Source organism: Stylophora pistillata, chromosome 9, assembly GCF_964205215.1.
Source record: "Stylophora pistillata chromosome 9, jaStyPist1.2, whole genome shotgun sequence".
NCBI lineage: Eukaryota > Metazoa > Cnidaria > Anthozoa > Scleractinia > Pocilloporidae > Stylophora > Stylophora pistillata.
The window spans coordinates 15,093,464-15,237,642 of record NC_142527.1 but is presented as its reverse complement, the minus strand read 5'-3'; the positions used below and the strand labels follow the sequence as shown (position 1 = coordinate 15,237,642).

Below are 144,179 nucleotides of genomic sequence, written 5' to 3'. Positions count from 1 at the left end.
AAATCTTGCTAAGACAAACTATATGTTAATTTCCTCTTCAAGATCTAATGGATGTATCAACTTAATCAACTTAATATTGAATGTAAAAGTCAAATAAAATATCTAGGTGTCTATCTTGACCAAAATTACATTGGGGACCCCAGATTCAACATCTTGACAACAAACTAATGAAGAATGTGGGCATCATTAATAAATTATGTGAAGGTGTAGCTATAGTCCGATCGTCCAGGTGAGTGTAGTCCTGAGAAGGAATGTTGTCGGTGGTAGTGACTGACGTTTCGACAACCTGTGCGGAATTCATCATCAGAGTCAAGTGAATGATTGTTGTCAGTAGAATGTTCCGTATTCCAGTTCGTGTAAAATGATCGGTTGGTTTTGCCGTGATGTTATTGACTGTAAGACTCAAGTGACGTAAGTCGGTCGTGATTGGTCTGTTTCGATCTGTCGGTAAAGTTAGGTCGTTTGTGACGTTTATGTCGTGAATGTGTCGTTTGTATGGAGCGGGTAGTTGTTCACATCTGTTTAGGGGAGTCTGTTCTAAGTTAGTAAACCAGCTTTCTAGAGTCAGTCGTTGAAAATAGTCAGTGCTGTAGGTTAGGCATTGCGCAGAGTCCCAGTCAATTTTGTGGTTGGTAAGTCGATGGTGTTCAGCAATGTGATTGCTGACATCACCTTTCCTCGTCGCCCGTCTGTGTTCAGTCAGTCTTGTTGTGAGGTTTCTGCCAGTCTCCCCGATGTAGGAGGCTTGGCAGTCGGAACAATTGATCTTGTAAATCGTTCCCTGTCTGTTCCTCGGTTCGTCTTTGTCTTTAACGTTGGTTAGTAACTGACGTAGTGTGGTGATGGGTTTGTGGGCGACGCGGATATTGAAGGGTAGTAAGATGCGCGAGATTTTGTCAGACATGCCTTTTATGTACGGTATGGTTGCTGTAGTCGTTGGGGTTGCGGTGTCGTTTGTTTCGGTAGTGGTAGTGGGTCGGTGAGTGTTTCGTCGGATGAAGTTGTTGTAGTTGTTCTTCGAAAAAACACGGTAAAGGTATTTGTTCTCGTCGGATAAGCTGTCTGTCGAGTCGCATACTAGTTGTGCGCGTCGTGTTAGACTGAGTTCTGATAGTTGTGGCTTTGTGTGATGTAGGGTTGTAGGATGACTCGTCTAGTAATCTGTCGGTGTGTGTCGGTTTCCTGAAAACTGTCGTCCGTAATGAGTTGTCGTTGTGGCTTACCAGGCAGTCTAGAAAAGGAAGTTTGCCATTTTCTTCGACTTCTCTACGACAACTACACGACCAACTGAAACAACTGATACCAACTGACCTACTTGACACCGTTACGACAATTGCCGACAAACGAGCCAACAAGACGACTGAACGCGCCCGCACTGGACTTCAACTAAAATTGACACGACTGCTACGCGACAAAGAAGAGAGACGAAGCAAACCGGACGACAACTGGGTAAGTAACATTTCTTCTCGTTCCTTAGACAAGACTGAAACTCAGGTACGAACTAAAACACTCAGTAACACCTAAACGTATACCGACCGAGGCTATTGTATTTAGTGTTGAGGCGGCCCTGTCTCGGCAACGAGAGCTATCTGAGCCGACCAAGGATAACATCAGAAGAAGAATTGCCTCCACTATACAATCAACGTCACTACATGACAGCAACTTGACTAAAGACGAACAACGCGCACTGAAACGACTGAGAAACGACGAGAACATAATCAGCCTACCAGCCGACAAAGGACGAGTTACTGTTGTAATGGACAAAACTGACTATCACGACAAAATGGAAGCACTAGTTAACGACAAACGAACCCACGAAGAACTCAAACGTGACCCAACTCCTGCACTTCAACGTAAACTCAACAGTAAACTACTGACACTCAAGAAAACGAACGCCTTTGACACCCAACGGTACTATCGACTGAGGTGCTCGGTACCACAGCCACCGAAACTCTACGGTTTGCCGAAACTACACAAACCTGGTTTCCCGATGCGACCTATTGTTTCTTTCTGTGGCTCTCCCACATACCATAGTACTACCTATGCACATACCAACTATCCAAGTACCTGACGACAATACTACAACCGCTAACCGACAAATCCAGACATAACTACAATCCACTGAAGACTTCATTAACGCTACCAAGACTGTTCAGATACCTGACGACTACAAACTAGTGTCATTTGATGTGAACTCACTGCTCACAAGTATTCCACTTTAATTGGCATTACAATGTACATTACAATTGGCATTACAATTGGCATTTCACTGCAATTTACCGACCCGCTACCGACAGACGACATCATGGACTTGGTAAACATTTGCCTTACGTCTACTTACTTTCAGTACAATGGTAAACACTACAAACAGTTACACGGCACTGCCATGGGGTCTCCAGTTTCTGTTGTTATAGCAGAAATTGTGATGCAGAACATCGAGGAACGCGCCCTTTCGACTTGCCGACAAACCATACCGCTTTGGTTACATTACGTTGACGACACAAGATGAGCTTAGCAACCACGACGACGAATGGAGGACGACGACCGGAGGTAGCAGGAACGTCACTGCGCAAGCGCAAACTAAGAATTCCGTCGTCGTCTTGACGGCGACGACTTGAGAAGGACCTGTTTCACGTCGTCGTGAACTTCCGAACTTCAAAGCAGTTTTTCTCATCAAAAGGTGCGGGCTATTGTCAGTTTTTTGACAGTCTATGGCCGGTTGGAGTTTGTATTCACTTCTTCGGTTGATTTAAACCTCCCTATTCAGTTTTCTAAACAAATAAAATTCGAAAACTCACTAACTCATATTCCTTCCTCCGCACAACAGATGTCAACGGAATTCTTAGTTTTCAGTGGATTGTAGTTTATATCTGGATTTGTCGGTTAGCGGTTGTAGTATTGTCGTCAGGTACTTGGATAGTTGGTATGTGGGAGAGCCACAGAAAGAAACAATAGGTCGCATCGGGAAACCAGGTTTGTGTAGTTTCGGCAAACCGTAGAGTTTCGGTGGCTGTGGTACCGAGCACCTCAGTCGATAGTACCGTTGGGTGTCAAAGGCGTTCGTTTTCTTGAGTGTCAGTAGTTTACTGTTGAGTTTACGTTGAAGTGCAGGAGTTGGGTCACGTTTGAGTTCTTCGTGGGTTCGTTTGTCGTTAACTAGTGCTTCCATTTTGTCGTGATAGTCAGTTTTGTCCATTACAACAGTAACTCGTCCTTTGTCGGCTGGTAGGCTGATTATGTTCTCGTCGTTTCTCAGTCGTTTCAGTGCGCGTTGTTCGTCTTTAGTCAAGTTGCTGTCATGTAGTGACGTTGATTGTATAGTGGAGGCAATTCTTCTTCTGATGTTATCCTTGGTCGGCTCAGATAGCTCTCGTTGCCGAGACAGGGCCGCCTCAACACTAAATACAATAGCCTCGGTCGGTATACGTTTAGGTGTTACTGAGTGTTTTAGTTCGTACCTGAGTTTCAGTCTTGTCTAAGGAACGAGAAGAAATGTTACTTACCCAGTTGTCGTCCGGTTTGCTTCGTCTCTCTTCTTTGTCGCGTAGCAGTCGTGTCAATTTTAGTTGAAGTCCAGTGCGGGCGCGTTCAGTCGTCTTGTTGGCTCGTTTGTCGGCAATTGTCGTAACGGTGTCAAGTAGGTCAGTTGGTATCAGTTGTTTCAGTTGGTCGTGTAGTTGTCGTAGAGAAGTCGAAGAAAATGGCAAACTTCCTTTTCTAGACTGCCTGGTAAGCCACAACGACAACTCATTACGGACGACAGTTTTCAGGAAACCGACACACACCGACAGATTACTAGACGAGTCATCCTACAACCCTACATCACACAAAGCCACAACTATCAGAACTCAGTCTAACACGACGCGCACAACTAGTATGCGACTCGACAGACAGCTTATCCGACGAGAACAAATACCTTTACCGTGTTTTTTCGAAGAACAACTACAACAACTTCATCCGACGAAACACTCACCGACCCACTACCACTACCGAAACAAACGACACCGCAACCCCAACGACTACAGCAACCATACCGTACATAAAAGGCATGTCTGAAAACATCTCGCGCATCTCACTACCCTTCAATATCCGCGTCGCCCACAAACCCATCACCACACTACGTCAGTTACTAACCAACGTTAAAGACAAAGACGAACCGAGGAACAGACAGGGAACGATTTACAAGATCAATTGTTCCGACTGCCAAGCCTCCTACATCGGGGAGACTGGCAGAAACCTCACAACAAGACTGACTGAACACAGACGGGCGACGAGGAAAGGTGATGTCAGCAATCACATTGCTGAACACCATCGACTTACCAACCACAAAATTGACTGGGACTCTGCGCAATGCCTAACCTACAGCACTGACTATTTTCAACGACTGACTCTAGAAAGCTGGTTTACTAACTTAGAACAGACTCCCCTAAACAGATGTGAACAACTACCCGCTCCATACAAACGACTCATTCACGACATAAACGTCACAAACGACCTAACTTTACCGACAGATCGAAACAGACCAATCACGACCGACTTACGTCACTTGAGTCTTACAGCCAATAACATCACGGCAAAACCAACCGATCATTTTACACGAACTGGAATACGGAACATTCTACTGACAACAATCATTCACTTGACTCTAATGATGACTTCCTCACAGGTTGTCGAAACGTCAGTCACTACCACCGACAACATTCCTTCTCAGGACTACACTCACCCGGACGATCAGACTACACCTTCACATGTTACCCCCGGGTTCAAGCCATTTACTGCATTAATAAATTACTTAAGTATTATTTAATGGATAATTACTGATCCCCAAGAAATTCTATTGTTCTCTCTCTGCATTAAATCAACGATTGTATTCTTTAAGATGACAAAACAACTGTATGAGGAAAACGGAGGCGGTCCTTTTTGTTAGCAGGGAAATTATCGGGGGTAATATAATTAAACGCGCTAAATAAGCATGCTGCAATATCAAAAATATTGTAGTGTGCAGGCTGCAATATTAAAAATATTACGTATGATGCACGGTCGTTCGCAGTAGATAGCGCTATTTATGCAATAGCGAAAATCAGACCTAAAACAAATCAGGCCTGTACGGGATTTGAACCACAGACCTCTGCGATACCAGTGTAGCGCTCTACCAATTGAGCTAACAAGCCAAGGTGGCCGTTAAGTTGATTCGTAATAAACCCGTGATGATAAATCACGGGTTTATTATATCAATATATATGAATATATATATATGAACTTTATATATTCATTTTATTAAAAATATTGCAGTGTGCAGGTTACAATTATTAAAAATATTGCTTCTTCCACTCCTCAAAGACTTTCAAAACCCACGCTCATTTCCGGCGGGCGGCGTCTGAAACCCAACTTTTGTTAAATTTCTCGCATTCTGAAGCTGTAATTGGCGTTCTAAATCTTTGCTCTATTTAAAAAAAGAAAATGGAAACGCCGCCTTTAGAAGTCGATAAAGAATTAAAGCACTGACAGAAATGTCCAAACGTTACACTACATTATCTTTGATTTCTGCTGAAATATCTGCCTTCGTAGAGCTCTGTGTAACAAATAATCCTTCGTCTTCCAACGAATCCATCCTCTTTCTAAACCCAGGTTCGCACTGAGTAAAATGACTGAATTCTCTGGCTTATAAAGTATGCAAATTAGCAGAGTTACACGCCTTGCACGAATTAATTCCATCATTAGAACTGTTTTGAACAACTATAACAACGAGCTACAATAACAACCCTCGGCACAATTAAAATCTAAGATATATTCATCACAACAAAGAACAATAGCAATGAGCATCACAATTATCACACGGGTGCGACTAAATCGAAGATCCAACAAAGACACAGAATAGGATTTCATGGGGATCAATAATTATAATAGATAATTACTTCGTCACATGGCATCATGAGAAATATTGCAGCCAGCTGAGGCCGTAGGCCTCAGCTGGCTGCAATATTTCTCATAATGCCATATGCCTCAGTAATTATCCATTAATTACTGCCGCCACTTTTAGTAATCATTTCTATTTCTATTATTATTCTATTACTGTTACCACATGAAATAGTAAGTAAGAATGTATGCAGTTATAATTTTACTTTGTCCGCTACTCGTTACTTGTAATTTTATATAAATGTAAAGTACGCCAGTTAGTTACATGTGGCAGTGACCAAATCGAAAGCTTAAGCTGCTTTGGTCACTGCGCACAGTTTATTTTTGATTATTTATGTAATTTATTGTTTCTTGTTTATTTTTACTTTGTAATCTATAGTAATCTTTGCTGTAATCTCTTGAGATAGTGCAAAATAAATCTGTTCTGTTCTGTTCTGTTCTGTCTGTTCATTAGTATTAACATTGTAAAAATATGCACTTCACATAACAATCCCGAATCTAAAACGGGCTACGTGTCCTCTGTAACCGAGATATGTCTCAGGGAACTGTCTTTAAATTGAGCAACCACACACACTTTTCCTCTACTAATACTAAAAAAAGATTTGTTTCTCACTCAAACGTTCCCGCTTTTTTGTAGAAGTTCAGGAGCGGGACTGTATGTTTTAAGTGAAAGCCAGCGGTTAGTCTATACTCCAACGGCTATGTTGGGTACTTTTGTTGTTTATCTTACGTCAAACATATTGCTATGATAAAACTTTTGCACGATTTTACAGCCACCGCAATTCCATGTCACTATTCACAAGTTGAATCAAGCATGCTCAAGTGGACCCTTTGTCAGTTGCTGAGAACGAGAACATCGTTTAATAAAAATGTCGTTTGAAGTTGTTGAGACATATTTTTTAAAATAATGTTTCATAAAAAAAAACAAACAAACAAAAAAAAAAAACATCACCAATTCGGTGCGGCATGTATGGTTGCATTTATGATTGTGCAGTTAGAGGTGCAGTGATAGGTGCAGTGCATGCGTTAATTGTGAAGGTGATTACCCCACAGTAAAGTGCACCAGTGGTATGTATCACGTTTCGTAAAGTAAAGTATAATTCAGTTCATATATCATTTACGGGTAGGAGGAACAATTTGCTTCCAGTAGTTTCTAGTGTGCTGTACAAGGTCAGAGGTAATTACAATGCACGCCTCTGTATCCCTCTCGCGAAGGAATTCTCTGATTTACAAGGAGACAGACACTACCTGTCCATGAGGTTTACAGTATACTTTGCTTTCAGCTATGATGAAGTTTCCAATTGTCAGAAGTCTCTTACAGACAGAGCACTTGATGCATTGGCGGTGAAGCACACTACTGTCAAAGTTACATTTCTCCATTTGGAAAACAGTTCTCCCACATACCACACATTTATCTTTAGGCAAATCCCTTCCTCCTGAGGGTAACTGGTTTAGTACTTTGCGCTTCTCTACCTCTTTTGCTACGTTGTTACCGTTGGTCTTGTTAGTTAGCCTCTCTGGTTTAGCTGGTATTTTGGGTTTTTTCTTGTCAGATGGATCTGATGCGTCGCCTTGTTTGTTGGATTGTACGATTACAGCAGAGGTAGAGTCATTCTTAATTTCCAGTGACACCTGAAATAAACGATGAAACTCACTTATTGCAATCTGTGCGATTCCTGTACATGCAACACAATATGTTATGAAATATGATGGTAATTCATTATCACGCTTATTTGGCGTTTCATCTCCTCGACAAGCTATAAAATGGTCATGCGTTTTGGAAATAAACTAATGCTGGCAAGACCTGATGTTGGGGTAATATTTTCAAAATCACTTACCTGATTGTCATTAGTTTCGTTAAGTAACTGTGAAAATCTTTTACTTCTTCTGTTTGCTAGTGCTATCCAGGCAGGTTGATTGGAAGCCTTTTCATTTTCGTGGGACACTTTGTCCGCATCACAAACCTTAACTGGTGAGGCGGGGACTGAATCCAAGGATTCCACTTTGTGGGCCTGACACACTTGTGATGAATTCTTAACATCAAAACTTTTACTTTGTTCACCAAGGGGTTTTTCTTGATTTCCATTTTTCTCTTGTTTTTCAAGTTTCAGATCAGGAGATTTTTCACCATTCTGTTTAATGCCATTTAATGAGAATCCTCTTTGCAGTGGTGACTTCACAGGTGACTCCTCTGATGGCTCCGTTTTCTCAAAGTTCTTATTTAGTGATTTAGACCTCCTACCGCGGTCAAGAAAAGGTCTACTGATTTCTTTATTTGCAAAAACTTCCTCTCTTGGTTTCGACTCTTTTTTTTCCGTCTCTACATTCTCTATGCTCTGAATGACAGTGTCTTTCACCTTCATAGTAAGGCTTTTATCTTCATTGTCTTCATGGATTTTACTGGATGCTTTGACACTTCTCATGGTGGTCTCTTGTTCCTGTATACCTTTAGCTTCAATTATGTCTTCTGACATGTCACCAGCTGAGATCAAATCACTTTCTTCCTTCTTTTTATCTACTGTTGAAGATTTCAACACCTCATTGAAAATTTCCGTTGCGTTTGCTTTTAAATCGGCCACAACTTTATCCCTTCCTGGATCATTCTTAATTTCTGCATCTTCCGATATTGTTTTGTTGATTACATCTGAATTTTTACTAATCCCCTTTCCTTCAATGGACTCCATGGCTGAGGTGGAGTTCGAAGAAATCTCTTGTGGATCAGTCTTGGACCGCTTGTGTGGTTTCAAAGGATTACCCTTCGTGGTTTTGGATGACTTGTGGGAGAGAGCTCTACTGGGTGGTCTACGGTGTTTTGGAGCAACTTTTATTCTATCATGTGCAGCTTGAAGTCCCTCTAAAGATGAAGCACTCGGCAAATTTTCGAAACTGACTGCAGCTGCAATAAAGCAAAAAAGTCACACGGAGAACCCAATAGGAAAATATTATCACTCTGCCTTGTTGAAAAAAAGAGCTGCCTGGACTAACAATATACAAGAAAAACATTCTGTCAAAGTGATGGCTTTGCTTTTTTAGGTATTAACAAAATATCTCTTTGCTAATCATTTCAAGTAACATTTTAAGTACCATACTTGGAAATACAATTCATAATTTAAGTATCTACTAGCATAAGCAATTAATAATTTAAAACTGATTTATCTGAGTTTGTAAGTTTAGTTTGGAGTTTTGATGACTATTATCCAAATTAAAAATTCCCAAGGACTTCTTATATTTCAATCAAGGTAAACAATCTGTTGTGAAGTCAAGGTTCTTTACTCAAAAAGCCTCTGCAGTCCATCTGGAACAGAAAGTTTAGCCTTCATGCAGTTTGTGACTAATGACAGTTGTTTCATTAACATGTTTCATAAAAGGGATACTGCTGACATCTTTTCTTGTTTGGAAAGGAAATTTTGGTTGATGAATATTTCCAGAATGTGAGGGAAATTGATGTATTCTTAATCATAAAATAGACAAAGAAACCTTGACATGCTCTTTTTTCCTGTAAAACATTCAGGAAGTGGATTTCACTCAAGAGGTAGGAGAAAACACTCAAATGAATCTTGTGTTTCCCTCTACACTTCTTTCATGCTCTGTCTGCCCTTGCACGCTCCACAAAAGAACAGAGCACAGTCAAGGCTTCCTTATCTGTGTAATAAAGCCCAGTTTGATCCAGTGCACATTTGAGTCTTCTTCACTGAGTTGACAATGTATGCTACATAATTATATAAAATGTAATTTTCACAAAAGGTGAGGTTGTGTTTTTCATTGGATCTTGTTTGTCATATTTTTCATTGAGATTTGCTAGAAAGAAACAGGGACCAATTCATGGAAACTTACCTTCGGTACCACTGTCACAACTTATGATGCTCAAATCCAGGCCTGTGGAATCTGGTTGGCTAGCTATGTCCTCTGAAGACATGAAAGGTTCCTCACTTATACTTTCTTGGCTTTTACTATCTGTTTCCAAGGTTTTTACCAGTTTGTCAGAAGGCTGAAACAAACATACTGCAGTTGGTAAAAATTAAGTAACTACAAATGTGAACTCATTTTAGAAGAAAGCATGTAGTCTTTCCTGCACCAACCCCACATTAGAGGAAGAGTGAAGCATAGATGAATAATGTTCACCTTTTCCTTGCTCTGATCGCTGGTTATTAAATGATATCAGACAAAACTTTCTTCAGTTGGTAAGATCAACCTTCTACTTGAAAAAGTGTCATGGCTTAAAAAGATAAATTTAAAGACCAGGTATGTCTTGGGGATATTTAATGTTCCCCTACTCCCTACTAAACTGTAAATCACAAGCATTAGATGCAAAACCAGGGAAATGTGTAAAAGAACAGTATTGCAGGCAGGGAGTGAGTAATAAAGGACTTAAACCCTTACATTTACTGTAGAGCCATGTATACTACCTTTTCACACCAGACACCCAGTGAGAGTGTTTATGTTACACCTTTCTTTGATAGCCTGATTGTATTTTCAAAACACAGCCAGGCAAATCACTTTTTGAATCTTCTTTCCTCATTGACTAAAAAAACTGTTTGTGCCTTTCATGGGCGTAATTTGTTTCAACAAAAAGCCACCTCTTACTGCACAACTCACCATATTCATAGGCTTACTCTGCATTGTTTGGATGGGATTGTCAAATGTACTTCTTCTTTCATGCAACTCAACAACAGCCAGTTGACTGTTAGTTTTTGCCTCAACCAAGGAAGGCTCTGACTTGGTACGATTTCTTATTGACACATCATCCTCTGGTGATGAGACTGTATATGTTGGTTTGTAATGCTCTGTTGGGATATCTTCACAAGATTTAACTCGTGTGGGGCTTTTCTTTCTCCTGAAAATTTTTTTCATCTTTTTCAAAGGACTCCACTTCCACCTGGATTTTCGTTTCTTTTTATCTTTAGTTGAGCCTGTTTCATCATCAGAAAGTATATCCTCATCACCACTGCTGGGTGAGAGATGGTCTTTGCTTTTGTCGGGGACTTTGATTCTGACACTTGTTTTCATTGATTTAATGTTTTCCTGTGAGGTCAAAATCTCCTCAGAACTTGAAGTGAAAGAGTGTGCATGTCCCACAGGTAAAGGCTGTGGACAAGTCAATGTGGGATCTGATCTAAACTTGTTTAATAGGTCAGATGACAGTTTTCCTGGTTTCTCTGTTTTGTGTAACCCTATGGACAGAAACAAGTAAAACTGAGTCAAAATTATACTTGAAAGTTATCCTTTTTCAGTAGTTACTCCTTTGATAAAAAGCCACACATGATCACTTGAATTTCTTTGGGTGAGTTGACACCCAGAGTTTGGAATCAAGTCAAAAGTCACAGTAACTGGGCATAATTCACTAAGGTTGTTTGGATTGGTGTCACCTTGCCAATTCAGCTGAACCTAGAGAGCCTTTCAAAGGACTTAAATTTTATTGCCCTTAATAGTCTGATAATTTTAGTCATTGGCTTCAAAATAATAACCATGTAATGCTGTTTTGTGGATAAAGGTTAAATTGGTGGCAACTGAAAGTGAATCAAAATGACCCTGGGGTACATTAAATTTAAAAAGTTACAATGAACTCTCTGTCAGTTTCAAACCCACACTACAGAGGATGTGGACCTACTTTTGACTTGTTTAATACACAAAGCTTAGGAAGGAATTTTATCGAAACTTGATAAGCAGGTGTATCACCCACTGGGCCGGGGTGTAGACATTGACATCACCTTCGCCTCATATAGGAGGCAGTAGAAAAAAAACAAAACAAAAAAAAAATGCAAGCAAATAGGCATTTTTGTTCAATGTAGACAAATGCAATCACAGAAAAACTTAATTTTATCCTTCAGGAGAAATTGGATCTCTTATCTTCAGATCTAGGTAATCTCTAAGGGGCTATACCAAACAAGTTGCTCAGAAGGTGCTTATGATTTATCTCTGGGCCAGCCATGAAACTTGACCCAGAAGTTCCCCACTGGTCAAACTTAGGCTTAAAAGAAGCAATTCACATTAAAGTTGCCGGAAGTTGAGCTTCTCTCACTACTAAACGCTATTATTTTGTATCACGTCATCGCGATTTTGGAACTGCTGACTGAAATTAACGGGTCGCCAAGCACCGAAGAATTGAAGCCATATTAACAGTAAATCTCTTTGTTTTCCGCACAAATCTGTTTACGTAAAATCTTGAGTTTAGACATCTTTCCCACTGATTTAGTTATATTTTACATTCAGGAGCTTGGTAGAGGACGTTTATGTGAATATTAGCCACAACAGATCAACACTTCAGTTACGTACGATGCATTTGATCTTACCTTCAGCTGAACGAGAGCCTTTCACACCACCCTCCGCCATGTGCGAGACTCTACACACAGACACGAAGAGAAATACCTGTAGGTCTCATTATCAACAAGATATGAAAAATAATCAATAAAAGAAAAGTACAATATTTTATAAGAACACCAAACTCAGTATAAACTACCTGTTATAATGAAATCCCCGTTTCACCAAAAGGGTAGTAATTTTGACCTAGATCAAAGAGCAAATTGGATTTTAATCGAATCACAGTCATGTTCGAGGAAAAATTTTATATTATTTTATCCACAAGTTGAGCTTAAGGTGCTTTATAGATTTAACAGAAACATCAGCTTATGCGTAAACATGAGAGAAAGCATACTCGGTATTAAAACCATATTTACGGCCTCATTCGAAATCAACAGACTGTACTTTTAAATTTATTCTCCCAAGACTTTTTTGGTGGAAGTCTCATGAGATGGCCAAAACAGCTTTCAGAAAAAAATAACAGATCAATCGTAGAAAAGACTGAATAAAAGCGATAAATAGGCCAACTGAATGAAACACAAGTCGTAATTAAATTTCCACATCGTGTGAAACAGTCGAAATTAGTGCTTATTATCAACTGCAACATCACGTAACTACACAGCTCAAATACAAACAAAACTTACTTCTAAACCGCTTTCTGCTTAATAAATCCGAGAAATGATGACACCACTGTCTATCATTGGAAACGAGTTAAGAAATAATAGAAATTCCAATATTACTATCAGCTTGTGATGGATCGAAGAACAAACCATTAGAAATGTTTAGCCTAATTTAGAAAACGCTTAAGTGACAGATTATGACACTTTACACAATGTGAAAAACTACCAATATTTTGACCACGAGTTTTTCCGAGAGCGGTGTTTATCCTAGGCTGCCTCTTCCACTCCTTCTTCCTAAATGTCTTCAGCGAAACATGTATTGAACCCTTTCAGCCTGTTTTTGAGCCTTAACTTCCTTCTTTTCTGGCAATGACTTCAACTGCAGGTCAACTTGTGAACTTGGTCGCTTGTCAGTTGAGACCTAGTTATGCATTATTAACCGGATATTGGCCGAGTTCTTTTTTTTTTTTTGCATTTTTATGGACCAAGACGAAGTCAAGATCCATCAAAATGCGAAAAAATAGCAAGGCTAATATTCAGCCATCTTAACCGAACAAGCTTGGTCAATAAAGGGTTTATTACATTGCAAAAAGATTTCGCTTCATTTAGAAATAAGAATGACTTGTTTACTTCGAGAGCCGGGAAAGAAAGCCAGCTGTGTTTGTAGCACAACAAACTCGCGAAATTCGTTTCTGTTTTCTTTGTTTTGACTATCTTCTGCCACTTTTTAAGTTTCTATGGCCGAAATCGTCCAAGAATTACGAACGTAGTTCTAATTCAATTTTTTTCATGCGCGGGATCAATGCGGGCAATCCCGAACGGGTAAGATGGGTCCATAAAAGATGGGCCCGTAAAAATTGTTACGTGAGGCCTTCTGCCAAACAAACTTTGATGAATTCTGCTCTCGCCCTACTTGGAATTCTTTGATCCGCCTTGTGGCTCATCTGGGTCAACTTTGAGGCTTCTGTTTTGAGAGTCTAAAACGGCTATGGAACGTTCCCTGTTTTACATGCCATACATACTGCAAGTTCCTTTCCGGCATATGAACGAGGCTGACGAAAACGGAAACTACTTTCTCAGATTCAAGATGGCTGCTGTAGCAAGCGATGCGTCGAGTATGTTAGCTGAAGCCTTACAGAAAATGGATGGTCTTATCTCTGACGATCAACTGATTATGGAAAGCCTGAAGACCCAACCTCACGCTTACTCGCCAAAAGAGAAAGTTGTTTCCCTGTTAGAGGAACTCAAAGGACTACTCGAAGAGATTAAGGATGATGCCGTCGAGTGCACGATCGAGATCTCAGGTTCAACAATCGCCTTTCTCACTGACTGGTTGCATTCTTTACAGGTATTTGTAATTAAATCAGGGCATTTGATTTTTATCTTGCCTGGATTTTAAGTGAATCGTAAATGATCCATTGTCTAGGTGACAACCTGTAGAGATCTGCAAAAAGACGAACAACAAACGATGACGAGTGGCGAGAATCATCTGTTGCGAATCAGCAGACTACAGGACGAGAAAGAATCTTTAATCTTGCAAGTTAGCGTCCTAACAGATCAAGTGGAAGCACAGGGTGAAAAGATAAGAGATCTTGAGTTTACTAAGGAGGAGCTGCAGATAAAATTAGAAGAGGCAGAACAATTACTCGAGAGTGTGAGTTCCTCTCTTTCGATATCTTCATAAGTTCACTGGCAACATACAAACATCCTTTGTTGAGACATGATTAGTTATAATTCTCATAAGGAGACGTATAAGTAGTTATAATTCTCTGAGGCTTCCTTTGTGATTTGGCTCTCCAATTTAGGTATCCAGTCTACGGTCTAAGGGACTGGTCGTAAAGTACGGGGGAAAGGGTGGGAAGTAAACTTGTTCCTGATTATACAACATGGGAGCGGGGGGGGGGGGGGAGGCACACTGCTTGCCAGAAAATTGAGCCCTACTTTTCAAGTAGTGTTTTCTATTCTCTCTTCCATGCATAAATTATTACATTTTGACCAGTCCCTAACCGTGAACAAACATTTCCAAGTCTTACTGGCAAGGTTAGCATACTTTATAGTCAACTTTGTTCAGCACTAACAGTTATCGTGGCTTAGAGCTCTAGATGTGAAGTGAAAATCCCCATGCTCCAACCATTATAGTTATCTTGGTGTACTCTTCAATCAATGGTTCTTTTACTAATATAAAACATGATGGTAGAGAATTGTTCAAATCTTGGTACCTTTGGAAGGACCAGAGTTCCTAGGGTGCAAAGTGATGAAACACATGTTTCCTTTGGAAAGACATTTAAGTCCAAGGAAAAAGTATGCAGGGCCTGAATTTACTATAGAGTGTGACCTTCCTGGTGAGTTAGTTGTAATAGAGTCTTAACTGCCAGAGGAACTGATGCTCTGACCAACTGAGCACAAGTCATCTTGAGAGTCAGGTGAAGAGTTGTTTATTAATTTGTCAGTTAGTTACACATGTACATGTTTGAAATTTGGTTGAATTGATTGCCTCTATAGTAGAATGTGATAGTATTTTGTATCAAAGGTCTTGGTAATTTTTATTGATTCTTTTATTTCCAGGAAATAATTAAAACCACGAATATATTAAATGAAAAGCTGCAGCTAGTGACAGAAATTTCATCTCTGAAATTGGCTCTTAATAGTACACCAAAGACAGAATCTATGGGATGCAAGGTACTTTAGCTTATGTTGTTTCTGTTGCATTTTTCCATTCATAGCCCTGAGCTGTTTTTGCTCTATTGTAGTTGTGTAACTTATTTTATTTTTAACTTGTGATACGTAAAGGTTTGTTGCAGACTTGTTGCAGTGAATTTTCACCCATGATATATGAATCTACTTATAATCTGGAGCAAAAAAACAATTTCATCAGGTGTCATGAAATTTGTGGAACTTCACAGAATTAAGGGGTGTATCCAAATGGTCATTTTGAAGAAAAACATCTCTAAATCTGAGCCAATTTAACCCATTAATGGCCACAGCTTTTGTGAAAAACTGTGTTTTGAAGCTAGTCGAGCAGATTTCGGGTCACTGCTGTGGTTTTAAAAGCTCAAACTTACTAAAAACCCATTGACAGCTCATACACTCAACAGCCTTTCGATCCAAATGCAAAATGGCGGCCTGAAAATCTCGAGCATGCGCAGAAAGCAACATTTTGAGTTTTTGGGTTGAAAAGTAATGCCCCACTTACGACTTTTACTTTTGTCTCTTTCTCCTGCCTGAATTTTTTCAAGTTTTTTCAGTCACTTTAATCTTCACAATGCATGTTTGATTAAAAAAAGATTGATCATTCACTATTGAAAAAAACACCTCCAAGTGAAAAATGATTTTGGATTTTGGAAAACTAAGACCTTGAAATCTAAGTTCAGTAGAGCTTATACTTATTTTATTTTAATTTTTAAGGGAGACCAGGAAGCTCTTCTGGCTGAAAAAGAAATGGAAATTGAAATGTTGAAAGACCACATTGAAGTCCTTCTTGATGAGCAGGAAATAGCCAGCAGGTCACATCACAGTGAAGGTAACATATGGCTTAATTTGTGAGTAGCTACATCAAGATGAATGTTTTATTTTTATGATGGGGTTTTACATTAGGGCTACTTGTTTTATCTATTTTTAATTAGTAGACATGTTATGAATATAAAACACAACAAAACTACTTTTATATCAAAACATGAGAAGCTTTAAGCGCACTTTAAAAAGAAATTTTTTAACAGGACAATTATAAGTTATATTAACTGAACAATATGATAAGTATATTTAACAATTACTCCACGGGCGCACGTTGGATATGAGATGATAGATAGCCGACAAGGCACATAGCGCCGAGTTGGCTATAATCATCTCATATTCAACAAGCATGAGTGGAATAATTGTTTTTTAAAAAAAATGCCCCCAAGATATTAGACGAATCTTCTTGACATTATTTTGTAAGAAGAAACCGGATGTTACGATGTACTGATATTAGATTATGGTATATTCGCTCATATACCATAATAGCTATAAAGCCAATAAAAAGTCTTGAACTGCATTATCCAATGATTCAGTTTTTAATAACATCAATTAACCCAATGTGTTCTTTAAAATTTACCTGACTGTATGCGTGGCATTGTTTGTTTCTGCAACAAAATAAAGCTGTAAGTGTTACCCTCCTGAGTAAGTTGTTATTACAATTTATATTACATTAACCACCTTTTATTCAGTTATTTACAAGATGCTTTTGAGAAGTTAATGGATAGTTGGGACATACTTAAATGGTCATGTCCAATATGTGCTGTTACATGTAGGTCCTGCTCTATTGGGACCAATGCTTTTCGTTCACTGGGTCTTTTGCATGTACATGTTCCTCTGGGAAGAAACTTTGTTTGATTGATTTGGCTCATCAAATTTTTCAACTAGTAGCAAACCAGGTTGGAATTGTTACTGTATTTCAGTTGAAAAGGATCCTTCATAAAAGGATTGTTAAGTGTACTACTTGAAGACCTAATTTGGTTGTGGTTGAAATGTCTTCTCTTTAGGCGATGATAATGAACCACAACTTTTTTGATATTTGCGGTTACCTGATGTCTTTGTTTTTGATGAAGATGAAGTTAAGATTGATATTTCTTATTTGAAAAGTTTGAGTCTAAGTACACACAATTCTTGACATTTGTTAAAAGTTTTGCCTGAAATTGGATCATTTCCCCCCCCCCCCCCCCCCTCTGTCAACCGTTGTACATAAATCCATAGGCTAATGGAACAGCTGGGTCATGGAAGAAAATAAAAAACAATTTTCAGCTTGAAACAAGAATATTTCTTTCAATGCAGTACATGTAAGTAGAAGTTACTTTTAAGATTTTGTGTTTAATGAACAGTAACGATAAACATAATGTGAAATAAAGTTACTTGAAGCATGCTTGCCTTATGTAGATACACCATGTATGGTGTGTCACGCTAGACATACCATGACATCCCCCTCTCTTTGTTGGTAAAAAAGGGGTTCTAGTTACATGCAGATTAATCGACAAAAGAATTTATAAAGTCATAACTAACATCTACTGAATTGGCCTCACAGCTATCAGACCATAACAGTAACTATAATTATTATTTTAAAAAAAGAAACAGTCTCATAAGTGCAACAAGGGACCCACTGTCAATAAAAAAAAATCATTTGGGAGTCTTTGTCTCTATTTGATCTTTGAACTTGGTTGGGACCTGGGTGGTGTGTCCTGCTCTTATAACTTGGTTCCTGAGTTGGTGGCCAGTTCTTTTGCTGGTTGTGACAGCAGCTGGCTCAGAATCAGCTGGTTTCTCACTGCATGGTAATTTGGCGTGAGGTGGTTGATTTAGTGTTAACAGGCTGCTTTCAGGGCTGGCTTCTGCCAGTTGAGGGTGGCTGGTTGTTCTGGCATTGGACACACGAGTATCCCTGGGGCTGTGTACCAGGGCCACTGTAAGTGGAAGGTTGCTACCTGTTGGTAGGGTTACATGTGTTTCGCTCTGTTTCCTTGGTCTCAGGTGTTCCCTAGTCGTCTGGTAGATTGTTCCTTGGATGTCTACTGCGTAAGTTCGAGGGCATTCCATTGGTTGTGGCCTATTCAGCACGGTTCCTGGCTGCCAGATATTCTTCAAGGTGTTCCAGACAATACTGGTTCCCAGTTAGTAAGGGTTCACTTGTCACTGCTAGCCTTTCTGTTGTAGAATATTGCCAGCTTTTCTTGTCGTTTCTGGTTAGCTTCCTGGTGGAGCTCATTATTTGGGTGTTTGGACTTCAGTGCACTTCTTCGGTCTGGGAATGTTTGTGGTTTGCGTCCAAACAGCAATTTGTAGGGTGATGGTGTTTGGTCATCAAGAGGGGTCATGTAGCACATCCATAGGGCTGTGTACGGGTATCCTTTCTCCTCTAGTGCTTTCAGCAATAGCGGCTTGCAGGTTGATGGTATGGGGAACTGCAACATAGTGTGATGCTGCTTTCTTTGCATTTTGATTGGAATCTTTCACTGATGTATTGAGATCCAAAGTCAGCGACGATAGTGGTTGGTAAGCCGTATTCTGCTAGGATGCTTGTGAAGTGGTTGCACACAGTGTGACTGGTCATGTTGTTGAGGAGTCTTATCATGGGAAATCTTGAAAAGTAATCAACGATCATTAAGTATTTTGCCCCATTAAATTAAAAAATGTCTGTACTAAGTTTTTCCCATGGCGAGGTAGGGAGGTCTGGTTGTATGATGGGTAGCTTTGGCTGAGCTTGCTGGTGCTTGTTACATGGGTCGCAGATCTTTACCATCTGCCTGATGTCAGTGGAGATGCTGGGCTAGAACACCGATTCTCTAGCTCAAAGAATACATTTGCTCTCTCTCCTTGATGCCCTTGGTGGATTGCGTGGAGAACTTCGTTTCTCATGGCTGGTGGGACAATGATCTTGTCACCTTTGAGTAGTAGGCTGTCTTGTACTGTGAGGTCGTATTGAAAGTTCTAAAATTCCCATAGTTCCTGCAGGCGTTGCTTTCTGTAGGGGGGCCAGCCACTGAAGATGGTATTCTTCAGTAGGTTCATGGTAGGATCTAGTGTGGTAGAGGATTTCACTGCTGTCAGGTCAATAGGGGTGGATATGAAGAGGATATTATGCTGTGGTACAGAGTCTTCCATCATATTCTCAGCAGAGGGTGTGATTTTCTTGTGGCAAACCCGCGAGAGGGCGTCAGCGACTGGAATGGTCCTTCCTCTCCTGCACTGCACATTGACATCAAATCGTAGGCATCTAAGGAGCAGTCTCTGCAACCGGCTCAGGGCTTCATTGATGTTCTTCTTGAAAATTTTTTCCAAAGGGGAGTGGTCTATTTCGACGGTTACATTCCAGCCGAGTAGGTAGTACTCAAACTTTTCCAATCCATAGGTAACTACCAGGCATTCACGCTCATAATTTGAATATCTTGACTCAGTGTCTGTGAGTGACTGGGATGCCATCGCAACAGTGCACTCATTTCCTTGGGAATTCAACTGCCTCTGCCAGACCCCGATGCTTGTTCTGCTTGTGTCACACTGAAGGATTGTGGGTGTATTCGGTTCTGGGTCATAATAAGAGATAAGTTGGGATGTGCAGAGTTCTTGCTTAATTTTATTGAGGGCCTGTTGATGGTGGGGTTCCCAGCTGAACTGCATGTGCTTTTTGGTTAGTTCTCTTAGTGGTGATGTGAGGTCTGCCAACTTGTTGAGAAACAGTTCAGGTAAGTGATCATGCCCAAAATAGTCTGAAGCTCCCCTATGTTTGACGGGCTCTTTATGTTGCGAATCGCCTCAAGTTTCTCTTTTGCTGGTTGGATCCCATTCTCTGTCAAGGTGTGTCCGTAGGTGACTTGTGTCTGCTTGAACTGCAGCTTTTCAGAATTTAGGCTGACATTGTGTTTACAAACAGCCTTGAGCAGTTTGCGGAAGGCTTGATCATGCTCTGCTTTGGTTGAACCACATACGACAATGTTGTCTGCAATCCCCATTACATTGGGGATGCCCCTGTAGACTTCATCAAGCTTGCATTGGAAGATGTCTCGGGAGAGCTTGACCCCAAAAGGTAAATGTTTGAAATGGTAACGTCTGAAGGGGGTGTTAAATGTGACTTGACTTGTCTAAGGCCACATGCCAATAACCTTTCTTCGTGTCAACCACGGTAAAGAACTTCTTACCATGTAGCTGCGGTAGGAGTTCATTGATGGTGCGGGTGTAATAGTGCTCTGGGCATATGTTCTTATTGAGGTACTTGGGGTCAAGGCAAAGTGTGATCTTTCTCTTGCCCACGGGAGTCTCTCTGATGTTACATATGATTGAGTTTACCCAGTCAGTTGGTTCGGTTATGGCTGTGATGATGCCATCGGCTATCATTTGCTGAGTTCCTCTTTGTATAAGGGTAGTATGTGTACTGGAACGGTGCGTGCCAGGTGGATGACTGGAATGGGGTGGTCATTTGGCTGAATGTGGTACTTCTCTCCTGGGAAGCAGCCCAGCTTTCAAAGCAATCTTGGTATTCTTCCAGGACAGTTAGCTTGGATAGCTGACCACATTGTGCCTCCATTTCGGTCTTGGTTGTGGAGATGGTGATAACTTCATATAAATTTGTTGATATTATTCCCAGGTCTTGGCTCTGTCAGCACCCCAGTATGGATGAGCTTCCTGGGGCTTCCACAATGTTGAATCTGATATCAGCTGTCTTGTCCTTGAAAGAGACCTTTAATGTGGTAACTCCAAGGTTTTCTATCTCAGAACCTCCATAGCCTCTAAGAACGTTATTGCATTGAACAATGGCAATTGGGAAGGGGAAGTGTTGGAGGTCTGTGGTGGTGATTACGCAGGCATCCGCTCCCATATCTATTTTAAGGCTCATGTCGTGGCGTCCGTTAATCGTGACCTTGGCGAAGATTTTGTCTGGGTGGCTATTGATGGCATTAAGTGAAATTCCTTGGGTTTGTTGGCCCTTTGCTGAAGTGAGAGTTCCGAGGAACACAGTAATGGGTTCTATGTCGCTAGTTTCCTCGTCTGAGCTTTCATCACGAGCGTATGCGTAACCATCCTTGAGGGGATAGTCATCCTCTATATGGATGTCTTGGCCTTGATACTCTGGGCTAGTCACAGTCACGATTTGATGGACCTTTTGAAGGCGTTGTTGCATGCACGCTCTTGCGTAGTGGCCGGTCTTGTTGCAGTGCTTGCATTTTGAATTTTTTGCAGGGCAACTTGCTGGTTTGTAATGAGTGTTTCTGCATTTGAAGCACTCTTTTGATTTGAACTGGAATTGGCTAGGTTTTCTGCCTGGAGGATCTCTTTGGCTTCAGTCGTAGTGGTGGGTTTGGTGTGTGAAAGTGTTTTTAGTCAGACGGGCGGGTCTTCTATCAACTGCGTTAAGGTCTGATTTCTCTTCGCCGTTGCTAATTATTTTCATATGTGCTTTAGTGCTTTCCTCTACCTTTACTAAGTCATAGACTTGCTTGAAGGTTAGCTCATTGCCGAGTGCTATCGCATCTTTGCGTACTTTATCATATGTCACGCCAAATATGAGTGTGTCTCAGAGGGTACTTTCTTTAATGGCAGGATTGTATCTGCCATCTTCTATTAATAGCCGCACTTCGGTTACGAATTCCTCAAGTAGTCTGTCTCCCTGCTTTAGGCATCAGAGTTGATATCTAGCGAGGATCTGATTACTTTGGGGCTTTGTATAAGCTTCAAGTGCCACCATAACTGGGACGATTTTGAGGTTGTCGCCATCGCTGGCCCATGTGGTCGTATTATAGATTTCCAGGCCTTTGTCGCCAATCCATAACAGCAGCAGTCTCACCTTTTTTGCCTCTTCAACTTTGTCAAGTGGTCCTGCAAAAATGAGTCCGCATTTTTGCTGGAAGAGTTTGAAACGCTTATGAATGTCTCCTGGAGTGGTCCAATCCATAGACGGTGGTTTGAATCGATTGGCCATGTTGTTTGCAAGTCTTCGATATAATTGAGGTTTATTTTCTCCCCTACTCTTGCTGGTTAAAAGGTATGTCCTAACAAGTCATGTTAAATGCTTCTCCTGGAGAATCCAATGTCTTCACAGGATCCCACTCCTGACACCATGTTAAGATTTTGCGTTTAATGAACAGTAACGATAGGCATAATATGAAATAAAGTTACTTGAAGCATGCTTTCCTTATGTAGAGACATCATGTGACACACCATGTATGGTGCATCATGCCAGAATACCGTGACAGTTACTGTTGAGGAGCAGGTCACCATCATTGTTAAATGACCTTTCCTACTGTTTCAATTTTTAGGTATACAGGCTTAGGCTGAGTTCTCCTTGTTTTCCTTAATCAGCATGTATCCAGTACCTTATTTTGGCGAAAAAAAAGTAATTATAAGTAACAGTTGTTGAATTTGTCTTTCATGATTCTCCGTACCCTCTCGATGTTGATAATGTTTTTGTTTGAAAGCAACTCGATAAATTTTTCTTTTCTTTGTTGCTCTGAAAGTCACATCAAACAGAAACCACTGGTAATAATGATACTTTATTTTTTTCTCAGTTCGTAAGCAGGCGGTATTCTACAAATCGTGCAATCTGATTGGTTTCAAGAGTGGGCAGTATTCTCCCCATCCGGCCCGCTCACGGCAGGCGGTCTCTGTTTCGCTTGAGTCACTTTGCAGAACATCTCAAGCTTGGTTGCAATTTTTCGCAAATATATCTCATTTTGCCAGCTGGGCAGAATTTTTAAGCGAAGACTTCGGTCACGACCCTTTGGCGATAAATAATAGTAATTCTTTCTTCTCTCTCACTCTCAAATCACTTTGGTTTTTCCGCAAAAATTGATTTAGAAATAAATTGTGTGGTACTAAATTTGTTTTTAAAAAGATTGGAACACGGCCTAGAAACAATTTGTAATTAAATAATCCTTCCCAAAAAGTCACTCAGAAAGTTAAAACAAGAGGTAGTTGCAGTTAACAATTATGTTAATCAATGTGATTCTCAATCGCTAATATCTGAATTCTTCAATGCAATTTGTTCGTTTTTGAAATGTTAAGCGAAGTTTTGAGTTCTTCACGCTATAAATACACTTTCACTTATTCTTGGCAAGTCCCTTGAATTTGGACATTACTACCATAAATTTCACAACAGTAACCGAAGGAATTCGATGAATATAAGTGGCATTAAATCCCTTTGTGTCTAACTGAAAAGAGTCTCATCAACTTCAGCTTTTGGGTGTAAGAAAAACCAATTTACGCACACCATTACAGAAAACAAACAAGCAGACTGACAAATCCAAAACAAACATTTGTATTCACTTACAATTTGACTTTCTGTGACATTTTAAAATGGAACAGAGGTAAGTCTTCGGAGATTAATCGTTATTGGAAATAAACAATACTTTACGTAAGATCTCCGAGTGTTTTCTTATTTACGAGAAGATCATCCCTTAGTCATTTAACTCGTGCGTGTTTGTCATACCAGTGCTGCTATTTATTCAAACGCATATGCTTTTTTTCTCGTGGATTGAAAGGTGTCACATCATGACAGTTACTTATCAATAAATGTTTCATTTTGTACTGGGAAGCCTTTTAAGTTACCTTTAGAAATAAAAATTTTTTGGTGAAAGCTTTCTCTTTCATTTGGATTATGTCTGTTTTCTTTATCATCCACTTGGTAACAAATTGTTAAGTTTTTGCGGGAGGATTTTCCCGTAATTAAACTCGTAATTGTAGCCCTAAATCATTCGGGTTCTTATGGCAATCATTTTTTTATGTGTTAGAAAAAAATAAAAATGTTATTGACCAGCATAGGTTGGTCTGTATTGGGAAAAACTGTGCCCTCTGCCTTGAGTACCAAGACCTCGGGCACAGTTTTTCCCAATAAGGACCTCCCGCTGGACAATAACATATATCGCTGTGTCGTAATTTATCCATCTAATAACTGTGCGGTCAGAAGAATGTGATAAAAAATCCACTTCTAGAACCTTTGCTCAGTAGAAGATGTCATGGAGATCATTGAAAACTCTTACATAGTTTTGTTTCAGTCAGCCATAGTGGTCTTTATTTCATGGACATTCCATTTACTTAAAACATCTCAGATCTTTGGGGACAAGTATCAATATTAAAATCTATCTGTACCACCCCTTTGGTACTCCTTATAAGCTCCAAAAAAGCAGTTATGTTCCTTACCCAGGAAGGTCATCAATGAACCTTGAATTTGGTAACCTGCAGTAAACTGCAGCTGTACATAGACGATGGACTACTTAACAGGCTTCTCAATCTTTTCCTCACAGAGGTACAGTCTTGGCACTTGGTCTGTTTCTGTTAAAATCTCTTTTACTACAATTCCTCTGTCATTTCTACTCCCATACTTGTGCAAGTGTTCTTACATCATTCTCCAACTTTTCTGCTAGCTATCTCTGTCCTTTATTTGAAAGACTTACCATTTGCTTTTCTGATGAACCTGCTGGGATAAAATTATCCCTTTGAAAGAGGAGTACAAGTGCCTGAATTTCTTTTAATTAACACTGCATAATCTTAAATAGTATTCTAATTGTAAGAGAATCCCACAGGCAATTATTAATTTCTAAGCCTCACCATAAAATCACTGAATATTAAATCGTGTGATGTTTTTCTTTTTTTCTTTTTTTTTTTTTGTTTTTCTTTTTTCCATTATGGTTTCCTACTTGTATTTAACAATTATTTGCCGAAGGCAAGGTGTATATCATCGAATAATCCCCGAGACGAAGTTGAGGGGATTATTCGACAATATTCACCGAACCTGAGGCGAATAATTGTTTTAGTATAATTTCAGAGCTGAACAACTGAGAAATTTCTAAAATCATAACATTTTAGTAACATTTATTAGCTTTTTATTTTAACATTTTATCTAAACCGCGTGGAGCGGTTTATATAGCGTCATATAAGGAACTGCTCAACCAATCAGATTGCTGGAAGCTCTTTGCTCAGCTCTGAAATTATACTAAATGTAAATATTAGCAACTGCAGCAGGATCTGCCGCTCGAGGATCGGTCTCTACAGCCACAGCCGGCGCTGCAGCTCCACCACAGACTGACCATGGGCGCAACTCCATTGTCTCCCGAGACAGAAGGACGCCAACATAAATATTAGTAAAGCTGCATCCATCATTTTTTGCAGAAACTTTTCCCCAAATTATCAGTGGTTCTATAGAAGAATTTGTTAAATGAGCATCACATGGTAGTATTGTAAATCATGAAGGGAACTTAATACTAGAAGGGAGCCTTTGAATGGCCATTCCATTATAAAATCAAACAAGTGTTGTCACGGACATACGTAAACCTAAGTTGTTAGACCTTTCTTAAAACCTCACTTTGTGAATAAGTTTTACTGTATCAAAAATTTTATGATAATAGAATATATTTCCATTTATTCTGCAAAATTGTTGGGGCACAAATTAGAGAGTATAATTTTATCCTTTTAAACCAATCTTTCCTCAGGTCAACCACCCTCTGCACTAAAATCTCAGCTAAGAGAAAAAGGTAGGTATTAAGTTCATCAACAGCAAGCTATAAATAAGTGTATAGAAACTAAGTTTTTCTCAGTAGTTGCTCATGTACACCAAAAAAAAATGGGTATATGGAAAACCAGAATTGTTGCAGCAGAAAGGGAACTGGAAATGAAGCTGTAACTGGGCTAAAAATTAGGAAACATTATAAGATTTTCCAGGCTGCCAGTGCTTTCACCTGTCTTGTCCTCTGAATTGCTAATTACTTTGATGAGGCAAGTTGAAGACTTATCTTGAGCTGAAATCTTATTATTAGAAAAAGAAAAAGAAAAAAAAAGGAAAAAAAAGGAAAAAAATATAAAGTAACTTTATTCAATGAGGGTGACACATGACAGTACTAATTAATCGATGACCCAGTGGCCCTCAAATACATCAAAAACAGACTCTGAAAAAACATAAAGTACATGAAAATCCCTACTGGCAGGAGGCAGATCAGTAGGCTATTTACAGAGTGCAGCTGAAGAATTGAACTCAGGGCAACTGAGAACAAATCCAGTAAGTAGAGGATGGAGGACTTGAACCCAGGCCACCAGACTACAAGGCCAGCACCCTAACTGCTTGGCCATGCCACCACCATTAAATTATTATAATATCAAGTAAATGCAAGAGGGATAGATGATAACAATTATATTTAGTTTTTTGCTGAATGGCCTTTTGGCTGATATGTATAATACTCATAGATAATAGGAAGACCTAAGAGTCTCCCTTTATAGTCAGTAGTGATGAGAGTTGGGGCTCAAACAAACAAAAACCACCACTAGGATAACTTTTTACCCGCTTGCAAAAGCTCTAACCTGTGTAGTAGGCCTTCACATCATCATCATCATTGGTAAAATTATGGTTATTATTATCAATGAAATAATTATCTTTGGCTTTATCACAGCTTCTGAGGTAAACCACCTAAAAATGGAAGTTGAAACCTTAACAGCTGCCTGTAAGGAAAAGGATAAAAATATTCGAGAACTTCAGCAAACTCTAGTAAAATTCAAGAGAGTAAGTACCTGTTTAAACCACAGCCACATTCTGATAGTTAGTCAAGTGTTCTGATTGTTTGTACACTGTGGTGACGGACCTTTAGACAACCTGATAAGGGGTCATCATCAGAGTTAAGTAAGAGTTAGCCAGTTGAGTGTTTTCAGTCTGGTTTGAGAAGACTGAATGATCAGTTTTGCTGTGATGATATCAGCAGTAAGACTAACTAAATTGAAATTGGTTGTTATTGATCAGTTTTCAACTGTTGGTAAAGTATTTCTTTTTTGGTCTATGTTTGCTGGGCTAATGTTGTGAATAAGTCATTTGTAATACTTTATAATATCAGTCTAAAGGAGTCTAGATCTGCCCTAGGTTACTGGAACAACTTTCTAAGGTAGTTTTTAAAATCACTGCTGCAGTTGGTTCTGTAGGGTAAACAATGAGGAGAGACAACATGGCAAACTGTCATTCTTCAGTTCAAACCATTTACAGCTGTAATATCACTTAATTGACATCTTCTCATATAAGTAAGTGCACCATTGTCAGGAGGAAAGAGTTTGCATGAAAGATGAAAAAGGAATTACAGTACCACTTGCATGTGCTTCAGCATTACACACGCTTTAGGTGCAACTGTGCATTGCTGCAATACATTTGAGTGGTACTGTATGGTTGGTTAGAGTTGTTCTCTGAGTACATTGAAGTACCACTGTTCATGTACAACTCCTGTTCACCCCACAAATCAGTTTGCTTATCAATAAAGACAGGGTTTTATGTAAGTACGTAGACACTAATGCAAGGTTAATCGTTTAAGCCAGAGAAAATCAAAGGAAATACAAGAATCTTTGCTATGCTATTAAATTGATTTATGCTTGTTTAATGTTAGGAATCTTTGAAATGTGAAATCTTTTCTATCCTGATTTGGATAGTGTGGCAGTGGAATTCAAGAATAAAGATTTCCCATTAAATGAGTCATTAGATTTCTCATTTACATCTTAATGAATTTGTTGCATGTGTTGTAGATTGAGGAAATGCTGATGAAAGCAAATCAATGGAAAGGGTTTGATAGTAGTCCAGTTGTATCATTGGATGGTATTGATAGCAGTAGCATACATAGTGCTGACATAGTGACAACAACCAGTAGTGCCAGCAGTCCAGAGCCATATGTTACCACTCCAATTCAGAGTCAAGGATTGTTCACAGGTAAACTGTTTTCATCATGTTATATATTATAAAGTGTACCTACTGATATGGCCAAGTAGCTCACACACCCAATGCATTCAATTTCATAATTTCTTTTTACTAGGTTGGTCAAGTCAAAGATTAATTAAAACTTCAATGTGTACACTGAAGTACTTTGGTTGCACAATGATAATTATTACGTACATTTATTTAGCAGAATAGACTTAAGTCCAAGTTCAGATTATTTTAATCATCCCAGAGAACAACTTCTTATTATATATCCTATTGCTATTCATCATTCATTTTATGTCTCAAGTTATTGTTTTTAGCAAAATAGAAGTCTTCTTCATTGTGACCCTATTGGAGTAAGCTTTTCTCTGTACTACCCATTAACTTCCCAAACAGAAGCTGGTTATCAAGCACAGGGTTGATTAGTGAACTGAAATTTGTAAGTTTAGTTTTCAATTTCTTTTTTGTTCCAGAATCATACACCCAAGCTGTAAACAATCCAGTGACACCTAGCTTAAAAGCACTCAAGACAGAAACACCTCCAGCTAGTCCTGCAAATAGGAAAAGACATGGAATTAGGGCATCATTTGGCAAAGGGCTAATGAAGCTAAGAGGCCATAAAAGTTCAAGTGAACCTAATTTAGGTAATATTGTTTTTATTTAAATAAATGTGAGTTCAAGATAAAGTTTGTTTTTGTAAGTTAATTGTATGCCTAGAATGGATATGTGTATAAGATTATATAATAATGTACGTATTATTTAGTAATTTTTTTTTCTTCTTAGCTGCAACAGAATGTGAAGGAAATAAATGTTCACAAGTTAAGGTACACATACATCATATTTCTTACAATTACTACTTTTAATTTACTTAACATATATCTGGTTTTTTTTTAGTTTTTTTTTTAGGGTAACATTTTTACATTAGATGTTCATCCTCATTTTTTAAACTACATGTACTCTCAGAACTTACATAGCTTGACACTCTTAAAGCCATAAGAAGTGAATGTGCAAAAGGTGATAAAAGAGAGATTTTATTTTGTGATTGCTTGATATGAAGCAGATTTAGAAGGAGATATGTTTCAGGCAAGGTTGTATTACATCTAGAAACTATAATAGAAAATTAATTTAACCACAGTTTGCAGATTTCAAGATGAAAAAAGATGAATTTGTGTTCATGTAAGAAATTGGCTGCATCCAAGAATATAAGATTTACTTGTAAGTGGGTGTTTTCTGACTTTGAAGGTACACTGTTGTATGTTCAAACCTATCCTTGTTTTATTCCTTCAAACCAGTGAGTTTTGTAGATAGTTCAAAAACAAATTTTTTTACCAAACCAGTTAAGTATCTCAATACACCAGTTTTAACTGCACAACTCACAACAACATTTAATCAGTGTTCACATCACTTAATGAGATATGTTTAACAACACAAATATTACAGTCATGCTTATCATGCTGAAAAATTCCCATGATGAAACCCTGCTTGAGGATGTGACACTTCACCAGTACCAGAGATAAAAAAAGTCAGTTACTTTCAAGCACCTCCAGAAAGGCTTAGAAAACCCCTGTGTCACATTATTGACCCAAGCCTTTCAAGGTCTTGTGCTCTGAGAACTCAGTTGACAGTTTTATGACACCTCTTATGTCAAACCCATGTACATGTTGAATCAAACTGCATTTTGTTTTATGCTATTGAAGGAAATCTCCAGAGAACAAGGAAACATTAACTGCCAGAATCATGAAGAGGAAAAGAAAACAAACTTTGGAAAATTTGGAAAAGCAATTACTAAGTAAGCATCAGTACATTAGCTCTTCCTTACTGTTTTCTCATTGGCTTTCTCTTGCACACAGATTTGTATTCTATTGTTCATTAGAGAAATAATTGGTGCAATATTGTCAAGGGCAGAATAAGCATATATCTTCATTGGTTTAAAAAACATTGTTTTGTGAAATCCTTTTTTTCTGTTGTTTTTTTGTTTTTTTGTTTTTTTTAATTGCATGTTTAAAATTTTACAGTGTATTAGAAAAACTTTAGGCTTGTACATTCAGTCAATTAGTTTTGTGTGATGGATAGCAAAATGCTCCATGAAAGAGTTCCTTTTCTTCCAAAGATTTTGATTGAACTATGATTTTTACTCACAACCGAGTGTCTCCTCCTAAAGTAACCTGTTATTTTATTGCAGGCTGCGTAGGACAAAATCCCTGGGAATGAACCCTGTTGACAGGCTGGCTGTTGTAGAACCTGTTGATCTGAAGAGTTACACTGGGTACAGTCACAACGATTATGGGTAAAGCGTGTGAACTCACTACTGTGTGTGCATCATAATATCAGTGTTTACAAATTATATTTTGGTTGCATAGTTGCCCTCATTTCTCAAATATGGTTAAGGGATTTTGCTATGAAAATTGAGCATAATGACAAGAGAGTTATTATTCTAGTTACTGTACAAGCTCTCAGTTTAATAGTAAAGTCAATGTTGAATTATTTTTATGCTTGTACATTTTAGCAAACATATTGCTTTTATCTGTGTTCACAAGGAACAATAATTGAGGGGTTTATATAATTAAGGGTAAATTTCTCACTAAGATTGTTGGAATTGAGGGTAGAGCTATTCCTTTACTTATCTGATCAAAATAATTTATTTGTTTTTGTATAAAATATTTTTTAAATTATGGTAAGAAATGAATATGATTCATGTCTCTAGTGACCAATTAGAACTTCCGTTCAGTCAGTGGAGCAGACAAATGGTGCTAAGTTGGCTTGACGACCTTGGCTTAGGACACTACTCTGCACAATGTGGAAGAGTGATAACATGTGGTCAGGACCTGCTTAAAGCATCACCAGCCCAGCTTGAGAAAGATATGGGATTGAAGAATCCACTCCATAGGAAGAAACTACAGTTAGCACTTCAGGTAGTTTGATTATCCTCTGGTTATTAGTAATATTTATATTAACAATATCCATGGTAATGGAACTGGTAATGATAATAGCATGCATAGAGAAATAGAGAAATAGAGAAAATAGTCTAATTTAAGAAGAATTCAATGACTTTTTTACTAGAAAAATCTAATCCATCAGAGATGAACTTCAGGAAAATGCAGTGAACCATTCAACACATTCTCAGAGTCTGCCTTTTGCTCATGAATTTAACTTGATGCGTGTGTCTTGCTCTACCGTCAAAAATACCATTCAGTCTCTTTCTACAAAAACTGGTTCCCTTGACCCACTTCCTACCTATATAATAAAGAATTATGTTGATCTTCTATCTCCTATGATAACCAACATAGTAAATCAGTCACTGTCGACAGGGAAGTTTCCTTCACCCTTGAAGTTGTCACATGTTCGTCCACGTCTGAAAAAGGACAATCTTGACAAGGAGATTTTTAAGAAATATCGTCCGGTGGCTAATATTCCCTTTCTTAGCAAAGTTATTGAGAAGGTAGCAGCAACACAAGTATACAACTATCTTCAATCTTACAACTTGCTACCCACTATGCAGTCTACGTATAGGAAACACCATTATACGGACACAACTTTGCTCTGTCTGACGAACGACATTCTGAGAACGATTGACAGCCGTCAAGATGTTGTATTACCTAGTCCTTCTTGATCTATTGGCGGCTTTTGACACCATTGACCATGCGATCCTGGTGGAAAGACTTGAATCCTACTTTGGTTTCTCACAACTGATGCTGAACTGGTTTAGATCATACCTTGAAAACCGTCGTCAATCAATAATTATTAGAGATAAAGTGTCCACTCCTCGTGCTCTTCGTTATGGTGTCCCACAAGGTTCCATACTTGGACCCCTACTTTTCACCCTGTATATTGCCCCTCTGCAAGATGTCATTGCTCGCCACGATCTCGACTCTTTGTTTTACGCCGATGACACTCAATTATATATTACTATTGATCCCGTAAATCAGGCCCGTCCATGACTGCCCTCCAAACCTGCATTGAGGACATAATGCGATGGAATACCCAAAATAATTTATGCTAAGAAGTAATGCTGAAGACTGAATTTTATTTTATTCACCTCCTGATTTACCAAGACACCCAACATTGAAAAGCTCTTTTTTGACAGTACCGTCATTGAACTAACTGAGAAAGTCCGTGATCTTGGTGTTATTTTAGATAAAAATCTAACACTGACATACCACATTAATGAGACATGCAGGAAAGCCACTAATGCCATCAGATCCGTAGGGTGCATTCGTAAATACCTCACTAATGAAAACCTTAAACTACTAGCCATATAGTCAATGCTCTCATAATATCATGACTGGACTACCGTAACAGTATCCTCTATGGTTTATCGAAACAGGAACTCGACAAACTTCAGAGAGTTCAAAACACTGCAGCGTGTCTTATTACTGGATCTAAACAATATGATCACATCAAACCTGCTCTTCAAAAACTACACTGGCTTCCAGTTGAATCACGTATAATGTTTAAAGTTATTCTTATTACTTTTAAGATTCCCCATGGACTTTCTCCAGTCTATCTGTCGTCCCTGCTACAAGAATATCATCCACCACGTACTCTACGTTCATCTTCCATATCACTTCTTACTGTCCCCACTATGAATTCTGAGACATACGGTGAACGTGCATTCTCCTTCTGTGGACCTACATTATGGAACACTCTTCCTGATTCACTTAAATCTGCAGCTTCTCTTTCGTCTTTTAAATCTGCCCTTAAAACTTTCCTATTCTGGAAATTTTATTTTTAGTATTGTGAAACACTACATAGGTTTTTATCCCATTTAACTTTATTTTTGTTAGTGTAGGTACTACTGACTGTTAGCATCATTGTTATATTTTATTTTTATTATGCTATATAAGAGCATTGAGATTCTTAAATGCGCTCATAAAAACCGTACTATTATTATTATTATTATTATTATTATTATTATAATGATTTCTGTTAATATACCTGCGGCATGTACGCCATGCATATACATGTAGCAAGATTGAACAAAACTCTGTATCTTTTAAAGAAAAGTGTAAATGTCAAATTCATCAGGTGATTGATTCAAAGCACATGTTACATGTAATAATGTATCTGCATTTTGGGTTTTTTACTTTCATGTCCCCCTTTGTCCTCTTCAATCTTCATGTATTGAACTGATATCTGTGCTGGCTACTAGTAGACTTTGTTTTGTGTGTTTTATCTATTCAGGCATTAGTTTCAGATGCAGCTGATGTGATGGGAAGGCTGAGTAACCACTGGGTGCTAGGTACAGTATAACAAGTACATCAATGCAAACTAGGTATAAACTCAAATACCTTTACTAATGTTGCTTTTTCATTTTATAACTTAAACAACAGGGAGTAAGCTAGAAAGCATGATCATAATAGCCAGTCTGAGGACTTGAACACCTGTCAGTAATTTCAGACACTAACTACAACTTCTAATGGATAATGCCCTACAGAGACTGTAATTTTTAACTTAGGTAATGAAAACCAAATATTCACTCCAGAGCACTGTGACTGGTTGTCTGGTCCCGAATAACCTTTTTTTAATTGTGTTGTGGCAGGTTGGCTGGATGACATTGGCTTGCCACAGTATAAAGACTCCTTTAGTGAGGGTTCAGTTGATGGTCGTATGCTTAACTATCTCACCTTTGTAAGTAATGATATCCTGTTGAAGGTAGTATCATGTTAGCATTATGAACTGAAAACAGGAGACTTGTGATACCATTGAACTAATTTAAGTTAATTTGGCAAACATCCAGCAGACTGCCAGGATTTGAATGTGATGGTATGCTTTGGATATTAATATTTATTAAAAAGTGGATAATTGGGTAATGCAATTGAAGACTTTTTATGGGCTTAGCCATTATGGTACATGAGCCAATATACCATAATCTACAAATATGGTAAGCGTGCGCATCAGCTTACAATCAAAAGGGAGCTAAAAAATCCGGTTTCCTCTCACAAAATAACAATTTCTTGGGGGCGTTTTTGAAAAGACAGTTATTCCACTCGCGCTTGTTGGATGTGAGATGATTGTAGCCAACTCGGTGCTACGTGCCTCATTGGCTATCTATCATCTCATATGCTACGTGCGCTTGTGGAATAATTGTTAAATAATTATTATAAACAGATTGTATTGAGTAACTTTGTTGCAAAGGCTGTATTAGAGTACTTTGAATTAGGTTTTGTAGCAGAAGTCTTTTTTTTGCTATTCAGAGTGACTTGCTACACCTCAAAGTGCACAATACACTCCACCACATCACTTTGAAGAGAGCTATACAGTGCCTCAGGTGATAACTGTGTATTTGTTAATTCTATGAGTAACCTTGATCAGTACAGTGCCATAGGCACTAACTGACGTCTCCTTATTTTCCACTAATTATTAATGGCTGGGTCAGTTGTTAGTACTGTTTCTCATCATTCCTGGTTGACATGTGTATCACCTACTTTAAGGGTTTTCATGTTATTCTGATGGAAATTAACAGTTTTGTAGAATTACGATAAGGTGTTACCAAATTAATTTGAGTAATGGTGTCCAGACGTTTATAAATCAAACTTGTTCCAGCAAATTAGACAGATAAAAACAAAGAAAAAGACACACTGGAATCAACTGGATGCCATTGCATCAAATTATGATGGGTAGATCAAGTTTCCATCTATGGATAAGCAAGTACCATCCATTGACCTGTTGTTGATGAAAGCCACACTTGGTATAATCCTGTGTATTTATGTTTATGCTTGTCTTTACTCGCCCTCTCAGATCTAGTATCTCTCCATGCACCGTTTGTTCAGGTTTTTTTTTTAATTTTGAATACAACTAAATATTTTGAATACAACTATAGAGAGGGAAACAGTATGCGTTGAATACACACATTATGAATTAACAGGCCTTTCCAAATAAGAGTACGAGTTTAAAAAGTAGATTCACAGATCGGGTTCTTATTCAAGCATTTGTTCTGGGCGTGGTGATAAATTGAGAGACCAGTGACAATAGCCTATTTTTTTCTTTTTTTCCCTATTTATCTGTTTTTCTTCTATCTTGAAAAGTAAGACTATGTATACATATGATTGTATCTAAAGTATCAGTAACTCAAAAACAATAGTTGACTGTCAGTTATCCATCTTCCGTGTTATTTTGGAACAGATTACACAATTTCCATCCAAACTGTCTCAAGAGGCATCCTGTGGATGAGGTCAGTTCTGTACATTTCTAAACTTCAGCAGCTGTAGTATTCAATGTCATTATAGCATTAGGGTATCTTGTTTTGTTTTTTTTCGTAAATTGGTTTGTTTTTTGATGAACAATTTATTTTGTCCCAAAATAATTCTGTTTACTCTGAGTGTCAGCACTGTAACTACACTTAGTTTTATTTGCAAACTTTGTTACCAATGCCTCCTCTGGCTGTATTAATCAGTCATGGTTTAAAGGTGCCGATGTACTGTTATGGACCAACAGTCGAGTAACAGAATGGTTGCGCCTGGTGGATCTAGCAGAATATGCACCCAATCTGCGAGGAAGTGGTGTACATGGATCACTGATGGTAAAGATATACATTCTATGACTGATAGCGATATTCATTATAGTGATAATGATAATGATAATGATAATGATAATGATAATGATAATGATAATGATAAAATGTCATGATGCGCAAGCTGGTGGGAGGCAGAAGCACAGACGTACTGCGAAAGATGCCGAGGGCAGTGCTCTCGGGCACGTTGAATATTGCCCGGACTTTCAAGGTGGCAGTTTGAGTTCTTGTTAGAAGGAGGACAGTATACACAACGTAAGAGCTTTTTAGGATTAGTTAATGTACATTTATTTTTTACTCCATGGCTCACAGGTTACGGTTTTCGCCCTGTGTTGCTTGATTAGAATATAATGTAGCATTCAGTTGAATTCCCTGCGATGAAATACATATTTTAAATGGAGATTTCCTTTACTCTCAGTGGTTTTCAGGGAGGGCTTTGGAAGAATAAGCGAACCAAAACTCAACAAAAATTTAAGCACAATTTAGATAAAGCTGGCCCAAGACATATAAATAAGTTAATTGATATTTTTTTAAGTGCCTATTAAAAGCGTATTTAAGTTTCAATTTTAAACTTAAGCGTGGCAGAGGACTTTTTCAACTTTCTACGGTACTCTGGTCAACTTTGTAAACTTGGCTTTGATAGAATTCTGAGCATAATGAAAAATTGCCGTGGTTGACTCTTCTCCTGAAATTCTTGTACTTTTGCTTTGAATGTCGTGAGAAAGTAGTAACTGTTCTAATTTACTTTTGTGACTAGAATTTTGATCCATTTTTTGTTGACTGCCAAGACTTTCATGTGTAGTCTTGAGAGATGACTAGGTAGGTCAGAATTGTCAGCGGGCTTCCTCAAACATCTCAGTGTCGTGTTTAATGTACCTTGAATGAGAACTGTGTAACCCCAGGCAAAATTTCAACTAAGGGTTCGCTTGGTGTAAGTAAGGGGTATCGCCAAAATGTACACGGTTGTACCGAATACGAGGGCCCTCGAAAGCTTAAACCAAGACCTCAGACCCGAGAACGAAAACCCCTTTATCTTTTTTATTCAACATGATCATGTTACGGTTTCCGGCTGAAATTATCCAGCTCAGGTTTTGTTCTTTCATCTATATTCCCTTAATTCCGCTCATTTATTCCCATTGAACATTGAACGGTTTGGGAAATGTTTGATTCTTGTTTCCAAGAAACCATCACAAGATCAAGTCAAATAAAGAAAATAAAGGGTTCATATTTGGGTCTTCGTTAACGGGTCTTTGGTCTTTGCTTTCGGGGGTCTTTGTTTTCGCTACAACGATCTGTACACACCAGAATTTGCATTAATTGAAGAATCCAACAAATACGTTTCTATAACCGCAGTTTAGATATATGAATTTCATATATTCATTGTGTTTGATTTATCATCTTACGGGTTAATGTCGGACTAATTTGATGACCTTCTCCCAGTTGGCTTGTTAGCTCAATTGGTAGAGCGCTGCACTAGTATCGCAGAGGTCAGTGGTTCGAATCCCGTACAGGCCTGAATTTTTTCAGGTCTGATTTTCCCTATTGCTTAAGTAGTGTTCTTTACTGCGAGGATCGTGCACAAATACGTTCTATAACCGCAGTTCAGATATATTAATTTCATATATTCGTTGTGTAAGATTTATTTAGGTCACAATCTGGTACTCGATATCGTCAAACTATAAATAAATACAGACAAAATCTAATCTATACAAAGCGAAAAAGGTTGGACAATAATTGTAAAACTAACGTAAACCACCGACCAACAATCGAAGCGAAAAACAAGTAAGAATGATGAGATACAAAAATATACGCACTTACTGACCACCCCCTCTGTGCCTGGATGAAAAAAACTGAAAAGGCTTGAGAACAATGCAGAAAACATCGGAGATCCTAAAGACTACACAAATTAACAGTCACACCTTTTGCATCGACAGAGAACAAAAAAATGCTGGTACGCGAGGTTTAGTTATTTGATATACTGAAAAAGAAACTGAACAGTAATAATTAACTCGGACAACAGTTGCAAACTGATTCAAGTACTTGTAGTGTAGTAATGATCCATGCATCCGCTTTCTGTTGTGAGTTTCTAATTGGATGATTCATGATATTAACTGTTGTGGGTAAATCACCCTTATGACTATGCTGTCACTGATATAGATACTGGAGCCACGTTTTACTGCAGAGAGCGTGGCAGCATTGCTATCCATACCGAGCAGTAAAACACTTCTTCGGCGACACTTGGCTACTCATTTCCAGTCCCTTGTGGGGACTGCGTGTCATAGAGTGAAGGAAGATGCAGCTGCTGACCCACTGTTTCAGCCTCTCATGCCAGGAATTAAGCATAAGGTAGTCACTGAATCGAGTGGGGTATTTTGTTTATATTATATTTGAATGGAGAGGTAGTATTGGAGATGGAATGCCTAGTACTACTTTTCAAGAGCTACATTATGTTTGTTTTTATTCCTCTGGTCCAATTTTGATATCAACCACTGCTACTGATCGCCTGTGAGTTTTACTCTCATTCATCTCACTGAATCCCCTGTACTGAAACGTTCTGAGATTGGGATATACAGGGTTGGTGGAATGAGGCAGCTGGTTAACTAATTTTTTTTTCTAAAGGTCTCAATTGTTTTGGGTGGAAATGGTTGGAGTAGACATTCCACCGGCACCTTGAGGCAGTTTTTACACTAAACAAGACTTTCATCACTTTGCTAGATCGTCCGAAGAACATCGTCATTTAGTGCTCTCCGAAAGCGTGGGAAGGGGAACGTGGAACTGGATGACTACGTATGTCCTATGGACTTAGAGGTTCCTCCAGCTTTGACGTCATATGTGGTACAGCGAAGTAGACGGTCAACTGAACGAAGTGATGAATGTGGCCCACGATCAAGAATAAAATATGATGAAGATAGCAACCTTCAGGTTTGTGATTTTTATCATTTATGTGTGTCATGATAATTAACACGCCACCACAAAAACTCTTACATCCCTGTAATGAAACGGTTGGAAAAAAAGTAAGAAAAGACACCTGAAGAAATGAATTTGTTTCGTGCATCCAGATTAACATGAATTATCGTATTATTTGTCTTTGATACTGACACTCACAAAAAGTTCCAAGGAAAAGACTAAATTGTGGATTGCCCACGAGGAACACTTTGTTCAAAGGAAACGGTTCTGTTGCGCTACGTTCCCATATAAAAACGTCTTTGAAGAGAATTGGATGCATGGCTCACAGCTTTGGTATTAATTAGTTGTTATTATTACTTTTTAGGGAGATGACCACGTGACAGGGACAATAGGAGCTTTCTCTCAGGAGCTTGATTCACTTACAGTAAGCTATTGACACTTTCCCTCGAGACAAAAAAAGGAGTTCTATGTCATCTTCTTGAGTTTATAAACAGATTAATCTGCTCCAATTTTTTTTCTTTGAATGGTACCTGATTTTATACATACGTAGGATGCACGCTCCTCGCAGTAGAGAGCGCTATTTATGCAATAGCGAAAATCAGACCTGAAAAAAATCAGGCCTGTACGGGATTCGAACCACTGACCTCTGCGATACTAGTGCAGCGCTCTACCAATTGAGCTAACAAGCCAACTGGGAGCAGGCCGTTGTTGATTCATCTTTCAGTGGCCAGTCAAGGCATAACACTTGTTCATCCTCAATTGTGCAGGTCTTAATCTAAGTTATCTTTTTACAGCATATGTTGAAAGAGGAAAGGCACAATACAGATGATGGTACTTATGAAGTATAACAGAGTGGTGTATAGTAACTCATCGTTGACTTTAAGATATTCGGCTTTTAGGTTGTAAATCATAGTAATTAGCAAGAAGTATTTCATATGTGTAAAGGAGAATAAATGTTCCACTTTTATTGTTGACATAAATATTTTTTTTAAAGAATTTGAAGCTATTTACTATGATTTTCTAAATGCATAGACGTATTTGGAATTCCAAACATGTTTCAAACACCAATCTATTCAGTGGCACACCTCAAGTCTCCAGTACGGATTGTTAGAAGTAGGGAGGAATTCAGAACTGCCTCAATATCGTTTTGTTTTACTGTCTTTATCTAGGCGACATGCATTTTGCTCACAGCTGTTGCCCTACCGTCCAAGATACCCTCCTTTCTCCTCGCTTGAGTTCACTTCATTTTGCTTATATGTCTTATATTGCAGCTCAGTTACTTTGAGATAATCCTATTTAATTTCACTGTGCTGTTTGCATACTTGCATATTTTAACTATTTGTTTGCAATCGTTTCATCCATTTAGGTAGATTTAATGATAATTAGTGGAACTGAAACTGCTCCGAGACCTTCCGTTCAAGCTAGAAACCAAATGAAATTGAAGTTTTCTACCCACTCCGCCTCTAAAATCTGTTAGTTTTGAATGTGAAACAGACATACCGTATTCGAGAAACTCTCAAGACGTTGTAACCGATATACCCCTATCTTTGTCGGGTTGATGTAATAAGCAAACAAAAGAATTGAATGTCTCACTGCTAGAACTAGATCTATCATTTTTTAAGTACGTACCATATAAGAATTTTAAATACTCCTTTTATTAGAGTCTAGCTTCGAACTAGAAGATAAAATACTGTAATTTCGTTTTTAGTGTCGATGTAACACAACAATCGTTGTAATGCTTGAGTGAAATGCGCATTGGATAGTTTGGTCATAAGAAGCCATAACTGTTTTAACGATTTGCAGTTAACTTGACTTTTATGTCCTAGAATTCCGTTTGGTTAAAGAATCAGATTTACTTCTATAACAAGTTTTACTGAATTAAATGACTTAATTATAGCTTTCCTATTTTTATAATAAACGTGGTTGTTTCGTTAAGTTGTCTTTGACTTGTTCATGTTTTTGCTAATCTCTTTGTTTGTTTTGCTTTAACGTACTTTTGTTTTGGTCCTGTCAGTCCTTGAGGAACACTGACTTACTTGAAAATTGGATCCATCGGAAATCTTATTTGACTTAATCCATGTGAACGTTTTCAGACACTCCCGCTCAGGCTGTGGGCTCTGTTTGGAACGTGCACTTTCTTTTTTCTAGTCATGAGATCTCAGTCCTTTTCGGCGACGACCTTGACTGAGACAACCCTCGAAGGGTTCATATCACCCATAAGGGAATCTCATCACAATTTTAATGAAATATATTTCATTTGACTCGCAGATGAACGGCAGCCCAAGCGCTCTCCTCTTGGTAGTAACACTTAGCAAGTATCTGGGAATAAGGAGTTCAAATCCCATCGAAGCCTGAACTTTTTCAGGCTTCTATTCCTCAATAGCTTAAATTACGATCTACCTGTGAGGATCATCTCTTTACTTGTTTTAGGCAGGTCAATTTCCCATTTCTGTCAGTGACACTGGCAGAGACAGTTATGTGACAGTGAAAGGTATAGTGACAGTGACAGGGAGAACGAAGTGACAGTGATATTGACAGTGACAGAGATGGAGAAAGTGACTCTCAAGTTGAAAATGGAAGAGAGAGTGACAGTATTAAAGACTCAGTCCGAGACAGTACAGTGACAGTCAAAGGATGGTGACCAAAACAATGACAGCGAGGGAAAACAAGCGGATAGTAACCTTTCGCAGGTTAAGGTCATAAGTTTGGTTAACCAATCATTGGCAAACGCTTTTTTCGACTAAGATGTTGGTGGTCTCATTTAAAGGAACGTTAGTAAAGAGGGCTGTGACATCATAAGAGACCAATATGTCGTCTTCGCCGATAGATAAAGTAGTTCGCAGAAGAAGCGTTTAGCGATTGTAGAGGACGGATCGTGGAGCGATTTCACGGCACGTTTAAGTCTATAATAGATAGCTAGAAGTCTAAGCTTGAGTACCATGTCATATGGATAAATGGATTTATAGCACGGACAGAAAAGTGAAAATTAAGAGTGGGTTTACTTATCCCATTTTGAAGTAAAAGAGAAATTGACGTTGATTCTCAGCTCGGCAGTGAAGACGACAGTGAAAATTTGATGGAGAGTCACGGAGGCAGAGACCCGGACAGTAATAGGGACAATGCCAATCATGGTGACAAGAAAGTGATATTGACAATGGAGAGATTTAACACTGTGTTTACGTGAAACGTGAACGGCTAGAGTGACCACGTGACCTCGTTTCCCGCCTTTTTTTCACGTTTGCCGGTTGCGCTTGGCCGTTTCTGCTTGAAAGTAACCTGTGTGGCGTTTGCTGTGTACATAAGATTTTCTTTACTTTTTCTCTCACAAAGTAGAAGTTGGTTTGCAGGAAAAGGGCACTAAAACTATTCTAAGGGCGCCTTCAAATCCACCAAGACGTGAGCTCACGAGAAGCTTACGTCATGCGTAATCTCCCTAACGTACTTCCCTAATGACAGAAAAAGGGAGCGCAAAAGAGAGTGGGACTGTTACTGTGGCTGTGACAGTAAGACTGTCAAAATGAACTAATAATGACATCGATGGAGACAGTGTCATTGACCGTGACAGTGACCAATTATATTGCCGTGACAGAGACAATTATATTGCCTGTTTCTCTGAGATTGATAGTAACTGTGATAATTTCAGTAACCGTGATAGAGGGAGAGACATATACAATGAAATTGAAAGTTACTTTGACTGCGACATCAATATTAACATTGAAAGAGATAGTGATTGTGTCAGTGACTTTGACCGAGACAGATACAGAGAGCAACAATGACACCGAGAGAGACAGTGGTAATGACGGTAACGAGACAGAAAAGACAATGAGAGACCTTTGCAGAAACAGAGTAACCACGACAGCCACAGCGGGAGAAAATGCCAGTGACTGTGTGAGGGGCAGAAACAGACAGTTTTAGTGAGAAGGAGAGTGACAGTGACATAGCTGGTGGCAGTGTTGTAGCAGTGAAATAGGTAACGTCATGAGGGCTTAATCCCAGGCAATTCTCTCAAAATAGAAAAGGATTTTCAACCACAAGCTTTTCAGAGCTTGGCACACCAGTGAATATGTTTTTGCAGTACGCAATGCAGGTTTAGGTGAGTTGCATAAACGAAACAAGGCTAGAAGTCCTTCATAAGATGGTTAATTGTCAAATTTTTTTATCATAACTTAAAAATTGGGTCAGAAGTTTAAGATGCAGATCGTGCACTATGAAAAGCAGACAGATTGGTCTACTTCACCTAATTGGGTGTTTAAAACATTTGACCTCGAAAAGAAACAAATAAACAGAGAAAACAAACCTGATTGCAAAAAACAGGCTGTGTGACTTTCCGTGCAAAGGAATCATACTTGCTAACTGGTCCACATCATTCAGCCGAGAAGATAAATTTGCATTACTACTTTAATTCCACTTTACGACGGAATTGTCGAAATTTAAATCATACATACATACATACATACATACATACATACACGTTTATTGACCACTTCCCCAAAGGACATTGTAAAAGGGTAACTCCATATGCCGTTCACAAGACTAAATAGGTTTTTTTCCCGGAGATTACACTAATTTTAAAAAAGCTGAGTATCCGTGGGTGGCTCATCAGCTTGATTAAGTCTGATGTAAGCGGTATTAATGTAAACATAAAATGTCCTTATTATCACATCAATGATATGATGGAAAACATGGTGGTATACACGTGAACTCAACGTTCTTGAGTTTCAGACAATATTCTACTCTCTAATTCGAAGAATGCCGTTTATACCACCCAAATTTAAAAATTCACGTTCTCTCGTCTCCATGTACTATCCTCTCAAACGAGCAATCTATGCAAAGGAAGGCTCTACCTTTCTACATGTGGTTAAAAAAAGTTAAGGTTTCATTATAAAATATGTTAACGTGGTTACAATAACACAACAGTGTATAGTTTCAGTATTAAATATGCTAACGCTAGCATATTAGTAAATACATATTGATTTCTATTGTATGGTTGTACAGTATTTATCCTCAATAGATACGACTATGGAAGTTCCTCTTTACAAGGGAACGTTCATCATCATAGAAAGTTAACAAAAACTAATTGAAATTTCTTACAAAACCTCTAAAAGGAACGTCTCTGTATGCTAAGACGCGAAACATGTTCAAACATAAACTTTTACTTCTGTTGCAAGAACGTTCATCACCACAGAATTCCGGAGAGTACGCTACCAAATTCATCGAATATTGATGGTTCCCTCGCACTTGTTTGGCCACTTGTCAACTGAAACTTTTATGCTTAATTAAAAAAAAAAACTATATACGCATATAAATATATATTTATGATGATAAATAAAGACTCCTGGCTACAACCTTCTAAGGCCTGATTGTTGTCGAAAACAAACAAACAAAAAAGCCTATATAAAATAATTTTCCAAACGCTCACGTCGCGGATGGAGCAAAATATACGAACATATCAGAAAAACAAAGAAAAAATGTAATTAGATGAGGGAAAATGGGTTTTTTTTTTTAAACCGTTTGAAAAAATTAAGCATTGGTAATACTAGAAGAATTCCATGTCTGGTCACCAAACCAGCCTGAAAAAATAACTTTATGATACCTAAATAATAATGTAACGAATGAATTCTTTCATTACACTGTGATGCACCCATGGTGTGTAAGAGAACATTAGCTCTACATCTGAAGGAAAGGAACACTTTTCTTTCCATTACAGAGATGTACATGAAAACAAATTTGACTTAAATCGGGTCAATCAAACTGCTCACACTTCACAAAGCTAATTATTTGTGTTCTGCATTTGCGCCGTAACAAGACTGTAATAAACTCCTTTCTGGTTTAACAGTTCTTGATGAGTGCCTTGCTCTGCTACGCGCCCGTGATGAATCACTGCTATGATGTCAGCGTTCTGCACAGTGGACAGTCGATGTGCAATGATGATAGCTGTGCGACCCTCACTAGCGGCATCCAGAGCTTGCTGGACAACCTATAGAGTACCAAACAAAAATTAATACTTTAAAGGCAGTCAGTTACGTCAAACACTACATGATGACAAAGACAAACATGTTCTTGTGCCCTTTCTTTTCTACTAACTGTAAGGGAGTCACATTAGAACGTGTCCTAAGAAAGCTCCGTCACTTTCACACATCAAAAGTACTTCGAATTCTCCTCTTTAAAAAATGACTTCATAGCAAAAGACATTGAAATCGAAAATTTCTTTAAACCCTTTCTGATAGATTGTCAAATTGATTAAACACACGAGCACTAGCTCAAAACTGAAAGATACATGATGTGTTCAGTTCCCTGACCTTCTCACTCTCTGTGTCCAGGGCAGAGGTAGCTTCGTCAAGAAGCAAAATATGTGGATTGCGGATCAACGCCCTTGCAATAGCTATTCTTTGCTTCTGCCCTCCTGAGATAAGAGTTCCTTTGTCTCCCACCAAAGTATTATAACCCTACATAAGACAAAACACGATTGTGGTGATTTGATGTGAAGTAAAAACGTCTGGGTCAAGCGACTAACTTTGCTGAAGCTGAGGACGGGTTTTGTGGTACGGGGCCACCAGGAGTATTTATTCTCCCTATGGATAGAATGCTTATACATCATATTATAATAATAATAATAATAATAATAATAATAATAATAATAATAATAATAATAACAATAACAATAATAACAATAATAATAATAATAATAATAATAATGATAATAATAATATTATAGCGCCTATCCAATGATAGATCTAGGCGCTTAACAAAGTGAGAGAAAATATAAAATTAAAGTTAATCAAGTTAATAAACTTAAAATTGAAGTAAAAATATATGAAGTCTATTTCCTAATGGCTAAAGTAGAAGTTTCCCCATCAAGTAAGTAAACTTAAAATTGAAGTAAAAACATATAAAGACTATTTCCTAATGGCTGAAGTAAAAGTTTCCCCATCAAGTAAATAAACTTAAAATTGAAGCAAAAACATATAAAGTCTATTTCCTAATGGCTAAAGTAAAAGTTTCCCCATCACTTTTTGTCAGGTTTCCCTCACGATTCACCAATCATCTACGTGGTTGACGAGAGGCACTTTCCTTGGAGCAAAACGCACTGACCTCTGCCTACAAGTAGTTTAAACCTGGAAAGATGTCAAAAGTATTTACAAAAATATTCACCGCACTTCAACCTCAACCAACATAGAGATAACTTTCCGGGTTTTACTTGGCTTCTTATTTATAGGTTAATTGGTAAATTGCCATACCATGGGGAGAGAATTAATGAAACTGTGTATATTGGCTGATTTGGCCGCGGCTTCTATTTCATCCTGGCTGACTTGACGAGAGTTGTCACCATACGCGATATTATCAGCGATACTGCAGCCAAACAATATGGGCTCCTGTGACACGATACCAATATGAGAGCGCAGCCACTGAATGTTCAGAGTTCGGACATTGTTACCGTCGATGGCCTGTAAATAGGAACATCGGTTATAAAATGACTCAGCACTGTACATTAATTTTATTCGCTCCTCATCAATACTAGGCTCTAGCATTTGTACTGTTCCTCTAATCCAATACTACGCCGATGCACGCATTCACACTAAACATTACCCAAAGTCTCTACAACTGTCTTAAGATTTCACAAAGTATAACGCTTGTACACAATGGTACATGCAGGCCAAACCAAACTTTCGAGTCGCCTAAACCAATGATCAAGTTTCTACTAATTTATTTGTACTGAGGGATCTGTGATGAACTTGAAACTTACCACTTCTCCGTCCTCAGCATCGTAAAATCTCTCCAAGAGAGAAACAATTGTACTTTTACCGCAGCCACTCGAGCCAACAAGGGCAAGTTTCTGTCCTTTCTGAACTGACAGTGTTAATCCGCGCAGTACTTTGACATTTTGTCGAGTTGGATAACGGAAACGTACGCTCCTTAACTGGATTGTTCCCGTCATAGAATTCTGTCAAAAGATGATGAAAAACATTGAAATGCAGTCCCAATGAGTTAGAAAACCTGTACGTTGTAGAAAGAAAAGAGAAAGGATCGTCGAATCATTGAATCCGATTTAAAAACTACACCCAACATACTCATTTCACCTGAATGGTGCCACATTTTAGTTCGTTTAGAGGCTTCGGTTCTCTACAGTTTACAAGAGTTTTTCATTTCGTTATAAGCCCGTTTCCAAACTCTGTAGCTAAGTTAACTAACCGGTGTCAAACCATCTTGAGATGAACTGTCCACGAGAGATTTGCGATCAAATAGTTTGAAGAGACGAGCAGCAGCAATCTTGGCTTTCTCATAGTCTGGAGACAAAGCGCTGACTTGACCCAGCATAAATCCACCCATCAAGATGGACAGTACCACCCTACCAACAAAAAACACAAACAGATCAGGCATTAGTTAATGTAGCAGTGGTGAAAAACCTGCTTTTCCAATCTCTAAAGTACACTTGATTTCTTATGACCCCTGGTTGTCACCTAAATATCCTTTATAATTTTGTCCAAATGACCCACGCTTGATAAGTTTGGTTGCAACCCTGGAAAACTTGCTCCAATCCTGCAAGACTTGCTCCGGACTTTGGTAACATCAATTGCTGTTTTTGCGAAGTTCTGTCTCACAAACTAACAAAACACTATCCGATAAGGCCTTTACTTAGTTAAATAAGCAAACGCTAAACAAAACAAGGTCCAACGACAAGTAAATATCACCATTGACTTTTCCTGACTCAACGCTTAAAGTTTAACAGCTAATCTCTACTTGATGTATTAGAGCCAGTCTTTCTACACGTGTCCATTGTGTATTTAAAGTGCTACTGCGACGAAATTTTTGCATTTCATTTTCCCAATTTTCTGGTGTTAACTTCACATTTAGACCCTAAACTATAAGAATAAGCGTAAGTTTCTCAAATTTGACATTATTCCTTAAAAACAGCGCCGCGAAGACATAAAAAATTCTTCCGCCATTGCTCGAATAACACACTGGAGAGCCCGCGAAAATAACTACAGCGGTTTTAGTTGTGACGTCATCGACTCACTTCGCCACGCGAACAACAACAAAACAACAGAGGGAAACACGCAAAAGAAAGCTGGGGAACAATTCTTTCGAATTTTGTTCCTTCTTTCCTGCGGAACCAGAAAAACAACTCTCTCTCGGCATACCAAATTAGCCACGTTTGTTGAGTCGTTGACGTCACTTCCGTTCTCGACCCAGTTTTTTCTTCTTCACGCGGAGTTCTGTAGTTCGAAGAATGGCGACCGTTTAGATCGCGAATCTACAGGGAAAATAATATTACTTCTCGATGGAGTTTTGCCTTCAGATTTGGCAAATTTGTTACTTCGGGTAAGTACTTTCAACCTCTGAGGAGAAAAGAAAAGGTGCATTTTTGGTCGCAGTAGCACTTCAAAGTAATCACCAGATTGTATTCCATGCCAAGCTGTAAAAGAACGATACTCACTTCATAACTTCATCCATGTCCATCTCTCCTTTTACCACAAGGTACCCTCCATATCTGAAAGCTACTGCATTGGCGAAGAACATGAACGCCTCTGATAAACCAAACGAGGCCCCTTGCAAGTGTGCCCGTTTCATTGCCTTTCTACAAGCCGGGAGGAAGTTACAAGTGTAAGGTAACTGTCAGTAAAGGGGTAATAAGAACCAAACAAGAACACAAGATAAAGATGTAGCATTATGATTAAAAAATGGTTCACTCTTTTTCAGTGAGGAACACGAAATAAATTTCGTTGCTCTCTTTTCTCTCACCCCTTTGTAGTCAGCAAATGCGGAAGTTTTCCAGAGCTAAAGATGTATTATGTTTCCCTGGCTTGTCACCAGTTAGATGCAACACTATCAGCGGTTTTCAAGAAAAATCAATCCAAAATATACACTTACTGTTTGAGCCTAGTTATCACTTACTTGAATGGGCCTACCAAAGCTCGACTATAATCGTTATAGAAAGTGGTTTCCCTGCCCAAAGAAGCCACAGTTCTAATATTTTCTATTGTTTCAACAGCAATCTATGAAGAACAAATGACGTGCAGCCAGAGTTAAAACAACTTCATTCCGAGACCATGTTTTAAGATAATATTCACTGCTACCGTAATAATTTGGATTTGACCGTTCTGAACCAGTCAGTCATCGTCGTGGCCTATTTGCAAGTTTTCCAATAGTGCACTTCAATAGCTAATTCAAAAGAGTGTAAAACACTCTCTGTAAGGGATGAAATACTTCCAAAACTTTTTGTACGTTTTTCAGATGCTTTGTACATACATGTCTTTCACCTGGCAAATTTCACAGGCAGTTCAAAATTTAATGGGAAACCCAGAGGAAGACTGTGCTGACGTTACCATGACAACCACTTAGTAAACGCACCTATATGTTCCTTAAAAGGTAATCAAGATCTCACCTTGCCAGATTGAGCAAACTCATCTTCGCCATCATCAGAAACTTTACCTCCGACAAACACGCGCATCTGAATTGTACTGGCAACCACCAGTATTGGGATGAACGCTAGAACAACGAGTGTTAACTTCCACCCATTAACAAAAGCGTACACAAGGCAGGCAATAGCCGTACTCAAAGCCATCGCAACAGTGCCGAGCCGAGAACCTGCGGCCTGAAATCATATTGTATACGACACATTTAAAGGGCTCAACACTCAGTACCTTATTGCACAAACTGAAAGATCTCATTTTAAAACGCTGGAAATTGGTTGAGTTCTGACAATTCTTTGCAAAGCTACCAAAACTTGAGATCATAGTTACGTCTTAACGAGAATTGATTTCCTTTATCTCATTGTGCCCAATAGGATGGGATAGAGTGAGTTTACATAAAGAACCACGTCTAAAAATATTTGCTTCACCTGACGTCATTTAAAGTTAGAAAGCAAGAAGTAAGTCTGCAATGTCATAGTGATGAGAAGACAAATCAGCCACGCACAAGAGAAAAACAGTTTATAATCTCTTGCCATGCATGCATACGCCTTATCTCCAATGTCACTGGTCATAACTGAAAGCCTATAGAACACAACCATTTCCGCAAATAGTTCAAGGCCCAGTTGTTCAAAGGGCGGATAATGCTATCCAACAGATAAATCGCAATCCAGCGGTTGAGCGTTAACAAAATGCACTGCCGGAAATAGATTTATAGTTATCCAGCCTTAGAACAACCGGAGCCTGGTGTTCATAGTTTTCCGAGTTTATTAATGAATTATTACAAGGATGCACCCAATATGAGATGATAAAAAACCATGCAGGTGCGTAACGCCAAGTTGGTTATAATAATCTCATACTCGGCAGGCCTGGGTAACAGACTCGATTTGGTCAAAATGCACACGAAAATGTGTAGCAACTAGCCTTTGTCTGGTTGAAAAAGACCGGAAGACAAAAGCAACAACGAGCTTTCGCTAGACGCAAATGTTATCGCATCATGTAAACAAACCATGTAACCTTAAATATTTTCATACCGAATTTAGTTATTGTTTTGCACACATAGGATTAACATTTTCTTTTAGTTCTGTTGTTTGTTGAGTTAAAAGCTCGGCAAACACATGCCACTAACTATGTTCACAGCTCACTCACAGAAGTAAGTTAACACATCACTGACGAATTCAATGACAATACTTGTCGGAGCTAGGTTATGACCTCAGAGCTGGATTGCAAGCTTATAGCTTGGCTCCGTTCAGCCAGTCAGAAGGTTAGAAATTGAACAACTGTGCTCAAGATTTTATTTAATACTGTTATGCAGGGTACGTCTCTACAAGAACCTGGTTCAATCTTTACCGATCATATAATTATTTTCAAATTAAAAAGACCATTAAACCCCCCCCCCCCCCCTTTCCGGTTAGGCCAGTTAACACCAGTTATGTGATAATATCGAGAAAAAAAAAAAGAAAAAAACAAAATAGATGCATATTTACCCCTTTAACAGCTGAGGCATGTGTTCCCAATGCTGTGGTCAGTGCCCCAGTACTATGCAGTGGATCATCAAAGTACGACATATCCTGTTGAACAATAACAAGACCGATAAGTGAACTAAGGAGTGAACTTTAATCGGAGACAGAAGTTACATTAAAACCATCAAACAATATCCAATATAAGGTAGTCTTTGACTGCATGTACCTACTGTTGTATAGTTTTGGAGTATTGCAGTAAAAAAGCAAGGTGGTGTAAAGTGCAGACGGTTTAATGAACAGCTTTCGTCTACGCCAAACTTGTGACGAAAGGAGGACTTGGTTAGAGAAGGGTTTCCACACTGGTCTATTGAATGACGGGGAACAGGGAAGGTACATGTCTTAATGTGTATCAAATTTACTTCAATACAAAACTTCGTCAATTCGTACGCTCTGCGTACCTGGCGCTGTGGATATACCTTAAACCTCTCTCTGTTGTGATTACGAGTGTATCACGATAGCTCGCCATTTTAAAAACGGCGGGGGGGGGGGGGGGTTGGGGGAAGATTAACGAACTTAAACGACATCGTAACGTAGTGCCTACGGCTTTCCTTGCAGCAAGGTACAGTAGGCACAAAAAGTAATGCACCACCCATCCATTCCTGAGCTGGATTCTGTTTATTTTAACAGAAATTTAGAAAACAAAAAAATCTTCTAAACTTCTAAAATTTGTCTTGGAAACTGTTTGTTTGACAGAAATAAATGAGACTACTGTAACAGTTATCCTGTTCTTTTGCAAAACACAAAAATATCGAGCCACTGGGCTAGACTACTGAAGCAATAAAACTATCAAAGGAAGTGGTCCGTATTGTTTTTACTTGGTGAAATTTATCCCTTCTACTCACCCTTTATTACTCTACTAAATTACTGACCTGTCTTAGGATGGCCTCAAAAGCCATTTTTCTCAGGCGTAAAGTTAACAGTTCACCCGACTTGGCAAACATGAAACTCTAACAAAGTAAAAAGAATGACACTCATTACCTAGCAGTGACCTATATTTTTCTAACCTTAACTGCACCATAATGTCAAGTAAGTACAGTGTTGTGTAACATTTGCTGTATGAACAGTGTATTGCTCTCATCTGTACGTGAAGTTGACTAAAAAACTGGGCAACTGTAATTTGAAAAATTATTGCCACTTAAATTGCACAGATATAGGGCTTTTACAAATATATAAATATTGACGTTGTGTAGTACTAAACTACAGAAACTAGTTTGTTACAAAAAACTGGGAGAATTGCATTCTTGGAAGCATGTAGAAATAATGCAGTATTACATACATTCCTATAATAAAATCAAGCCATACTTATATCATTAACCTGTATAACATTTGCAACAAAACTTGCAACACCAATAGCAAGAAACATGAGTGACCAGAATTCCGACTGCTTCTTCATTTCACCTTTATCATGTAAAGTAAACACCTGAAAAGGAGCAGTATTAATAGTTTTAAAACTACTCACCCTTCTGAAAAAAACTGGCAACACAAATTATCAAAAATAAAGTTTCCTAATGGTAGGGAAGAGTAATTTGCATGTGCGAGCTTAATAATCTCCGAAAAAAAATTTTGCGATTGATTAAATATTTCCCGAGATGTGCCGCCTCAAAGTTACTCTTTTGGCCGCGCCCTTTTGACTTGGTCGGCTGTAAAATGGTGTTAAAATGCCTACTCGTTGCGTGGTCGCTGGTTGCTCTAATACACCAGATTCGTCTAAAAGCATATTCAAGGGAATGTAGGCACATCGATCGAAAGACATTGTTGCTGTGACGTCATGAGGGACTTTAGTTACCAGTAACTAAATTAATAATTAGCCGGCCAAATCAAAAGGGCGTGGCCAAAGGACGAACTTTGAGGCGGCATATCTCGGGAAATATTATTTTAATCAATCAAAAAAAATTTTTTTGGAGATTAATCCTGATAACGCAAAGAATCGAAATATATATAAACCTCTGAGAGTGAATAGGGACTTTAATGATAACAATAATAATTTAGCAATGGACATTCCACTGGGTGGCTCTTCTTGTCCACTGTTTCCAGATCGAATTGGAATTTCGATGTTAGTTCTTGCAGAAGGAAGAAAACCAGAGGACTCGGAGAAAAACCCTTAGAGCAACAGACGAGAACCAACAACAAACTCAACCCATACGTGACGCCAGGTCCAGGAATTGAACACGTGCACTGTTAAGGCTTTCTCCAGGGCTGGAAATCCTTGCATAACACCGCAGTTTAATTGATAAATATCAACAACATCTTCATCATCTTTAAATGGTCTATTTCAATAGACAAGGATATGAAAAACCACTTTGAAAATTATAAAATACAATTGTACTTTAAGAGGAGCAAGTGTGCACATTTTAGCAACAGTTGCCACTGTCATCAAAACTTGTTCCTTGCTAAGGCTTGCAGCCATTATAAAGCTTACCTCCAGAATTTCAGACAGAACCAATGCAAAGGCAAAAGGGAACAGTCCATTAATGGCCCCAGCCACACTTCCTAAAACCAAATATGGCCATTCCGTAGTGTTTAACTTTATAATACGCATAACAGGAGCTGGTTCCACTTCCTCCTCCACAATTTTCTCTTTATCATCTTTGTCATTCTTACCCTAAAATTTGTGAAAACAAAGTATAAATACTCAAGCAATTAAATGTATGCAACAAACATTAATTCTAGGAAAAAAAGAAACAATATTGCACTTATAAGATTACTCACAAAATTAATATGTCATAGCGAGGACTATGAGTCATAAAGTTTTCTCTGCTGCCATTCACAAATGAATGACAAATGAATGACCATTGTACATTTCTCCCTCTCAATCATCCCAGCAACAAATGCATTTAATCAGTCATTCAGAAGACTACCAACTACCAACTACCAACTACCAGGTACCAATAAAATTTCATGAGCTTCAGTATGTGCATTGGTCATTTTTTTTTTAATTTAAAAGACAAAATCTTAATAATTTGCAATGACCAAAGTTTCTACTCAGCTGGGAACTACTTAGCCTGCAGAGCTGGCAATCAAGTAAAGTTCGTCCATTTTTCGCGCAGTCTAATTTCCACCCAAACTTTACTAGAATGCCTGCTCTGCAGGCTAGGAACTACTTTTTTTCAATTTTCTTTTCATTATCAAGAAGTAAATGTATTTTGATTTGTTATCACCTGCTGTGTTAAAGCACATTATTTTCTTCAAAAAAAAAAAAAAAAAAGAAAACAACACTAAACTTCTGTTTAGGAAGGGATGACCCATAAAACCTGCAGATATTCTGCAGAATATGCATATTGAAATTTTCAGAAATGCTGATGACTGGCTACACATGAATTTCATGTTATTTCATGACATTTCATGAAAACAGTTTATCAAATCTCCTCAGAAGTGAAGTCACCAAGGCAACCAAGTCACAAGCAACCTCTTGGCACCCTTCAACACACCACACAGTTTGTGGAATGAATACTAGCCCAAAAGTTGGGGATGTGGGGAGGGTAAAGGGTGGAGGGGGGGGGGGGACAACAAGGCCAGCAAAGTAGCAAAGCACATGGCAATACCCCTGAAAACTAGGGCCCCTATCTCTACTGTGAAAGAACCCAACTGATGTGGTTTTAACTTGCCTCATTTTCCCTGTAAAAGAAATTAACTAATCTATTGTGAGGCCATACAATCAATTACTGATTCTTGTAATTTAATCATGTGATAACCTTGCATCCTCTTTCTCATGCAAAGCACATGAAGTTAGCCCATGAGTCAGCAAATTAACACATACCACAGACTTGGCAGAAGTTGGCCGATCAAATGCAGAACTGCCCCTCCTCTTAGCAGATAATCTTTGTGATGCTCTTCTTGAAAGCTTCCTCTCAAGCTCAGTGTCTTCATGCTCACTGTCACTTGACATATGGGACATGCTACGCATAAAGTTCACTGCTGCTGTCTGTTCTAAAAATCACAAAATAATCATAATATGGTGACTGAAGCTGCATGCATTCATACAATTGCCAAAATTGCAGAAATATTTCTTGATATCTTCATTCTACGACTAGTTGCTTTGTTCCATGGGATTAGATAGATAGATAGATAGAGAGTTTATTTGTAAAAAGCTTGCAGCCACTGAGCTGAATTGTGTAGTAAGTGTAAAATATAACTTATAATAAAATATAACTTATAATAGTAAGTCCTAAATAAATAATAATATCCTATAAACATATTGAAAGCTTGAACTGTTAAAATATATACAACGGCATCGATCTCATTTACAAAACTCACCGAGCACTAAAATTCATTAATACATGATCTTACTAAAAAACTATTTTTGAAACACTCGGTCCTACATTTGGGAATCGCAAAACACCTTTTGCACCGGAGATTATAACTCGACAGCACTGATGATTGAAGCATTTTATATGTAAGCGATGGGCCGGGTCATTAGCAATTGAGAGGAAGGTCTTTTTACATAAGCTAGCGATGTAGTCATTGATAGACAAAATATTTGAAAGCTCTAAGGCCTCTCTATAGGCCATGCCCGGGCAAATGATTGACAATGCCCGTTTCTCTACATTCTCTAGATCTTTCTTTAAATACAATAGTAGGGCATAGAAAAACGCAGGCGATGCGTAGGTCAAGACTGACCTTATACAAGATGTAAAAAAAAAAGAATTCATTCCTGCCTTGCGGCTTTGGCCCTTTTCAATTGTATTAGGAACTACATATGTTTAGAAGCTTTCTTTATAGTTTGATCAATGTGCTTATTCCATGTAATGCTGTTGGAGATCGTAACACCTAGTAATTTGGTGCTTTTGACACATTCTAGCTCTTGGTTATTTACTACTATAGGTGCAAGTTGTGGTTTGTTCTTTGCAAATGAAATCCTAAGCTCTTTACATTTTTCACTGTTTAGTTTTACTCTATTTTCAGATGACCACTGCACAACAGTACCTGCAATTAATTGGGAATTGCTACTGGCTCCTTTCACAATAATCTCCGATGTAGTTGTATCATCAACACACTTCCAGATATTGCCTGCATTATTAATTTCTAGTTCATTGATAAGGACCAAAAACAACCACGGGCCTAGTTTCGTCCCCTGGGGTACCCAGATGGCACTGATCCCCATTCGGAGTAACATCCCTCTGAGAGTTTGATTCTCTGGGAACGATCACTTAGAAAATCTATGATCCAATTGATTATTTCTATCGGCAGATCTATTTTGCATAACTTATTTAGTACTACAAGCGGCATTTATACTAGACAATTGTTTCAACGATAACATTTCGACACTCTATTATGTCTTTTTGCTTGAAGTCAGCTCTCAATCCTACCTTTCTCCTCAATATCCTCTGTTTTATTATTATCATAAACAATTTCTTCATAGTCTTCGTCCTTTTCAAAAGTCTATAAAATAGTAATAAATAATGCTAGAAAACCCATCAAAAAATTAATTGCATTACACTATCTCTTGACAACCTCTGAGATACATAATTCAGTTCCTACACATGGCCTTACCTTTCAGCTACAGGGTAGAACAATTTCTAGCACATTAGTTCTGGTGCTACTATGACCTTCTTTCAAACAAAATCATGAATATGTACAGTATAAATGACCAACTAGCACTGGGTAAAACATGTTTAAGGAGATCTTTCTAATTTATACTAATAGGTTTTCTAACTGTAGCTTACTTTCATACATTTACTTAATGGGTAATATAACTGAAAAGTAACACCAAGTTAACTTTAATTTTACTGCTCAATTATGTCCTGAATTTAGGGAGAATAAGGAACATTCTCTTTCTATAAAATACTTGTTCCTACAATTCACATCCTTTAAAAAGAATCCAGCTAATATGTAAATATACAGTCAGGTTAACATAATATGAGCCTTCTAGCAGTTACACACTAACTTTAAGCACTGCTGAACATGAAAGATCAGGAAGTAGAACTAAAATATGTACCTGTAGTGTGACAAGTTGGTGATAAACTCCATCAGTCTCCATGAGTTCATTATGGCTTCCTTTCTCGACCACCACACCATCCTGAATAGCAGCTATAACATCTGCATTCTGAACTGTTGACAGACGATGAGCAATCACAATGGTTGTTCGACCCTGACGAGCCTAGAAAAATAAGATAAATTATAGAATTTAATTAAAGTGACTATAATGAGAAAACATTTTAGTTATTAAAAGTATACGAGTTTAATCAATCAAATGTATAACAGGCCAATTCCACTGTCGCAGACATTACATTTAGACTCAGTTTTGAAACTTTAATTTGGCACAGACAAAGGATAAATAAGGTGTTGTCCAATTTTCCATTAATGAACATGTTTGTGCCTACTGACATAATTAATTGGGCTGTACAATTTTTCCATTTCATTGATTTCTGTGAAAAAAAAAAACAAAAAACAAAAAACACTGTTGAGGACGTTGTAAAGTGCATTAGCATTAAGTCAAAATTCCTGTGAAGTATCAGGGGTTTTTATGTGAACTGTTCCAAATATCTGCAGTTGAGTGATTGTGTGAACCAAAAAGCTTTACTTCATTTAAACTGACATTCACAGTTTTACCAGGCTTCTTGAACTTCAGCGTCGCGGACGTCACAACTCATGTTGTAGATTTTACATTGTGTAAATCATTGTTAAGTATAGAAGATAAATCCGCTATTCTGTATTGTTCTTGGTCACAACATGGTTTTTTTTACATGAAATACCACCTGCATTTGAGCATGCCCTTTGCATTCTGAGCCTGCAAACATCTACTGGTCCAATATAGGTTCCTTTCCTGGAAAATACATGTATACCTGAGCCTATTTTGAAATCTTAAGTCTCAAAAAATGCCTTTAACTGGAGCAGAAAGAAGCAAAAATCATAGAAGAAAACTCAAAGCAAATGTAGAGATTTATGAAGAATACAAAGAGAAAGACAGAGTTTGGAAAAGGGAAAGTAGAATGAAAGCTCCCAGTCCAAGGAAAGCTGCTGCAGAGAGAAGGAAATGTAGGGAAAGAGTGAGATTACACAGGCTAAGAAAAAAGTTGTCCACCTCACAAGATGCACTGAATTCCAAGTTCCTCCCTACAGAAGTCTACTGGCAGAGCGGATTGTTAGCAAAAGCATTGATTTTGAGGGTAATCCTGAATGCTAGTGACTTACACGAGTTGGAAAGGAAAGCCACAAATGATGAAGCAAAGTGGATTACATACTGTATTGTTGACTCATATTTACAGCTGGTTAAGACAACAAGTGCTGAAAAGGGCCTTTGCATTGAAGTTTTTGGGTGGGAAGAATTTGAAAAAGCAGTGAAAAAGAAACACCTGAAAGATTTTCTGAAAGGCAAGGTGACCTGTTAAGACAAGATGCAGTTTTCTTTCCCCACAATGATATTCAGAGCGAACAATGGTTCTTTGGAGTGATGTTTCCCCAGGAAATGTGCATTGTGGCACTTGACAGCCTGCTAGGGAAATTCATACAGCCAACTGTGTTAAAACGAGTGGAAAAGATGGTGTCACTTCTTGTGAAAGTTGATCGACATCAACTAGTGGTCTTTCTTTTCAAACAGGCCTGGTGAGATTCCACAACTGGACAATACCTATGACTGTGGTATTTTCACTTGTCTGTATGCAAGATGTTTGGCCACCAGATGCCAAATGATCCTTAAAACTGAAGTTCCCACATACAGGTAGACTGATGATCCAAGAATTGCACCAGAAAAGGCTGTGCCCAATTCCACCACCAACTATTCAACCAGGGGAATACTATGCAGTCGATTACATGACAAACTATTATTTTGGCAGAGTAATAGACAAAAATGACAGTTTTGTCCAATTCAAGTTCCTGCACACAGTCAGTGCAACTACTTATCATTGGCCTAGGCAAGACGATATGGACAGAGTCCACCTTTCAAATATTTTTGCTAGTCCTATTACTGTTCCTCACTTTATTAGTGGACCATTTGAAATTCCAGAGCAACCAGCTGTAGGGGTGGCGAATGGTAAATGCGAGACTTTGCGAGATGGCGAGACTAGCATTTTTCTTTGCGAGCCCGAGACATTTTGACTTTTTAGATTGCGAGACCGAGACTTCAAAGGGTTTTGAGTGCAAGTGCGAGCGCGAGACATTGAGAGTCTTAACTTGCGAGCCCCAAATTTGGTTGAGAGCTATGAGAATGAGCTAGAATGAGCCTGTACAAAAGTCTCACAAAGGATCCTTTTGTTATAAACCCTTGTATGAGACATCAGATCTGAAAATTTGTCAACGAGTCAATAAATTCCATTTTTTTCCTGGCCATGACCTAATTTCCGGTCAGGAGGTTGCGATTGGTCGTTTCCCTTTGACTTCTTTGACTGATGCACTGTTACTTATAATTCAAGTTGTCTGGAAGTTGTCAGAAAGAACGTGCAGCCGTGTTTGAATTCAGTTGAGGTGGAAGTGTTCAAACAATGGAGGAAACCGAAATGGGGCATAAGGTCTTCTTCTCATCGGAAGCAAAAGCACGAATCACGTAAGTACTCTATGAATGTTGGTATTTATGAATGTGCCGACAATTCGCTGTTAGTCTACCAGTAAAATTTCAATCCTGGCCTCGCAAAAACAACCATGCCACACTTGGCCAGACAAGTCGCGCGGTCCTATTACTGTAAGCTACTATAGCTAGCTATGAAAGATCTAGGCCGCAAGTCGCCCTGATGGTGGTTTTACCTGGGATTGTTTGCCTAAGATGGCAAAAGTTGGCAAAATAGGTCGAAATATTAAAACTACCATACACTTGATCGCTTTCCAGCGATCATGTCGAAAGAGGAAAATCAAAACCACCTGCTATGTATACAGGAAATGAGTAGTATAGTAACTTGTCTGTTTCACTAGGAATGCTTGTGCTTTTACACAGTTCCACAGGGGGCAAGAGATAAGTTCTCTGACTTTGTGGGTTCCATCATAAGCTATAGTGGGTCAGTGTGTGGGTTTCATGATTCCCCATTTTAGCCAGCTTCTGTGTACTAGCTTGAACTGGAAATTCGACTCTAACACTACGTTTCTGGCGCCAAAATGATGTTGCGGTAAGTTTTCTAGCTTTTTGTTGAATTCAGAGAATTTAGGAGAAGTTAGGATTGAGTTTTTCTCAGAAATTGAAAGTTGCTTTAATGAAATTCAATATCAAGTGACGAGAAGACGTCATTTAAAAAAAACCAACAAACGAATCGGGACTTCGAGACCCTTAGCCTTGCAAAAAATCGAGACTCCGAGACACCTTCATATAAAAAAATCAGACTGCAAGACACACATAACCGCTGAAAAAACGAGACTGCGAGACCCAGAGTTTTTGAAGGACCCCTAGCTGTGCAAAAACTCTTCAGAGTAATTAGGAAACATACAAGGGTTTAAGAGCTGTGAGAAATGACTATGTTCATCAGATTTTGGAAGAACCTCTTCTATTCTTGAAAGCTGTTGTTTGTTTCAAAATGTTTGTCAGGTGGAAATAGAGCATATCTAGAAGAACCTATGGACTTGTGGTGTAATATTTTGGCTTTTTTTAAACCATTTCAAGTGTTTTAACTTGTGTTCAAGAAGTGTAATGCCTGCAATGTAACGTCCGGAACAAAGTTTTGCTGCCATTATTTTGAAAATGTTGCAGTTTACTAGAGATTTCTTTTTACTAAAGTGTTTCTATTGGATATCTAGCTGTGTGACAAGAATGTCTTTAAAATCTTTCATATAGTTATCTTAGGAAAGAAAAAGGATTGTTTATTGTTTAAAGTGCACCGAAACCCAAAAATTTTTTTTTCGCTGAACGAAATAAGCATATTTTTTGGAGTATTTCTGTGCAAAATTTTTTTTATTTGCTCGAATCTTCAATTTTCTGTGCCCAGTCAAAGTACAGAAAATTGGCCGCCATCTTGCCCCACGACCAAGTTTAAAGAGGAATGGCTCTAGAGGGTAATGTGACGTCAAATCGAGAACACGAAAGTCTGTATTTCACACATTTTCACTTGTTTGGGAAGGTTGTAGTCAATATTGTCCAAAAATATGCCAACTAAGTGTGTTGTAGAAGGATGTGCGAAATTTGCAAGAGGGTATCGTGCTTCATACATTCCTCATACAACACACCTAGTCGGCATATTTCAGACAATATCGACGACAACCTTCCCAAACAAGTGAAAATGTGTGAAATGCAGACTTTCGTGTTCTCGATTTGACGTCACATTACCCGCTAGAGCCATTCCTCTTTAAACTCGGTCATGGGGCAAGATGGCAGCCGATTTTCCGTATTTTGACCGGGCACAGAAAATCAAAGATTTGAGCAAATAAAAAAATTTTTGAACAGAAATACTCCAAAAAATAAGTTTATTTTGTTAAGCTAAAAAAATTTTTGGGTTTAGGTGCACTTTAAGTGTTGTGGATGTTACATAACATCTGCGACGGAACTTGCCTTTGTTATATCTACTTTTAAAAAAAAGTTCAGGTGAAATTTATATCTCTTATGTATTTACTCCAGTAAAAGGATTTTTTCTGATACAAGTGTTTGCAGCCCTTCATATTCTTGAAGTTTGATGCAGCAGGTTAAAATGTAGCCTCTTGCCCATTGTCTGTCATAGAAAAAAATTAACACTTGCTTTGGAGACCCCCCCGAATATATGGTTATCACAAGGGAGCTGGAATTTATTTTTCTGTGTGCTGTAACCTGTCAGCATCGTAACACAGAGTATAATTTCAAGTCCAACTTGTTTTTTAAAAACCTGGACTCTGACACCACTCGCATGGAATTGCCCAACAGTAGTTTCTGTACGTGAAAATGACATGAAAGGATCTCTTGACAACCTTGGGAAAAGCAATTACATTTATGAATAAAAGGCATCAATGACTCACTTTATCCAAAGCAGCTTGAACAATTGATTCACTTTCGCTGTCCAGTGCTGATGTTGCTTCATCTAACAACAGAATCCTTGGATCTTTTACCAAAGCTCGTGCAATGGCAATACGCTGCTTCTGTCCTCCACTGAGTTGAGTTCCACGTTCCCCAACAAGAGTATCATAGCCCTGCAAAAATGAAAAGCAATCATAAATTTCATTAAATAAGAATTCTTACAAATTTACCTGCCAGGAGAACTGCAAGCTCAACTCTTCAGTGTTCAGTATCAGTGCAGGTCCACTGGGAATTTTGCAAGGTCATCATGATGGGTCTTTGAATTCTCATGGATTTATGCTGCAGATGTTTTTTTTTTTATGCAGGTTTGTGAAGTTTTGCAGTGTTTGTTTTGAAGTGTTGCCATCCCAACCTCCCTTCCCCCCCTCCCTCCCAAAATGATCCAATCAGTACTGATATGTGCCTGGGTTGTGCAAACTTGTTAGCTAAAGGGGGCAACAATCTATCTGGGGTTAGCTAGAAATAACAAAAAAACCCCAGGATATCCCATGCATCTACTACTCTTTTTTGACTGGGCAGCATATGTTACATTCGACTAACTTGCAAAGTGCTAGGTACTCTTTTGTGAAACAGTCTTCACTTACTTGTGGGAGTTTTTTAATGAAGTCATGGGCATTAGCCATCTTTGTTGCTCTTTCAACGTCATCTTGTGTCACACCATCTTTGCCATACCTGATGTTCTCTGCTATTGTGGTGGCAAAAAGAATTGGCTCTTGACTCACAATACCAATTTGTTCACGCAACCACTTCAGGTTCAAATTGCAAATGTTAAAGCCATCCACAGTTACCTTCATGATAAACAAAATAAAAATACATTTTTTGCCAATGAGCATCTGAATCACACTTCTCTTCTTAAATAGAGGCAGAGATTTTTGTCTGTTATTATACTTTGCTTTAGGGAACACTTCCCTCTCTTTTGGTTTTTAAGAGCAGCATGCCTAATAAAATGTTTTGTATCTCTAATTGCTGGCTTTATTACTCCCCTTTCAAGAGAGGATAAAGCATTTGTACAATTTTGCATAGAAAAACAAAATTTACCATCAAGTTTAAATCTGAAATTACTATTTCATTATGTGGTCTGATTAACAGGGTAGGCTAGACTCTGACAATGACTTCAGTTACACTGAGCAATTTCTTTTTGCTAAAAATCTTCTGAGAACCAGAATATCTCACCTCACCGCCAGTTGGGTCATAGAACCTCTGTAGAAGCTTAACAACTGTACTCTTTCCACAACCACTCTCACCCACCAACGCCACAGTCTGTCCACTTTCAACAGCAAGATCTAAACCATTTAAAGTCTGAAAAACAGTATTACCTGTTTATAAATCTCAGAGTCCCATTAATTTCCAACCTTAATGCAACATGGTCTTTGTTTTTTTTTTGAACTATCACTGGTCTTTTGTTTAAATAGTGCCTCTGATTGGTCAGTTATTTGTACCTTTACCAAGTTGTGAATAAAGGTAAGACAGACTGGCACTGATTTCCTATGTGGCTTTTGTGGTCACATCACACTATCAGCCTCAAATTGTATTTTTACCCTCACAAGTGTGTTGTAAGGGGTTTTCCTTTTCTTTGCAAAAGATCATCAGATGTTGTGTATAAATTGATTTCAGCAAGGGCTGATTGTGTATTTAGATGGATTGGGAGTTTGTGAATGCCATTTCTTAGTTTTGCCATCAATGTGTTTCTGCCAATGCATTACGTCAATGATCTCATTAACCCTTTCCTGCCTGTTTTTTATTATCAATGCTTTGGGAGGTTTTTAGTGAACACTGGTGTTGAGTTACACTTTGGCTTCTTCCACTTTTTCTGTCTTGTTTATGATGACTGTTGTTGTGTTGCTTTTTGAGGTTTATTAAAGCAGAGTTGTTTCTCAACTCTTTTAGAGCTGTGACCTCATCGCATCACAAATAATTTCTTGACTTGGATACAATGATCTCTCCAAGTAGCTCTCAATGGCAGTAGAAGGCTGAACCAGTGGCATCCAGTTTGATATAAGACAGATCTGGTTCTTTGTTTTGCCCATGAAAGGTGTATTGGAGGTGCATTCATCTTGAAAACAGATCTTACGAGAGTTGGCCTAATTTAACATAATATTATTGTTCGAAACTTTCCTCTTTGAAGGGTACAATTTCCAATTAAATATGGACTAAATTCAAAATACTGCAAGGATACTGTAAAATGACAAGTGGCAAATGTATTTACCCTAAAACAATTGACTATATATCCAAGATGGCTCTTGAGAGAGAAGATTTTAGGAGGTCACCTCATTTTCAGTAATTGAGGAATTTTCTTGTTACAGGAAATAGGTTGCATCAAGGTTGGACATGGGCCTTTAAAGTTTTACAATTGTGACCAAACCACAATTATATTGAAATGCCATGATAAATTTGTCATTTACCAAAAATAATAACAAGATTTCAAAGATAGACAGACTGTTGCACTTCTCTTACGTAGGTAATGTGGAGACTTATCATGACTACCTAAACCTTCAAAAATCACTTACACAAGTAGAGAGCTTAGGATGGATTGGAGAAATGCCTCTCCAAGTCAAACAAAGGCAGGGGTTTCATTAAGGGCCAGGCACCAGCCAAATTGACCGGTTGTGAGGAAGGCTTTGCCCACCTGATTTGACCATCTGGAGGAAAGTTTATCTTATAAAGAAGTTCAGTTCAAAGAGTTTTGCCCGCCTGTGAAAACCAGTTGCCCTCCTGCAGAAAACATTCATGAAACCCCTGCAAAGGTTTTATAAATTACAAATTAACTAAGATGTCTTTCAGTAAAACTCAAATTTAGCACTTAAATTCATACTCCTTCTAGAAACAAGCAAAATTTAGTTTCATATACTTTTTTAAGTCCATCTCTTAGGGAATAATGAGAGGGCCATAAAGTTCCCATGCTGTGTACAATTGAAATTATTCAACCAAAGAAAAAATGGCGGTGTTGTCAAAAAAAAAAAACAACAACAACAACAACCACAATATAAAAAACAAAACAAGTGAAAACACTGCTACACAGACTTCTTGATTAAAGCAGTTTTCTCTAGCCTTGCTATTGCATAATCGAGTACACAAACTAATTTTACCAGAAGAATTGTCCAAATACAGGTAACTGACCTTTATGTCTGGTCTCGATGGATAGGAAAATTCAATGTTATTGAAATGTATGTTTCCCTTGAAAGAACTGTGATCTAGCACTTCACCATCAGTAGAACTTGAGTCAATTGGAGGAATCTTCATTGCATTAAACAAAAGTGGAGTGAAAAATTAATAAAATTTTTTTTTGTGCACAAAATTTTAAAACTAAAGACATATTAGGTAGACATGTTGCCAAGCACCAACTGGGTAAAGCATGATGTATCAGACCAGTAAAAGTCTTATGGTGGCATATCAAATGGTTGGACAAAAACTCGAATTATGAGTGCCTAGTTGAAAATTAACTTTAATGGAGTTGCATTTGTACAGCTTTATTCTTTGCAGTTACAATTTTGTTATACTGTAAATGGCTATTTACCCTGTCAATAACAAGGAAAACTTTATAAGCTGCTCCTTGTGCTGTTGCTATGGATTCAAAGTTTGGACCAGCCTGACCAAGCTGCATTGCTCCAAACATAACTGAGAAGAACACCTAGACATGCAAACACAAAAACAGAGGATAATGCTATCCTACATGCACTAACCCAATAACCTAAGGGAAGAAATAGTTCCAAACAATATTGCAATATGGTAAGTTTAAGATGTGCTGGGATTCAAAGAAAAAAAAAGCTACAGGGCTCCAAGACTAGATCATGAACAAAAGGCATCTCCACCATGAACATTTTCCATGACTCTGGACTTCAGCATACATGTCTACTTATCTATTTGCCACAAAGAGTTCTTTAAATACTTTACTAACCATCAATACAGTAAAAAGAAAGACAAATGTTACGGTATTTAACTTAAGAGAAGAAATAATCAAAAGGTTTGGTCCAGATATACTTAAAGGAGTCCTTTACACTCCTTATTTTTAATAGCAATAGTAGTAATTATTTGAATGTATGGTATCAAACAAAATGCTTCCTACAATGAGCAGGTCTCCCCCATTCATTTCTTCATCAATGATTAACTTTGCACCATACCTACAGAACAATCATACGTCACATTTAATTAGGAAGATAGTAATCATTTTTGGAAGGATCATTACCTCATTGTAGCAGTAAACACAAGTCACGTGACCCTACACTGGAAATGGGTACTTAGGTGAATGCACAGGCACGGGAAAGAGACATACCAAAATATAGACAGTAAGTAACACAACACTGTGTAGCCTCTGAGCTACATGTCCAATGACATGACCATTGAAAATTTACTGTTGTTTTTCCTTGGGTTTTTGTTTTGTTTTGTTTTGTTTTTTTAACTAATGGAAATTAATTTCAAAGTTGTTTTAAAAATTTCACCTGTGTGCAGAAATTATTCAGATCCCTGGTTACATTTTTTTTTTTTGTACGTACCAAAAAGCTAAGGCATAACTGCCAAACATGATGACTTGAAAAAAGCCCAAGCCAAAACCAGACATAAGACCTTTCTTAGTGCCAAAGTCTCTAGCTTCTCCCAAGTGGGATGAATATCTATGACAGGAAAAAAAGAAATGAACTTTACATCATTTTACAAGTGGACATAGATCGACTACTCTCTTCTAACTTCCACTTGGCAGAAGTGAGATAACTTGTTGATAATAAATGTACGCCTACATGTATAATTTACAGATCAACTCATTGATTTTGTCTTTTTTGGTGGTAAAATATTATTTAAAATTGGGATCAACAAGGTTTGGGAAGGAGAGTCTTTGAATACTGAAATTTAAATAAATACAGTTTATCCCTGTCAAATTGTACACAAACATCATCACATAGTCTTAATTTCAGCCCATTATTCACCCAACAGTAAAACTTACTGTTCTCAAACCTCAGCTATCAGACTATTAACATTTTGACTGATTCTTAGCTATCAGTTCAGTCTCAAACATGAACAAAATAAGCAAAAGCTTCAGGTGGTAGTCAGTGGACTTACCAAAAAAAGTTAACTGCAATATAAGGAAGGAGTGACAGTTATGGAGTGATAGATGGAAAGAGTAAATTTTGGGTCATAACTTACAACAACAACTGGGAAGTGGCTTTCAGCCATTTTGCCAGTTAAAATTGAGCTATGATCTGTGAACAGTGAATGTGTTTCAAGAGGGTATAAATTAAGAATGAAAATTGAAACTAAATAAAAACATTTCACAAGAAACTAGCAACAATGCAGTTAAATAAACAGATTCTCAATCCAGCAAACACTTCAATCATTTTAACAATCTTGTTGCTCCATTCAAATTCAGTTTTATTAGCAATTTGCATTTCAATTCCCAAACTTTGAGCTGGACAAAAAACTTTCAGCTAAACATTTATATCAAACTAAAAAGCAACTTGTTAGCCATCATTCTACACTGAATAAGCTACTTAAACTTACCGTAACTGAAAAGCGTACCTGCCAAAGACATTAATTTGCTACATGTATCATATAGTGTGTATTGTAACAAAACAAACACAGGGCTCGACATTAACGGCTCCCCACTTGCCCGGGGCAACTAAGTTTCAGATCCTAGTTGCCCAATTGGGCAACTGAAAATTTTTGTGAAAGTTGTAGGTTATCATGAAAAACTCAAAATATTTATTCCAGCAATTAATAAATTAAAAGAAATGAGGTGCGGCATATCCTTTAAAAAAGTACTTCCGTGTGCGTTTCTCAGCTCGCTCTTTTTTTCTTTCCCATGTTAACCGAAGTGTGAAAAAGTTGTCTAGACAAAATTAATCGTCTAGAGAAACTATCACGTTTGTCAGATGGGTCAGTTTGTGTTAGCACCTTCAAAATGTTAGATTTTGTGCATTGCGTACTTTAAAATTCTGTTCAATAGTTTATTGTATCACATATCTGGTGTTATTCTTTGAGTCAAAATGCAGAACTGAAGTCTTCAAGCATGAAACATGTCAGTTTGTCTAGACATGTCTAGACAATTCATTACAGCACATGGTTGTACACGTGCATTTTAAAAGGAAACAAATAACTTAACGTGGAGATTTCAATCGCAAACGAAAAAATTACTATGAGTTCACACCTATTTCGATTTGGCTTTACAATTAGGAGCAATTGTTCAGATGGTGAACCAAGCAATAAACGAAAAAAAGATGCAGAAGGAAGTATTCAAGCAGGTGAATCTTCAACACAGCCGGAAGGCTCTGACAAGGCTACTTCTTCAAGTTCACATGAGTGTAAGAGGACAAGGAAGTTTTTAGAAAGCTGGAAAAAAGATTATTCCTAGATGGAACACGATGACATAAAAAAGGAAATGTTCTGTTCAGTGTGTAGAAAATACCCCACAGTTGCAGATCACACAGGCTCGTTTTTTCTTGGTACGCAGAGCTTTAGACTTCAGAACATACAAGTACATAGTAAGTCTCAGGCACACTGGAAATGTTTTGAGGCAGACAAGGCAGCAAAAAATCCAGAAACCGGAATAGTAAAGAATATCTGCAACATGAATGAACAATTACAAGAGAAAATGTTGAAGCTATTTAACACAGCATATTACTTAGCAATCAAAGAGCATCCAATGGGCGATTTAGCATCTCTCTGTAAGCTGCATATCAAAAACTCAGTAGATCTCGGGGATTTCTACTTAAATGACAAATGATGCAAAGACTTCCTGGAGAGTATCAGTGCTGTACAACATTCAGCAATAAAGGAAACCTTGAATAGTAAACAACCATGGTTCTTGTCATTGATGGCAGATGGAGGCACTGATGTCAGCACCAAGGAGCTGGAGCTAATCTATGTGAGGTATCTGGATCAGGGTTCTGTTGTAAACAAGTTTCTAAAAGTGCATAAATTACAGGATGCCACAGCCGATGGGATCATTTCCACAATTGGGCAAGCTATCAAACAAACAAGAGTCAAGGACTGGAAACAGGCTCTAGTTCACATGGGTACCGATGGCGCATCTGTTTATACTGGAAGACACAACGGCATTGATCCAAAGTTAACTCAAGAGATATATGTTAGATTTCATAGAAGTGTTGTCTAAGGTTAGCTTACTGTTCCAGCATAATGACATAACCCTGGCAGCTGCTAAGGATGGCTTGGAAGTCGCACTGATTGGACTTAAAGCAATGGTAGCTCGACCTGCATGCAAGTTTTCAGAGTTTCTAAATGCCACTGGGAATGACCAACCACACAAGGGCATTGAACTCAGAAGCAGGCCTGATGACCTAGAGAGACTGGTAGAGAAACAACAGCATCTTGCCGCCAGTATTGAAGAGTATCTTGATGGAAGATTTGAAAGCCTAGTGGACAATCCAGCCAGGCACGTAGCATCCTCTACGCATATATGCACGTGCATACTTGAAGTGACCAGAAAAATTTGAAAACAATCTTGTGTTTGCACCAAGTTTGCTCAAAATAAGGGAAAGACGCTTTGTTCTTTGCTTGTATTCACACAACTATTTCAAACAAGAAATAAAGAACGCAGTATTTTTCGCTCAGTTTACTTAGGTTTCTAGATCATATGTACTTGTGCATACTTGAAAAAATGACCACGCTATGCGCCTGCCAGCTCTCTCTGCTGCTGAAATATTTTACTTAAAAAACTGGCCTCAAAACAACACTGAGCTGGCAACATATGGGGAAGACCAAATAGAAATCTTAAAGACCCACTACCAGCCCCTGCTGCAGCTAAACAACTGTAATCTTAATGCTCTCTCAGATGAATGGGTGGAACTGAAAGCAGTTGTCAGTAAAAACCATGGCTATAGAAACATGAAACAATGCCTTGTGGGAAAAAGTGCTTGCCGACCATCAGTTGAGGCTCCAAAATATCCTAATGCTAGTGGAGATCATCCTTATCCTGCCAGTCAGCACTGTGTGTTGTGAATGTGGCTCCTCTTGTGTAAAACGAATCAAAAGTAACTTGAGGAGCACTCTCACCACTGAAACCCTTGATGTTTTGGTGTGCATTTCCCTCAATGGAAGATCTCTGGAGGAGTTTGACCCCATGCCAGCTGTAAAGCACTGGTGGGAGACAGGGGAGAGAGCCAGAAGGCCTGGATTTAGGCCACACTAAACACTTGGTTGATATCGTTAATAACTTATTCTGATGTATGCACACTAAACTTAAATGTGAACAAATTTCGTTTAGAGTATTATCTTCCTTTATCCCCTAGTAACTTAGAATAAACATAAAAGAAAGTTAATAAAAAGGTTCCTGTTTTGCTGATAAAGCTTTATTTAATTTGTTTGTACCGAATGTTTTGGGCAACTAAAATTCTTCCTCGGGCAACTAGATTGTAAGGGTTTGTTGCCTGAAAGACAACAAACTTAAAAAGTTAATGTCAACCCCTGAAACACAAAATATTATTTAAAAGATAATTAACTTGTACATTTAAAGTTCTGTTGTTCACTGCTTAGAAAAAGTATCTTAGAAGTCCCCATTGTCATCAAAACTGCCAAAGATCTGCTCATCAAGGAAATGCATTTGATTACCATAGTGTTTGATGCTTGTTGAGAACCTTAGAACTTACGAGTGACACTGATTATATATATGGGAGGCTTCTAATGAATTCATGCACAAAAAAAAGGTTCCCAGTGAGCTATGTTTGCCTCAATCAATCAGCAAGAAAACAATTAATCAAGGAACAAAGGAATCAAGTGATCGATGAGTGATCATGAAGCAATCAAAAAATTACTTCATCACTTAATTTACTTATTAACCAATTAATTATTAATAAACAATAATTAATTCAGCTTCATTCAAACCTATTTTCATTTTGCTTTCTTTCATTTTTTCTACATATAGTGTTGAACAAGGTGTATTTGTACCTTTCAATTTCTTTCCTCTCTCCTCCAAAGGCGGCAACAGTTCGAATTGATGATAGTACTTCTTCTGCTATGCTGCCAGCTTTAGCATAAGCATCAAGCTCCTTGGTTGTAATCGAAGACAACATCTGCAACAGTTCAGGAGTCAATAAAGAGGCTACTGAGGCACTCCACCACAAGTAATTTGACATCTACTAGGTAGAGGATCAGTAAAACTAAAAATATTTGTGTCTAGTTGCTCTATTCGTCAACAAACACAAACTTATAGTCTAAGTACACAAATTCTTGTTAGTCAATTACTTTTATTTAAGTGGTGGCCAGGTCCTTAAGGGGCCATTTTGCTCAATGATAACTTCAAGAATGAAGTTTTAATTCATTTTCTCCTTTGCTATCAGTCTCAAGGCCATCTCACTGTCCTCTAGTTCAGGCAATTCACCTGTGGAGTTGTCATTATGAGAGATTGTCATCTCCACCATCTCCTCCAGAATTTAGAGATTATGGGAAGGGAAAACAGGCATATGAGCCTATGGCCCAGGTGGCTTTCAAAAGTCATGGGCCATTTCTATGAAGTATAATTGCTGTATCTTATATTGGAAGATACATCATACTGCATATTTTGACCTTGAGTTCAAAAAGTTTGGCTGAGTACATTAGCTTCTACTGCTCACGTTGTTCAATACGAGTGAAAAGTTGTTGAATTATGTGGAAGATGAGGTATGGACTACAAACAGCTCAAGCAGCCAAGTAAAATAAAGAAATCTGTCTAATTTCGTAACTATTGCCCTTTATCAGAAAGGAAAGTTTGTTTGCAAACACAATAATTAGTTTATAGACAATAAACATTTACATGTACCTTTGCCATAAGTCCACCTGCTATAACCAGAAGAGGACTGACAGCAATTATTACTAGGGTTAGTTTCCACCCATATACAAATCCCATGATGAAGCCAACAAGAACTATTGTGATAGCTTGAAGGAACATGCCAATTTTCTGACCAATGCCATCATTTACTTTGTCAAGGTCCCTGCAAAATTGGTGATAGTGAGAATTATGATATATCTCCCATCTGTTATCTACTGATGCCAACTTCCCTCTACACTCAGGACTTAATATGAAAATTATTTTGCAATTTTCTATTGTAAGCAATAATTCTTTGAAATTTGTTTTAATTTCTAACAAGTTTTTATAATTTAAATTCATGTTGTTTGCAAAATGTATGCAGCAAGAATCATGATATCCTCCCATAACCTCTGCATCCTCCCAGTTAACATGGCAACCCCAACTAACACAATAAATTACTCACAAAGTCACAAGAATTAAAGTAATCCTATTGTGATATTGTTTATAGTGAGACATTTAAAGTCAAAATGTCAGACATACTCAGTGAGCCGACTGTTGAGTTCTCCTGGATCTGTCGTGTCAAACCAACCTATGTCTTGTTTAAGGACAGATTGAAAGAAAGCCAAGCGCATTTTCTTCACTTGCCGAGTGGCAGTAAGAGACCAAAATGCCATCTGACCATATGCAACAACAATGTTTCCAATTGCTAAATAGACATAGTACAAGGCAAATTGCGTCATCTCTCCTTCAAGATCAAATGGCTTTGTGTTGGTGTCTGATTTGAATTTGTCAAAATTAATGAAGCTGTTGATCAGGTCACCAAATATAATGAACTGTAGAGGAACAGCTGCACCATGGCCAATTGATGATATGGTTCCCAGCACCATAAGCAGAACATCTAACTTATCACTAAAACGAAACTGAAAACAATATGCATAGTATATATGTTATTGACCAAGTATGAAGTCAAGCTGGCCAAAGATTGGCCATGTTCTTTTTTTGTGTATTAATGGCGCAAGCTGAACTAATTAGTGACTATCAACTGACTATTGACCAACAATCTACCATTGTGTTGACAGCTACATATATATCAACTGCCATGTCAACCGCTATGGAATGCTAGGTTAACCTGACATTACATACAGAGCACATGATCCAGTTTCTAAAGGCTATGTATATGTTGTGACTGATCAGTGAATGTTTGAATTAATTTGGACACTTGTTGTTAGCGAGGGGTACACTGTAAGAAAATTAAACAGTTGAGCCAACACTTACAGAGAAAATACAGCTTAATGTTTGAGCCACAGTGTCTTAAAGAAAGACAGTTGCAAACTGACAACATGATCACATCAAAACATTCTCTTGCATCATCTGAACACAGACTTACTAGTTTGAGTAATGGTACAACTGGTGGTTTTTCTTCCTTCTCTTTCTTTCCCTTTTTATCTTTATCAACACTAAAAAAGTACATAAATACAAGTTCTTCACTTCATAATTCCTAACAAGTTACTCACAATTGACATTAATTTATACAAATAGCTCCTAGCCAACTTGCTACCATTGCAATTTGATTAATCTTGCATATAGGCAGCAAAAGGTTTATATGTGGCCTGGGATTAAAGCCAAAATTAGTCAGTGATGTTAGAATTTAAAGAAAGAAGAAAGGCTAGCATGATTCAAAATTTTATGAACCAGTGTGAGATATGATTTGCCTTCCTAAAATATGTGACCGGTGAATATAAAAACCATAAGATTTCTCTGAAACCTCACCCAAAAAGAGAGATTTGAAGTTTTCCCATTGAAAGTTCTGATGCATGAAAAGTTGTTGAAATTAAGTATATACATGAATAGTGAATTTTTCTAAAATTTGTGGGTGAAATGGAACTCCCTCTTTGCAATCAGATATTGGGGAAACCCTTCTTCAAATCCATATATCACTTCCAGACCCCTTAAAATATCCATTGAAGAGATGCATATTTTAAATTACAAGATGTACATGCATATCAACTAACAAAAAAGTGACATGTTGATACAGTTGCCTATCGCTGACGACAATTGGTAATGGCTGTACCATTATTCACGTGCAGAAGTCAAGTAACAGCACTTAAACACATCACTTTCGACAGACTTGCTGTTCTCAACCTAATGAAATTAATTCCTCCGCTGTCACTTAAACTACAGAACCGCAACGAGCATTTCCGTTTTCAGTAAGCAGTTTGCATATCAAATAGGACTCATGCAACACGGCCTCGTTCCTAAAAGATTACTCGTATAATACCTACAATAATTGTGCTTGTGTTCAACAACAAAGATTCAGAGGCTTGGCAGACAAAAGCAACCTCATTACAAGCTGTTACCAGATATGTTCCTGTAAATTATAGGGAAATGTGTGAACAGCAGCTACGCCTTTCTAAATGTGAGGTTTGTAAAATAAGCACCAATTCTTACGTAATCATGTACTTTACTATTTTTTCTTTCTTGTAAATAACCTCAATTAGTTACCGTTCAAATCGGTTTCCAGGTCAAGGAAAAGACCTTAGTCTTCTGACTCAGCACAAATTGCTTGGTTGGCTAGGTTTTAATTCTTACCTTTCATCCTTGTTTTCAGCTCCTTCGTCTTTGATTTCGACGGCCATATTTGCTCTCCCATTTGTGACATGTGAACCATTCATTGTATCAGGAGTGATCTTAACTTCAAAATCACTCAGATTTTTCACTTCACCTGATTCACTCCTTGGACGGTAAGCACCTTCTATACCATCCATAACAATTTCTTAACCGCGGCAAAGTAAATGAGAAGAGTCTCCGTCAGAAAAAGCGGCTTACAGATGGCGAAGATAGCCCGGCGGTTGGCTTCTTTTCTACGTTCAAGTTTCTCACAATCGTTCTGCTGCTAGCTGAGCGTGTTGTATTCTGAACACGTTGCAAATCGAGGTCCCTTTATTTTGATGGCGTGATGACTGACGGGTCAGTCTTTGGCTGAGCTCAGCAATATATTATGTGTCCTACGTGTGGCCTGACAATAACAAGGGCATTATATTACGTTCCCCCCTAAATTTAGCGCACCCGTCACAAGTGCTCTGCGCATGGCTGACTCATGACAAGCCTGCTGGAGACACGGTTGAAGGAAAACGACCTGAAAACACACTCACAACAAAAGAATACTTTAATTATGTCGAATTTCATATTTTCCAGGCAAAAAATAGAAATTTGTCTGTCATTCTCTTACCTCTCTTACCGATTTTTCGCTCAATCGATTTTGGCCACAAAGCAATTTCAAGAGTGCTCTTAAGCACTTCAAAAGTTTCAACAGCGGAAACAAAGATCCCGGTACAAAGCATGTAAGAAACGTGAAATTCCGTGATGGCCTTATATGGAGTTGAACAATCGACATGTGGATATTGCAGACGCCTGGGGGACCATCAGAAAATTACAAGCTGAGAATTTCGATCATGGAAAAACATGAAATTTAAGTCGATGGGGTATATATTTTCCTTTTAGGGACTGAAGTCAACTCCAGAGATGGTAAAAAATGTGCCCTTGCCGAGGGAGAAACGTTAAGATAGTAAGAGGATATCTTTTCTACCCAATATTTTCTTGGGCAGGAAAGAGCTTTATAGAAGGGTTTTGAAGGCTCTGAATGGCACAGGTGCCAACACTGTTTACTGTGTGTTTGAAAGATCCGTTAGAAAGAAAATATAACAAACACACCGTAAAAAATGGGTTGTTAAAATAGGTTTAGAAAAAGATGCCCATAGAACTGTTGAGATGGTTTATTCGGTTAACGAACACATAAACGACAAGATCGTTGGGTACACACAGACCTCCAATTTGTTTTTTCCCTTTTAAGGTCAAAATCGTTGTCATTTCCTTTAAAGGGCAAAAAATGGTGTCTCGAGTCAGTATTGATGAAAAAAATGATAAATTATACGGAACTTGTAATTAATATAACACTGACTGCACTTTTACCCCAAGTCATTTACAATGTGCCACTGGAAAGAAAAGGGAAAAAAAGCAAAAAAGAAAAGTAATGAAAAGGTTGTTGGAAATCAGTGAAAATAAATTATCGGCCCTCTTTGTCAAAAATTACAAAAGCAAGAGCAAAACTAACGCAAGCAAAGTAGAACAAACATGTTCTTCAAATATAAACGAATATTGACCGAAGGTCAATTTGATGAGCAGATTCTCAACAACGACTATGCACAGATTGGTCGGAGGACACTTTCAATGGTTGACGCTTTCCGCCATTTTTGCATTTGCCCCGCAACTGTTCGAAAACAAGCTGATTACACAATCAGCAAAGCAAATGAGCATTTTAGGTGCAAATTACCCCCCACTGAAAACTTGGCTTCGTTGCAAGTCATTAGAGAATATCCAAGCTTTCAGTCGTGTGTTATGGATGCTCATAAGAAGTTTGGAGAGCGCTAAAGAAGCTACAGTTCTTTCAGCTGTGACTTAAGCAACTCTCATGCTTATCTCGTGTTTTTCTCCCAGCGTGCATCTATTTATCAACTAGACTATGAGCATGAGATTGCTATCACGTGATAGCTAGATGGCGAGGGTGATCAGCTATCGTGCGATTGAAATCGAAGGTGCATAATTTAATTGTTACAGCATATTGATTAAATTTACTATTCTTCCAAAACTTAAAAACAAAACAGATTCATGTTATTCTACTTTGCTTACAGCCGCACACGTTTTACTCGTCATCTATAACCGAATAGACGGCGATTAGCATAGCCAATCAGATTTCAGCATTAGTGAAAGAGTGCTAATAGATTTACACCAAGTCTTGACGAACATCCAATTGCAGTAACAGTGTCACCTAAAAAAGCAAAAAGCAAGAGAGCCAAGTAGGAATTAATTAGCAAACAAAATTAAGTTGTGGCTATATTCCCAAGCAATTTTCACAGAATTTCCACTGAAAAAGAAAAGTAGAGAAACTACTAAAATTCGCTTGTTTTCTACACGTTCAGAGACAAAATTGGTACCAGTCAAAACTTCTATAGGGTCATAAGGAAGTATGTGGATTACATAATGATCCCAATTTTCATTCATATTTTGTGATCCATGATTCCAAAATTTCGGATGATTTTGATCCTTGATTCCAAAAAAAATTGATTCCATCCCAAACGTAGTGATCCCTGTTTTATGGCCATGTCGGAGAGGCTTAAGCGATATGTTGACCATAGCCATTCACATGAAAACGTTTCTTTAGAAACACTGTTTTTTGTTTGTCTTTATGTCTGTCTCTGTCTCTAAAAAATTCAGGCCCGAACGGGATTTGAACCCATGACCTCTACGATACCGGTGCAGAGGTCATGGGTTCAAATCCTGTATGGGCCTTAATTTTTTTCCATTCTTATTTTCACTGCTACGTAAATAGTGTTCATTACTGCGAGGATCGCTTTCATATATTTCTTGAAACCGCACTACACATATCTGATTTTCATATATTCAAATTCATCAATACATTTAAGACAGTTAGTACACTTGGGCTTTCTACAGGGGCGAACCCGTGGTAGGGGGTGTGCCTGCAATGGGACGAAACCTTTAGATATCAGCATACTACAGTCGAACCTCCACTAGCGGCCACCTCTCTACAACGGCCACTGTTTTTGGTCCGGGCGGGCTGTCCATACATTTACTCTTGTCTAATTATAAACCTCCCTACAAAGACGACCTCTCCACAACGGCAACGACCATTAACGTACGTCTCCGACTGTCGAAAAAAGCCTCTCGATAACGGCCAGTTTTTCAACGACTGACGAAAAAGTCAAAAAAGTTACGAAATTTGGACGGTATGGCGCGTTCAGTGATAATTTAACACTGCAAATCTTTCAGTTCTACATTAGAACGTTGTATAAACTGGTACAATAATTTTACTTAATTAATTTTAATTAATTAACTATTAAAACATTTGTCTTCGGAACATAACGTTTCTATTTCCATTTTACATGTAATGATACCCTTGTGTTTTGATTGTGTTTCATTCATGTGCTACGAAAAGCATTAATTGTCTACAATACTTCTCGCAAATGTGGAGAACCTAACTAGTTTTGTTAACATTTGATTGAAAACATTATTTAAGTTTCCTCATTTATTTTATCGATATATTCTTTATGATTGCAATACCACAGCCATCCAGGCTATGTTACAGTTAACACGAACTTGGTACAATAAACATCTCGTAGCCTCTGAAAAAGAAAAGGATTTATATTACACCCCTACCTCCCCATAACGGCCACCTCTCCACAGCGCCGGAACACCTTCTTAAGTCCTCAAGGTGGCCGTTGTGGAGAGGTTCAACTGTGACTTCATTAATAATATTTTTAATTTAACCTCATGTGGTCGTAGTAGTAGCAAGTAGGATAAATATTGTAAGAAATATAAAACTTTTTTTTCTTTTTAGACATGTTTCGGCATGCTTATGCCATTTTAACTTCATGTATGGAAACATGCTGCATATGAAACAGAAACTAATAGTCCTAGGTCAGATTGTCGTTTCGCTGCAGTTTCTTTTATTTTCCATAGATTATGAATAAAATAATGCACTGCTCAAACAAGCAGTCACATTATAATATATATCAAAAGAAATAAACACCGGTGTTTCTTTGTTCAATTTCAGCTTTGTACTGTATGAAAATGCTGAGCGAACTGGACAGATTGGCGTTGAACAGTTTATATAGGGCGGAGTTATTCAGCTTTGAAGACACTAGGGATAATCATGCAATGTTCACTGACTAGAGAATATACAATTCTCTTGCTACTGGATAGTTTTATCCAACGAAAATTCTTTGTACGCTCTTCGAAAACCGAGACCTGGCTGTTTGAATAGTTCATGCACTGGTGGACAAAGGACCCTGCCTGGCAGCATGAGCGTGTAATTCAGTGCGTGGAATCGGGAATGTAAACGCATGTTTACCCTATTTTAGTGTAGACTACCAACTTTTCAGCTTTCACCATCAGAGTTAAGCAACACTAGTAATTCCAGATCAAGCTGCTTTTTGGGCTGATACTAAGCAATTCTCCGTTTTTGCCACTGATTTTTGCAAGGCGGTAGACGTTTCAGGTCAAATGCCCCAAAACCGAACTTCTTTGCTTGGTCGTTACGACCAGGACAATCAATCACATTTCTCTTGAATTCTGAAATAGATTGGTGTTCCTCTCCGATTTTCATTTTCGGACTTCCAATTTGCTACTTCTTCCCAGCTCGATATTGCCTTTCGGAATAACTTCACTGAATGACATACTAAAGATCCTAAAAATAGTCAGCGTCTGTCAACTCATCCCAAAAGCATACACTTCCGGTTTACGGAAAAAAAGACTTCGCAGGACCTGCCTGAGCCAAATGTCCTCTTTTTCGGTACCAGGATAGGCGGATAGAACGAGTAACCGTCGTAACCACAAGGCAAACACCTAAAAGTCTAAAATGACAAATTTTAAATAGAAAAAAACAATTATGATTCCCTACTCATACGATTGACGGTTTAAATTTTCTCAATTTTCTGCCCAATGGCTAAATATTTGGGCCTTTTTACAGCTAATGGTTAACCCAATGGATACCCTTCATCCCATCACATTAGCAGATTTTGTGATCTCATGTGGTGTTTTGTATTGGCTCTTGCCTGCCGGCCTCCTCACCCCCCCTCCCCCCCTTGCCAATTATCTTTTTTATCGACATGACTTGCTGTTTTCTCACCGATAAAGGAGACAAAACATGATTCCTAGAATCTTACCACATCGTCCATGAAACTCCTGAACAATTTCTCACTAAAAAAGGAAAAGAAAGAACTAATTAAAAGGAGATAAATTCTAAACGCCTTCTTCGCAATTTTTTCAACGTGAACAAAAATATTTTTAAAACAGAGCTTGGGAAAACGTTAGCAAGAGACATCTGTATTTTTGGCGGGATACTTTGGCGTTTTGAAGTATAGTGTAGAGGTACAGCGGGAGATAACACTTACAAGTTATTCACCAGCGCAGTGGAAAGTCCGTCTAGTGAAAACTGTGACCGAGGAAATGGACTGAGAACCTTCCCACGGAAGTAATGTATGAAACTGTGTTGAATTGATTATAATCACCGATTCATCACATCGTGCGAACCAGAAAAGTAAAGGCAACTATGGATATAAGTGACGCTAACATTATTAAAAACAGATTTATAATTCTAATTACTACCCCACCGATGTCTGCGCGGTAAATAAAACGCGATGTAAAACTTTATTGTCGACTTATATCGTCTTCAATACAAACCGACTAGATTAAGGCTAATAATTAAAAAGTGTCAGGTTTTAATTCACAAAGTAAATATACTAATTAAATAAAATTAGTGAGCTTTATAGTATGACATGAAACTTGGTGTGAAGAAAAATAAATACAAATAGATGAGTTTAAATAAAGTGTATGATCAAGGATGACACTGATCCACATGTAGTTGCCTGAAGAGAGTGAATTTATTATATATCTCTTTTTCTTATTATCATTATTATTATCACCACTATCGTTATTATTGTTATCATTATTATTTTTATTTATATCATTGTTATCACAGTGGCGGACCCAGGGGGAGGGTCCGGGGGATCCGGACCCCCCCATCAGACCTGACGCTTACAAATTTGAGACTGAAATTCTTACATCGACAGGATCGTACATCACGTTTTAACTGGCTTTTTTTTAATGAATCCAAGTAAACGGTAAGCGGCTAAGGAATATAACGTGCAACCGCGACTGGTGGGAGGGGGTGTGGGGGAGAAGTAATTTGCCTTGGTCCAATAGTCCTTTCTGAACCAAAGTTTGAACTGGTAGAGCCATATTGTGGTTCATATTTACAAACTTTTCCACGGTGAGAAATGAAAAGATAAATGCCATTGTTTAGACCAGCCGTCCTTCCACCCCATTCTCCAATCGACGATAAGGCTTTTCAAAGCCATTTCAAAAAAACAGAGCTGATAATAATTCGACCCTCGAACTTTGGGAGTTTTCGTGTGCTTTTCTCCGAGAGTTAAGCACGGTGCACTAACATCGGTCAATTCTTTTTGACTCGGCTGTTTTTTTATTTATATATACTTTTTTTAGACTAACTCGACCGAATTCGTCGAAGAGGAGAGATTGGTTATATTTTAACTGGCGGAAGTTCGGTCAGCTGACTATTTACAGAGTATAGTCTGGTGTTGAACTTTAGCAGCGAAGAGAGCTTGAACCCTTGAAAGAAGCCCACACAATCGCTACCATTCAGTTTCTTAAGTGGAAGATACTTTCTTTGCCTAAAGGTTGGTTAAATACGTGGTAAAGGAGCAATTTTAATCTCAGTACAAGTACACAGTAACGGTTATTTATCATTCAATGTTGTACCATCATATCAGTATTGCAGCGTTGTTATCATTTTAATTTCATTTTTAAAAGAGGTGCCTTTCCAGAAATATAGACAAGGAACCGTCCAAGCAAATAAAAATAATTGTTATTAGACAAAAAACTTGTGAAGAAAAAAGGAGGCCTCATTCATTTGTAACCCAGGCCCTCTATTCGTTCCGCAATTCTTCGCAATATAGGTTTTATAGGAGGACACTAAGTCCACTTATGGGGCAAAATTCAGGTCAGTAGTGGTTGAGAAGTTGCCAGTAAGAAACCACACCAAGTAATATTCACACGGAGTTCGGAAAATATAAGCTCTGCTTAAACTTCATGGAAGGAAAATGGAGAGGTAGGAAACTGGCTTCTAATCAACGTAAGTCCAGCGAGACTTTTGTCGATTTCAGCAAATGATTTTGAAATTAGTTTTTTCATCTTTCCGCTTCTCGCTTCGTGATTGTCTGATTGTGAAGAAGGGATTCCGCAATCAACAAATTGGTCAGGGAAACCTTTGCGTTTACTTATAACCAGGCGTGCAATCAATCCAAAGCATAAGTTCCACCAATTTCTATTCTCAATCTCTTACAAACTTAACGGACCTGAACTTTGCCTCTAATGTGCCCCAATTCCTCATAAAACATCTTTTTGTAGCATCTTGCCAAATATAGTAAACCCTTACCATCATTCAATTACATTATAACTATCGCTGTCTTTATTTTCATCATCCATCGAAAGGGACGAAAAGAAAAAGAAAAAAAGATATGAAAACAATAGACCTCGACCACGACCCAAGCCCAAGTCCACATTAGACCGACACTCCTTTACATTTCTGCTGCTGAACCAACTGCACTCCTTTCCCCCATGGCCTTTCCTTTCTTTTCATACCCGTTGCATTGATGCCAGCCAGCACTAGCAGTTGGTCTTGTTGGTCGCTATCTCGATATCGTTGTGTTACTGTGAATCTGATTGAAGGAGTCACGGATTGCCTCCTTGGATGCTTTTTCAAAATTAGAATTTGAAAAGCGCTCCAAAAGTCTTGTTTAAAGAATGTGTACAATAAGGGATTAATAGCAGAACTGATATATCTGACGATGACAAACGTTTGAGATGCTTTGGACAAAGAAACATGATCTTTGATGTCTACCCATCCCGTAATGTATAGAGCGTACATTACTCGTAAAGTGAACCAAGGTATCCAACAAACTGCAAAAGCAGTCGCCATTAGAAGCAGAATTATGAGACATTTCCTTTCGTTGTTAGCTTTCTTAAAAGCGCGGGAATCTTTCTGGCCAGATGATTCTTTTGACGAACGCTTCAAAGAAACCGCTTTAAACATGACCCCGTAAGCGTAAAGGATAAACGTATACGGGACAAAAAACACGAAGGAAAGACAGAAAATAATATGTCCAGCTTGTAAATATAAAGCAGAAGAGTCCAATTCAAGCCATGAATCCCACCAAATAGCGGGTAAAGACCCCAAGAACGCCGAGAAAAGCCATACGGATGATAATGTCTTCCTCGCTGTTTTGTTAGTCATCAAGAAATGTCCAAATGGGTTGACAACGGCGAAATATTTGTCCATTGTAATAGCAGTGATGTGGTAAGCAATCGAAAATGAAATCACGTTATGAAAGATCTCTGAGGTACAGTAAAATGACGGACTAAGCTGAAGCATATAAATCAAAACCAGGAACAACGGAATATTTATCAACCCCGTCATGATGTCGCTTATAGCAAGGCTTAGCAAGAAATAATTTGCAGGAGTGCGCAGACTCTTCATTTTGCCGAAAAGGTAAAACACGACTCCATTTGCTATGATGATTAAAACAGCAATAGGAACAAGTTGTGGGATTAAGTTACTTTTTGGTTGATGGAACACTGTAGGCTGTTGAAGAGATATATTACTTGAATTGTTCATCGTTTTATAGTTCTTCAAGTACACTTTCTGTTCATCAAGGATTAAATCCGTCACCTTTTCCAGTAGGTTATAGGAATTCCTGAAAACGTAACGATGACAGATGTTAGACGGCAATTATCGTCTACAGTTAACGCTTTATCCAGACTTCGATGTTTATCAAACTAAGAATATAAGTAAAGCATGTTATTTCAGTTACCTAAAATCTACCAATATTAAACGTAAAAGAATTTACAACTCGTTGTTTGGTACACACAGATCCAGGTAGATCTTACTTTGATTTGAGTTACGCAGAACAAGGTGCAAGATTAAAATCTGAGTCAATTGTTTGTGGTAAAATAAATCCATTGTGCAAACCAAGAATGGTGATATTGGCATAAAATTGTTTGTTTTTTTTTTACTTATAAGTCTGAGAGAATGTTCTGTGTGATTGTTTTGTTCCTTTAGCCATTCACATTTCAGCAAGCCCTGCCACACGACTCGCCAGTAAGACTCGCTTCAAACAATGATGCCCATTAATAGTGTTTCCAAGAAAACATTACTCCAAAAATAGCCATCTGGGCTATTTAAATCTTGCTTCATCTTTTCTCTTTTATGAATTACCTTCCTAAAACCTGGTGTGCAAACCTTAAGTAGTAAGATAAGTATTGATCTCTGTAGAGCTTAGTCTGATCTACACATTAATAGTGTTTCCAAGAAAACATTACTCCAAAAATGGCCATCTGGGCTATTTAGATCTTGCTTCATCTTTTCCCTTTTATGAATTACCTTCCTAAAACCTGGTGTGCAAACCCTAAGTAGTAAGATAATTATTGATCTCTGTAGAGCTTAGTCTGATCTACTTTTAAGGTGTTTTCAAGTTTTGGATTGCCTCTCCCATCGTGATCGAATTCATGAGCGCTGTAATTACGTGGCCGTTAGCTCTGTGTGAGCTCATCTGGTATTATTTGACTATTACCGCGACAAAAGCTCAATACGCGGGCGAAATCACCAAGATAGCAATAAGGGAAGTTATTTCGAAAAATACCTATTTTATAGCGAGTCCAGAATTCTAAGCTACTGCTGATTAGATAGAGCTTTCTTTTTCAACCTCACCTGGTTTTATCACATAAGAAATGAACGGTGCGCTGAATGTTTATTCGCGTGCGAATATTCGGGAGGTTATCATGCGGACTATTGTTATTTTCTCCGAGTAATTTTTGTGTGCCTGACACGAACTGTAAACCGCACTATGTCATGATCCAAGATATTTTTTTCCTGGCTGGCTGGCGGGATTTGTCATGGTGAACAGAGCGGTTGTCAGTTCGGTTGTCAGTTCGGTTCCAGTCTGCGCTCGTCTAAGTTACGTAAGCTTCAAAGCTTCAGAAAGCGGCAATTTTGTATTAAGGATGGGCCGATACGGTTTTTTCGAATCGATACGATACCGAGTACGATATTTACTTTTTTCTTCGATATCGTTATCGATACCGATTCTGTGGCGTCACTAGTACTGAAATAAGTAGTGAGTCACGCGCTCCGATTCACCAAATGAAGGCACTCTCGCATGATTTTCTATTCAGTTCGCTATAGCAACATCAACAAGACAGTCAAACAAGTCAAAACTTTCAATTTATTGGGACTCACATTTAATTTTCCCCAGGAAATGAAGGTGACCGCAATGGTGGGACCTTTCTACCTACTATATTAAGCAATCTGCAACTTTCACTTGCATTCATGATCATAAGGCGTACAATGAAAGGCTATCAGTCACTACTCAGGTCACTAATAGTAACCAAACACGGGTGCCCGACTTACTATGGATCCTGCGCTTCCATACTCGATACATCAGAGACTCCCTGGCATAAAGGAACATAGAGAGGTGGCATACTTTAAAACTATTTAACCCTTCTCAGTTCTTTTCTCGCCCGAGCTTTTTCTTTAGTAAGCAGGCATAGTAGTTTGCCACTCATTTTTGTTTCTCCAGATACGTCCTTGTAATGTCTGGATTGTTGTGAGTTGTGATTTTGTTGCCGTATTACTGAGTGGCCTTACATTTACAGTTAATAAAATCGAGTCCTATTTTCCTATTTCACAGTGAAATGTTGCACGAAAGAATTGAAGAAACCGCCACTTTTGACACTGCGGCAATCCTACATTGCACACAAACGCGCACATGCAAGATCTCAAGCCCGGGGTCTTTTCGGCTAATTGTCAGCGGTTAGTCGCGGGAGATTAAAGCGCGGGTAGGTCACGTGCAGTATCGAAAGAATCGATACTCAATGTTATCGATAGTTTTCGATTCGACCTCGGTATCGCTGGCATCGAATATTTGGTAGCGGTATCGGCCCATCCTTAATTTTGTATTTATGGGTATTTAGAACGCTTTGACTTCAGGCATGTCACTAGATATTCCCCTCTTTATTGTAAGCGACCATAACTGCAATCAATGGTACTTCTGCAATACCTTTAACCTAACGCAGCTAATCGAAAATCCCACCAGAATAACAGACTTGAAGTCAAACGGGAAATTCGACTCGCGCAAAGGGAGTTCGTAGAAGAACAAATAAAACAGAACCCTAACGATGTTGGAAATATCTGGAAAACAGTCAGGTCGAGCATTCCGAAAAAGCCTGCGAATATTAAAAGTTTTACTAAAGACGATCGAACAATCGCAAATGAATTCAACCGGTTTTTGAGCTCGGTTGGGAAATATACGATGGAAAAGACCCAACTTCTTGCAAGAAAATTCAATTGTGTGCCCGCGCAAGATCCCTGTACATGTCGCTAACCAGTTCTCTTTTACCACAGTGGAATGCTCTCAGGCTAAAGGTATAGTTAATTCAATACCTAACAAGAAAGCCCCAGAAATTGATAAGGTATCATCTCGCTTAATCAAAGAGAGTTTACCGATTATTGCCCCTAGTATAACTGGCATTATTAACGCTTTTCTTACAAGCGGAGTTTTTCCAACTTTTTAGAAAATTGCCGAAGTCTGTCCAATTCTTAAGAACGGAGATTATGAAGAAGCCAGTAATTACAGACCAATTTCACTGCTGCCAATACTCTCTAAGGGTATACGAAAGAGCAGTATTGAACCAGCTGACTCCGTATCTAACATCCAACCAGAGAATATCAGTGAAACAAAGCGGCACTCTACCGAAACATCGCTAATTTCTACCACTGATTTTATTCTCCACGCTATGGACCAGAAGAAAACTACTGCGGTCGTATATCTTGATATGAGCAAAGCTTTTGACAGTATAAATTATGTAATTCCCATAAAAAAAATTAAGAACATCGGTCTATCACCCTCTGCACTTCAGTGTTTCGAAAGCTAATGATCTTCCTCACAGTTACCAGGCAGTCCGTATAACCTCTGTTTTATCTGATGAATTGCCAATAGCCAGTGACGTACCAGCGGGGAAGTGTCCTTGGAGCAGTACTATTCAGTATTTATGTAAAAAACCGACCAAATGTTTGTCAAAATTGTGCAACCACTTGCTACGTGGATGACGCCAAGATCCTATTGTCTTTTACCGTGAACGACTCTGCTCGGATCACTGAAAGTGTTAATTTCGACTTACAACGGATTCGCAACTGGTGTTTTGATAATTGTTTAATGCTTAATCCAGATAAGACAAAACTAATGGTTTTCGGCATTAAAATTTAAATTATCCCCACAAGGAAAAGACATCAACCGGCTCAATCATTCAAAGACCTTGGAGTAATTATTGGTCCACGCTATCTTTTGATAATCACATATCTACTGCAGTATCGTCTAGATCTTGCATGTCAAAATTACCTCAAATAAGCCGTAATAGATTCGTTTTCGATGAACGCGCTTGTTTTCAGTAAACTATATTACTGTTCATCAGTATGGTCCTCCACCTCAGCCTGTAATATTCGTAAATTGCAATACGTTCAAAACTTTGCCGCGCGAATTATCTGCAACGTAAAGAAGTATGACCATATCTCTCCTGTATTGAGAAACTTAGATGGGCTCCCTGTAAAAACACAACTGTATTGCCGAGATGCTACTTAACATCTATCTATATAACAAGAGGCAGTGTATCTGGACGTATAACCAGAAACTTTCAACGAATAAACATTCCTTTTTTTAAAATTGCAACAGGACAGAAAACGTTTTATTATAAAAGTGTATCTATCTGGAACAGAACCGCCCCCCCGTTAGCTGAATTGGTTAGAGCGCCGGATTGTGTTGTGCGGGTGGTCGAGGGTTCAAGCCCCGGTCGGACCATTACTCATGGTCTTAAAATAACTGAGGAGAATTTGCTACCTTTCTATAATATCAAGAAATGGATAGAGAATCTAGTCTTCTCGGATAAGGATGAATAAACCGTAGGCCCCGTCTCCTGCAGGGTTAGGGGTAAGAGGCGTTAATTTCCCCCTCACGAGATTACTGTGTGGTAGATGTCCTCTCCTGGGGTGGGACGGGTGGGACACAGTGTTGTAAGAATGGCCCTGAAAAGCCCTATGGGGGAGTGGTCAATTAACGTATGTATGTATGTATGTATGTATGTATGTATGTATGTATGTATGTACCTAATAACGAAAACGAGTCCCGCTTCCTTTAAGAGAGCTCTGAAAAATCACCTTTGAATGAATTTTTAAACTGACCATATTTTATTTTAAAGATATGATTTGTATTGTATTGTATGTATTCTAATTATGTAATCCAATTTGTTCACTGAAAAGCCCCAGATGGAGATTTGTTCAATAAATATACGTATGTATCTCGTTAGGAGGCGGCGTGGCCAAGTGGTTAGGGTGCTAGACTTGTAATCCGGTGTCCCGGTTCAAATCCTCTACCCTGCCACTCACTGGATTTGTTCTCGGTTGCTCCTAGTTCAACTCCTCGGCTGCGCTCTGTAAATAGCCCACTAGTCTGCCTCCTGCCAGTGGGGATTTCTAAGCACTAAGTTAGTTCCCATTGTGGCTGAAAAGCCCCGAAGAGGGAGCTTCAATTTATGTATTTATTTATTTGTTTATTTATTTATTCGTTCATCTTTGTTGCTTGGATTTCACACGCCGGCTTTCTTACGGTCAGCTTGTCTTCTAAGTGCGGATAACAGCGAGGAGTCTTTTATTTACCAACATTAAATCAAGTTGTTGGACAATACAAAATAAGGAATGAAATAATGTTTCAGTTTACCCAATTTATGTACCACTAGAATTCACGTGACTACGGGGTGCGGTCGCATTACTGGAAGGTTTTTTCAACCTGAATTTCTGTTCATACCACATGCTCATTAAGAGAATTACTTAACCAGTCTTTTTAGTGCATGCCTAAATACAATTTTAAGACAATGAGTTAAAATAGGACTTTTTGTTGCCATTTAAAAATCAAACACTGCTGTTGTCCGGAAATTTAAGATGACGGCCTCTTCAAAAGAAATTACTCTTTCATGTTTACATAGCTAGACCGATTCACAAACGTCTAACTTCTGACCTGAAACTGCAGTTTGTCGTTAACATAAAAACCTTGGTCCTAAATGTCTATTATGATTGACCCCAAAACTTTGAGGAAGCAATACATTGAAATTCAGTAACAAAGTGGTTTCGCTTTTATTAAAATACGAAAAGGAGCCTAGTAGATTAATGTTACAACTGAAATGCGATTAATATTATGTTTTACAAGTTATACCCAGAATTATTCAGACCTTAACATTTCATGACTTCCTGTAGGTTTGACAGTCTTCTAAATTCTCTTCATAATGGTTCAAATAAGTATCGATATTTGAACTTGGTAGCAATACCGTGTGTTAGGCCTTTATTTGGTGGACAACAACTCCTTTCAGTTACTTGTTTGGTTTTGGTTAATTCATCACAATACTGATATACATAAAAAATTACACTCTTGATTGGCTGGAAACAGCTAGGCGCCTTTTCATGTATCACTAGTGCAAAACTCAAGTACAAAGGTAAACTAGGCTCAGCAACAATAGATCACACTAGAAACCGATCAGATTTACACGAACTAGGTTGTGCTGACACACAGTTGCTGACCAAACTAAACAAAAGCTTGGATATTTTATGTATATTGATAAACACTACTGAGAATTGCCTTCCTGAGTAAGATTTCAGCTGAAGGACAAATTGACCATTTATGCATGTCGAATTGACCATTTACATGATGATGTCAAGCTCACCTATTCATTTCATGTTTCCACGTAGCTTGAATTTGGGAAACACACTGACATGAAATTATAATTTCATTAATAAGATAACAGCATTGTGTTACTTTACACGTATGTATTGTCCAAAATTAGTCATTCATTCAGACCAAATCAAGCTCCCAATGGCTTCTAGTGTAGATTACATCATTTATCCGAATGTCTCAGCCCTTCTGCAAAGTTTTTTCCTCGTGTAATGGTAGACAAAATGCCAAAAATATTCATATGAAAAGCTTCCCGAGAGTTAATTTCACATCACTTGCCTTGGAAAAGACAATTAACCTGCAAGCTTTAAAACTCATTTCCACTTCCCTACGTAAACAAAATCATGACTGAATCTATCAGGCCACTATGGGAGACGATGCTGAGGTTTTTTTTAAGTTCTTAAAATCTTCAGGCTACACGTGCAGCCTTTGTTGTCAAAATGAGACCTCCAGAACAAAGTTTGGCCTCTAACCCTCAACTTAAAAATGAGCGTTTCAGGACTATTGTATGCTAGTTATCTTGTTTTATTCATGAACAGGAACAATATTGAAAATTATCTAACCGTAGTCAGATATCAGCTCTTCTAAAAGAAACTCAATAAGACACCAGACACTAAAAGAAGCTAAATTTCGTAAACCACACTTGTACGCATTGCGGATTTATTTATTTATTTATTTATTTATTTTTTTAATGTGATGTCCGCATAAATGTATATTTTATCGCATTACGTAACCGGTGGTTCTGCTGAATTAAAACGATAATTCTGGAACGAACAGAAGTTAAAGCCCCAGTGGAAGGTCACTAACTCTGTTGGCTCAAAGTAGAGACTGAGCTAGATGTGCTGAAATTCCTGCCGCTGCCATATGTCTCTTGTTGTATCTTATCAACGAAAACAATCCTCTGCTCAAGTTAAAGGATAACTTCAGTAATATAGTCCTCTGTCATCGTAACATCATTTCCATATACAACTTGAGTTATCGCTGAACGTCGTACTCAAAACTTTATCAACATAAACAAAATCGTAACAATGTTCGAAATAACTATTGAACTTTAGGATATTAGTGCTTAGAAGCAGCTGTTCTGATCAGTGGTCAGGTAATTATAGCAGGATATTATGAGGGTAAAGCTAGAAATTTACCACAATTATTCAAATTGATCACGCAACCCATTTTGATCACGTGACCAACTTGACACGTTATACTAATCACAATAGTTATCATGGAGATATAGTCTGTCATTTGGTCGGTGTACACAAAATGCTACTTAACCACCTCATCAGAGCAATCATAGATGTACCGAGAACAGAAAGGGAAAATACGCACGCTGATATTAATAGTATTTGTTCTATTGTTTACGGTCTGGTACATCTTATTGCTGGAAGAAACACATGAAAATCGTTAGCATACATGCATGCGTAGTTGTCTTACTCTGTTATTGAAATTGCTTCCTCTGCGATAATTCTTTGGAAACTTTTGACTGCCTGGAAGTCCTTGAAAGGTTCGATGATTAAGCAAGGAGGAGCACGACGAATTATCATCGATTTCGTTGAATAGCGCTTATTTTTGTTTGTTTTTGTTTTTGGCAAACCCAGGTCTTGCTGACCATCTGCTATGCAAATTACGCGATCGCTCAGCTTGGCCAGCTTGGCTTTTCTTCACTTGAGCCGCGCTATAAAAGACTAGGAATTTCAATGAAGAGTTGACAAGTTTTATGTTGTGGGACAGATGGAGGGCTCCTTACACTGATTATTGGACGAAGTAAAACTGATAACAATTTTAACAACAAGAACAATTATGATAGTAATAATTATATCAAAAAATAATAATGATTACAAAATTTATAACGATTATGATAATAATAACAATTGCAGTGACCAATAAGGAAAAAGTACCGCACTATATTATTGTGAGAAACTAATGAATCAAGAAACCATGAGTTTCTCTCTTCATCCTCTCTTTGAAAGACTTAGATGAACGAAAGAAAGCTGACAGTAACACAGAGTGGAAAGAGAAGGCCTTTGACACAAATTTCTCGGGCAAAGAGAGAGACCTGAACGTGGACTGACAGAAAAAGAAGGAGGAGAAAGAAAAGGAGTCTCTTTTGTTGCTGCTTAAGAACAGGTTTGACAACTGGACCGCGTAGGAGAGCGATGAATGTAGATTGTATCACCAGGCATTGGGACTTTGCTGAAAAATGCGATTACCATTAGGTGAAAAATGGTTTGAATTTCAACCAGAGGATGCCCCAAGGAGCAAGGAGACTCGCATCTAAACGGACCCAGGAGAATTAAAGGTGAAACAGCGAAGTGAAATTGTCTTCTCGATTGCTGTTTGTTATGAAGTCTCATTGAAATAAAAGAAGAGCTAAAATTGAAAGTTGAAGTTCGCAGTTTTTCTTTCATCCTATGGGAAAGTTAGCCCAAAAAGCCTCGACCCGATGTAATGGACTCAGGCTTTTAATGCGCTTCCAAGTGTAACGAAGCTGAGCCATTTGTACGAGGTAATTGCAAGGTGGTCCAATCAAAAGCAAAAATAAAAAAAAATAAAAAAAAGAGCAGCAGATGAAAAGGAGGCCATGTCGGGAGGATGAAATATAGAAAAATCTCAAACCTTACGTTGATAATGTGTTTGGTATACAGCCCTTCGTAATCGGATTTTAATACCACGGTGCAGTAAGCATTTAGCTTATGACTTATCTTCTGAGGAAGGAAAGATAGAAAATAAGAAACAGCAACGTAGTTAAACATAGCATCCTCACAGTTTGTACATCTTCGTCTCTGTTGAGTTCATTCATACCTCTTTGATGTTTTTCTAAGCAAACTATTATTTGTCTTATTTTCAGGTTTCCGACTATTTTGAAATATTTACGACTCAAGTCAAATCATTTTTCTCGAAGAGGCGTTTATCCTCCCTTTCTACTCGCCTCCTATGAAATTTAGAAGTTTAGCCGCATTTGTGGGAATGAAGCACGGCTTTAAATTAATGACGAGCAGACGATCACTCTTCCAATTAGATTCTCGCCTCAATACACGATCTTCTCTTCAACGGGCAAGTTCAGGGTAAGTAAATTACACAACTTTTTGATAACATCAATTTTCCTGAGAGCTTTAAGCAACAAGGTACTTAATGGGAAGTTGTTAAAAGTACTCGTCTTGTGCGTTAATTTTCCTTTTTGCGTTACCTTGCGGGGTTTGCGAAAATAAAAATGTCAAATTAGGTACTACAAATGTGTAAAATTTTTCCCTAAACTTCTGAAAGGGGGATAAAACCTTCATCGCACAAGACTTTACAATTGTTAAGAGGTTGTGAGAAGAAAATTTTGGGCTATCATTATTACCGACATCTGAGAAAAAAAATGAGTTCTCACTTTGTCGAGTATGTAAACGTCTACTCTAAGTTTTAGGGTCGGACGGAATGCAAAATATCACTTAAAAAATATCGAAAACGTACGAGTAACTACGTAGAAAGGCCTACCGTAATAATGATTTTAGTTTCTTGCTAAAGCTGAGAGTTTACCTGAATTTGTTTATGGTTTGCGTTGTCAGTAGCCTCTGTTAGAAAGCAAATGATCGATAGAGTTTGAATAAATCAACTTATCGATGAACCTTGCGGGCGAAGTATTCTGAAATCCTCCTCGTTTTGCATGTTACATTGTGCAATCAATTATATAGAAACAAATTTGCATTTTCATGTTACTGCGATAAGCAGGTGTATCCAAAACACCAGCTTCCTTTAACACCAGAGGATACACGGGTTCTTCATTAAACAAAATTTAAATGTACGACATATCGAGTGGAAATTCTTCTTGATGAGGTTTTGATTCAGTAACAAGCTCAACATCATTTCACGGTTTAGCTTTGAACAAGGCAACCCGCCCTGTGGGGTTCTTCTTTTCTCAAATATAATCGATATTAATTATTACTGTCAACGCCTCCCTCCAAAAATGAGGCAAAACAATCATCCCTGAAACGGAAATTTGCACTTTTTCGTCACATGTTTAATCTTGCAAAGATTCATTAATTAAAGATTCATTAAGTTGTCGATCAAAAGAAAGATTAAAGAAATAAGCTCATTTACAACATGAGGAGTTTAATTTCACAAAAAATGTCTTGCAATTGTTAAGTAACTTAGTAGAACAGAAATTAAAACTTTCATTTTCAACATTCACCCGAATGATTTAACTGAAGGCTCCAGCCAAAATTTCTTTAAAACCGCATAACAATCATCAAGATAAGAATAAAGAGCTCCTTAATATACTGATTATAAACAACCGATGGGAAAAACGATAAATAAATTCATGTTAATGTTGTATCCTGATGTGTGGCTTGTGACGTTATTGTTCTTGTACTGACAAATAAATTGGTGCTCAATTTTTGGGATAGACGTCTGGAACAGACCATTTCCACCCATGACGATCCTTTCCGTCAATCAACTCCAAATTGTTTTCCTTGCGTAGGTTGAATCATCAGCTATTGATTAAGATATTTCCTGCTGAGTTAATCTCGACAACCTGTCTGCAAGATGAGCAAACACCATCTACTTTCCGGATTTATTTTATGCAGAGGGTGCATAGATGATTTCAAAAAAGTAGAGTCACGCAGGGAATTGATCTTGGACTTTAATATCAATGTTCCTGCCGACGTTTAAGCACTAACGAAAACGTGTTAGCTGTGTTTACTTGGCCTTTTCACCCAAAGATACATGGCGTTTCCCCAAAGGTAAGGACACTTTTTTTTTAACAGAATCGCTTTTCCCAAACCAAGACTACCCTGGGGCTATTTCCACTTTCTATTTTCAAAACAAACAGAAAAACTTCACATCACACTTTCTAAACTGAAAAGTACGGTTTATAAGCTTCCTCAATACAGCTCAGTGTAATTGAAATCACGTGCTGGGCTTGAGCGCTTACTTGAATCACAAGCTGATATGGCAGCATTTCGTGAATCTCGATGAGTATTCCTTTGGTTTTTGTTTTGTTTTTTGATAAGTTTGCCTTTCAAACTGTCAGTTGAGTACTTGATTAAGTGGCAATATCTCCGTTTATGTGTTAAAAGGAATGCTAGTCAAAACGAAGGTCCCTACTACAACGAGTATTTTTTTCGCACGAAACCGAACAAGGCCGTATGGAAACATGCCGTTACGGTAAAACTCTCTATGATGTCAGCAGAGCTCACACTCACCCTCCAACGCACTCTGGCGTCGTAGAATCCGTGCTCAATTTACCATATCCCTGTCCTTTGTGATAAAAAAGAGAAACGTACAGGAAGATATTTTGAAGCGGTTTCAAACTATGTGCTTCGATAATGGATTGGTCTTGCCGATAAACTATCGAGAAGGGAGCATAAAACGAGTAAATACTAAGAAAACAACGACGAATTTGTATCTTCATCATTAAAAGAAAATAGTAAATCCATTATTTATCCCGGAGAGGAAAGCTCACAAAAAAGGTTGTACCTTTGATATTTTATTGACTACAAATTAAGAAATCCGAGAAACGACCAGCCCCTACTCTAACATGGATACCGATAAAGCGGGTACAGAAAGAAAAAACCTCAACTTGGGAAAAGGACCGGGATTGGCGATGACATGAGTTAGCAATCCTTGCCACGATAGAGGCGCTGCAAGATTATATTTAAAATTCTGAGAACGATTACATAGAGTTGTTGAAGCGGCCCTCTAAGGCAGATGCAGTATGTGTTTTTTAAAGCCTTCTTTATCTAGATGTGTTCTTTATCTAGATGCATATGAAAAAATGATAAGTTTACTTGTTCGATGGCTATTGTTATTCAAAAACAAAAGAGCGCAAAATCAAGGGGATACCAGCGATTGCCTCGTAGTTTATTTAACAGGGCTCGTTGAACCGTAGCTGTAGCCTGGGAAAGGAGACGTTCTTATTCTCCTCCCTAACACTTTCCTTGCTACTAATCGTATAATGTGCTGAGGTCCGCAGCTAGGTTCCCTCATCATCGCGACTCAGCATACTTCGTTAAGGCCGTCGTAACAAAATGTTCAAGTTCTGTTGCTAGTTTAATCTTCTAAATAAAATTGGATTTATTCGGTAATAGTGTTCGTTGTAATTTTAATATCGCTCGTCTTTTTAAGAGTGATCATATCGCGATTTGGATATTGTGAAAATCGTACAAGAAACATTGTGTGCGTCCATAACTTTACTTAAAGGAATCCATACTAATCAGGAATCCTTAAAGAAAACACAAAATATCGAATACTCTCGTTGAGTTTGTATGATTATTTTTCCCTTCGTCTGGTCAATATTTGTGACCACCAGTCAGACTAGTCAGTAAAGAACGTAACAAATTCCTTAGAGCAGGATGTGCCGTGCGTGATATTTTTGCAACATGATGATCAATTATAAATTTGATTTCAATTATTTTCACTGATCACCCACGACTTGTACCTAGCGGCCCACGAACCACGTCCATTAGTCAGACTCGACCGTGCTCTGTTTCAGGCATCAAAAAGTACTTAAGAGCGCTTTTAACCCTCAGGACGTTAAAACACGACACAAAATAAAAAAAAAAGGAAACACCGGAAGGCGTATTATGTTTCCTACACCTATTCAGAGCCATCGTTGCTTACTCCGCGTCATTCTTGACAGGAGTTAGATTGAGACCAAAAACATGTCTGTTTCTTCAGATGAATCCGTGTACTGTTTTAGGGTCAGACGGTTTCAATAGTTTTCAGAAGCTTTAAGCTTAACAAGGAAGCTACCATAATATTTCAAGATAACTCATTTTGTATTTAGTTCATGAGGTAGAGTAACAAAGCTTAACGAATTTCAATGAACCAATCTAGTCTTAAGGTTAATTATAAAGCGATTCTGTGCATTCTAAACAAAGATGACTGTATAGCACTTAAGCTCAAAGGAAATGCAGCCTGGCGACGGGAAGACTGACAAATCAAAAAGATGTTTATCCCAATACATACAGATCACCTGACAACCCTTAACAAAATTTTCCACATCATATCAGTGAAATATTTCATTTAGAGTAAATCAACAGAGAGAACTCATCGAAAAAGCGAAGCCAGCATACGTAAAATTCAGCGTGATTTTCGTACTTTAGCCTAAAGACAGATAAGCTGAATATTCGATGAACCAAGTAACACCTACGTAAATGTTAAGTTTTTAAGTATAACAGGGTCCAACAGCTGTGTGAAGCTTGTTTTTGTTCTACACTGGCACTGAAGTAGAAGAGGTAAAGCGCTGGTAAAGCGATCAAGGACTTATCATCAACCAAAAAGGAAGGAAATCTTTGGAGGTAAATAGTCTCTTGTTTTTTGTGAGACTTAAAGTAATTTATCATTGTTTCTTAAGGGCCAGCAGGATTAAAACATAAGTAATATAGACATTGAGTTCTTCGCAAGTTACTCCTCACGTTCTTCACTCAGTGCGGATAGCAGCTTATTTGTACTTAGCATTTCGGATCAATGAGGCTTTTGTTAAAGTACGACTTTCGTTTGACGTTTTTTCATGCTGTCAGCTGGAAAATTAACCGTTTTCTGTCAAATGTCATATTCTAGCAAGTTTCAACGATCGTCTTTGGCATAACAATCTGACCCAAATCGGAAACGTCAGGTAGTGGAACTTTTTTCCGAAACAAACTGGCTGGTGTTCCCGTAAAACCCACAGCCGCTCAGTTTTATTATAAAACTTGTGTGTTTGGGAAGACATACATGGATACATAAATTATAATCTTTGAAAGATGGCGATCATGAGACGATGCTAATTACAACTTCAGACTAGTTTTCAGGCACAGCCGCTCAGAGAAAATGCATGAAATTTGTTAAAGTTGTAGCTTTTAGATGTCACCACGTAGGTGTCTAGGGGAAGATTAACTTGATTTTATTTTTCGACTTGTTCGATACCATTAACAAACTTCCAGTCAGAGAGGTGTCTTTGTCCTTGTTTCGGTGTCTACATTTTAGATTTAAATGTCATTTAATTAAAATTAAAAACATTGTAGATAGGCTATCCCACGTATTTACAAATAACGACTAACTCGGAAAAGAAAAGACTCATTTTAATTTTCATTCCGTCCATACCATCTATTTTCATTCGCCATAAGTTTTAACATCTTGATTATCATAATAACCTTTCTTTCTGCAGTAAATGGCTTGAACCCGGGGGTAACATGTGAAGGTGTAGTCTGATCGTCCGGGCGAGCGTAGTCCTGAGAAGGACTGTTGTCGGTGGTAGTGACTGACGTTTCGACAACCTGTGCGGAAGTCATCATCAGAGTCAAGTGAATGAGTCAAGGTGGTGACTGACGTTCCGCACAGGTTGTCGAAACATCAGTCACTACCACCGACAACAGTCCTTCTCAGGACTACACTCACCCGGACGATCAGACTACACATTCATAACTTTTCTTTTTTTTGTTTGTCTTTTTCTCATCAAGAACCCTGCCGAGAGAGCTGATCCTTTCAGCTTTAGGTAGGCTTGCAGTGTGTCACATTTGAACCTGGAGTATATTGTTTAGCTCTACACCACCCACTCTACTGGCAAGAATGGACGCCTACGTTTTGAGTTGTTTCAGATTAATGTGCTGTTTTTCTTAAATAAAAGACTATAATACGTGTTGGCTTAACCTTAACTATACTGATGCTCCATGTAGGTTTTTTTTTACATTTCTCCTTTACAACCTTATCTCATGAGTCAGTTTACACAAGCAGAGCATAATCGTAATTTTAAGAATTCAACACTTAAATTTAATCACAATCTTTTGCCAAATGTCGGTTGCATAACTGGAGAATTGGTGGTGATAATATTTAAACACCTGGAAATCCAAGAATTTTCTCCTTACATCAAGTTATCCTCTAATCACCCGTATTTACATTTGGTTTTTTACTTTTTTTGTCAGTCAGTTTACTAAGTGAAGCTACAATGAACATTGAAGCTGTTTGATACCTAAGCTATTTTAGGGCGAGCTACTCCGTTATCGAAGCTTAACGAGGCTAAAAGAAATTTATAAGAAATCTGTTTAGAATATATGAATGCATTGTATGTGCAACAATAATTTTGATTACGATCAGGTTGCACACTAGAGGTTGCAAGATTCGGGAGTGATAACACACTTTTTCAGTAATTATTACTCAGCCGGGTTTTCTTTGACCTCTTCCTGCCTCTTTGATCTCGGTGACCGTCCTTACTATGATTAAAAATACACAGTCATTCAAAGACTGAATGTGGCTACTGGTCTGGCAAAATTTTTCGTAGCATTGAAAAGAGCCCGAGGTTGTATAATAATGATAGAAGGTAGTGGCGGAGACTATTTGTCGCACATTCAAAACAGAAACTCTGCTGCATCCCACATATTTATGAGTACCCTGCTCCAGTAGATGAGACTGCATTATGATTTTGAGATGTTTATCGTCTTTTGTAGTGTCGCGTACGCCAAGGACTGAAAAGATTATACCTACCTAATTTGCTGATTTAAAGGGTAAAATATCTACCTTTCAAATAAGAAATTTTCCTCGAATTTTTATGATACACTGATCACACTTAAGATATTTCTGCAAGGAACTCCTTTTTTATAAAGCGTGAACGAGCCTGAAATGATTGAAATAGCTATAAGATGCTTATCGCTTTCTCCTGTCTTCTGTACTGTCACGGCTGGTGCCTACAATCCAAAAATATCAAAAGGACAGAACTCAACTGTGTATCGAGTGCGAATGTCGAGCTACTAAGATACTTGACAAAAACGAGTAACAAGCACCGGGAAATATCGGGTTAAAATTGGGTCAAGATCCGAAATGTATTGTTACACTCGCTCAGACATCTCATCAACTTCAACTTCTATAGGAGGCAGAAACCAGAAAAAATCAACTGCGATCCCCAAGCCTCAGAAATCATTATCTCTCAGAATTTCAAAATTTCTATTTTACATTTTTTCTGAGGACATTCTAATTTTTTTTTTAATTTTGAGAATCTCGATAAGAGTTCAAATTTATAGGAGGTGAATCTACTATCTGCTATCAGTTACAGATGAGTTTTAAAACCCATACGAATGCCTAAAATGTAAAGCAGTTACCCAAAAAATGAACCATACGCCGTTTTCAAAATGGTATTAGACCGAATAATCAGTTAAATAAATAGATGATTTTTGATTTATTGATGTAAAGCGCCATGGACAAATAGTAGATTGTGCGCTATACAAATATTTTATTATTATTATCATTATTATTATTATTATTACTATTATTACAAACTAGTCTGTGTACCTTTTAGGGCAGCTGTACTTAAGACAGTGCCATCATCCTTCTTCGAGAAACAACTGGGACAGAACCGTGGGCATATCTAAGAGAGTATGATTCACCCTTTGTTTGATTAGTAATATAGCTTGTCTCAATGGTAGCAATTAGGGTCTTATTCCCCAATTAGGATTATAGACATTGATTACACACATCGAATCGCACAATAAAGAGAATATCAAATTCACCACGAGCATTGAACAGATGTGATACTACTGATACACCTGCAAATTCAATTACTTCAATAAATAGCTGACTTACTGATTTTGTCTCATATGTGAGACCATCATAAATGTGCAATATTGTCTAAAATGTTCGAGAACTTTCATTTATAGGATTCTTGGTGTGCCATCAGCTACTCACCTCCTGGCAGTTGCTACTTGGTGCTTAACTGAAGGAAAGATCCAGTATCTGAAGGACTACAACACGATGAACAATACAAGTAACATGTCTCTTCAACCGCCTACAGCGTCCCATCAACCAAAATATAACTTATTCCCAGAACTTGTTCCTATTGCAGTTTCAGTCATCATAGCGAATGGAGTCGTGTTTTATCTCTTCGGTAAAATGAAGAGTCTGCGCACTCCAGCAAATTATTTCTTGTTAAGCCTGGCTACAAGCGACATCATGACGGGGTTGATAAATATTCCGTTGTTCCTGGTTTTGGTTCATCTGCCTCAGTCTAGCCCTTCATTTTCTGTGATCTACTGTACCTCAGAGGTCTTCCATAACGTGATTTCAATTTCGATTGCTTACCACATCACTGCTATTACTATGGACAAATATTTCGCCGTTGTTAACCCCTTTGGACGTTTCGTGATGACCAAGAAAACAGTGAAGAAGGTATTATTATCTGTATGGCTTTGCTCGGCCTTCTTCGGGTCTGTACCTGCAACTTGGTGGGATTCATGGCTCGCATTGGACTCTTCTGCTTTGTATTTACAAGCTGGACACATTATTTTCTGTCTTTGCTTTGTGTTTTTTGTTCCGTATTCGTTTATCCTTTACGCCTACGGCATTATGTTTAAAGCGGTATCTTTGAAGCGTTCGTCAAAAGAATCATCTGGCCAGAAGAATTCCCGCGTTTTTAAGAAAGCTAACAATGAAAGGAAATGTCTCGTAATTCTACTTGCAATGGCGACTACTTTTGCAATTTGTTGGATACCTTGGTTCACTCTACGATTAATCTACGCCCTGTCCACGAAGGGATGGATAGATATCAAAGATCAGGCGTCTTTGTCCAAAGCATCTCAAACGTTTGTCATCGTCAGATATCTCAGTTCTGCCGTTAATCCCTTGTTGTATACATTCTTTAAACAAGACTTTTGGAGCGCTTTTAAAGTCGTTACATTGAAAAATAACTCAAGAATGCCATCCATGACTCCATCAATCAGATTAACAACAACACAAAGATATCGAGGCACAGAAAAATACAGTGAGCGTCCAGAAATAGACAGCATTGTCAAATTTGAGCAATCAGCCGTTTGAACAATAGAAAGTAAGTTGTCTTCATTAATGTGGTTATGAAAACCTACGCACCAAGATATTATACCCATAATGAATATCATAAAGCTATTTTCTACATGGGCAAAGTGTCAGGGTTACACCACGTAATGCAGAGGGTAACCAAAACTCCTACCCCCGGTCACATAATGCTGCTGAAAAGAGGATGATCCTCAGATTTAGTAACAATGACAAGTGCTATTGGAAAAATTGCAAACTCAGATCTCTGTTACAGCTTGATGGTATTACTGTAAGTTACTAATTAGAAGCTTATTTATTGTTGAGGTCATTTCATTCTCTACTGTCTGATTCATGTCCTTCAAATGAAATTTCTGGACTAAGTGTGTTTGCTACAGTTTTTTTAAGCCTGCTTTTCATTATTTATGGCTGATGCAGAAATAAATGTAGATGTCCCCCCAGATTATGTTGCTTCAGATACAGCGAAGATTAAGCTTCAATGGTTCAGATCAGAAATTGAAAAGTATTTCAGATCAAGATTGTTTCTGTAAAGGTTCTTGTGTCCTTTTTTACCAGAATTATTCAGAAAGCCTGTAAAACACAAGTTAATATGACTATCAATTAACAACAACACATGTGTAAAGTTAGAATTTTGAAGCTGGCAATATTATCATCCCAGCAGTGAAACTTTGACCAAGTATTCGGCAGCATCAATAAGATGGTTCTGCAATGTAACTATTCTCATAAGAGTTTTCCTCTCAACTTAATTCAATGAAAATGAAACTCTGATTCTCACTTGTTAAACATCTGCTGGGCCCAGTTGTTCAAAGGCCGATTAGCTCTAACCCAGGGTTAAATTAATCCAGGTTTCTAAATTTCTCTTGTCAAAAGCCATTTTGGGATAATTATCCTAGTTCTTTTTATGACATTCAATCATCAAATTGTAGACAAATGGAATTAATACGTATGATGCACGATCCTCGCAGTAGATAGCGCTATTTATGCAATAGCGAAAATCAGACCTGAAAAAAATCAGGCCTGTACGGGACTCGAACCACTGACCTCTGCGATACTAGTGCAGCGCTCTACCAATTGAGCTAACAAGCCAACTGGGAGCAGGCCGTTAAGTTGATTCGTAATAAACCCGTGAAAGTGATAAATGAGATAGAATGAATATATGAAGTTCATATATTTTGAACTGCGGTATTAGATACGTATGATGTACGATCCTCGCAGTAGATAGCGCTAGTTATGCAATAGCGAAAATCAGACCTGAAAAAAATCAGGCCTGTACGGGATTCGAACCACTGACCTCTGCGATACTAGTGCAGCGCTCTACCAATTGAGCTAACAAGCCAACTGGGAGCAGGCCGTTAAGTTGATTCGTAATAAACCCGTGATAAAAAATCAGATACAATGTATAAGGGGTTATGTATTTGGTACATTCCTGGCCAAGTTCAAAGATTGGCTTTGACCTCTTGCGTGACAGCCGTTCAACGTACTTTATTTCAACGGGTCACTATTCAGACTTGAACGTAACAAAATAACAAGAAATTAATATTTCCTAAGAGATAAAAGGAACATCTGCTAGAACACAAAATTAAAAACTTTAGTTGAAAACAACAGTTGTAAATTTATTAACTAAATGTATGAGCTGAGTGATCAGATGCAAAACTCTTGAACATCACATTTTCTCACGAGTAGCACGATAATAATAATAATAATAATAATAATAATAATAATAATAATAATAAATAGTAAGGTTTTTATGAGCGCATTTAAGAATCTAAATGCTCTTATATAGCATAATAACAATAAAATATAACAATGATGCTAACAGTCAGTAGTACCTACACTAACAAAAATAAAGTTAAATGGGATAAAAACCTATGTAGTGTTTCACAATACTAAAAATAAAATTTTCGGAATAGGAATGTTTTAAGGGCAGATTTAAAAGACGAAAGAGAAGCTGCAGATTTAAGAGAATCATGAAGAGTATTCCATAATGTAGGTTCACAGAAGGAGAACGCACGTTCAACGCATGTCACAGAATTTATAGTGTGGACAGTAAGAAGTGATTTGGAAGATGAACGTAGAGTACGTGAGGGATGATCTTCTTGTAACAGGGACGACAAATAGACCGGAAAAAGTCCATGAAGAATCTTAAAAGTAATAAGAATAACTTTAAATATTATACGTGATTCAATTGGCAGCCAGTGTAGTTTTTGACTTGAAGAGCAGGTTTGATGTGATCATATTGATTACATCCGGTAATAAGACACGCTGCAGTGTTTTGAACGAGTTTGACTAATGGTCGTGGGTCGTGGGTCGTGGGTACAAGTCGTGGGTCGTGGGTGTGGGTGTGGGTGTGGGTAAAAGTCGTGGGTGTGGTTAATACTTAATAATAAAAATAACCATTTAAAATATTAAATATAATAATACATAAATTTTATACAACCCTGTCATTCATTAATTTAACTGTACTTTCTTCTAGTTATTTTATTTTGTTTATTCAATTTACCCTACTTTACGTCTATTTTTATCTGTTATCTCACTGTCAGTGAAATTGTTAGTTTCAGTTTCGAGACAGGAAGAGAGATAAATCTTGTAATTACATTAAATTAGTTTCACAACACGATAATTCCGGATCTGTCACCAGCGCGATCGCCGACGAGTGTCCATTGGTCGGCTACTCTGGGATTTGATTTTTCCCTTTTTCTGCTTTCTAGGGTAGTTGTCAAGGGAAATTCACAGGACATTCTTTTGTTCTCTTGCGGTTTTCAAGCCTCAGACGATAAAACTTTCCCGAGGTAATTTTCTTAGGGAAAAATCGGTCACACTTGCAAATTTGAGTTTCCCTAGGGAAACTGTCAACAAGTCAAGTTTCCCTAGGACAAAACCCTGTAGTGTGACCACAGCTAATATCGCGTTTACGATCCTCCACTGTCGAGTTACCAGTCTGGCAGAGGTTATGTGTGTGCCTTTTGAGTCAGTCGACTTGTGTACAATCAGTTTTTCTTTGTGTATACAGTGTGTAATTACCAGATTTATCTATCATTCTTTTGTCATTGATGTTGTCAGACGAGATCTCGGAATTTCTGTTCCTTGGCCCCTGACTTTAGCCGCAAATATAGAATTCACGAGCGCTGTCGCAATTTTAACGTTATAGTACTACTATATGAAATCATTTTTGGTACAATCGTACAAAGCAACTCGGGTGTCTCGTTAACACAGACCTCGAAAACGCAGAACGCAGAACGCAGAACGCAGACCGCAGACCGCACAGCTCGAAAAACGTGTACACAGTGTATAATTACAAGATTTATCTCTCTTCCCTTTGTTATCAAACGAGATCTCGGAATGCGTCGCGAAACTGAAACTAATTTCATTGACAGTGAGATAACAGATAAAAATAGACGTAAAGTAGGGTAAATTGAATAAACAAAATAAAATAACTAGAAGAAAGAACAGTTAAATTAATGAATGACAGGGTTGTATAAAATTTATGTATTATTATATTTAACATTTTAAATGGTTACTTTTATTATTAAGTATTAACCACACCCACGACTTTTACCCACACCCACACCCACGACCCACGACTTGTACCCACGACCCACGACCCACGACCATTAGTCAAACTGCATGGGTCTGTTAGACAAATCTCATTATCGTTAATCTTAACACGCGATTTCACTAGCAATTATCTAGTTAATTACATCATTGTTTGTCGATCGTTCTACGCATTCTTTGTCAATATTTCCGGTTACATTCTACCGGTCTCTATTAGAGGTAAAGAACCAATAACTCACTTAGTGCGCCGCTAATCATGTGAAATATAACAAAACAAGCAAAATCCTAATAATGCGTGTAAACGTTCTATAACATTTTGACGGTAGACCAGGACACACGCATCAAGTTAAATTCATAAGCCAAAGGCGGACTCTGAGAATGTATTGAATGGTTCACTGCATTTTCCTTAAGTTCATCTCTCATGGATTGGATTTTTCTAATAAAAAGTCATTGAATTCTTCAACCAGTGATTCGAAAGATGAATAAGAGGGCAGGGCTGAACTACCCGGTTGAAACAGATTTTCGATTATCCGAAAAAGTTTATTCCGACCTGCTTGGTTGATCATAGTTTTGTAGTAGGAAGATTTATGAAACTCCAACTAACTACTTTTCCCACGAGATAATAATTCTTGTAAAACACAGTCCATTATTTACTTGTCTAAAATGACGTCATCGACTCCTTCAAAGTCTTCCGTTTGCTCAGTGGCAATCATGACATCTGTATCATCACGGTGTTCACAAGTCGAAGATAAACTAAAAAAGCTGTCTATGCTCTTGGAACCTTTCAGAGGTGATTGCAGTCTTTTCGCACATGGATCATAATGCGCTGAAAACAAATACAATGGTGTTCATTTAAAAAAAAGTATGAAAGGTACCATATACTCATAACGATATTCACGAAAAGTATAATGTAACCTACCCGTTTTAAAATACGACTTCTTTCCCTTCACTGTACGGTGAGTACCGGCAACTCGAAGAGCCTTTGAGCAGATTCCACATCTTAATAGCTATTCAGTGCGGGTTATTGACCCTTCCAACTTTTTAAGTTCTGAAAACAAGTCAATCCAATAAGTTTTCCTCGCGCATACAGAAATCACCAACATGACTATAAAATATGTCCATTCCCCATATCAATATTGCTCACTTGAAACCTTAAAGAGTTTAATAAGAGAGTATATGACGCGTTTGGACGATTTCACTTGGTAAAATTAGGGATCTATTCCCTCGGGAATGCGACCGAACGGCGCATTTGCTATCACTAATCATTCCGTCTTTTCTTTCCTTAAAAGAATTTCACGGCAACGTTTTAGTGGTTAAGGGTTATGTAAGTAGGTATTTCAATACCTTTATTTAACTTTTGAAACTCGTGTTCCTGTCGCTCGTTCCATTTCCAATCATTAGTGACATTTTGGCCACTTTCTTTGAACTTTTTTGACAGTGATTTATCCTCCTTCGCCTCCTGGCGGCTTTTTCTTTTCTTCTTCTCGCCTTCGTTATTTGCGGGCTCTACTTTTCCTGTTTATCGCTTACGAACAATTGCTTCCTTTTAACCCCAATATATCTTCTTCTGTACCAGGTGAACTGCCAAAGGGGAAACCATGCTCATAATTACATGGGAATTTACTTGAAGATTGTTTACTACTGACCTGTATACCGAGAATCATCTTTTTTTTCTCCATCACTTACGATATCAAGGAGACGATAAGAACAAAATGGCATATCTCTGCGATTATCACTGTGAAACTGTTAGGTGTGTAACAAATGCTGCACAATGTAATTCGAGCCAGTTATGAACCTCTCTAAATCACACGAAACCAGAATATGGCCAGCAGACAAACATCATGAGATAGGACCACTCAGTCGCATCACTGCGACTCTACAAGATTTAACTTTTTCACAAAGTCACTTTAGCTATGTCATTATGATCTACATAAACCATAATCTACATGAATTCCAGAATGAGAAAATTCTGACGGCGCTTATAAGTCGGCATCTAGTGGGCGTAGTAGGGAGTAGGCTATTACCTGATATATTTATACCAATACCAAATACCAGACCACTCCAATACATACTTCCTGTTCCAGCCAGCATGGTCGGAAGCTCCAAATTCCATTGCTCGGCCGTAGTTAACGAAAAATTATCGCTCTTGCCGCCTGATTTCGGAGCCATATGATAAAGTTTTACATCAAAATCTCGGATCAATGTTAATATAAGTAGTGTCGGCCGACATGGCGACCGACATGACGACCGACATGGCGACCGACATGTCGACCGACATGTCGGTCGACAGTCGGTCGACAGTCGGTCGATAGTCGGTCGACAGTCGTTCGGTAGATGGGTCGATAATCGGTGGATGGTCGTTCGATAGTCGGAAAATAGTCGGTCGACATGTCGGTCGATATGTCGACCGATATATGTCGGCCGATAGTCGGTCGACATATCGGTAGACAGTCGGTCGATATTTGACCGACACTTGGCCGACACTCGGTCGACACTTGGCCGATGCTTCACCGATACTTCACTGACACTTAATCATATACCTGAAAGTTTATGCCTTCAAATCAAATTTTTCTTCAAATCAAATTTTTCAATACCGACACTGCAACAATACACAACCACACGAGCGACGCTCAAACTATATTTACCGATAAAGTTCAGACACTTGACCGATAGACTACCGACACTCGGCCGATAGACCACTGACACTTGACCGATATTCCACCGACGCTTGACCGATATTCCACCGAGATGCGACACTCCATCTGTCGGTCGACAGTCGGTCGACATATCGACCGACAATTCGACCGACTATCTTCCGACTATCGACCGACTATCGACTGACTATCGACCGACTATCGACCGACCTGTCGACCGACTATCGACCGACCTGTCGACCGACTGTCGACCGACTGTGGACCGATATGTCGGTCGACATGTCGGTCGCCATGTCGGTCGCCATGTCGGCCGACACTACCAAAAGTAAAATTGATCCAAAATCTCTGAGGCCATATTTGCTAGACAACTCCTTTAGACCAAGGAACGAAATAAGGTGCTTTCTCAGCGCCAGTACGGTTTTAACATCTTTGATAGGAATGCGGCTTCTGTAACGCTCAAATGCCGTTTCCGATTCAATTAGGTAAAAGCTTACAACAGCTCTTAAAATACCAGCATTCGTGGCCATCGCGTAAGTTGACGATCGAGTTGGGTATCAAAGATCATACCACTGATATGTGACACATAACCTTGATGTGGATGGCACATGCGGTAATTATTAACGAGATATGACACTCTGGCATACTCCTACTGATATGTAATGGAAAACGTACTTTCATTGAACAAAATAAATCAACTGTCCTTATTTTACATCCAGTTTTTAGGATATTTAGGGCGATCCGGGCTTTTGTCAGTTGTCAGTAAAAGCCCACCACAAATGTCAGTTTTCAGTTAGTTTTTCAGCGATTTCTCAGTTGTCAGTTAAAGTGTGGCCATTTGTCAGTTGTCAGTAAACCCCATCTAGACCCTCGTAAAACTCTCTATGATGCTAGCAGAGCTCAAACTCACCCTCCACCGCACTCTCTGGCGGCGTAGAATCCGTGCTCAATTTACCATATCCCTGTCTCTTGCCCTAAAAGAGAAACGTATAGGAAGATATTTGAAGCGGTTTCAAACTACGTGCCTGGACAATGGTTTGGTCTTGCCAAAATTTAACTATCGAAAAGGGAGCATAAAACGAGCAAAAACTAAGAAAACAAAGACGAAAGCTCACAAAAAAGATTGTACCTACGACATTTTATTGACTGAAAAATAAGAAATCCGAGAAACAACCAGCCCCTACTATAGATACCGATAAAGCGGGTACAGAAAGAAAAAGCCTAAACTTGGGAAAAGGAGGAAAAAAGGACCGGGATTGGCGATGACTCGAGTTACCAATCCTTTACATGATAGAGGCGCTGCAAGATTACATTTAAAATTCTGAGAACGATTACATAGAGTTGTTGAAACTTTCCTCTCAGGCAGATGCAGTATGTGTTTTTTAAAGCCTTCTTTATCTAGATGTGTTCTTTATCTAGATGCATATGAAAAAATGATAAGTTTACTTGTTCGATGGCTATTGTTATTCAAAAACAAAAGAGCACAAAATCAAGGGGATACCAGCTATTGCCTTGTAGTTTATTTAACAGGGCTCGTTGAACCGTAGCTGTAGCCTGGGAAAGGAGACGTTCTTATTCTCCTCCCTAACACTTTCCTTGCTACTAATCGTATAATGTGCTGAGGTCTGCAGCTAGGTTCCCTCGTCATCGCGACTCAGCATACTTCGTTAAGGCCGTCGTAAGAAAATGTTCAAGTTCTGTTGCTAGTTTAATCTTCTAGTTAAACTGGATTTATTCGGTAATAGTGTTCGTTGTAATTTTAAAATCGCTCGACTCTTTTAAGAGTGATCATATCGCGATTTGGATATTATGAAAATCATACAAGAAACATTGTGTGTGTCCATAACTTTACTTAAAGGAATCCATACTAATCATGAATCCTTCAAGAAAATACAAAATATCGAATACTCTCGTTGAGTTTGTATGATTATTTTTCCCTTCGTCTGGTCAATATTTGTGACCACTAGTCAGACTAGTCAGTAAAGAACGTAACGAATTCCTTAGAGCAGGATGTGCCGTGCGTGATATTTTTGCAACATGATGATCAATTATAAATTTGATTTCAATTATTTTCACTGATCACCCACGACTTGTACCTAGCGGCCCACGAACCACGTCCATTAGTCAGACTCGACCGTGCTCTGTTTCAGGCATCAAAAAGTACTTAAGAGCGCTGTTAGCCCTCAGGACATTAAAAACACGACACAAAATAAAAAAGAGGAAACACCGGAGGGCGTATTATATTTCCTACACCTATTCAGAGCCATCGTTGCTTACTCCGCGTCATTCTTGACAGGAGTTAGATTGAGGCCAAAAACATGTCTGTTTCTTCAGATGAATCCGTGTACTGTTTTAGGGTCAGACGGTTTCAATAGTTTTCAGAAGCTTTAAGCTTAACAAGGAAGCTACCATAATATTTCCAGATAACTCATTTTGTATTTAGTTCATGAGGTAGAGTAACAAAGCTTAACGAATTTCAATGAACCAATCTAGTCTTAAGGTTAATTATGAAGCGATTCTGTGCATTCTAAACAAAGATGACTGTATAGCACTTAAGCTCAAAGGAAATGCAGCCTGGCGACGGGAAGACTGACAAATTTAAAAGACGTTAATCCCAATACATACAGATCACCTGGCAACCCTTAACAAAATTTTTCTTTTCCACATCATATCAGTGAAATATTTCATTTCGAGTAATTCAAAAGAGCGAACTCGTCGAAAAAGCGAAGCCAGCATACGTAAAATTCAGCGTGACTTTCGTACTTCTAAAGACAGATAAGCTGAATATTCGATGAACCAAGTAACACCTACGTAAATGTTAAGTTTTTAATTATAACAGGGTTCAACAGCTGTGTGAAGCTTGTTTTCGTTGTATCACTGGCACTGAATTAGAAGAGGTAAAGCGCTGGTAAAGCGATCAAGGACTTATCATCAACCAAAAAGGAAGGAAATCTTTGGAGGTAAATAGTCTCTTGTTTTTTGTGAGACTTAAGTAATTTATCATTGTTTTTTAAGGGCCAGCCGGATTAAAACAGAAGTAATATAGACATTGAGTTCTTCGCAAGTTACTCCTCACGTTCTTCAGTGAGTGCGGATAGCAGCTTATTTGTACTTAGCATTTCGGATCAATGAGGCTTTTGCTAAAGTACGACTTTCGTTTGACGTTTTTTAATGCTGTCAGCTGGAAAATTAATCGTTTTCTGTCAAATGTCATATTCTAGCAAGTTTCAACGATCGTCTTTGGCATAACAATCTGACCCAAATCGGAAACGTCAGGTAGTGAAACTTTTTTCCCAAACAAACTGGCTGGTGTTCCCGTAAAACCCACAGCCGCTCAGTTTTATTATAAAACTTGTGTGTTTGGGAAGACATACATGGATACATAAATTATAATCTTTGAAAGATGGCGATCATGAGACGAGGCTAATTACAACTTCAGACTAGTTTTCAGGCACAGCCGCTCAGAGAAAATGCATGAAATTTGTTGAAGTTATAGCTTTTAGATGTCACCACGTAGGTGTCGAGGGGAAGATTAACTTGATTTTATTTTTCGACTTGTTCGATACCATTAACAAACTTCCAGTCAGAGAGGTGTCTTTGTCCTTGTTTCGGTGTCTACATTTTAGATTTAAATGTCATTTAATTAAAATTAAAAACATTGTAGATAGGCTATCCCACGTATTTACAAGTAACGACTAACTCGGAAAAAAAAAGACTCATTTTAATTTTCATTCCGTCAATACCATCTATTGTCATTCGCCATAAGTTTTAACATCTTGATTATCATAATAACCTTTCTTTCTGCAGTAAATGGCTTGAACCCGGGGGTAACATGTGAAGGTGTAGTCTGATCGTCCGGGTGAGTGTAGTCCTGAGAAGGACTGTTGTCGGTGGTAGTGACTGACATTTCGACAACCTGTGCGGAAGTCATCATCAGAGTCAAGTGAATGAGTCAAGGTAGTCACTGACGTTCCGCACAGGTTGTCGAAACGTCAGTCACTACCACCGACAACAGTCCTTCTCAGAACTACACTCACCTGGACGATCAGGTTACACATTCACAACCTTTCTTTTTGTTTATCTTTTTCTCATCAAGAACCCTGCCGAGAAAGCTGATCCTTTCAGCCTTAGGTAGGCTTGCAGTGTGTCACATTTGAACCTGGAGTATATTGTTTAGCTCTACACCACCCACTCTCCTGGCAAGAATGGACGCCTATGTTTTGAGTTGTTTCAGATTAATGTGATGTCTTTCTTTAATAAAAGACTATAATACGTGTTGCCTTAACCTTAACTATATTGATAATCCATGTAGGTTTTTTTTTTACATTTCTCCTTTACAACCTTATCTCATGAGTCAGTTTACACAAGCAGAGCATAATCGTAATTTTAAGAATTCAACACTTATATTTAATCACAGTCTTTTGCCAAATGTCGGTTGCATAACTGGAGAATTGGTCGTAATAATATTTAAACACCTGGAAATCCAAGAATTTTCTCCTTACATCAAGTTATCCTCTAATCACCCGCATTTACATTTGTTTTTTTTTTCCTTTTTTGTCAATCAGTTTACTTAGTGAAGCTATAATGAACATTGAAGCTGTTTGATACCTAAGCTATTTTTGGGCGAGCTACTTCGTTATCGAAGCTTAACGAGGCTAAAAGAAATTTATAAGAAATCTGTTTAGAATATATGAATGCATTGTATGTGCAAGAATAATTTTGATTACGATCAGGTTGCACACTAGAGGTTGCAAGATTCGGGAGTGATAACAAACTTTTTCAGTAATTATTACTCAGCCGGGTTTTCTTTGACCTCTTCCTGCCTCTTTGATCTCGGTGACCGTCCTTACTATGATTAAAAATACACAGTCATTCAAAGACTGCATGTGGCTACTGGCCTGGCAAAATTTTTCGTAGCACTGAAAAGAGCCCGAGGTTGTATTATAATGATAGAAGGTAGTGGCGGAGACTATTTGTCGCACATTCAAAACAGAAACTCTGCTGCATCCCACATATTTATGAGTACCCTGCTCCAGTAGATGAGACTGCATTATGATTTTGAGATGTTTATCGTCTTTTGTAGTGTCACGTACGGCAAGGACTGAAAAGATTATACCTACCTAATTTGCTGATTTAAAGGGTAAAATATCTACCTTTCAAATAAGAAATTTTCCTCGAATTTTTATGATACACCGATCACACTTAAGATATTTCTGCAAGGAACACCTCTTTTTTAAAGCGTGAACGATCCAGAAATGATTGAAATAGCTATAAGATGCTTATCGCCTTCTCCTGTCTTCTGTACTGTCACGGCTGGTGGCTATAATCCAAAAATATCAAAAGAACAGAACTCAACTGTGTATCGAGTGCGAATGTCGAGCTACTAAGATACTTGACAAAAACGAGTAACAAGGACAGGGAAACATCGGGTTAAAATTGGGTTAGGATCCGAAATGTATTGTTACACTCGCTCCGACATCTCATCAACTTCAACTTCTATAGGAGGCAGAAACCAGAAAAAATCAACTGCGATCCCCAAGCCTCAGAAATCGTTATCTCTCAGAATTTCAAAATTTCTATTTTACATTTTTTCTAAGGACATTCTCTTTATGAGAAACTGTCATTAATTTTTTTTTTTTTAATTTTGGGAATCTCGGTAAGAGTTTAAATTTATAACAGGTGAATCTGCCATCTGCTATCAGTTACAGATGAGTTTTAAAACCAATAAGAATGCCTAAAATGTATAGCAGTTACACAAAAAAATAACCATACGCCATTTTGAAAATGGTTCGAATACTATGCCTCTTAAACCGAATAATCAGTTAAATAAATCGATGATTTTTGATTTATTGATGTAAAGCGCCATGGACAAATAGTGGATTGTGCGCTGTATAAATATTTTATTATTATTACTATTATTATTATTATTATTATTATTATTATAAACTAGGTTGTGTACCTTTTAGGGCAGCTGTATTCAAGACAGTGCCATCATCCTTCTTCGAGAAACAACTGGGACAAAACCGAGGGCATATCTAATCAAGTATGATTCACCCTTTGTTTGATTAGTAATATGGCTTGTCTCAATGGTAGCAATTAGGATTCTATTCCTCAATTAGGATTATAGACATTGATTACACACATCGAATCGCACAAGAAAGAGAATATCAAATTCACCACGAGCATTGAACAGATGTGATACTACTGATACACCTGCAAATTCAATTACTTCAATAATTAGCTGACTTACTGATTTTGTCTCAAATGTGAGACTATCATATATGTAAAATATTGTCTAAAATATTCGAGAACTTTCATTTATAGGATTCTTGGTGTGCCATCAGCTACTCATCTCCTGGCAGTTGCTACTTGGTGCTTAACTGAAGGAAAGATCCAGTATCTGAAGGACTACAACGCGATGAACAATACAAGTAACATGTCTCTTCAACCGCCTACAGCGTCCCATCAACCAAAATTTAACTTATTCCCAGAACTTGTTCCTATTGCAGTTTCAGTCATCATAGCGAATGGAGTCGTGTTTTATCTCTTCGGTAAAATGAAGAGTCTGCGCACTCCAGCAAATTATTTCTTGTTAAGCCTTGCTACAAGCGACATCATGACGGGGTTGATAAATATTCCGTTGTTGCTGGTTTTGGTTCATCTGCCTCAGTCTAGCCCTTCATTTTCTGTGATCTACTGTACCTCAGAGGTCTTCCATAACGTGATTTCAATTTCGATTGCTTACCACATCACTGCTATTACTATGGACAAATATTTCGCCGTTGTTAACCCCTTTGTACGTTTCGTGATGACCAAGAAAACAGTGAAGAAGGTATTATTATCTGTATGGCTTTGCTCGGCGTTCTTGGGGTCTGTACCTGCAACTTGGTGGGATTCATGGCTTACATTGGACTCTTTTGCTTTGTATTTACAAGCTGGACACATTATTTTCTGTCTTTGCTTTGTGTTTTTTGTTCCGTATTCGTTTATCCTGTACGCCTACGGCATTATGTTTAAAGCGGTATCTTTGAAGCGTTCGTCAAAAGAATCATCTGGCCAGAAGGATTCCCGCGCTTTTAAGAAAGCTAACAATGAAAGGAAATGTCTCGTAATTCTACTTGCAATGGCGACTACTTTTGCAATTTGTTGGATACCTTGGTTCACTCTACGATTAATCTACGCCCTGTCCACGAAGGGATGGATAGATATCAAAGATCAGGCGTCTTTGTCCAAAGCATCTCAAACGTTTGTCATCGTCAGATATCTCAGTTCTGCCGTTAATCCCTTGTTGTACACATTCTTTAAACAAGACTTTTGGAGCGCTTTTAAAGTCGTTATATTGAAAAATAACTCAAGAATGCCATTTATGACTCCATCAATCAGATTAACAACAACACAAAGATATCGAGGCACAGAAAAATACAGTGAGCGTCCAGAAATAGACAGCATTGTCAAAATTGAGCAATCAGCCGTTTGAACAATGGAAAGTAAGTTGTCTTCATTAATGTGGTTATGAAAACCTACGCACCAAGATATTATACCCATAATGAATATCATAAAGCTACTTTGTACATGGGCAAAGTGTTAGGGTTACACGACGTAATGCAGAGGGTAACCAAAACTCCTACCCCCGGTCACATAATGCTGCTGAAAAGAGGATGAGCCTCAGATTTGACCAGGAATTATTTATTTGCACGATATTGACATGTTGCGAAGAAATCACCTGTATTTTTCTTGTAAAAAACTAAGACGAAGAAATCAAATCAAAATTGTGCTAGTTTTCTTTTAATAGAGGGTGTCAAATTAGGTTTATCAGATTTTATGGAATCTGATAGGCTGTAAGATACTTGTCACAAGTCTTCACTTTTAAAGTTGCTGTCAACAAAAGACCATTAAATAGGGTGCGTTTTGAAAAATTGTTGTACGTGCATAGTTTCAAAAGACACCATAGAAAACTACGTATCACTGTAAACATTATAGAGAATACACTCTGAAAATAACAAAGTTTTAAGAGTTGTTTGCTTTTGGTGGGCACATTTAAACCTTAAAAAACACAAAACTGACGTTGTTTGTTTGACCGAATTATCAGCCTCTGCATCACCGCGGACATTCAAACTGGACTTTGTCACACAGCAGATAATAGGCTAACAATTTCCATATCTTTACTGCTTCCTAAAAAAATTGATTTTTGGAGGTAGACAATAGAAAATATTTGGTTTTAATCACGCGCCGGGATGTCAAATTAAAAATATTACAAATTTCGTAAAATTCACACACGTCGTTGCGGCGTTAATATCCAACAGTTATACTGGTAAAGTTTCATCAAAATCCGACAAATCTGTCTACCCATACAAATTTAAGTAGTAGTAACCTGCGTAAATACAAACCGCCAGCTTTCGACCTTCAAAGGAAAATTTATAGGTTTCGCCCTTCGCCCAGACAAAGGCTCTTTAATAACTTTGAACAGGAATCTATCTTAACCTAAAACAATATTCTTTTCCCTAAAAGCAGTCGAAAAAAGTTTTTCTGAGCAAAAATCGCCCATTTTTAACAACACTGCTTATCAAAGAAGGCACAATTTGCCGATCTCGTCTAGTTTAAGGGGTTTGGTTGGCTTCTCAAATTTAGATCGATCATTTATGAGCACAACCACATAATTTTTTGTTTTTTCATCTGCTTTTTTTTCAAGGAAATTTTTTTCTGAATGCATGACCTCAAATATACAGCTTTTCATCTCAGCTCAGCGCAGAAGTCCAACTTCGTCCCCACGATATTTTTATTCAGACTGGGTAAAACAAGGTAGAGGAGCATGGAAGTATAAAGGTCTTTGCCATTTTCAGAGGAGATTCGCATTGACTAGGAGAAAGCCCTGATAATAGGGAGTTTTGATCATATTCTGTCCTGTTCTCACTCCCGAATCCTCGTTTACGGCTTTCGAAAATCCTTGATCCTGGATGATATCATCATCCAGTGTTTCGCTTAAGATTGCTTATTTTGTTTTAAAATCCTCACTTTGTGACAAACACTCCTCTTGACGTATCGGTTTTGTTTTAGTAAAATTGATTTCATACGACAAAATTGGCCTTATGGTCGTTAATTTACTTCTTCTTTGTAATATCCGTTCTCTCCAAAATTAGACTGGGCGTTAAAGAAATCCCTAATACGGTTGTGGCTGTTTGGATTCCAACACGACAGGTATAGACGACAAGCATCCCTTTGTGATATTTATTCTTAATTTTATAATCTCGCCACGACTTTTTCTAATAAAACTAGTGCCATCGTAAGCAGCCGCTCCCAGTAACTTTAAAAAGTTTCAATATAGCTCATAGTTTCAGTAAGCTTTAATATCAAATGTTACTTACATTACGTAAAATGATTTCTAGGTAATGTGTATAGTATTTCAGGATACAAATCGTTTGTTTCCTAATAGTATATGGTTTGAGATACAATGAATATATGAAGATCATATATTTTGAACTGCGGTAGTAGATACGTATGATGCACGATCCTCGCAGTAGATAGCGCTATTTAAGCAATAGCAAAAATCAGACCTGAAAAAAATCAGGCCTGTAGTATCGCAGAGCGATACTAGAACGCTGCACTAGTATCGCAGAGGTCAGTGGTTCGAGTCCCGTACAGGCCTGATTTTTTTCAGGTCTGATTTTCGCTATTGCTTAAATAGCGCTATCTACTGCGAGGATCGTGCATCATACGTAGTATATGGTTTGTTTCCTAATAGTATATGTTGAACAAATCTTTAAAAAACTGCGCTCAGGGATGAAATTTCTTGAAACTTGTTTTAGTTTTTTCCCCGCCAACCAGGTAGTTAGTCAAAGCTTCGTCTCTGACGTTCCACGGAAGCCGTTTGTGGAACACCATGGTTCTTTCAACCTTCCTCGCCTTGAGGAAGGGCTAACGCTCGAAACGTCAGCTTTGAAACTCTTTAGGGTGGTCAATTTACATTATCAACCTAGTTGTTAAAACCAAAATTACTTTGTTACTACCACCTATGCAGCACCACAGTTTCTTTAGAAACTTACCCCTTTGTTAAGTTGATGGTCACGTGTAGGATTACAGCCAGCCTTGACAAGTGTTGATCGTCTCTTAAGACGTCCCCAGTATTGTAGTTTTCTTCCCATTGCTTATCAAGAGTATACGCAATTCCGTCCAAGGATTCTATGAATACTCGTTTTCACCCCCAACATTCAGTTGTAAAGTCATCATCGTCTTTGCCATGACAAAAAGAAAGTATGCTCTCATAACTCAGTTTAGGGGAGGCAAAGGAGAGGTATTAACAATGAATCCAAGCAAAATTGCTCTTTGACTTAATTAGAAAGTAAATGTTATGGTATTGCACTAAATTCTAGATCTATTCTGCTGAAATCCTTTCCACCAAATGGCAAATCAATCTCAACGCATCCATGAGGTGAAATAATCGCAGCGGGAAGAGTTTTTTTAAAACTGGTTCTGTGGATCACTTCTTTTTTAAACGTGCAGGTGATGTCTTGGACAATTCTTACTGAAGCCGTGTCCTTTGGGTATCTTCTATTTCAACTCGTACATTTCTACAGGTGGATCCAAGCAACAGATGCGTCCTCTTAAATCAGTCACCGAGGAAGCTCACTGTTTCAACAGCTCCGCGAGAAACTGCTGTTCGACAAAAATGTACAAATTTGATATCACCCTGACCACGCGTGCGTTAGCTTTAAAGAGCAGTTTATATTCCCTAAAAACTGGATGGTACTTATCGTGGATCTTAGTTGGCATATGATTACAAACATCCTATCTGTCTTGGCCCCTGGAGGAACAACTCATCACTATAGGTTAGCTATTTTGAATGGATAACGAATGACTTATTCTCTGAGGCAGTGAGGCGCCTTGGCTCGGGTCGATAGATTAGAACTCTGTCAACTGCACCCTCTCTCCTTTCTTTCAGATTTCCATAGGTTGGAGAGAAGCATTCAGGCTGCCTGTAACCAATAGTTGAAACTCCTGGATTCTGAATGGCCTGAATGACGAAAGCGAGTGTTAAATTGTTATAAATGCCTATTATTCATTTATTTGTCATCTTACACTTCCCCGTTCTCCGAGTAATTTCTCTTCATCTAATTTTCACTCATTGATCCAATTGGTCATATCTAATTCTTACTTAAATTTTTAAATCTTACCAATTTCTAAGTAGAGAATCCGGGGATAGAACCATTTACTGGTTAAGCAATAAGGAATGGAGATAGACTTTCCAATTGAACATATCGACCAGCTCACAAAAAGGTCATGAAATGAAACGTTGTCACCCATCCAAGCCTAGCCAAAGCCTTCCTTTTCCATTTTTCTCGCATATAAGGCTTACAACTGAATACGGCTGAGGTATAAAAGTCTCATTAATCACTTTCATAACTGGCGAGGCGCATGTATCATTTTGTGTATATTAAAGGTTAAGATTAAGTTCAGGTTATTTCTTTACAACCTAAGTCATGTTTTATCAACCTTGGTTATTTTTCTATCACCTTTCTTAGAAAGGGCCATTTTATTTTTTGGAGTGTGGTTTGAAAATAGGGGCTTGGCTTTTTGAGGGAGGTTCCTAACAAGAATCAGATGAGTTTTTTAAAGAGATTTAAAAGCATATTTTCTTTGAATTCCTCTTCTTCACTCTATACATCCGAAAAAACCTTACTTATATTCTTGGAGAGAAAAAAGCTGAGCTCAACAGTTGGGGCTCTGTACTTGGTGAAGCCGCTCACAAAAAGAACATCACCATACATGATACAATCAACGTTTCAGTCTTTGAGATTCAACCATGGAAGGAAACAAACCATAATAGTGATTTATCAACAGACAGTAATAATGAAACATCAACCATTGTTACACGGCCCTCATCGTCCCAGAAAACGCAGGTGGAAGATCAGTCAGAACAGAGATAAAAATTTTAAAAAGTTGTAAAAGAGAATCGAGAGCGTTATGACACAAAAATTAAACAAGCCAGGGACAAAGCACCTCCTTTTTAAAGCTGATGATGTAATAGCTAGAAAAATTGATGAGGTGGATGGGGACGTCGCCTCCTCACCCAAATGTTCTTATTGGCAACATTCTCCATGTTGAAAAGAACTTATTCAACAAATCGCTTAAACAAATGCACAGCTACAAATAACGTCTTTGATTGCTAAAAGGAGATTGCTTTTTCATCGGCTTAAAAACAGGCGGTCACTCATCAAAACATTATGTTACTTAAGTGGCTTTCTATAACAGACTGAAAATCAATGTAATACTGGTTACCCAACATTCCAGCTTGTAATAAAACAACCCTATTCAAAAAGGTAAACGGTCAATATCAGATTATTTCTTTACTGTAGCAGTAAATCAGCAACTTAACAGTAAATCAGTAACTGAAAGGTAACCATTCAAAATAAGGGATAAGTCCTAACCCATAACTTAACCCCCATCAGGGTATGAAATGAATCCTTTATCTGATATTAGTACCGTTGGAATCTAAGCTAGGTAAAATATCAACCTAGGCTAAAAAAAATATCAACTTAGGTCAAATAAAATATAACCTGGAATCAAACTTAAACCCTAGTTACACCATCAAATGGCTGAATAAGCCCCTCCACATCAAGCCTGCCTTTTTATCTTTACTCCGCCCAACATTTGCTTTAAAAAACTGACTGAAGAAACTTCTTCTATCCCGATAATTGGTTTGTTTCGCTAACTAACCCTGAGTTGTCTGAACCAACCTGTTTTTGTGAAGTAGTCCACCAAAACGGACCACAAGAGAAACTGAAAGTGTGCAAGGTACAAACAAAAGAATCAGTTGACAAAAAAAAAAAACTTAAAGTGCGTGAAATACGAACGTAAGAATAGGACAACTAGAAAACAGCGAAAAAAAGTGCGCACGATATTAAAAGGTTACAATCGGAAGAGGGAACTAAAAGCGTGCGAGATACTAACGCAAAAATCTGGAAACAAGATAATTGATATCATTAATGTATCATCCGAACAACAAAGAAAACTAAAAGAGCATGAGAACCCAACGTACATTCGGAAAACATGGAAAAATTAAAAAGTGGGAGAGGCTAACTTAACAATCGGAGTCGGATCAAAGAAAACGTAAGAATAGCACAAGAAGGCGATCTCAAAGTGCACGAGAAACTACCATAACAATCTTTGTTCTCTTGTGGCTATTTACCTTTGTATACAAGTTCATTATGTACAATCTACTATTTTCAGAAAATGTTTCGTTTCTTGCAGATTTAATCTGTTCCTCGCGTCAATTCACTTACTTGACACTCCGTCCATCCTTTTTACGTTAGTATCTTCCACACTTTTAGTTTTCCCTCTTGCTCGATTATACGTTGGGTTCTCGTGCACCTTTAGTTGTCCTTGTATTTCGACTTTTGCGTTAGTATCTAATGCACGTTTGTGTTTCGTTGTTATTTTGCGCATTTCTAGTTTCCTCATTGCCAGATTTTAGCGTTAGTAGCTTGCACACCTTTAGTTTCCCCTTCTCCGATTGTTACGTTAGTTTCTTGCGCACTTTTTAAAGTGCGCAAGAAACAAACCAAGTATTTTTTTTTGCCGATTTTACGCTAGTATCTTGCAAACTTACGAAAGTATATCACACACATGTTGTCCAATTGTAAAGTTCGTGTCTCGTGGACTTTTAGTTTTTGTCGTTGCCTGATTCTTACGTTAGTATCTAGCGCACTCTTAGTTTTTTTTACTGTCGGAAGTTTTTCGTTCGTACCACGTGCTCTTTTTGAAAAGAGTTTCTTATTAAAATAGTTTTTCGAGGTGTCGGATTGTTATGTTAGTATCTTCTGTACTTTGACTGTTCCTTGATGTCCGGTTATTATGTTGACACTATGTCGTCTTTTAGCTATCCTTGTCGGTCGACTTTCATGTTTCGTGTTCTCGTGTTCGTTTAGTCTCATTGTTCCGTTAGCATCTCGTGCTTGTGGTTTCATTATTTCAATCTCGTACTTTTTTGCCGCCAATTCGACTTTTCATTCCTTTCGAAGGCCTCATTAAAACATTTAACCAAGAGTTCTTTAATCGATGACCAGAAGATATTATAAAATTCAATGGGCAAACCATCATTTCCTGGCGTTTTGTCAAGAGGAAGTGTTTTAATAATCTTTTCTCAATCTTCAAAAGTTTTTTTTCCGGTTTTTGATTCATGATTACCTGACGAATGATCTACATTATTTAAGTAAAAAACCTACCCCCATTTTTTATTCAATAGAAAAAGCAGTTGGTGTAGATAGGTGTAGTGTGTGTAGTTTAATGTAATTAGGTGTAGTGGGTGCAGTTTGGTGTAGGTTGGTGTACTAAATGTAGATTGATATGGTTTGGTGTGGTGGGTGTAGCTCGGTGCAGTTTTACCCGAATTCCGGTGTATTAAGAAGTCGGATTGTGGGCCTCATAATCGGTGTTCAGTCAACCTTAATCGGTACTTTGGTGAAATTGTACTCTTATGGCTTTGAGAGACTGTTAGAAAGCCTTTGCTGGCCTTAATCCAATTCCGTTTCTTATGCTATGACACTACATTAACAATCCGGTTCTCCCACTGATCCTATGTTTTCAGTTATCTTACGTTCCCACCGATCCTATGTTTCCAGTGATGTGTCTTGCTTTCTTTATAAGATTTTGTACATACTTTTTAGCAAATAAAGGTTAAATATTTTTCATAACTTAGGGGCAAAAAACCAAATTTTAAAACGGTGTCCAGACCTAATTGACCGCACCGTAACCTTAAAGCCGAGACTTAAGGTGGTAAGTCCCTGTTACCGGTTCCAGGGACCTTGACTTCTTCTCGGCCCATAGCAACGCAGGAAAAGAACTCAGTTAAAATCAAGCCGTCTTGACTTCTCGCCTAGTAAATAACGCATATATATTGCCCTGTCTTGTCCAGCCAATTAGCTAATCAGAAAACACTTAGTTCAGGCCACGAAATTTAATCACATAACCAACAAGCTTTAAATCTTGTATTTGGTCAATGTTCCCGACTGAGTTTTGATGAGGTAAAATTGATCTGAAATCTGAAGGTTTCCAATCCGTCAATGAATTCTGAATTGAATGGAAGAGAATTTAGCCTATTCCCTATAATTATCACTAACAGATTGATACTAGAGATAAAGATGGCTATCTTTATCTCTAACATCAAATGACTAAAGTTGATTGGTCTGGATATTTATCATATTTAAGACATTCTTTATAACATCAAAAGTAATTAGTACTTATTTCACCTGAAGCTGAGAGCGAAACAAAATTTTATTTATAATTCGCCTGCTTTACAAATACTGAGGGAGGTCTCTTTTCATGTAATTAACGATCTTCGAAACAGGTGGTCCTTTCTATAAACAAATTATATTTTGTTTTTAATAAAAAATTACAGAGATACCGGTAAGCTGAATAAATAAATCTAATAAACAAAGATTTCTTTGTCCCGCATTCTAAAATGGACTTCTGTTCCCTTTCATTTTCATATTTTTCTTGGATATTTTTACCATCATACGGGAAGCCAAGATAAAATCAGTGCAAACCAAACATGGACTATTACTGGCTGGTGCAAGCGTCACAAGGAAATCGCATCGAACTAAACTTTCAAGATTTTGCGGTAAGAACACTCATCACATTTAATGAACTGTGAAATTGACATATGGTTTTCTTTTGTGGCAAGCAATGATTGGGGCTATGATAGTCTTTTCTTTTCTCGTTTAGATGGACGGCGTTCATTGTCTTTCCAAGTTATTTGGTCATCGCAATGATAGCTTTCTCCGTGTCGCATATGCACTACACGTCTTCAGAAATAAAGAAAACCATTAATTTTGTGAGCGCTTTTTGTTTCTTAGGGCCTGTCTGCACTAGCAGACAAAACTAGAATTGTCCCCACAAAGTCAAAAGACAAATTTTTGTCCCCCCTGCTGCGTCCGCACTAAAAATGTCGAAGCTGTTAAATCTGTCAAATTCAGTTAACAGCCAAAAATAACATCGATACTATACTTCACTGTAATTTTATTCAATTTAGCTTTTTCTTTCCGTTTGCTTCGAGTGAGCACTTCTGGATCTTGTGCTACATCTACTGCTTCATTGTTGGACTGATAAATTGGCGACTGGAAAATTACTCCACCGTTGTATCTTGCAATTGCCCCGGCTGCATCCAGCGCCTGACCTGGACACTACAATTTGCCTATGGATTCAAAATCCAATCACCAGGATTCATCTTTAGTTGTTTGAAACTGTAAAATCCGAGAGTTTCGCAACGAAAGACAATTACTGCAATCTTTTGGTGACTAAACTCAGTTCAGTTACCACACTGGCGGTGGTGTTTACGACAAATGGTCGACAAGTTTATCTTTTGTTCATTCAGTCGATTTTTCCGAGGTTTTACCCGGGAAAAATTTTGCAAACTTGTAAAGTGGCCTTTTCCTAGATTTCTTTTCCCAGAACAATTGAAGTTCGACCACATGCGCCCTTGATCTTCCTCATCAACTGCCGCGTTTCCTCCAGAATAATCCAAATATGGCTGCGAAAAAAGTTCTCAAAAATAGCTCAACTTGCGCTATTCAAATATTCTCTCCTCGTTCATGCTTAAGCGATACTCTCGGGGAAGTTTCTTGTAAATTTCAAGTTATTTTCAGTTGATAAAACAAAGATGTGGTGTACGGAAATTTGATGATATGGACTAAAAAGCGAGATGTAGATGAAAATTTCACGTCAGCACGGGCTATGAAATAAATTTCCGAAAAATGTTATTACTGATTTTGGAAGTCCAGCGATGGCTTTCAATGCCCATATAGGAATAATGATCAGAAGTGGTTGCTCATCGCAGATATTGGGCCTTAAAATACCCTTATTTTTGGACTTTGTCAAAACCAGAAAAAGTCGTCTTTACCTAAGCGAGAGGTAAGGGAAGAAATGAAATGAAAAAGTTAAAACAATTAAATTTTCTAGAAGTCTGATAGATATAAAATACAATTCAGTTGATTGAATTTGCAGATGGATTTTCAGTTTGTCACAGCAGCAATGCAAAGTTAGCTAATTAATTATGCAAAAAATCCAGGAAATGGGGGTTTTCCCAGAGGGACACTATATCTCCCAGGGAATTAAATATTTTGACCTATTATTTTTTACACATTTGTTAGCATTTGTGCCAAGTTTGAGCCAAATCGGTGATTTGAGGTTTATCGCCCCATGCTCGGTTTTCTCGTGGACACGCTCTTAAAGTGTACTTCCGAGGATTGATATATTTACGATAGATAGTTTACGTCTGAACTTGTTTCGGATATCACCAGTCATCACATCGATGAGGAATGATGAAATGATAACTCCTGTGACCCGTTTCTCTACATTCTCGAAAGTTGCAAATCCAGAAAGCTGCAAGCCACGTCTATGTACAGGATGGATGTTAATGAAAACGAGATTCAAATGATGAAAGTTCCTCAAAAGGAAACAGAATGGACCGAATTTTGAGCGAACACTTGAACTGCCACCATGACAGGCAGCAAGAACGAAGCTATTTTAACAGAATATTAAATTTCGAAGTGATTTAAGCTTTTCTAAATTTCTTCCAAAACACACGAAAGTAATTATTTCCGGATGCTGACGGTTGACATGTTGGATACACAGGTCACATGTTTGCATTTCACATTGAAAGAGCGCTTCATGACGTGGTTGCAGGAAGCTGTGTCCTTTCTGCTTCATAGAATTTTCCAGACCCGCTAGACCCGCACAAAATAAACAGTTATAAAAGAAAGAAGAAAAATGTTTTCATGCCCCAAACACTCAAATTGGAGCCCCTATAACATTACGCAGCTGCAAGCTATAAAGAAGAACCAATCAGATTATCAATTGAACTTTCGTATTTCCGTATCATCCTTCGTATCTTCTCGATATATCTTCATATCTAATCTATATCTTGAGGATGATAATCTCAGATGGCATACGCGGTATCTTGCCAATCGGTAAGGTCGAATTCTTATGCATAACTCGAAAAATATCTTCACCTGATTGCATTGTCTTATTGAAAGCTTGAGCTGTACTGAAACCGAAAAGGGTAGAAACTCGCGCCGTATTGCCCTGTGCTGATTTCGAACACGATGGACAATACTACGCTTTGAAATATCCTTGACATTACCATTATGATAATTTTTTTTTTTTATTGTTGAGCTGTCAACCCATCAGCCGGCGATAAATTTTTCATAAGACTAGAGGAGACCCTTCAACTGAAATTACAAATAAACTTATTAGCACTCTCAATTTAAAGGAAAACATGAATTGCTTTTTATGACTATTGAAAAGATTATTAGAATATAAATCCGGTCGTGAAAGAAAAATGCAGCAATATTTAAATCCTTGAGAGCCAACTATGTATTGTTGGTGATTACTTATTTTTACTGATTGAATGTATATGTAGCAGACATTCTGTTCTGTTCTGGATTAAAAATGGTAAGACAATAAAATATGTTATGAGCTGTTTTGGTCGTTTTGAAGTGTTTTTCGGAAATACCTGAACAGGTGTTGATGGTGATGTAGTTTCAAAAACCTATGAAGAAAATTTCATTTAAAAATTTGGATAAACATCAAGCCATCCTTTTAACATGCATGAAAACATCACTCGTATCAGTGAGTACAGTGAAACTCGTGCTACTAACATTTATGAAAAGAGAGAGATTTGTTTGGTGTGTGTTACTGCTATTGTTCGGTTGGTCATAAAAAATTCATATTAAGAGTAAACATAATACAATATTTATTCGATCTTGTCACCCTAATTACCATTACAAGACAATTGGTTGATTTGACGTATAAATATTTTATCTTTGTAACATCTGCCGTACAGAATGAGGCCTCTTCTAAGGATCTTACTAACTTGATGACCGCGAACAAAGTAAAGGTATGTAATTTACCATCACTATTACCGATTTTAATCCTAAGAGAATCTATAGCTGTGAGGCCTCTTCTAAGGATCTTACTGACTTGATGACCACGTACCAAGTAAAGGTATGTAATTTACCATCACTATTACCGATTTTAATCCTAAGAGAAACTATAGCTGTGTTTTTTAGACAATTTCTCCCTGAAATTGAACGTAAATTAAAGTAGTTCCATGTACTGTAAGAAATATTTCATTATAAAAAAGAAGTAAAAGGACGCAAGTAGTAAACCAAATGAAAAAAAAATTACGCGATAACGGGCACTACAACACTGTTCTCTAACAACAAATACAAATTTTGGAATATCTTGTGTATAAGACGACGCCCATGTACAAAGAGTACAGATGATGAGGACCTTAAATTGTGCTTAAAGCACCGAAAGATACTTGCAAATAACAAGTTTGCGTTTATCTAAACATAAAACATTTCAATTTTTGGATTATGCAGTTTCAAATTTCTATTAGGACACGTAATATAAAGAATGGTTTTTGGGGTTTCGCGAGATTGAATCTAGCGGAATCGCAAAAACAAACTGTTGAACTCTTTGGCGTCCTCGTGGGCCCTCAAAAAAATTCATCAGCGATGCAGGATAAATAAAGATAAAATGTTACAAGCTGGCAAATCCTAAGCTGCAACTTTCGCAAAAAGTAAATTTTTTCCATGCATAAAAAACGATTATGAATCATTTATAGAGGAAGTGCCTTAGCCGGAAGTTATCTACATTTAATCATCTAAATCACCTGTCTTGTGGTTTTACGAAACTCAGCTGATTACACTTAGGTACGTATAAAAATAGATGAAAATGATAGCTATATGAATGATTTTGAAACGATGTGGTACAAATGAAGAAAAGGACACAATTTGAATACTGCTGAAGAATATTTCTTTGCCTCCGTAGAGAGATAACAGACCCGTCTTCTTCAGAGAGATATTTAGATCCTCGATCAGGACAAGAATAATCAGCATAACACAAATGGTTTTCTACTTCAACTGAGATGGCAGTGAATTTTTTTAACTTTCCTCTGTCCTCTTCGCTGCTCTTGATATCAGGTAACATATTTCTTAACTGTTTCGTCTAAGTGCGTGAGCTTTGTTCTCGAATGAAATCGAAATTAAGGCGGAAGTAGTCGAACGGCCTCTTTTTTTAATGACTGTACGACAAAAGTTGTACCAGGCAAAATCAAGTAGGCTACTCGGCAAAGCTCTACTTGGGAAAAGTCGTAATGTAATTCAAGTATGAATTTCGTTTGACCGAGAAGGCGGACTTTCTAGGAGCTAATTTTTAGAATCAGTAGCCAAGGCATTAAGCTCTCGCACCTTTGCTATTTGGTAAAGAGTGCCGCCACAAGGGTAAAATATACATGTAGAATCCATATATATTGAGAAGCTGATCATGACTCTATAAATTCTTCGGTTTCAGTATTTACTGTTACGGATGCAGAAACATGTGCTATCCAAAATATAACGACCTGGTCAGGTACAGTTAAGCCTGAAGACTATCCACAACACTACAAACCAGACATGGACTGTTACTGGCTGGTCCAGGTGTCACAAGGAAACCGCATTGAATTAAACTTTGAAGACTTTGCGGTAAGAACGGTTATGGCATTAAAGTATGTATTTGATGTATCTTTTGGCAAGCAATATTGTACGTTCTAAAGGTCTTTCCTCTTCTTTTGCAGATGGACGCCGTTCCGGTAAGAACTTTTTTCTCCTGTCTTCAACCCCAAATACATCTCACGTTAGAAACGCATTTCCATTACCAAGTAACTTTATCTTTTACCTCATGTAATGGCCAATGAAAGATGAAATTGCAATCATCTCTTGGCAATGCTGTTGTAGCAATTCTTTTCCTGCAATAAAGCAAGTGATTTCAGCTACACTACTCAACAGACACTAATATATTGAACCATTACGTTTATTTTGCATGTTTCGGCCGAGCACCAGCGTACAATAATGAAGGAACACATACTCAAAACCATTGCATTTTCAGCAATCGTTATCATAGCACGAGACAAAAAGACATACCGAGAGCTTAGCAACCACTAACAAACATCGTGCTTAGAACGGTTGCCAGAAAAAACCTGCTGTAAAAAACCCCGTAGGGAAAAAGAGACAGGAAATCTGGGTAGGAACCAGGCACAAGCTCCCGTAACCTTCTTACTGGCTATATGCATACTTACAAAAAATAAATAAATAAACTTAACAATAGCTGAGAAGGTGTCGGCCTAGAATGATTGCCCACGTGCAATCACAAGCTTTAATAATCGTATCACTAGACCCATAATGCATCTATACTGAAGGGCCCAGGCCCTTGTCCTGTTGCTCTCGTGCGGCAGAAATATTTAATTTCCGGCGTATTCGTTGGCACTCAAACGCCAGAAATTCCATTTTGTCATAGTAGATATCGAAACTGAGATAAGAAAAACGGAATAAAAGGTTTCCAATTTCTCAATACTTAACAGGACGAAGAAGCTGGCAATTGTCCATCTGACTATGTCGCGGTAACCGAAGGTTCCTTCGGAAGCACTGACGTTGTTATGCGCCTTTGTGGCAGCTCTCTACCGCCACATGAACAGCAAACGATTGTTTCTTCGAGTAACTCACTCCTCGTCCATATGCATACAGACAGCAAGCACCAAAACCGAGGATTTATAGCAAAACATCAAGGTAGGAATACGTATTAGTTATGTAATGCTTTCGAGTGGTATACCATGAAAAATCTATAAAACACTTGTATATTCTCGATTGCAATACATGAGCCTTTTGGCGAGCGTTTACACGGAGATAAAACCGTGCCATGTGAGATATTCCGTGATATACAAGAAAAAGATTGCAAAACTACTTTTTAACAATCTCACAGAAAATACAATGTGCGGAACAAAATAATTCAACATGCCCTCAGACCATTTCAAAGGACTTTCACCACTCTTACTCTCTTACTTTAAGACGTTTGACAAGTGAAATTAATGTCACAGAATACAACTAATGAATGGTAAAAGTATGTATCATTCATTTCCAACGACAATTAATCTTCGAATATTTACCTCTGTTCAGTTCTAAATGTCACGGAAAGTCAAATTGAAAGTGAATTCAATTGCATGTTTTTTTTTGTTGTTGTGAAATTTATGGAAGAAAGAAATGTCCAAATTGCAGTGACAATGAGCGAAAGTATATTTATTTATCGAAGATCTCAACACTTCGTTCAACGTTTCACAAATGAACAAAATCTTTTGGAGAATTCAGGTATTTAATGGATGAAGATCAGATTGTAATTAATTAATGTAATCGTTATTAAACAAATACCTCTCCTTTTAAGTTTTAACCTAGTCCCTAAGTTACTTTTTGTGAAGAATTATCAAATTACAAATAGTTTTAGGCCGCGTGTCATTCTAGTTGAAAAACAAATTTGTTACCACAATATTTATTTCAAAATCAATTTTTGAAAAACCGAAGTGACTTGAGACAGAGAGAGAAGAGAGTATTGTTGCTCATCGGCTGAAGGGCGTGACCGAAGTCTTCGCTTAAAAATGCTACCCAGCCAGTAAAACAAGATGTATTTATGAAAAATTGTAACGAAGGGGATACAGCCCGCTCAGAGCGGGCCAACTGGGATAATACTGCCCGCTATCAGAACCAATCAGACTGAGGAAAAAATAGACAAAATATTATGGTCAAACGGTTTGAATAATCTGGGAATGACCCCAATAGATAAATTTTGGAGGGAATAGAACTGTAGCATACAATGGGAAGACAACCTGTAACAGCAGAGAATACGCACCAGCTTTCCTTTATTCTGATTGGCTTAATTTTCTATGCCATAGAATAAAGAGCAAAGCCGGGTTAGTTCTCTGACTTCTGACTACTTATTGCATCTCTCTGGAACACGCCTTATCATCAGTAAGAGACTTTTAAATAAAAAATCTATTTTGGATAAATGAACGTTTAATCGTTAGGGTCAAGATCGGGAATCAATCGCAATATTAGAGTTGAGTTCTGCAAGTGACTTATTGACTCTGAAAAGCCCCGTGGGGACGAGCCAATAAAGTATGTATGCATGTATGTTTGAGCTACCTTACTGCCAGTCAGGCGACGAGGTCGAGCGTCGCCATTTATGCATAACGATGATAACTTGCTATTCCTGCCGCGTGTTTAGCCTCTTGATTACAACCATTCGTGTTCCTGGAATTTAGATTTTTCTGTCTCTGTTGATGTTATTGGGATGAATTTTTATGTTGGGTACCTCTTGAACCTACAGCAGTACTAATGAGAGGGCACTAAAACATATCAAACAATTAAACCATTATGCTATGTGAATGGCTACGCTTGATCATTCATTTTCCTCGCCTGACTACGAGTCATTAGAGTCAGTTGATAGAGCTGCGGAATACTATTCCTTCCAAGAGAGTGTAAGGCAATTCGGCCACTATAAAAAGTAATTTTAAAAAATCGAACACTCAAAGTTTATAAGCAAATATGTATATTTATCTAGGTATTTGCAAAGTGACTTTCTCGACAGTCAATGGCACCATTATGTCCCCAAATCATCCGCAAAACTATCCAAACGTTGCTAAGTGCGAGTGGATTATTGACCTTGGTCCAGGATATGACATCACACTAACATTTCATACATTTGTGTTGGAAACAAAAGAAAATTGCGAATATGATTGGGTAAAAGTGCAGGAAGGAAATACTGAAGACGCACCAGCAAAAGGCACATTTTGCTCAGATGTACTTCCGCCAGATATATCTACAGTTGGACCGATGAGGATTGTCTTTGAAACAGATGGAGACAAAGAGTATGAAGGATTTCATATGACATGGTTGGCAGAGGGTAAGAGATCACCGTGAGAAATGTACTTTATGTAAGCTCTCCGAGAGCACACCTTCATTAATAGAATGTTTAAACACTGTTGTATTTCTTGTCCTCATTACCGCTAACAGATGAAAACGAATGCCTTCAACCTAATATCTGCCATGCCAATGCCACATGTGCTAACACTGCGGGCTCATATCAATGTACCTGTATGTTGAGTTACACTGGGGACGGTAAATCCTGTACGTGGTACAAAGGTAGGAAATTGCAGTTAAATCTATCAGTCCTTAGAAATGTTTACCTTTATACATAGGGCAAATTGACATGATGTAGAAAACATGTAGGTGGCTCCATAAAGTGACTAAAATACCGCCTTTGTCTACAAAGCGTGTGTTCCAATGAAAGACATAGGAGGAAGGAGATGCAGTGGATAAAAAGTTACAAGTAATAGTGAACAGATTCATTCGAAGCGTTCATGAAGAATTCAGATTGATACTGTTTTAATGAGCTCATAAACATAAATAAAGCACTAAAGACTCTAAATAACTGCCCTCGTAATTTGATTGCTTTCTTTGCTTTGATCTCTTTGTAAAAATGGACAGCTCATGAACCATTAGGGAGGTCGCTAGTGGTGGTGGTTTGCTAGGAGGTGAAGACTAAAGGTTATATGGAGCTTGAATAGCCAATCAGAGTGCACCTTCAAAGCTATCCACTGTTAACATTTTGTACATACATACATTCATTTGCACTGTGCTTTGCCTGATACTTTACAGATTTTAATGAATGTGACTTAAACCTTGATAACTGCCATGAGGACGCATTATGTATAAACACGCTTACCCACTTTGAGTGCAGGTGTGAATCTGGCTTTTTCGGAGATGGCTTTAATTGTGTTGGTAAGTGTAGGTCTTTCATACCAGATTGAAAATACATTATCTGGCCAAAATATGAATCGTGAGCGATTGGACACATTTAAATTCTGAGGAAAAGGTAAACTGAACTCAATAATACAGCGCTAAGATCCTTCCCCTCTGAGAAAGTATTTTGATGAATGCGGTTGGGCTCTTGAGCTTCATTCAAATCTATATTCCTTAGCTATTAGCTGATAAAAACCTTTTGCGCTTTCCCCAGGGGTGGGTGTGATAAAAGTTTCATTGGAAATCATCATTCTAAAATTTAAGCCTACGTGGTAAATCCAAGCAACTATCTGTGATATTTCTCATGAGCTTTCGCTACCAAATCTCTCACTGTGTTGTATGTTTTCCAGATATCAATGAGTGCGAAACCGATAACTTGGCCTATAGGCATAACTGTCATGTTAATGCCAGCTGTACTAATACACATGGATCGTTCCGCTGTACATGTATATCGGTGTACACAGGAGATGGAGTCACGTGCACAGGTACAATGCTGTAAATGTTAAACGTACCTTGAATGAACGATGAAGTTTTAATCAATAGTTTTAAACACTTTCAGATATAAACGAATGTCAAGTGGGCGCTCATAATTGCCACGCAGATGGTGAATGCATAAATACAGACGGCTCCTTTCGGTGTGAATGTCAAATGGGATATTCCGGCAATGGTGTCTCTTGCTCAGGTAATAACGGGGTGTACATATATACAAGAGAAAATGAGGGGACAAAGAACGGGGAGGCTCCTGGTCCAGGCTACGGAAAACGTCAACTTCACCAAAGTTATTCATAGAAAGTCTTTGAAACGAAAGCTTTTTTTTCCAAGAGGTGCCCTTAAAGAGTAACATCGATCCGTTCATGTGAACAAACGACCGCTATCAACTTTGTTGGGATGACCTGAATTGCCTAGTTTAAAATAGATGGCTCAGGCTAACTAGAAGAGGGCATAGTTACATTGAGATATTGGAGAACAGCGGGGAGGTTTTTTATTATTGGAATAACTTTGGAAAAGATACCAAGTTACGTTAGGAATCCACAGTGTGGACGTCCGGGGAAGCAGACCCCGTTCCATCTCACGCTAAAAATAACCTCATGTGAAAACGTCATTTTTTTACATTTATCTGATGGTACCTCTCTGTCCCCGAATTTTCTTTCGATGTATGACTGCATTTCTTTTTGGATACCTCAGTGACCTTATTTGTTAATTACCGTATATGCTGTCAAGTATTTCTTAAGACCATGACGTCTATCTAAGGAGACCCTCGTTCGTATCTTTCTGGTTGGTCCTTTTCTTTATTTTTTTTTTTCGTATGGTCATCAGTGCTCTCAGCCAAAAAGTATAGGCTGCCCTACCTAGATTTCTTACAGCCCTTTCTGTTAATGTATCTAATTCTCTTTTCATGTTTAATATAAAGACGTCAACGAATGCGTCGAAAATACGGACAACTGTCACATTAATGCCACTTGTGCCAATACTAGAGGATCTTATGTCTGCACCTGTAAACAAGGATATAGTGGAGATGGCGTGAACTGCACAGGTTTGTTGAGGAGTAATAATTATGAATGATGGTTACATGCGGCCAAACTGCACTTAGCCCTTCCCTTTCCTTATTATTTAAATGCTGAGATTTGCATCTTGAAAAGGCGCGTAATAAATTTTCATTAGCAAGCTGGTCGAAGAAGCTTAGAGCCAATCAAATGGCGCCTAGCGCTTTTTTCACAGGAGAGGAAAACGCCGTCCGATCAGGGGCCGTGTATCATGTTTTTTCACGCTTTAAGCATATCATGGCGATGTCATTCAACCTTATTAAAATCCGCTGTTTATTGAGTCGCATTATTAACAAAAGATTAGTGAGGAACTTCTGAGGATGGTTATGTGGCATAGAAAGCACGCAGAACAAAAACGCAAACCAGCGAGATTCGAAACTGTTCAAAGAATTTTTTTCGATGAGAAGCACGAGGAGTTTATTCTCTCCGTTCGTCGTAAAGAGGCTGAACGGCCTTCAAAGGTTTGTCGTGAAAAGAGGCTGAAAGTAGAAGTATCTAAAGATTCAATTCCGAGTCAGTAGTTGTTATAACATAGCTACATGATAACACGCGCTGACTGGCTAATATTTTATGAAAAGAAGTGGATGGTTCATAGAGATGGCTCAGGCTGACGTCATTGTCACTGAAAATTTCCCGTCGAGTTTGGCCGCGAGGTTTCAAAACTTTCAAGATTGTTTTTCTGCTCTATCCCGATTAAGAGAGACCTTCTGCAGCTCAAAACGAAAAGCAAATAAACTGAATAACACTTGTTTCGAAAAAAACCAGCAGGTAGCTCTTAAAAGCGACGAAATTAGTTTGAAGTTGACGATCCTTCGTTACCAAGCGCGATGCGGATTATGACTGAAAAGAAAACTGAGTTTTCTGACTTCAACTGAGGCTTTGCCACGTTGGGGACTCTTAATTTATGAGAACGGTAAATATTATTTGAAGTGTTGATATGTGCAAAAAGTGTTGTTCAATGGCGGATTTTGTTTTGAATGAAATCGTACAATCTTCAGACACGAAGCTAGGTATTTTCTAATACAACAATTCAAGGAAACCTGCCATACGGTTCTCATAAATGCTACAAATTTGTTAGTCTTTCGCTTCATTTTTCAAGCGGTTAGCATGATTTTTAAGTGTTGATGTTTCCTAAAAGAACTGTTCAATTGAAGATTTTAATTTCAAAAACCGTACAGTTTCAGAATTTTAAAATTTTAAACACAAACCTACGTAATTCAGTTTCTGTCTGTGAATTCTGATTAACCGTAACCTGAGTATCAGCCCGTGCTGTGGTCATTGGCCCCCGTAATGGCCACTAACTTTGGCCTATAAATACGGGTGTCTAGTTATACTTGTAAAACTCCCTGAGAAGTCTACGACAGTTAGACGAAGCGCGTCGGAGAATAAAGAAGTTTTACAACTACTGTTCGCAAAAGTGCTGCTCTCTAGTTTATGTTTAAAAAATTAATCAAATTTTTTTAATAAAAAAAAAATTGGGTATTTTATTTATGTTGATACCCTGTGTTCAGTGCATAAGAGCCAGCTTTTCAATACCTGCTAAGTATATTTATCGTCCATATAATAAAGAGAACATTACAAGTGAGCTCAAAGAAGTGCATTTTATGTTCTAGTGGCACGAATTTTATCCCACGAGTAATCGCAGGGTACGAGCAAGATATTGGTAATGCCGCTCGAACATAAAATTTATATCATCTCGCCAACGTGTTATATTCTCTATTGTGTTTCCCCGTCAATTTATGGTGGGCATTCGAAAATATAGCTGAGTCAACCAATTAGGTCGCATAATTTTGACGTTTCCTTTTCCCTTTTTTGCGAATTTCACTAAATAATTATGTAAACAAAGAAAAGCTTTTTATTATTCACCATATCCGAATCCACCATTTTGACACCCTTACGAGGAAGTAGCTCATTTTAACGTAATAGCCATTATTTACGACGTTGCGCCGTTTGATTTCAGACATAGACGAATGCTCTCTTAATCTTCACGACTGTCATGCAGATGGGTACTGTAACAACACCGACGGGTCGTATTATTGCACTTGTGACAATGGGTACACGGGAAACGGAGTTTCATGTACTGGTAAGAGTTATCAAAATATATCATACAAAAATTATCATACTGCATGGATTTAATAACTTATTTCGAATAGTATGTTTGTTGTAATATGACATTGTCCTTGGCAAATCGGGCTTTACAAAGCAAACCGTGAGCCTTGCAAAGTACTGCATTTGTCCGAAAAGTGTGCAATGTCATATTCAGCAAACGCAATATGGATCAGGAGTTACTCGCATATCACCCAAATCGCCCCACCATTCGCGATACAGACGCATTGTAACACTACCTCTCAACAGGATTTAGCTTCAATGTACCAATTAAGGTAAGAAAATTTATCATTGTGTCAATTTGCATTATTTTTTCATTCAGAGCATAGTATATGGCTAACTGTTGAAAACAAACTTTTTGCAAGTTTTTCAGTGTATTTAAACATATCTGAGCGGTTCTAGCGATTCAACGATGTCAGTGGGGAACAAAGTCAACGGTACCGAATGTGATGAGATCAAGAATGCTGTATGGATGAGGTAACTGCTCTAAAATACTCGCACTAGGCCAGTTGTTGTACTCTTTCACTTGGGAGACGCAGTGGATTTCGGATCAAAAAATAGCTCTCAGCACTGGCTGATGGTGCCTCTTGGCCTAGAAGTAAAGATGAGAGCCGTCTAAATATCAGGTTCGGGAAGGCTGAATTGCAATAATCCTTGCCACCTTTCGCTTCGAAGGCCAAAATTAAACCCTGAGGCTATATGAGTTAGTCTTGTCTTAAACCCAGAGGCTATATGAGCTAGTCTTGTCTGCATACAGTTGTAGTTCCCTATACACACAATCATAAAACAAGTAAGAAACATATAAAGATGTGGGCACTAAAGACCAAATTTCTGCACTTCGTGAATGATAGCATTTTTCAGTACCGGGTTAAACAGATCATCACAGGTTTCAAGAAAACGCAGGCAGCTCATGTACTCTTAGGTTTGTGAGTACAACTGAGCATTAATTTTATTTCTTTTAGGATGTAAATCAAAGAGCAAGAAAGTAAAGGAAGTGGAAAGGGCAAAAAAAACATGCACTTAATCGTGCATGTTTTTTTCCCGACGATCTTATGTCGAATTTGTCTATAAACGTAGGTATCACATATGACTTTTACTACGTTATTACCAGGTGAAATCAAGGCATCCCTGTGATAAAGTAGAATTTCAGTCAAGATAATAATTTCGGTTATGCATAGTGAGTCTATAGCTGCGTTCCTTGTGGACGTAAATCAAACCTAAACTGGTGCAACCTATGTAGCCTGTTTTTAAATACTAATTGCACTTTATTCCTAAGAAATCAGTTAATTGTTGCTAATGTACTAACCTGACGGTTACTCTCTAACACACAGGCCGAAGGTCGCTTCGCTTCCTAAAAGGTTTCATAACATTGCCTAACGCATGCTTCAATCTTGCATTGATATTGCTGTGTATTAATTTTATCTTGAGGTTCATGAGTGCTTTGCCGTTTTCCCCATGGAAATTTTAGCAGTATTCGTTCATGTAACAACACATTTTGTGCAACTTGTTCTGAAGAATTATTTCCTAAACTTTAAATCGACCTAGACTTTTATGAGCGGCAATTACAAATGCAAGGCATTTCAGGAAATTAAATCTGTTTTGGCTTAATTGTACATTTTAAGGCATCAGACTTTATTTTCTCTGTTACATGTAATTAGGTGTTTTCATCCTCAGGACTTTTTAGGTACATTAGGCGAGTTTTAAGGAAGATTTACAACAAAATAAATTATTAGACTATATGCCTTCTCTTTAAGGTCGACGATAGTCCCTCGTGATCCTTTGTTATATCTCTTTCACTTAGATAATCAATTGATATAAGTGCAGCAGCACTAACGGATTAATCACCACCATGCACATGTCACATGACGTGGACATACTTGCGTAGGTTCTCGTTAACCTTTTTTTTTTAATTGTTTCAATAGTTCTGATCGTAGGTTTAACAAAAATGATGACTAGCTAACTGAGAAATTCTTGTTGTAACGAAGTCTTACTCAAGAGGGACAGCTAAGAAACTGATAGAATTTCAAGAAATATCAGTTGTACCAAACAGTTGCATGAAAAAGCACCTTTTCCCCTATGCACATACACTGAGCTAAATCAATAACGCGATGAGATGATAACATTTACGCTGGTATCTAAAGCTTTAAGCTCCTTAACATTAATTGCATATGCTATACTGCCCCTAATTAATCATTTAAATGTGTAAGTTACGTTCGTGCAGTGTTTTTTTTAGTAACGCCTGATCCATCGCTGTTATTAATATTACTGCTCCCAATGTGCAGTTTTAATGTCTGTTCTATGGCTAACTGTAACAATTATGATGCTAGACGCTGCGATACCAACCGTAGAGCTAAGTAAACAGTACCTGCACACTATTGCTGTTATGACATAATTGTGCATGGTATTTAACAAAGAGAACAATGAATTTAGCGTCTGTTTGTGATAATCTCGCTGATTCTCATCAAACTTTTCATGAAAAGCGACAAACCAATCAAAGCCCCCGAGAGAAGTTAGACAACCGGTAAGAAGGACAGTAATTGGATTAATGAACAAACTGATCCCAAGAATCCGGGCTGAAACTGCTATGAGGAAAATTTAGGGCAATTGCTGTTGGCCAAGCAAAGGCAAAAACTTGCTTTGTTGTTCAAGAAAAATTGACTTTGAACAAGGAAAACGCTGTCTTTGTGGTCAGAGTCTTAGTCTTCCTCAACCATCAGTACTTGTATTCTGTCAACTGAATTGTGAAATATGATTTAACTTTAAGAGTTATAGAGAACGTTCGCAGATGAGTTAAAGTTTTGGTACATTCTTTTCAGAACCGATGGAATTCACACCACAATTTAAACTTTAAAAAGCAAGGGCCGTTTTAGTCATTCTCTTGTTTCACTTTAGCGCAGGGTTGTCGCTAAGACGTAAGGCTGTCGGCTGAAATTTCAAGTGACGCGGTTCAAAGATGGCTCCTCAGAGGTGCTTTCTGTGCAACGAAAGAGCCAGCCTAGTAACGACAATTTGTTCTCAGTCATTCGCAAAGCTTTGGGTATGGACCTACTAAGCTTCTTGTTTACAAGATGTTAGACGCAAGAAACGGAAATCATGAGTCTCGATAAACATGAACTTAAAACAGCGTTTTATTTCAATCATACCCAATACTCATGGAAGTTGCACGAATGAAAAGGTTATTCAGGCAGATATTCCAATTTTTTTCAGTTAGACAATAGCGTTTGATATCGAGAGACTGTAAATGCGTAAGTTCAACGTCATCGAGCGATCGCCGGCAGGTGGCGCTTAGCGACAATCCTTTTAGAGGGTTCACATCCTTCTATTTGATACCCTGAACTGAAAGGAAAATCTTTTAAGCATTACTGTTTAAACTTTAGATGTGGACGAGTGTGAATCTGTAGGTGACTTTCAATTTGGGAACAACTGTCATGCTTACGCCAACTGCACCAACCCAAAAGGATCATTTCGCTGAACGTGTCCATCGGGATACTCTGGTGATGGGGTCGCATGTGTCGGTAAGACAAACGGATAGTAATAGTCAGTGAAAGCGAGAAACATGTTAAATTATCTTTGCAAGTTGAATAATTTAAATTTTCAGATACCTTATCATAAAAAAGCAGTAAATTGTAAAGTAAAACGATGAAACAAATGTTCACTTATAAGATGATTGAAAGATACTATACGATTATATTCAAGGAAGCAGTGTTAACTAAAGGAAAACGACCTACTTATGCCAAGATAGATAGATTACTGCTCCCTTTTCCATCACTTTCGTTACGCAGAGAATGCTAAAATACGCAAATCTGAATTTGGAGTTCCCAGTCACAGAGTTGACAGTACCCTAACTTCCTTGTGTTTCCAACAAATGCAACTGAATAATTCGAGTAATAAATTTAATTCAGTTCGTCCGCACAGCAAACGGAAATGTGCTTTTGTTTGTTAACTACCCACTGATGTATTACAAATCCTCTCGTTTCATTTCTACCATATTTGATTTCATTGTGCGTTTAGTGGCCCCACTTACTAAGTTAAACATTAACATCCAAGTGGATTTCTAGATGAAAAAGAAATATAGAAATTACTATCAGAAGCACGTTTCTTTATATCTCATTCTGTTTAAACTACCTTTTTCCAAAGACATCAACGAGTGCAACCGACCCGGGTTGTCATCTGAGCACCAGCACTTAGGTCACATATGTCACGATCATGCTAACTCCACAAACACTGAGGGATCTTACCACTGCACATGTCTAAACGGATTTTCTGGAAATGGCTTATACTGTGATGGTGAGGAATGTTATAGATGAATAAACACTCGCTCTTTATTTCTGGATCTAAGTTTGAGTTGTGAGTAGGCTTTGGGTTCTTGGTCCTTGTTAAAGAAATTGTATAACACAATATGTTCGATATGAAAGTCTCAGTGTTGTCCCTCGAGATGGGAAATAAACTGTTCTGTTTACTCACAGGATGGTCCCTTTGTGGGTGCTAATCTCTTGAAGGACATCACCTTAACAAAATCTGAATAATAAGAGGGTCCTCTAAACACCTATGAGTGTCAAAAATAAGCTTCGTTGAGTGCGCGACTTTAAAGTAAAGGTATAAATTATTCATTCTTTAGATATCAATGAGTGCTCAAATGGCGGAAAACACAATTGTCATCCTATTGCTAACTGCACCAACACCAAAGGATCGTTTCATTGCACTTGTCACTCTGGATATTCTGGTGATGGAGTTACGTGTTCAGGTGATTAGACATGAGTTCAATATCGCCAAAGTGATCGTTGCAGCACTTATAACTGGGTTTTGTCCTTTACAAAATCTTCATTCACCTAATAAAGGGGGGTAAGTTTCTAAAGAAACTGTGGTGCTGCGTCGGTGGGGGTAACAAGGTAACTTATCAACTAAGATTATAATGTAAATTGCCACCGTAAAGAGTTTAAAAGCTGACGTTTCAAGGGTTAGCCCTTTGTCAGAGCGAATGACGAAGAGCTAACGCTCGAAACGTCACCGTCATCATGATCCGATGAGTATTTCTGTGTTCGTGAATATTCAATGAAATGACACCAATAGTACATAAGATCTCTAAGAAAAGAATGCTCCTTATAACAATGACTTTTAAAGGCTCTAAGGATATTTTGCCTATTCTGCTCTCCGTTTGTCATAAATTTAATGCAGTAAGGGATAAGAATCATTTTGAAGAAAATAATTGGTTTTATGGCTCTTTCCTGATAAGATATCGATGAATGTGGCGTTGTTAGCATCAAAATCCTTCAGAATCACGACTCTCACAACTGTCATCCCCATGCCAACTGCACTAATTCTGAAGGATCATTTTACTGTACGTGTCTTGACGGATTTTTAGGAAATGGTGTCAGTTGTGTAGGCAAGGAACCTCAAAATCACAAGTTTGAATTGATTTGTTCGAATCTTGGCGAAAACGCCCAGGCGAGATATTCGAAAGTATATTCTTCTCTGCAGATGTGAAAGAATGCGAAACCGCTCTAGATAGCTGCCACATGGATGCAACCTGCACCAACACAGAAGGATCGTTTTATTGCACGTGTCTAGATGGTTATTCCGGGGATGGGGTAATTTGCCACGGTAAGCACACTTTCGCTTTTGATCGTGTCACAATAAGAGTAACTTGATGTCACGCGACCTCCTGATCCATATATGAATAATAGCCTCTACTTGGTGTAAAAATATGCTGGATTGTTTGTTGGCAGATATATCCGTCATGAGAAGCGAACATCTTTCCGAGAGCGAAGTTCGACCTAAGCTCGAGGAAAACTGGGAGGAACAGATAATGTCCAAGGACAAACGAACGAGTATATTTTCGCGCCGAATGGAGGATATTGTGTTTTTCATGCTTCAAATATTAATTTTTTGCAACGAACAGGACAAAATGTTCACGATCAGCATATAGTTTACAGCGTGGGATGTTCACTTTTCAGTGTTCACGGCAACGGAATCAGAACAAACAAATAAGTCACTTCTGTGACAACAGCAAAACGTTCTCTCGTCTTGAGTTAAGTTTGAAACGACTTTTACCGTAGGATTTGAAAATTAAAGGATGTCGCTTAGGGAATATATATATCTTGTTAGACGTTTTGTTTTGTAGTATCGCTGAGTATTTTTACGAGTTGTGCCGTATTTTGACGAGCCCTTAGGGCGAGTCAAAATACAAATAACGAGTAAAAATACTCAGCGATACTACACAACAAAACGTCTAATAAGTTATTTATTATCCAACACGCCAAACTGTTATATATTTCAGTGCGGGCGAATTTCGCGGATATTTATTGACGGGGAGTGCGTGACAGAAGTATGGGGAGTGGAACAGAATTGGCGCGTTGTCGTGTTGCTGTTTCTATTTTCTTCAATAAATGAAGAAATTTCCAGGTCGTCTAGCTGCTTTTCTTCATTCGATTCATCTAATAAACTTGGATGTATATTTGCCAGCCATTCTGACTCTTCGTCGTCGGAAATATGATTTTTTTTCGTAACTACAATCCAATTCTTCCCTTGCGCGATGCAAGAAAACCTGTTTAACCGGTACTCTAGAGTACAAATACCGCGTGATATTTGTACTCGTCTATTACGTTATTTGAACTCTACGAAGTGTAGTTGGATAATAACATCGAATATTCCTCATCTTTAGGTGGAGAATATTTATTCACGTGATGTGTTTAGACCAATCGTGCGCGAGAGAAAATATTTGACCGAGTTACGAAGAATATCGTCTTCTTGCCTGGGGTAATTTTTGAGGAAACTTAGATCTTATGAGATAAATTAATTGGCGAAAGGGCGCTATCAAGATGAGTTCCATTTTATACCTTTCTAACAATTACCAAGACCTCTCAAATATGCGATGTAATCGTATATGTTATGAATACATCTTCTCCATGGCTTCAAATCAATTTGATTTTTACGTTCTTGTGTCTCAGATTATGATGAGGAATAAAGGCAAAGAAACATAAAAGCCAAACTGGTTCAAAAAAACCTTTTAAACCTTGAAAAAGCTGAAAAAAGCTTGAAATTAATTCCTAAGTAAAGTTTCATTAATTAACCATACCTCACACTGCGATACACTATGAAAATAGGGAAGGAGTGTGTTCAGTTTTAACCTTCCTTCTTTACTTTTGATCGAGTATTTCAGGCCTCAAGATATCAAATCAATTTCGTTTTCACGAGAACAGTTCTTCCATTTCAGACGTTGAAGAATGTACCACAAGTATAGATAACTGTCATCATCATGCCAACTGCACAAACACGAAAGGTTCATTTTATTGTGCATGTCATTCTGGTTACACTGGCAACGGAGTCCTCTGCAATGGTACGTTGTAGCACCACTTGTTTTATTTCTTGTTTTTATTCTCTATCGCGGCGTCCATTTTAAAAGAGGCTGTTTTCATTCTTCAACATTTTGGTATACAGTTGCTTTAATTTTGGTATACAGTTGCTCCGAATCAACGCTACTAATATTTTTGTCTTCCTAAAAACCAAGCTGCATCATTCACTTTGCTGGAATGTAAAATATTATAAATCCCTTTTCAGACATTGAGGAATGTGCCATTAATACCGACAACTGTCATGTTGATGCCAACTGTACGAACACCAAAGGTTCTTTTCACTGCATTTGTCTCCATGGTTACTCTGGGAATGGAATCACGTGCACGGGTAATTTCAATTCAATGTCAGACAAGCGATAGGTTAATCATAAGATGGCTTATCAATATATGATAATGTATAACAACATGTAATTAATGACGTTCGAGTGACATGGAAACGAATCAGTCAGAAATTTATATTCTGATGGCATGTCAAAGAGGTTTGCGTGGCATCTGGCGTTTCGCGGGAAAATTAAATCACTCTAAGTTGGCCAGTCTAATCACTCTAAGTTTGACCACTTTTTTTTATATATGTTGTAATTTTCGTTTTCCAACTCCATGAAATTACGTCAATTGACCAATTACGTTAATTGATTTTTTTCTCTGTGATTAGCTGTGTAACCAAATTAGTTTACCCCTTCCTCGAGGTATTGAGCTGCTGCAGTAAATGAGGAATACTTTTCCACATATATTGTGGCCATTACTAAAGAGTCATTTTTGTTGTGGTTTTTCGTATCTAGCGAAGCATAGGTTCTTTTTGTAGAACCCTTAGTGTCAGTGGACACATGTTAAGATTGTATCAGGGTCCGTATACTACAAGACTGGCTGACTCATCTTAAGATAAACTTTTCGCATTGAATGTCTCATGTGTGTGTGTAGTCAGAGTTTGTAAAATTTAAGTAGTGTACATATTTTCAATTGACATAAAATCTCTTGATAACTCCGAGGCCTGCGCTGTATGGGGAGATTAATTCTCGCTAAAAAAGAAATTTCAGTCCGGAGAGATCATCGTCTATCATCATTCCTAATAAGACTTGAAATTATTTCATTTCAGATGTGGACGAGTGTTTCCCAGATCAGATATCTGATGAATATAACCACCTTGAGAACAACTGTCATGCTGACGCCAACTGTTCCAACACTAAAGGTTCCTTCCTCTGCTCCTGTCATGCGGGATATTCTGGTGATGGAGTAGATTGCACAGGTAAGGGGATAATTGTATCTAGAGAATAAATCAATTTACGACTCATATTCTCACTTCATTTCAACTTATCAGTTGACACAGACTGACACTATTCTTCTTATCAGTTGACACTATTCTTCCTTTTGTATAAAGATATAAACGAATGCGACTCATCAGGATTGTCGTCTGAGCACCAGGGCTTTGCTCATATTTGTCACGATGATGGCAACTGCACAAACACAGAAGGATCTTACTACTGCACATGTCTGGAAGGATACTCTGGATCAGGAACGAACTGTACAGGTATATTTTCACGGAGAACATGTGTGTGATGGTCGGTGTCTGCTTCAAAACTGGTGTAAGCGTGAGCGTATAACCGACATCAAGAAGAACCAGAATAAGGCTTTCCATGACAATATTTTCTGCTTGGATTTTGAAGGTTAATGATGAGCCTTTTGAACATTACTGATCAGAATTTTCTTACTTCGGTTGGTGCTTGTGGTTTAACTTATGCACGCGTGTTCATGCAGCAAATACCTAAAATTGTCTTCGGTGATATATCAATACCATATATTGTTGAGTTATATTATGTCTTAGCTTCCTTGTAGTTCCTTTTGTTATCAGGTAATGTTCGATTCTATAATTATACGTAATTTGCTCAGACAAGTACTTTTTTCTTATTAGATATCGATGAGTGCACAACTGGAAGACAGAACTGTCATGCTGACGCCAACTGTACCAACACTAGAGGTTCATTCTATTGTACCTGTCCGACAGGATACTCTGGTGATGGAGTCACCTGCCAAGGTAGGCTGAATGTTCTCAATTTTGTATTTTAACATTGAAAACCTTCGATTTCTTAGCCCCTTCATAAAAGAGTTGCAGAGATGACTCCTTTACGTGATAATCTTTATTCTCAGATATAAGCGAATGTCAGTCTG

General features: G+C 38.1%; 7 protein-coding genes and 1 pseudogene across 21 annotated transcripts in view; 5 read left to right on the top strand and 3 right to left on the bottom strand.

Moving 5' to 3' along the window:
- Window positions 1–6,173: 6,173 nt before the first annotated feature.
- LOC111324142 (uncharacterized) lies at window positions 6,174–13,035 on the bottom strand. 5 transcript variants are annotated; one of them, XM_088733563.1, is made up of 7 exons: window positions 12,858–13,035; window positions 12,374–12,420; window positions 12,207–12,282; window positions 10,513–11,087; window positions 9,751–9,904; window positions 7,755–8,812; window positions 6,174–7,548 (listed from the first exon to the last, which is right to left on the bottom strand). In XM_088733563.1, the coding sequence occupies exons 3-7, from the start codon at window positions 12,244–12,246 to the stop codon at window positions 7,144–7,146; spliced, it is 2,232 nt and encodes a 743-aa protein (XP_088589689.1). In that variant the 5' UTR covers window positions 12,247–12,282; window positions 12,374–12,420; window positions 12,858–13,035; the 3' UTR covers window positions 6,174–7,143. The 5 variants fall into 5 exon arrangements, with proteins under 5 accessions (XP_088589689.1, XP_022783375.1, XP_088589690.1 ...); XM_022927640.2 differs by having other exon boundaries at window positions 12,207–12,256; XM_088733564.1 differs by having other exon boundaries at window positions 12,207–12,256; window positions 12,374–13,035.
- An 860-nt stretch (window positions 13,036–13,895) lies between these two features.
- LOC111324111 (liprin-beta-1) lies at window positions 13,896–40,354 on the top strand. Its single transcript, XM_022927606.2, has 21 exons — window positions 13,896–14,181; window positions 14,260–14,487; window positions 15,399–15,512; window positions 16,239–16,353; window positions 25,775–25,816; window positions 26,726–26,835; window positions 27,834–28,014; window positions 28,476–28,646; window positions 28,786–28,826; window positions 29,700–29,791; window positions 30,185–30,289; window positions 30,707–30,914; window positions 33,184–33,241; window positions 33,542–33,630; window positions 34,197–34,270; window positions 35,125–35,173; window positions 35,396–35,521; window positions 37,670–37,858; window positions 38,228–38,434; window positions 38,784–38,843; window positions 39,214–40,354. Exons 1-21 carry the CDS (start codon window positions 13,921–13,923, stop codon window positions 39,265–39,267), a joined length of 2,574 nt encoding a protein of 857 aa, XP_022783341.2. The 5' UTR covers window positions 13,896–13,920; the 3' UTR covers window positions 39,268–40,354.
- A 2,523-nt stretch (window positions 40,355–42,877) lies between these two features.
- On the bottom strand, window positions 42,878–74,006 carry LOC111324144 (ATP-dependent translocase ABCB1). Its single transcript, XM_022927642.2, has 27 exons — window positions 73,565–74,006; window positions 72,363–72,432; window positions 71,516–71,895; window positions 70,988–71,159; window positions 70,138–70,262; window positions 65,739–65,855; window positions 65,312–65,366; window positions 64,763–64,876; window positions 64,366–64,482; window positions 62,422–62,547; window positions 61,833–62,036; window positions 61,191–61,361; window positions 56,287–56,448; window positions 55,658–55,730; window positions 54,109–54,278; window positions 52,771–52,953; window positions 51,667–51,771; window positions 51,221–51,298; window positions 50,316–50,399; window positions 48,804–49,013; window positions 48,314–48,414; window positions 47,856–47,996; window positions 46,610–46,766; window positions 46,164–46,361; window positions 45,658–45,864; window positions 44,719–44,865; window positions 42,878–44,396 (listed from the first exon to the last, which is right to left on the bottom strand). Exons 1-27 carry the CDS (start codon window positions 73,738–73,740, stop codon window positions 44,190–44,192), a joined length of 4,050 nt encoding a protein of 1,349 aa, XP_022783377.1. The 5' UTR covers window positions 73,741–74,006; the 3' UTR covers window positions 42,878–44,189.
- Window positions 56,652–58,385, top strand: LOC148723511 (sentrin-specific protease 2-like; annotated as a pseudogene).
- Window positions 74,007–80,878: 6,872 nt separating the features above from the next.
- On the bottom strand, window positions 80,879–82,692 carry LOC111324124 (5-hydroxytryptamine receptor 2A-like). The gene has a single exon (XM_022927619.2). The coding sequence runs from the start codon at window positions 82,242–82,244 to the stop codon at window positions 81,132–81,134; it is 1,113 nt and encodes a 370-aa protein (XP_022783354.2). The 5' UTR covers window positions 82,245–82,692; the 3' UTR covers window positions 80,879–81,131.
- An 8,634-nt stretch (window positions 82,693–91,326) lies between these two features.
- On the top strand, window positions 91,327–112,748 carry LOC111324145 (5-hydroxytryptamine receptor 2A-like). 7 transcript variants are annotated; one of them, XR_015991801.1, is made up of 4 exons: window positions 91,327–91,457; window positions 99,003–100,165; window positions 112,319–112,395; window positions 112,677–112,748. XR_015991801.1 is itself a non-coding variant. In XM_088733558.1 (4 exons), the coding sequence occupies exon 4, from the start codon at window positions 99,097–99,099 to the stop codon at window positions 100,153–100,155; it is 1,059 nt and encodes a 352-aa protein (XP_088589684.1). In that variant the 5' UTR covers window positions 93,156–95,675; window positions 96,816–97,856; window positions 98,645–98,721; window positions 99,003–99,096; the 3' UTR covers window positions 100,156–100,917. The 7 variants fall into 7 exon arrangements, 5 of the variants coding, with proteins under 5 accessions (XP_022783378.2, XP_022783380.2, XP_088589684.1 ...); XR_015991802.1 differs by lacking the exons at window positions 112,319–112,395; window positions 112,677–112,748 and adding exons at window positions 109,192–109,312; window positions 110,449–110,626; XM_088733558.1 differs by lacking the exons at window positions 91,327–91,457; window positions 112,319–112,395; window positions 112,677–112,748 and adding exons at window positions 93,156–95,675; window positions 96,816–97,856; window positions 98,645–98,721 and having other exon boundaries at window positions 99,003–100,917.
- A 22-nt stretch (window positions 112,749–112,770) lies between these two features.
- LOC148723510 (tachykinin-like peptides receptor 86C) lies at window positions 112,771–118,954 on the top strand. 2 transcript variants are annotated; one of them, XR_015991803.1, is made up of 4 exons: window positions 112,771–113,839; window positions 115,490–115,547; window positions 116,850–117,175; window positions 117,289–118,954. XR_015991803.1 is itself a non-coding variant. In XM_088733560.1 (1 exon), exon 1 carries the CDS (start codon window positions 112,771–112,773, stop codon window positions 113,827–113,829), a length of 1,059 nt encoding a protein of 352 aa, XP_088589686.1. In that variant the 3' UTR covers window positions 113,830–114,356. The 2 variants fall into 2 exon arrangements, 1 of the variants encoding a protein (XP_088589686.1); XM_088733560.1 differs by lacking the exons at window positions 115,490–115,547; window positions 116,850–117,175; window positions 117,289–118,954 and having other exon boundaries at window positions 112,771–114,356.
- Window positions 118,955–125,204: 6,250 nt separating this feature from the next.
- The window catches only part of LOC111324123 (uncharacterized), an 80,129-nt gene continuing 61,154 nt past the window's right edge, over window positions 125,205–144,179 (top strand). The window contains exons 1-18 of one of the 4 annotated variants that reach the window (XM_088733221.1): window positions 125,205–125,348; window positions 126,180–126,331; window positions 126,702–126,871; window positions 126,964–126,978; window positions 127,747–127,951; window positions 129,774–130,115; window positions 130,226–130,354; window positions 130,871–130,993; window positions 131,365–131,499; window positions 131,574–131,696; window positions 132,426–132,548; window positions 134,519–134,641; window positions 141,878–142,000; window positions 142,222–142,344; window positions 143,110–143,259; window positions 143,392–143,541; window positions 143,923–144,045; window positions 144,159–144,179. The exon at window positions 144,159–144,179 is cut by the window's right edge and continues 129 nt beyond it. In XM_088733221.1, coding sequence (XP_088589347.1) covers window positions 126,277–126,331; window positions 126,702–126,871; window positions 126,964–126,978; window positions 127,747–127,951; window positions 129,774–130,115; window positions 130,226–130,354; window positions 130,871–130,993; window positions 131,365–131,499; window positions 131,574–131,696; window positions 132,426–132,548; window positions 134,519–134,641; window positions 141,878–142,000; window positions 142,222–142,344; window positions 143,110–143,259; window positions 143,392–143,541; window positions 143,923–144,045; window positions 144,159–144,179 — 2,233 coding nt within the window. In that variant the 5' untranslated portion in view covers window positions 125,205–125,348; window positions 126,180–126,276. Of the gene's footprint in view, window positions 125,349–125,997; window positions 126,062–126,179; window positions 126,332–126,701; window positions 126,872–126,963; window positions 126,979–127,746; window positions 127,952–129,773; window positions 130,116–130,225; window positions 130,355–130,870; window positions 130,994–131,364; window positions 131,500–131,573; window positions 131,697–132,425; window positions 132,549–134,518; window positions 134,642–135,507; window positions 135,738–136,433; window positions 136,546–138,041; window positions 138,180–138,801; window positions 138,952–139,282; window positions 139,409–140,142; window positions 140,266–141,877; window positions 142,001–142,221; window positions 142,345–143,109; window positions 143,260–143,391; window positions 143,542–143,922; window positions 144,046–144,158 lie in introns of those variants that run through there. The other 3 variants (XM_088733222.1, XM_088733224.1, XM_088733223.1) reach the window with 3 other exon arrangements.

Coding starts and splice junctions, on each gene's coding strand:
- LOC111324142 (XM_088733564.1), bottom strand. CDS start 12,246: ATGGCGGAGGGTGGTGTGAAAGGCTCTCGTTCAGCTGAAG. Junction 9,905..10,512: donor AGAGTAAGCCTATGAATATG/GTGAGTTGTGCA, acceptor TGTTTGTTTCAG/CCTTCTGACAAACTGGTAAA. Junction 8,813..9,750: donor TTGTGACAGTGGTACCGAAG/GTAAGTTTCCAT, acceptor GCTTTATTGCAG/CTGCAGTCAGTTTCGAAAAT.
- LOC111324111 (XM_022927606.2), top strand. CDS start 13,921: ATGGCTGCTGTAGCAAGCGATGCGTCGAGTATGTTAGCTGAAGCCTTA. Junction 14,488..15,398: donor CAGAACAATTACTCGAGAGT/GTGAGTTCCTCT, acceptor TTTTATTTCCAG/GAAATAATTAAAACCACGAA. Junction 16,354..25,774: donor CAGGTCACATCACAGTGAAG/GTAACATATGGC, acceptor ATCTTTCCTCAG/GTCAACCACCCTCTGCACTA.
- LOC111324144 (XM_022927642.2), bottom strand. CDS start 73,740: ATGGATGGTATAGAAGGTGCTTACCGTCCAAGGAGTGAATCAGGTGAA. Junction 64,483..64,762: donor TTTTCCTTGTTATTGACAGG/GTAAATAGCCAT, acceptor AATGCAATGAAG/ATTCCTCCAATTGACTCAAG. Junction 44,397..44,718: donor TGGACACAGAGAGTGAGAAG/GTCAGGGAACTG, acceptor GGTACTCTATAG/GTTGTCCAGCAAGCTCTGGA.
- LOC111324124 (XM_022927619.2), bottom strand. CDS start 82,244: ATGAACAATTCAAGTAATATATCTCTTCAACAGCCTACAGTGTTCCAT.
- LOC111324145 (XM_022927643.2), top strand. CDS start 91,327: ATGAAATTTAGAAGTTTAGCCGCATTTGTGGGAATGAAGCACGGCTTT. Junction 91,458..99,002: donor CTTCAACGGGCAAGTTCAGG/GTAAGTAAATTA, acceptor TTTCATTTATAG/GATTCTTGGTGTGCCATCAG.
- LOC148723510 (XM_088733560.1), top strand. CDS start 112,771: ATGAACAATACAAGTAACATGTCTCTTCAACCGCCTACAGCGTCCCAT.